This window comes from Neofelis nebulosa, chromosome 17, assembly GCF_028018385.1.
Source record: "Neofelis nebulosa isolate mNeoNeb1 chromosome 17, mNeoNeb1.pri, whole genome shotgun sequence".
Classification (NCBI taxonomy): Eukaryota; Metazoa; Chordata; class Mammalia; order Carnivora; family Felidae; genus Neofelis; species Neofelis nebulosa.
The window spans coordinates 35,345,679-35,487,662 of record NC_080798.1 but is presented as its reverse complement, the minus strand read 5'-3'; the positions used below and the strand labels follow the sequence as shown (position 1 = coordinate 35,487,662).

The 141,984-nt window shown below is 42.1% G+C and overlaps 2 protein-coding genes, 2 long non-coding RNA genes and 1 pseudogene across 9 annotated transcripts; 3 read left to right on the top strand and 2 right to left on the bottom strand.

Moving 5' to 3' along the window:
• The first annotated feature begins 2,357 nt into the window (after positions 1–2,357).
• Positions 2,358–2,458, top strand: LOC131500496 (U6 spliceosomal RNA; annotated as a pseudogene).
• Positions 2,459–41,762: 39,304 nt separating this feature from the next.
• Positions 41,763–80,696, bottom strand: LOC131499741 (uncharacterized). Its single transcript, XR_009256032.1, has 4 exons — positions 79,667–80,696; positions 45,448–45,539; positions 43,275–43,480; positions 41,763–42,713 (listed from the first exon to the last, which is right to left on the bottom strand). It is a non-coding gene; the product is annotated as an uncharacterized LOC131499741 (long non-coding RNA).
• Positions 80,697–81,062: 366 nt separating this feature from the next.
• PRSS54 (serine protease 54) lies at positions 81,063–94,785 on the top strand. Of its 3 annotated transcripts, none has more exons than XM_058707968.1 (5): positions 81,064–81,148; positions 84,339–84,510; positions 90,060–90,318; positions 90,909–91,040; positions 94,004–94,785. In XM_058707968.1, exons 1-5 carry the CDS (start codon positions 81,091–81,093, stop codon positions 94,541–94,543), a joined length of 1,161 nt encoding a protein of 386 aa, XP_058563951.1. In that variant the 5' UTR covers positions 81,064–81,090; the 3' UTR covers positions 94,544–94,785. The 3 variants fall into 3 exon arrangements, with proteins under 3 accessions (XP_058563953.1, XP_058563951.1, XP_058563952.1); XM_058707969.1 differs by having other exon boundaries at positions 84,339–84,514; positions 90,064–90,318; XM_058707970.1 differs by lacking the exon at positions 84,339–84,510 and having other exon boundaries at positions 81,063–81,148.
• Positions 93,927–121,755, bottom strand: CCDC113 (coiled-coil domain containing 113). Of its 3 annotated transcripts, none has more exons than XM_058707973.1 (9): positions 121,547–121,755; positions 119,868–119,994; positions 118,732–118,893; positions 115,171–115,326; positions 114,307–114,387; positions 111,687–111,842; positions 106,835–106,942; positions 96,039–96,194; positions 93,927–95,088 (listed from the first exon to the last, which is right to left on the bottom strand). In XM_058707973.1, the coding sequence occupies exons 1-9, from the start codon at positions 121,645–121,647 to the stop codon at positions 95,002–95,004; spliced, it is 1,134 nt and encodes a 377-aa protein (XP_058563956.1). In that variant the 5' UTR covers positions 121,648–121,755; the 3' UTR covers positions 93,927–95,001. The 3 variants fall into 3 exon arrangements, with proteins under 3 accessions (XP_058563956.1, XP_058563954.1, XP_058563957.1); XM_058707971.1 differs by having other exon boundaries at positions 95,039–95,306; XM_058707974.1 differs by lacking the exon at positions 111,687–111,842 and having other exon boundaries at positions 95,039–95,306.
• Positions 121,756–121,796: 41 nt separating this feature from the next.
• LOC131499739 (uncharacterized) lies at positions 121,797–141,143 on the top strand. Of its 2 annotated transcripts, none has more exons than XR_009256030.1 (5): positions 121,797–121,884; positions 133,976–134,071; positions 137,534–137,644; positions 138,696–139,292; positions 140,169–141,143. It is a non-coding gene; the product is annotated as an uncharacterized LOC131499739 (long non-coding RNA). The 2 variants fall into 2 exon arrangements; XR_009256029.1 differs by having other exon boundaries at positions 121,802–121,884; positions 139,202–139,292.
• Positions 141,144–141,984: the final 841 nt, after the last annotated feature.

Below are 141,984 nucleotides of genomic sequence, written 5' to 3'. Positions count from 1 at the left end.
ATGTTTGAAATTTTATTATGTAAGGTTAATGGATTTAAATCACTGGAGTTCATTTTTACATAATTTAAATGTTCTTTTGGTTGAGCTATTTCTTGAGGACTGCTCCAAAACGCCTTCAATGAGATCAAAATAAATTGATAGGCATAATGCAACCTTATGTGTGGGTAGTGCCGATTTTAGATTCTTCCCACAGTCTTCAGCAGTACGAGGAGATTGTAAACCCATCTCATATATCCAGAGAGATTCAGTGTATGCATCGCCCTCATAAACTTGGCAAAGGAGCAGCGATCACATCATTATAATCGAGGTACTTGTTTGATCCAACTTTTCTTTTTCTGTGTTCCCAGCTCCATAAAAATACCCCTTCTTCACACTCCTATATTTTCATCTTCTTTTTTGGGTAGTCTTTATTTATTTTAATCCATGATCTGATAGCCAGAGCTTCCCTCAGTCCGAGGTGGGCGGAGTGGCAAGTAAATTCATTAGTTTGAGAAGAGTATGGGGGAAGAAGAGGGATCATTTATTCATCAAGATGCTCAGATGCCTATTAGGTGCCCCGGGGCTCCCTGTGTGGACATGAAGAAGAATACGATGGGTTGCTGCCCAGTGGAGGAAATAGTAACATGAGGTGATAAAAGCTCGGATAGAGCCGTGTCTGATGTGTTCCGGAAGCTCAGAACGAGTGGTGACTTCCCACCTGGACAGAATAGGGTTTTACAAAGGCTTTACAGAGAAAGGTGCAGAAGAATGGGGCCATTGGGTGTGAAGAGGACTTTTTCAGCAGGTCCACAAATGTGGGGGCGGGAGGGGAGGAGTCATTCCAGACCCAAGCATCCACTGTGAGCAGAGAGGTGGGACTGTCAAAGTTCGAGATGAAATTTCTCTCCTTCAAACCGGCCCCTCCTTCTGCCTCCTGTATGCCAGTTAATGGCTGCACTATTCACCTGATTACCTGTATCTATCTGGCAGGTAACAGGAAAATTCAGTTCAAAATGGCTTCAACAACAGGGGATTTCTAGACGTGATAACTGGAGAGTCCAGGACTTCTTGGTCAGTTGATTCAGCAGCCCAAAGGTGTCTCTGGGGATCTAACTTTGTTTTGCTGCCCACATGGTCGGCTCTAGTCTATGGCTCATCCACGGGGGTCACTAGATGTTTGCCAGCTAATCTGGGTCTACGGGATTCCTTGGTCTTTTCCGGGGGTAGGGAAGGGAGAGCATTCAGTCTCAGCCTTCCAGTAGAGAGTTCTGACATTCACCCTTACTGGCAAGTTTAGACCACATGCTCACTCCTGAACCAAAACGATAGCCAGAGCAATGGAATGTGTTAATTAATGTAAGTCAGTCAAAGCCCACCACCAATGTTATGATAGGGTGAGCTTCACCAAAGCATGTGGGCTGCACAATGGGAAGGATTGGGGGTCAATTCTGGAGTGACGGTCTGGGTATTTTTAGGACGGGGAAAGCTGGGTAGAAAACAAATAAATGTCCACTACAATCACTACTCAGTTAGGAACGTGGGAGAATTCAGTATTGCTTCCCTCTCACTTCCCTATGTCCAACTGGTCAATACACACTGCTGATTCTACCTTCTTCTTCTTCAATGTTTTATTTATTTTTGAGACAATGCAAGCAGGGGAGGGGCAGAGAGAGGGGAAGAGAGGATCCAAAGCAGGCTCTGCACTGACAGCGGTGAACCCGATGTGGGACTCGAACTCACCAACTGTGAGATCATGACCTGAACTAAAGTCGGACACACAACCTACCAAGCCATCCAGGGGCCCCTGCTAATTCTACCTTCTTATCATTCTTTTGTCTTTTTATCATTCTTTTGTCTGTCCATTCTTTTGCCTCTGTTTGAGCACTCATCATCTTTCACCCATACTCTTAAAATCCCTCCTGACTGGGTTTTCTCTGTCTCTGCTGTCTCCTTGCTCCAAAGTTCCTTTGTACTTGTCTTGCAGTGATCTTCCTGTTATTCCCCAGCTTACAACCCAAATCACCCCCGTGGGTTAAATAATAAACTCTGAACTCCTTGGTAAGTCTTAAATGGCTTCCAAGAACTGTGTTATTAGCTTGCCAGGGCCACCATAACAAAATACTGCAGACTGGTAGCTAAACAACAGAAAATTTTCTCATAGTTCTTCAGGCTGAAAGTCTAAGATCAAGGTGTTAGCAGGGATGGTTTCTCCTGAGGCCCCTCTCTCCTTGGCTTGCAGATGGCCACCCTCTTGCCATGGCCTCACATGGCCTTTCCTCTGTGCACGCACATCCTTGGGTCGCTTCCTCTTACAAGGACACCGGTACTATTGGATCAGGACCCCACCCTTAGGACCTCATTTAACCTTAAAGGCCAGGGCTTGCTTGCATAGCACAGAGTAAAACTGGAAGGAAGTCAGAAAGATTAGCACGGACCCTGCATATGGATGACGTGAATTTGTGAAGCATTCCATAGTTCTCATAGGACCGCCCCACAGGTTACATGCTAATCACAAAGAGGAAAATGAACTCTTACAATGGAGAGATCTACTTGTCACCACTATATGGAAGTGATCAAGCCTAGCACACTAACGTGGGGCAGCCTCTGTGCCTGTAAGACGTCATGCCGTCTGTGTGCTGACTCAGTTATGATTCCAACCTGAATCCAATCAAGCCTCCAGAATTCACAGGAAATATGGGAATTGGGGGGGAGGGGAGTGGTGAGAAAGAGTTAAATGACAACAAGAGAAAACACGTAGATAAAATCAGAATATGGGCCATTCTACAAGGGCACCACTAATAAAACACTGTTTGGGGGAATCTGGTACCTGACTGTAAGACATATTTTTTTATATCCTCAGACAGACAAGATGGTGCTTCATAATCCACTCAGGTGTACAAAACGCTCTCTAAGACTCTCAAGGGCATGCTTTATAGCTCCTTTCAGCTAGACAGCATGCTTCTGATACAGGTATACCTCGTTTCATTGTGTTTTACAGAGATTGCGTTTTTTTAAATTATTTTTTAAATTTTTTCTTTTTGCAAATTGAAGGTTTGTGGCAACTCTGCATAGAACAAGGCTATTGGTGCCATTTTCCCAACAGCATTTGCGCAGTTCACATCTCTGTGTCACATAATGGTCATTATCACAACATTTCAAAAGTTTTCATTATTATTATATTTATATATAATATTTATATTATATATTATATATTTAATATATAATATAATATATAATAATATAATTATATTTATATATAATTATATTTGTTACGGTGACCTGTGATCAGTGAGTATGACTTGCTGAGAACTCAGATGACAGCATTTTTTGGCAATATTTTTAAATTAAGGTGGTACAGTTTTTTTTTTGACAGTGCTATTGCACATTTAATGGACTACAGTATAGTGTAAATGTGAATTTTATATGCACTGCGAAACCAAAAAATCCATTTGACTCGCTCTCTTGGCGTGGTCTGGAACGGAACCTGTAGTACCTCTGAGGTATGCTGGTACTCCTTAGGATGTAGTCCAACAGAAGCTTCACAAGGAGCCCAGGGTGAGCAAAGGCCTAACTCAAAGGGCCTGATCCTCATGTCCTAATGGGATGAGATTTTGCAGAAGTCTTGGAAAAGGGTGTGTGTATTTTGCAAGTGAGAGAAAAGCAAATAATTTGTGGCTGGAGGGCACAAAGGTCTCATGACAATTTTTAAGACATAGCTTCAAATTCTTTAAATCTGGATGGGCTCTGTGACTAGTTCGGACAATCCAGCATGGAGGACATGACGCTGTGTGATTTCTGAAGCTAGGTCATAAAAAGTAATGCAGCCTCTGTCTTGTTTACCTAAATACGTGCTCCCATATTGATGGGCCATTAGATCAGAACCTGAGCACCCTGAGGCCACCACGCTAGACAGGCTACATGGGCATGCTCTGGTGGGTGATCCCAGCTGAGCTCAGCCTTCCAGCCATCCCAACCAAGGTGCTCTGCAGACATGACAGTGAAGCCAACTTGGCCCCTGTGCCCAGTCCATCTGCCACCTGAATACCAGCAAGCGGTTTCTGTCAGAGTTCTGTGAAACAACAATTGTCTGACTGGCCCCTGCCTGAATTCATGATTCACAAAAACGGGAGATACAAATAGTTGTTTTTAGGGCTCCTGGCTGGTTCAGTCTGTAGAGCATGCAACTCTTAATCTCAGGGTTGTGAGTTCAAGCCCAAGTTGGGTATAGAGATTACTTAAAAATAAGATCTTTTAAAAATTTAAAAGAGAAATAGTTGTTTCAAGCTACTGAAGTTATAGAATATTTAAAAAAGTTGTATGTGGACAGCTTTGGCTCTTCAAAAAGTCATTGTCACGTAGGGGGGAAAGATGGGTATGTTTGAAGGGCTCTAGCAGCCAAATGCAATAAGTCATCCCTGATGGCACACACTTTGGGGACAACTGGGGAGACATGAACATGGACTACTAGATAATAGTTTTAGGAAATTATTGTTAATTTTGTTAGATACAATAGTGGTATTGTGGTTGTGTAGAAAAATGTCTTTATTTCTAGGAGATAATTCCTGAAGTAATTATAGATCAAGTATCATTATGATTGCAATCTACTATACAATGCATCAGCAAAACAATCACACACACACACACACGCATACACACACACACACACACACACAGTGAATATAGCAAAAGGTTAACAATTGCTTGAATCTAGGTACTAGATATATGGTTGGTTGTTCATTATACAACCCTTTTAACTTTTCTGTAAGTGAAAATTCTGTAATAAAAAGCTGAGAAAAAATATCAGGGAAAACTAACTTATGAATCCGAGTACGTGGCAGAATAATTAGCACAGGTAGGTATTCAATAAATGTTGGATGAAGTACTTAGGATTGTCAAATTCATCGAGACAGCAAGTCAAATGGTGGTAGCCAGGGGCTGAGGGGAGGGGAGAATGGGGAGTTAATGTTTAATGGGGACAGAGTTTCAATTTGGAAAGATAAAAAAGTTCTAGAGATGGATGGTGGTGGTGGTACAACAGTGTGAATGTACTTAATGCCACTGACTGTACTATTTATTTGAGAGCATGCATGGGGGGGGAAGGAAAGGGGGAGAGAGAGAGAGAAAGAGGGAGAGGGAGAAGGAGAGGGAGAGAGGGAGAGGAAGAAAGAATCTCAAGCAGGCTCCATGCTCAGCACAACACGGGGCTCAATCCCACAACCCTGGGATCGTGATCTGAGTGGAAATCAAGAGTCAGATGCTCAACCAACTGAGCCACTCAGGGCCCCCCAGTGACTGTACTCTTAAAAATGGTTAAAATGGAAAAAAAATGGTTAAAATGGTAAAATTTATGTTATATATTATTTACCACAATTTGAATAAAAAATTTCAATGTTGGATGAACAATGGCTACCGAAGCCCTAATTTCTGGAAACTGGAAATATTTTCCATGGCAAGTGGGAATTCAGAAGGCCAATGGAATTCAGGTTGTCAATCAACTGACCTCGAGATAGGGAGCTTAAGCTGGATGATTCGGGTCAACCCAGTGTAGTGACCAGGATCTTTATAAGTGATACAGGCAGGCCACAGAGGGAGTCAGAGACTGGACGATGTTGCTCTGCAGGCTCTGAAGATGGAAGAGGGGGTGATGAGCAAAGGACCGCAGAAGGTGGACACACAAGTCAACATATTCTCAGCCTTCAGAAGTAACAAGGCCCTGCTGACATCTTGGCTTTAACCTTGTAGGATGCATTTAAGACCTATGACCTCCAGAACTGAAACACAACAGACTTGAGTGGTTGTGAGCCGCTAAGTTTGCAGTAGTTTGTTACAGCAGCAATAGGAAACCCATACAAATGGCAAGGACAGGTTAGAAGGAATTTTGATGTACAACCACATTTGGTCTTTATTACTATGAAATATTTTAGACACACCAAAAAGTCATACCTATCTGATTGCCTGTATATCCAGGCTTGCACAACAGGGAAAGAGTAAGCAATTAAAATGCAAATCTGATCATTTTCTCTTTAAAACCATCAGGAGTGCCTGGGGGGCTCAGCTGGTTAAGTGTCCAACTTCGGCTCAGGTCATGATCTCACGGCTTTTGAGTTCAAGCCCCGCATCAGGCTCTGTGCTGACAGCTCAGAGTCTGGAGCCTGCTTTGAATTCTGTGTCTCCCTGTCTCTCTGTCCCTCCCCAGCTCACTCTTTCTCTCTCTCTCAAAAATAAATAAACATTAAAAAAAAAAACCCAAAAACAACCATCAATAGTTCCTATAGCCTGTAATAGAAAGCTTAAATCTTTGTTTCTAACTGGGCCCTTGCTTGCAGTTTTGGCGTAATCCTCTGCCTGGCCCTCTAGAAATGCTGAATTTCTGGCATTCTCCTCACTCCCTGAGCTTGTTTGCTCACACCTCAATGCCTTTGCCCATGCTGTTCCCTCTGCTTAGACTGCCATTCCTCCCCTCGGCATCTGGCTAGAATTCACTCCTCCTTTACTTCTTAACTCAGCTCAAAGCCTTCTCTAACCTCCAGATGCAGCCTAGCTGCTTTTTTTATCTGCACTATAGAGCATCCATGGGAGACAGTGATACCTACTGTATTACAAAATTTATTTGGACCCTGCTGCTAGACCGCACGTTCCTTGAAGACAGGGGCTTTATTCATTGGCATCTACTATTTGCTGGAGGGTCTCAGCTAATGCTCCCTCCATATACATGGAAGAAATGTGTAATGACCCCTTAGTTGTTTTAAAAATACAGGCTGGAGGGGTGCCTGGGTGGCTCAGTTGGTTAAGCACCTGACTTCGGCTCAGGTCATGATCTCACGGTTTGTGAGTTCAAGTGCTGCATCGGGCTCTGTACTGACAGTTCAGAGCCTGGAGTTTGTTTCAAATTCTATGTCTCCCTCTCTCTCTACACCTCCCCTATCCCCCTCAAAAAAAAGGAACAAACATTAAAAAAAATTTTTTTAAATACAGGCTGGAGAATTGGCTTGAAAAAATATATAGTGATATTATCTGACCTTGATATATGAAGAGATTGTGTAGTACTCTTCTGTTTTTGGAAAGTCACCTTTCAGTTGTATAAATTTGATTTCATTTTAAGCAAAGTCTAGAGAGAGAGAGAGAGAGCATATGCAGGCTGGGAAGGGACACAAAGAGAGGGAGAGAGAGAATCCCAAGCAGGCTCCACGCTGCCAGCACAGAGCCCGAGTGGGGCTCAAACTCAGGACCCATGAGATCATGACTTGAGCCGAAGTCAAGAGTCAGACACTTAACCGACTGAGCCACCGAGGTGCCCCTAAGCAAAGTTTAAACTCATCTTAAAAATCAGCAGCTATGACAACAAAATCCTTTTTTTATCTATCAGATTGGCAAAGATTTTATTTTTTTTTCTTTCTTTTTTTTTTTTTTTACAGATTGGCAAAGATTTTAAAAATTTGAGAAGACAGGTGTGCCTGGGCATCTCACTTGGTTAAGCATCTGACGCTTGGTTTTGTCTCAGGTCATGATCTCACGGTTCATGAGTTCAAGCCCCAAGTCAAGTCCTGCATTGGGCTCCTCGCTGACAGTGTGGAGCCTACTTGGGATTCTCTCTCTCCCTCTCTCTCTGCTTCTCCCCCATTTGCACTCTTGCTCTCTCTCAAAATATAAAAACTTAAAAAAAAATATTTTTGAGAAGACCTTGTGTTGAATATGACTGTAAATTGGTTCAACCTCTTGGGAGAGCAATTCAGCCACTCTCAAGATACAAAGTGAACATATTTTTGATGCAATAATTCTATTTCTATGATTTTTTTTCCTGCAATTTCCTGTGCATGTATGAAAAGATATGTACAAGGACACTTATTGAAGCATTGTTCTTAATAGCAATATATTAGAATCAAGTAAAAGCCTACTGATAGGACACTGGCAAAATAAATTAGGGCAATTTTACTATAGAACACTCTGAAACCATGAACAAGAACAAGGAAGTTCCATGTTACTAATGGATAGAATATCCAACTTATATTCTTTTTTATTTAAAAAAGTTTTTTAAGTTTATTTATCTATTGAGAGAGAGAGGGAGAGAGAGAGAGAGAGAGAGAGAGAGAGAGAGAGAGAGAGAGAGAAGGCAGGGAAGGGCAGAGAGAAAAATCCCAAGCAGGCAAGAGAGAGAGAGAGAGAGAGAGGGAGAAGGCAGGGAAGGGCAGAGAGAAAAATCCCAAGCAGGCTCTGAACCATCAGCGCAGAGCTCAGTGCAGGGCCCAAACCCACGGACTGCAAGACCATGACCTCAGCAGAAATCAAGAGTCAGACGCCCAACCAACTGAGCCACCCAGGCACCCCGAGTTATATTCTTTTTTAAAAACCATTGATGATTTTTTTGATAAAGATAATGCCAATTGATAAAGAATGGAAGCCAAAGGTATACCTCTGAAACCATGAACTTTATTTAAAAAAATTTTTTTTTAACGTTTATTTATTTTTGAGACAGAGAGAGACAGAGCATGAATGGGGGAGGGTCAGAGAGAAGGAGACACAGAATCTGAAACAGGCTCCAGGCTCTGAACCGTCAGCACAGAGCCCGACGCGGGGCTCAAACCCATGGACAGTGAGATCGTGACCTGAGCCGAAGTTGGACGCTTAGCCGACTGAGCCACCCAGGCGCCCCTGAAACCATGAACTTTATTTTTTTTTTATTTATTTTTTTTTTTAAATTTTTTTTTTTCAACGTTTTTTATTTATTTTTGGGACAGAGAGAGACAGAGCATGAACGGGGGAGGGGCAGAGAGAGAGGAAGACACAGAATCGGAAACAGGCTCCAGGCTCCGAGCCATCAGCCCAGAGCCTGACGCGGGGCTCGAACTCACGGACCGCGAGATCGTGACCTGGCTGAAGTCGGACGCTTAACCGACTGCGCCACCCAGGTGCCCCTGAAACCATGAACTTTAAACTGTATTTACTCAGCACTGATTTTAGGTGAGAGATTAAGTAAAATTACTGATGTAAGCCAAATGATGCAGGAATCAAATCCAGCGTGCATAATGCTCTTGATAGCATCAAAAGAATTAAGAAATTCTTTGAAGAAAACCAATGATTATGTTAATCAAACACTGGTCACTGATGCTACACAAATTGCAGAACCTCTTGATTTTGACACCAACTTTTCCCCATTAGAAAAAAATAAAAAGGGGGTGCCCGGGTGGCTCAGTCGGTTGAGCGTCTGACTTCGGCCCAGGTCATGATCTCACGGTTCGTGAGTTCGAGCCCCGCGTTGGGCTCTGTGCTGACAGCTCGGAGCCTGGAGCCTGCTTCGGATTCTGTGTCTTCCTCTCTCTCTGCCCCATCCCCACTCATGCTCTGTCTCTCTCTGTCTTAAAAATAAATAAAATATTTTTAAAAATTAAAAAAAAAAAGAAAAAAAAAAGGAGGAAAATCCTCAACTGAAAAATCTCATTACCTGGAAGTTACATTATTAAGAAACAACAACAACTCTGTAAGAAGGCAAGAAAAAGAAATAGAAAACATACAGTTTAGCGAGGAGGAAATAAGACTCCCTATTTGCAGAAAAAATAATGACAACACCAAATGCTGGTGAGGATGCACAGAAATTGGGTTGCTGGTGGGAGTGTAAAATGGTTAAAAGTTTGGCAATTTCTTTAAACTTAAACATACAATTACCATATGGCCCAGCAATTATACTCTTGGCCATCCATCCAAGAGAAATTAAAACTTACACTGACACAATATCTTCTGCGTGAAGGTTCATAGCGGTTCGATTCCTAAGAGCCCTAAACTGAAAACAAGCCAGATGTCCTCCAACAGGTTAATGGTTAAATAAACGGTGGTACATTCATACCAGAGGATATTGCTCAGCAAGAAAAAGGAATGAACTACTGATACATGCAACCATTTAGATGGATCTCCAGGAAATTATGCTTGGAGGGAAAGAACCAGTACCAAAAGGTTACTTACCGTATGTTTCCACTTATGTAACATTTTTGAAAAGACAAAATTTCAGCAATGAAGAATAGATTTGTGTGTGTTTGCCAGAACTTCAGGACAAGGGTGAAGAGGGAGGGAGTCGAGCATGGTTATAAGAGGGCCACACGGGAGATGCTTGTGGTGATGGAGTTGTCCTGTGTCTTGACTGTGGCCATGAATATATGAATCTGCACATGTGATAAAATCGTGTAGAGCTGAATACACATAAAGCAGTACAAGGAAAAGTAGGCTAATCTAAAGTGTGTGGATGGAATGTATCAATGTCAATATCGTGGTTGTTGATAGTGTAGAACAGTTTTGCAAGATGGTACCACTGGGGACAACTTGGTAAAGGATACATGGATCTCTCTGCATTACTTCTTATAATTGCATGTGCATCTACAACTATCTTTAAAAAGCTCAATTAAAAAAAAAAAGCAAGATAGAGGGGCACCTGGGTGGCTCAGTTGGTTAAATATCCCACTCTTGATTTCAGCTCAGGTCATGATCTTACGGTTCTTGAGTTGGAGCCCAGTATTGGGTTCCAAGCTCGCAGCGTGGAGCCTGCTTGCGATTCTCGCTTTCTTTCTCTCTCTCTCTCAAAATAAATACCTAAAATAAACTTTAAAAAGAGCAAGATGCAAAACAATGTGCATAGCATGCTACTGTTTTTGTAAAAATGGGGGCTCTCGATTTATAGATACGCTTGTCTTTGCATAGACTATTTCTGGAAAGATAGTCATAAAAATGGTAACTGGTTTCTTCTAGGAAGGACAAACGGGAACTGAAGGTCAGGGGAGAAGAGAGACTTACTGTTCACTGTAGAGTCTTTTACACAGTTTGACATTTTAAACCTGTGCATGTATTACTTTTACATTAAAAACTACAAGGAATTTAAAAATAAAGCAAGTTTGAATATTAAATATATACTTTTGTAGTGAAAGCAAAGATAAACATGTATCAACCACCATTTTACATATTATAAAGATAGGCCCCTTTTAATGGGGGAAATAAGGACTTTTTAAAACAATTAATTAATTAAAAAATTTACATCTAAGTTAGTATTGCAACATGATTTCAGGGGTAGATTCCTTAATGCCCCTTACCCATTTAGCCCATCCGCCCTCCCACAACCCCTCCAGGAACCCTCTGTTCTGTATATTGAAGAGTCTCTTATGTTTTGTCCCCCTCCCTGTTTTCATATTATTTTTGCTTCCCTTCCCTTACGTTCACCTGTTTTGTATCTTAAAGTCCTCATATGAGTGAAGTCATATGATTTTTGTCTTTCTCTAATTTCACTTAGCATAATACCCTCTGGTTCTTTCCACGTAGTTGCAAATGGCAAGATTTCATTCTTTTTGACTGCTGAGTAACACTCCATTGTCTATATATACCACATCTTCTTTATCCATTCATCTGTTGATGGACATTTGGGCTCTTTCCATACTTTGGCTATTGTTGATAGTGCGGCTATAAACATTGGGGTGCATGTGCCCCTTCAAAACAGCACACCTGTATCCCTTGGATAAATACCTAGTAGTGCAATTGCTGGGTTGTTAAGGTACTTCTCTTTTTAATTTTTTGAGAAATCCTCGCCAACATCTGTTGTTGCCTGAGTTGTTAATGTTAGCCATTCTGACAGGTGTGAGGTGGTATCTCATTGTGGTTTTGATTTGTATTTCCCTGATGATGAGTGATGTTGAGTATTTTTTCATGTGTCGGTTGGCCATCTGGATGTCTTCTTTGGAGAAGTGTCTATTCATGCCTTTTGCCCATTTCTTCAATGGATTATTTGTTTTTTGGGTGTTGAGTTTGATACGTTCTTTATAGATTTTGGATACTAACCCTTTCTCTGATATGTCATTTGCAAATATCTTCTCCCATTCTGTCGGTTGCCTTTTAGTTTTGATGATTGTTTCCTTCACTGTGCAGAAGCTTTTTATTTTGATGAGGTCCCAGTAGTTCATTTTTGCTTTTGTTTCCCTTGCCTCCAGAGACATGTTGAGTAAGAAGTTGCTGCAGCCGAGGTCAAAGAGGTTTTTGATGGCTTCCTGTCTTACATTTAGGTCTCTCATCCATTTTGAGTTTATTTTTGTGTATGGTGTAAGAAAGTGGCCCAGGTTCATTTTTCTGCATGTCGCTGTCCAGTTTTCCCAGCACCACTTGCTGAAGAGACTGTCTTTATTGCATTGGATATTCTCTCCTGCTTTGTCAAATATTAGTTGGCCATATGTTTGTGGGTCCATTTCTGTGTTCTCTATTCTGTTCCATTGATCTGAGTGTCTGTTTTTGTGCCAGTACCATACTGTCTTGATGATTACAGCTTTGTAATACAGCTTGAAGTTTGGGATTGTGATGCCTCCTGCTTTGGTTTTCTTCTTCAAGATTGCTTTGGCTACTCGGGGTCTTTTCTGGTTCCATACAAATTTTAGGATTGTTTGTTCTAGCTCTGTGAAGAATGCTGGTGTTATTTTGCTAGAGATTGTAGGAAATAAGGACGTTTATTGGGAGGAGGGGGCATGCTCCAGCAGCACGTACCTTTGCGAGAAGGCCACTGGTGTCTCCTAATTTGTAAGTTCAGAGTGGGAGTGGGGTCACTGCACCCCCCCATACTGACAAACCACCGTTTGCCAACATTCTGCTGCTGGCTGTAAAGACTTCACTTTAAGCCACCATGGTTCAGCCCCAGGGGAAGCTTTTATCCTCTGAAATATCATTATACATAACTTAACATTTAAAATCAATCATCACTCCCAGCTATGTAGGTGTTCTTATGTATTAACATGTTGAGTTGGAACGTGTGCTGAAGGTGAAGAAGGCCCACGCTTCCCGAAGGAACCAGGAACGCCCCTCTGATGATTCTGATCCCTTGTAGTGAAGCTACTTATGGCTGTTTGAGCCTTAGAAATAAGACCAGGTGTCTGTTTACTCAGTTTATGATGATCAATACCACATCATCACTACTGAGTTCTTTTAATTTTTTTTTTTATCACTGATTATGTTCACCTAATATTTTGGTGAAACCTGTTTTCAGGAGATAAAGGTTTCTATTTATCGACAACAGAAAAATCAGCTGGACAGTCTGTAAAAATATGCTAACAAAATCCTGCATCCCACACTACCTGTAGACAAAAAGCCAATATTGCACAGATGAAATTTAAAATGTGAGATTTATGGGCACCTGGGTGGCTCAGTCAGTTGAGCGTCCATCTCTTGATTTTGGCTCAGGTCATGATCCGAGGGTTGTGGGAACAAGCCCCATGTCTGGCTCATGCTGAGTATAGAGCCTGCTTGGCATTCTCTCTCTCTCCCCCCACCACTGTCCCTCTTCCTCTCCCCCCCCTTTCTAAAATAAATTGAAAAAATAAAAAATAAAATGTTAGATGTAAAGTATAAATGTATGATTTCATTGCATGACGAGCAGATCAAATACTTATTTCTTGGAAACTTCTCTTTCCCTTCCCCCATCTCCAATGCCATCAAAGATCTAAAATATTTCAGACCTGAAAGATGCTCAAATCTGTCAGTGTTTAACAGGTGGGGAACCAATGCAAATAGAACATTACACCTCCCCAAAACCTACTGTTCCTGTTCTTACCACACAACAAGCTGCATTACAGACCGTGAAAAACAGAAGCTCTTGTTGGTTATACTGACAGTAATACCAAAGAACATGTTTAATGTCAGAAAATGAGCATTCAGTTTTCACACTGCACAACCAATGCCCTGGGAAAAAATATATATAGAAAAGTGATGGCTTTGACAGCTCCTTAAGAAAGAATGCACAAAAACACAAGGGAAGAAACCAACCTCAGATTTACTGAAAATGCATGGTTTTAGTAGTTTCTTGTTAATGGAAAACCCTCTTAGCTTCATGAGAATTAGATATTTGATGCGCTTTATTTGTAAATAAGGCCATGTTTAAGTAAAACCAAATCCTCTGGTAAGAATGTGTAAGAGGAAGTTATCTCCATTGTCCCCTTTGGACACGGATTCTGTCATGGAGGCCTGGACACTCTACTGGAGGCCTCTGAGAGCCACCCCTGTCTAGCCTGCTCAGTCCTCCGAGGCTGTGTGGGAGGGGCCACCTTTCCTAGAAGACCAAAATCATGTTCTGAGCCAACAGAGCACCACTAGTGGTGATATTCCCACTTGCTTGTGCTGAGGTCCTGGCTTCCAGTGTGCTACCTGGGTTCCTGTCTAGGGTGGGTTCATGTCCCAGTTTGTCTGGGAGTGAGAGGTTTCTTGGGACACAGGACATTTTTTTAAATTTATTTAATTAATTTTTTAAGTTTACATCCAAGTTAGCATATAGTGCAACAATGATTTCAGGAGTAGATTCCTTAATGCCCCTTACCCATTTAACCCATCCCCCCCTCCAGTAACCCTCTGTTTGTCCTCCATATTTAAGAGTCTCTTATGTTTTGTCCCCCTCCCTGTTTTCATATTATTTTTGATTCCCTTCCCTTATGTTCATCCGTTCTTTCTTAAAGTCCTCATATGAGTGAACTCATATGATATTTGTCTTTCTCTGACTTATTTCGCTTAGCATAATACCCTCTAGTTTCATCCACATAGTTGCGAATGGCAAGATTTCATTCTTTTTGATTGCTGAGTAATACTCCATTGTATGTATATACCACATCTTTATCCATTCATCCATCGATGGACATTTGGGCTCTTTCCATACTTTGGCTATTGTTAATAGTGCTGCTATAAACATTGGGGTATATGTGCCCCTTCAAAAGAGCACACATGTATCCCTTGGATAAATACCTAGTAGTGCAAATGCTGGGTCATTAGGGTAGTTCTCTTTTTAATTTTTTGAGGAACCTCCATACTGTCTTCCAGAGTGGCTGTACCAGTTTGCATTCCCACTAGCAGTGCAAAAGAGATTTTCTTTCTCTGCATCCTTGCCGGGACACAGGACTTTTAGTCGTAAAACTAAATACTAAAGACTAACAACTTAAACATAAGACTGGAAACTGTAAATCTCCTAGAAGAAAACATGAGGGAAAGCTTCATGACTTTGGTCTTGGCAACGATTTCATGATATGACATCAAAAACTCGGGCAACGAAAGCAAAAATAGACAAGTAGGGCAACATCAAACTGAAAAGCTTCTGCACAGCAAAGGAAACAATCCACAGAAGGGAATGGCAAGCCAAGGGATGGGACAAAATATTTGCAAACCACAGGAGAACCACAATGGGACACCACCTCACACCTGTTAGAATGGCCCTTATCAAAAAAACCAAAAGGTAACAAGTGTTGGCAAGGATGAGGAAAAATTGGAACCCTCGCACACTGTTGGCTAGAGTACAAAATGGTGCAGCTGCTATGGAAAACTGTATGGAGGTTCCTCAAAAAATTAAAAATAGAACTACCATATGATCCAGCAATTCTACTGCTGGGTATATATCCAAAAGAATTTAAATCAGGATCTTGAAGATACAATCTGCAATCCCATGTTCACTGCAGCATTATTCATGACAGCCAAGATATGGAAACAACCCAAATGTTCATCAACAGATAAATGTACAGAGAAAGCGAGGTATGTACATGCAGTGGAATATTATTCAGCCTTTAAAAAGGAAGAAAAGCCTACATTTTTCAACAACATGGATGGACCTGGGAGACTTTATGCTAAGTGAAATAAGTCATCACAGGACAAATACTACATGATTCCACTTAGGTGAGTATATAAAATAGTCTAACGTATAACATTTATTTATTTATTTATTTTTTAATTTTTTTTTTCCAACATTTTTTATTTTTGGGACAGAGAGAGACAGAGCATGAACGGGGGAGGGGCAGAGAGAGAGGGAGACACAGAATCAGAAACAGGCTCCAGGCTCCGAGCCGTCGGCCCAGAGCCCAACGCGGGGCTCGAACTCACGGACCGCGAGATCGTGACCTGGCTGAAGTCGGACGCTTAACCGACTGCGCCACCCAGGCGCCCCAACATTTATTTATTTTTGAGACAGAGAGAGACAGAGCATGAACGGGGGAGGGTCAGAGAGAGGGAGACACAGAATCTGAAACAGGCTCCAGGCTCTGAGCTGTCAGCACAGAGCCCAACGCGGGGCTCAAACCCACGGACCGTGAGATCATGACCTGAGCCGAAGTCAGCCGCTTAACCGACTGAGCCACCCAGGCACCCCATAGTCAAACTTATAGAAGCAATAAATAGCATGGTGGTTGTCAGGGAATAGGGGGATGGGATTATAGGAAGTTTTTGTTCAATGGGTATAAAGTTACAGTTATACAAGATGAGAAAGTTCTAGAGATTATACAACAGTGTGCCTGTAGTCAACAATATGGTGTTATACACTTAAAAAGTAAAGAGGGTAGATCTCGTGTTGAATATTCTTTTTTAAATTTTTTAATGTTTTTTAAAATTTATTTTTGAGAGAGAGCACAAGTTGGGGAGGGCAGAGAGAGAGAGAGAGGGAGACACAGAATCCGAAGCAGACTCCAGGCTCTGAGCTGTCAGCACAGCCCAACATGGGGCTCAAACTCACGAACTGTGATATCATGACCTGAGCTGAAGTTGGATGCTGAACTGACTGAGCTACCCAGGCACCCCCTTTATGTTTTTTATTTTTGTTGTGTTGAATATTCTTTTTTTTTTTTTTAATTTTTTTTAACGTTTATTTATTTTTGAGACAGAGAGAGACAGAGCATGAACGGGGGAGGGGCAGAGAGAGAGGGAGACACAGAATCGGAAGCAGGCTCCAGGCTCTGAGCCATCAGCCCAGAGCCCGACGCGGGGCTCGAACTCACAGACCGCGAGATCATGACCTGAGCTGAAGTCGGACGCTTAACCGACTGAGCCACCCAGGCGCCCCATGTCGTGTTGAATATTCTTAACACACACATGTACACACACAGAAAAGCAATGGGACACAAGGAAGGGGTTGGAGGTGATAGATATGTTTATTTCCCTGCCTGTGGTGGAGATGATATCATAGATGTACTCATATATCCTAACTCATTAAAATGTATGCATTAAATACCAGTGATTCTTTGTGTATCAGTTATACCTCAATAAAGCTGTAAAAAAGGAGGTAAGATATATAATTTTTAGGAAGGCCCTTTGGCCAGTGCCCTGCAGCAGATCTGTATAATCTTGATGCTTTTGATATGGAAATCTGCTTAACGCTAAAATATAAGATGAAATGAAATCTTCAGTCCTTATTTTTTTTATGTTTATTTATTTTTGAGAGAGAGACAGACAGAGCACGAGAAGGGAAGGGGCAGAGAGAGAGGGAGACACAGAATCCAAGGCAGGCTCTAGGCTCCGAGCTGTCAGCACAAAGCCCAGTGAGGGGCTGGAACCCATGAACCGCGAGACGGTGACCTGAGCTGAAGTCAGACGCTTAACCGAATGAGCCACCGGGTGCTCCTTCAGTCCCTATTTTAAGATGAAAATACTAGAGTTTCTTTTAAAAAGTCAGTCCCATTCACAATGGCCAAAAGGTGGAAGCAACCCACGTATTCATCGAGAAAATAAATGCATAAACAAAATGTAGTAGGTCATAAAATGGAACACTTTCAGCCTTCAAAAGGAATAAAATTCTGACACCTGTTACAACATGGATGAACTGTAAGGACGTTATACCGAATGAAATAAGCCACACACAAAAGAGCATATAGTGTATGACCCACTTTCATGCAGTACCTAGAGTAGTCAGATTTAGAGAGATGGAAAGCAGGATGGTGAATGCCAGGGGTTTGAGGACTGAGGAGTTGTTGAATGGGTGCGGAGTTTCTGTTAGGGAAGATGAAAACGTTCTGAAGATGGATGGCAGTGACGGATGCACAACAACGTGAATGTACTTGACACTGCCGTATCACCTACTGTATGCATCGTATACAGAATGTATCTAATGCCACCGTACACATAAACTGGTTAACATGGTAAATTCTCTCATGTATATTTTACCACCATAAATTTTTTTTTTTAAGTTAGAAAAGAAAACTGAGCCAGGGCTAGGCAGACTGGGACGGTGGGCCATCCCTGTCTTGCACCCTTGTGCTTTTCCCCTCCACACCTCTGCCATATAGTAAGTGCATTTTGATTCACCTGCTCACTCAAACCACGGTCCCATAGGCAGAGGATTCCTGGTCTCAGCCCTTATTGTCTGAAAGGGCAGGTTTGGAAATACCAGATCCCACTTTTCTCTAGTCCAGGATATAGCCGATTGGATGGGTTGACCCTTGGTCCAAACACAGCAAGACTCATGGTGTGTTTTGAAAAGATGAGCTGGACCAGTCAGATTTCTCCCTTGATTATTTTCATTAATGGACACAACATGCGGATGCAGTTGGTACTGGACTCTGCAGAAGAGAAATAGAGAAACAGAGTACGGCAAGAAAGGTCTAAGAGAGACCCTTCCTTGAGGTTTGCTGAGTCAGCCTTCTTTAGATTGCCAGCGGACTCTATTCTCATGATGCCTTCTTCTACTTGAGCTACTTGGACAGGATTTCTTCTCCCAATTTCCCAAAAGTGAGTGGAACTCACTGAGAAGCCTTCTGTAGTCAGAATCACTTGATAAAATTGGATTTTATCTGCATAATTATAACAAAAGTAAGCCTGGGAAACTCACATAGCCTAGGGCAGTGGTTTTCAACAGGGGGTGATTTTGCTTCGCAGGGGATATTTGCTCATCTTGAGACACATTTCTGGTTGTCAGAACAGGAGGGAGAAAGTGGATAGGTGCACGGGCTTCTAGTGGGTGCAGGCCAGGGATCTGCTAAAGATCCTGCAATGTACAGGACGGTGGACCACAACAAGGAATTACCTGTCTCAAAATGTCAACAGTGATGAGTTTGAAAACTCTGCTGGAGAGGAATGAAGCTTTTAAAAAATAAGCACAAGAATTTATTCAGACCCTAATTTCCTAACTTGAAATCATTTAAAAGTATTTCCAGGCTCCAAGACAGAGGCAATGGAGGACATGAGTCATTCTTGCTGGTTCAGAATCTATTCACTATTGATTTGTCCTTAGGGAACCACCCTTCCCCGCTCTCAGTCCAGGTAGTTTCTGTGAGGTTGACCCGAATGGCCACAGATCTCAGGCTGGCCAATCAGAATATCATTACCCTCCCTGCCCGCCCCCCCATCTTCAGTAGTGATGGAGGTGAAGAGAGGGGTATGTGACCAAAACAGACCAATCCTGGGACCAGGAGCATGCTCTTCCAGTGGAGGATGCTGGGAAGGTAACTGAATTGCTGGCCACCTGGAGGGGAGCACCTGGCTAGCTGGGAGCCCTCAGAGACAAGTGAGCTGTGAGATGGGGTGAGGCACTAGGTCTGGCTATGCCCAAGCCACCACCTGCAGTTTTCAGTGATGTGAGCTGGTATATTACAATTTTACTTAAGCTACTTGAAGTTGGGCTTCTCTCACTTGATATTCAGAGATAGAGTGGCTCAGACAATATCTCTACCATAGGTTTGGCAGAGCATAGGAAAGACTCCTATGGTAACATGTAGAGTGTGTGTATGTGTGTGTGTGTCTATGCAAAATTATATAATATAGATACTATTGGGGCAGCTGGGTGGCTCAGTTGGTTAAGCTTCCAACTCTTGACTTCACAGTCATAAGATTGAACCCCGTATCGAGCTGTGTGCTAATGCTGTGCAGCCTGCTTGGGATTCTGTCTCTCCCTCTGCCTCTCTCCTGTGCTCTCTAAACAAACAAACAAACAAACAAACATTCAAAAATAGATAGATACTATTTGGAGTCTTGCTTTATTGTTTTCCCTAGCTCCCTTTTTCTCTGCCTGTTCTTGCTCTCTCTCTCTCTCTAATAAACATTTAAAATATATATATATATTAAAATATATATATATAATATTATATATATAATATAATATAATATAATATAATATTATATATATACATATATATATATATATATATAAAGCAAGACTCCAAATAGTGTCCATATATATATATGGACACTATATATATATATATATATATATATAGACACTGTATATATATATATATATATATATATATATATATATATATATATATAACTGTATATATATATATATATATATATATATATATATATATGGACACTATTTGGAGTCTTGCTTTATTTTTTCTCCCCAACAGGAGATCTATATACTTACTTCCACCCTACCTATTTTAGTCCCTGTTGGTTTCCTCCCAATAACCTCTCCTCTCCCAGCTGAATTCAGTCATTATTGGCCTCAGCCCTTTCTGTCTGTGGTTCCCTTCATACCAGTGCCTACCTGCTGGGCCCAGTGAACTGAAAGTCAGCTCATGCTTACTGACTACCTACTAGGTGCCACACACAGTGCCAAGCACTGCATACACATGACCTCATCGGATGTGCATAAAAACCCTCCGTGTAGGGACTATTACTCTCCTCATTTTACATATAGGAATTTGCTTAACACCTCACAGTTCATAAGAAGTTGACTTAGGATTCAAACTCACGTTGGTCGGTTCCTACTGGTTATGCTCTTAACCGCTACTCCACATTGCCATCTAGTTATTTACAAAGATTAATTACTGGGGTGCCTGGGTGGCTCAGTCAGTTAAGCGACTGACTCTCAATTTTGGCTCGGGTTATGATCTCACGGTTTGTGAGTTCGGGCCCTGCATCAGGCTCTGCGCTGACTGCTTGGAGCCTGCTTGGGATTATCTGTCTTCTCTCTCTCTGTTCCTCCCCCACTTGCTCTTTATCTCTCCGTCTCAAAAAATAAATAAACATTAAAATTAAAAAAAAAGATTACTTGAGCCAGGAAAAAACAGTCTATGGAATCGAATCAATACATTTTTGAGACATTTTGTCCTACAGAGACTTAGATGTGAAGAAAGTTACAACTTTTTTGTGTCTATGAACTGGTGTTCATAATCTCAAGGCATTTTCCAATCAAATACAGGTTCCCAATATTTCCACAAAAGGAAATGTAACTTTCATAGTTCTGGTCTGATCTGCCAGCTGTATGCCACTGTGCAAGCTTTTAAATCACTGTTTAACAATACATAGGCAATGCTTAGTAATACATGGTGGCAAGTGGCTCCGTGTCTGCATTTCTGAGTCACGGCCAGATACCCATAAAGCCAAGTGACATATGCTCTAATGGGGTCTGACTCACTTATATAAGCTCATTAACTTGACAGGGCTTGATTTCATAAAATTGAAGAGGACTCTCCAAACTTTTATTTTTTTTGTCAAATTTATATATAACAATAATAGGAGTTCAAAATTATCCCTATAGCCTCATGTGACTTTGGTTTAGTCATTGCTTAACTGCTCTCTTTTTGTCTCGGGTGAAATTTCTCAAAAGTGCAGCATACCATACCAGGTGCCAACCATTGGCTCCCCAGTCACTTCTCTATGCCTTGCGGCCCAGTTCTCTGGCTTCTGTTCCCTCCATGTCACTGAACTTACCCACCATCTCCTAGATCCAACTGACCCTTTACAGATCTTACCTGACTTCGCTTCTCGGCAGCATACTATTTGCCACTCCAGTCTTCTTGACATTCTCTCTCTTCTTTTTTTCTTTTTTTAATTTTTTTTTAACATGTATTTATTGTTGAGAGACAGAGAGAGACAGAGCATGAGTGGGAGAGGGGCAGAGAGAGAGAAGGAGACACAGAATCTGAAGCAGCCTGCAGGCTTTGAGCAAGCTGTCAGCACAGAGCCTGATGCGGGGCTCGAACCCACAAACTATGAGATCACGACCTGAGCCAAAGTCGGATGCTCAACCGACTGAGCCACCCAGGTGCCCCTACATTCTGTCTCTTCTTGATTTCAAGACAGCATGCTCCCTTGGTACTTCCCTTGCCTTTCAGCACTAATCTTTAGTCTCTCTTCCTGGCTGCATTTTTCCTCCTCTCTTTCATAGAGATATTCTGTCCTTACTCCCCTGTCTCTAGTCTAAGCACCATCTTCCACAAATGTATCCTCTGCGCCACTGCCCTGGAAACCTCTCTAATGGAAACTGAGTAAATCTTGGGGTCTCCCAATGCCCATCTCAGCTTGGTGAGGCATTCAAAGAAACACACCCCAGTAAATTAAAAACACTTCTGATGTTCTCTTCTACATCTTAAAGAACATCCAGAGAGGTCTTATTTTTAATCCTAGACACTGCCTCCCCAAATCTTCTTTCCCTATTATGCAGCTATTTAAAGAGTAAGGTAAATTTATATGCAGTAGCCTGGTAAGCTAAAATTATTAGTATACTCTTAAATTAAAAAAAAAAACTCACAAGTTACAAAGATGTAGGCTAAAGTTCCATCTATGTTTCCAAAAGGTATATGTGAGTATATATAGGGAAAAGTTCAGCATGAAATGCACAAAACAGTAGGTCGTGACTTCAGGGCAAAGTGATGGTAGAGGGAGTGAGGAAGATTAGAAGAATGGAGGTTTTTAGACACACACACACACACACACACACACACACACATTATGGATCATTTACACTATTTTGTGTTAGTATTTTTAAAAAATTCTCTGAGATACTAGAAGCTTTCCTACTAAGATCCAGAACAATGCAAGAATATCCCCCCTCATTACTCCTTTTTAGCATTATACTGGATATGCTAGCTAATGCAACAAGGCAAGAAAACTAGATAAAAGGGAAGAAAGAAATAAAATGGTCTCCATTTGCAGCTGACACGATTGTCTATGTAGAAAATCTGAGGGGTGCCTGGGTGGTTCAGTTGGTCAAGTGTCTAACTCTTGATTTTGGCTCAGGTCACAATCTCATAGTTGTGAGATCAAGCCCCATGTCAGGCTCTGTGTTGGGCATGGAGCCTGCTTAAGATTCTCTCCCATTTTTATAAGTAATTCATTCACTACTTGTTGAATACATATTATGTAAACAAACAAACAAACAAAAATAAGATTCTCTGTCTCCCTCTTCCTCTACCTCTCCCTTGCTCTGTCTGGCACAAATGCACCCACTCTCTCAGATAGATAGATAGATAGATAGATAATAAAATGTTTAGAAAATCTGAAATATTACCCCCCCAAAACTCCTGGAGCTAATAAGCAATTATCATAAGATTACAGGATACAAGACTAATATACAACAGTCAATTGCTTTCCTATATATCAGCAATGAACGAGTGGAATTCAAAATTGAAAACACAACACCATTTGCATTACCGACTCCAAAAATTAAATACTTAGGTGTAAATCAGGCAAAATATGTATAAGATCAATATTAGAAAAACTACAAAACTCTGATGAAAGGAATCAAAAAAGAACTAAATCAGTGGAGAGCTATTCCATGTTCATGGATAGGAAGACTCAATATTGTCAAGATGTCAGTTATTCCCAACTTGACCTGTACTTTCAATGTAATACCAATTAAAAATCCTGGCAAGTTATTTTCTGGATATTGATAAAACTGATTCTAAAGTTTTTATGGGCAGGCAAAAGACTTATAATAGCAAACACAGTATTGAAGGAGAGGAACAAAGTCAGAGGACTGACACTGCTTGATTTCCAGACCTACTATGAAGCTAAAGTAATAAAAACAGTTTGATATTGGCCAAAAAAAAAAAAAAAAAAAAAAAAAAAAAGATCGATGGAATAGAATAGGGAGTCCAGAAATAGACCCACATAAAGATATTCAGTTAATCTTTGACAAAGGAGCAAAGACAAGACAATGAAGCAAAGATAGCCTTTTCAATGGATGGTTCTGGGACAAGTAGACATCCACATGCAAAAAATATGAATCAAGACACAGGCCTTACACCCTTTACAAAAATTAACTTAAGATGGATCACAAACCTAAATGTAAAATGCACAACTATAAAACTCCTAGCAGATAGGAGAAAAATCTAGATGACCTTGGGCATGGTGATGATGTTTTGGGATACAACAACAAAGGCATGATCCATGAAAGAAAGAATTGATAAACTGAATCTTATTAAAGTAAAAAACAACTGCCCTGCAAAAGACATGAGAATTAGAAGACAAGCCACAGACTGGGAGGAAATATTTTCAAAAGACAAAGACTGGTATCCAAAATATTTAAGAACTCTTAAAACTAGGCAATAAGGCAAAACAACCCAATTTAAAAATAGGCGAAACACCTGACATTTCACCAAAGAAGATACATAAATGGCAAATAAGCATATGAAAAGATGCTCCACATCATACATCGTCAAAAAATGCAAATTAAAATCACAATAACACACCACACACAGCTAATGTAAAAAACTACAAACACCACCAAATGCTGGCAAGGATGTGGAACAATAGGAACTGTCATTCATTGCTGGTGGGAATACAAAATGGTGCAGCGACTTTGGAAGACAGTTTAGCAGTTTCTTATAAAACTTAACATACTCTTACCATATGATCCAGCAATCACACTCTTTGGTATTTACCCAAAAGAGCTAAAAACTTATGTCCACACAAAAACCTGCATGCAAGTCTTTATCTCAGCTTTATTCATAACTGCTAAAAATCTGGAAGCAACCAAGATGTATTTTAGGAGGGGAATGGATTAACTGTGGTACAGCAGACAAAGGAATATTGTTCAGAGCTAAAAAAAAAAAAATATGGCTATCAAGTCATAAAAAGACATGGATGAATCTTAAATGCACAGTACCAAGTGAAAGAAGCCAATTGGAAAGCTGTATACTGTATGATTCCAACTATATGACATTTTAGAAAAGGCAGAACTATGGAGACAATAAAAGGATCAGTGGTTGCCAGGGGCTCGAGGAAGGGAAGGATGAATCGGTGGAGCACAGAAGATTTTTAGGGCAATTAAACTACTCTGTATGATAATACTTAATACGTGTCATTATATGTTTGTCCTAACCCACAGGATGTACAACACCGAGAATGAAACCTAATGCAAACTATAGACTCTGGGTGATAATGATGTGTCAGTGTAGGTTCATCAGTTATAACAAATGTATCACTCTGGTTCAGGATTTTAATAAGTGGGGAGGTTGTGCATGTGTCGGAGCAAGTGGTATGATAAATACCTGTACCTTCCATTTGATTTTGCTGTGAATCTAAAACTGTTCTAAAATATAAAGTTATTTAAAAAAAAAATCCCTGTGTATCGTTTGTATCGTTCTCTACACCTCCTCCCCGCCCCCCCGCCTTTTTCCTTCTTTTGCCTCTCTTCTTCTGGTCTCTGTAAGTAAATTGCACATCTGTAGACCTTACCGCTCCATTCCTCTGATCTGGAGCATCAGCCCCAGAATGGGATGAGGGAATGGGAAAGGAAGTGGGGACGTTTCTTCCTTAACATTGTTGCCCTGGTAAAACCAAAGTATTGCTCCCTGCTTTAAAGTCCTCCGGTGGTCACAGGAGAATGCTCATGACATTCAAGACTCCCCTTGACCTTGCCCTTCTCTGCTGAACTTTTCTTTGGACCATGCTGCCATTATGCCTGGCTCTCAGAGCATCTCCTCCCAACTTCTATGTAAACTTTTACATGCTTTCCTCACTCAGTGGGGGAGCTTGAGGAGTCGGGGATTCAATCTATCCTGTCTACATCTCTTTGGTGCCCAACGCAGTCACTGGAACACAGTACAGGGACGTTCTAAGGACAAGAGTAAACATGTGTTGAGTGCCTACTGTATATGTGGGCTTTAAACTAGGTTAACATGGTACCATTTCCCCCCCAGTCCTCCTCTCTTAAAAAACAACTTTGCCCTGGTCATGCAGAGGGAATAGCCAGGGGTGATCGCTTTCTACATCAAGAAACCCTACTCCTGAACCACAGACGCCCAAACCAGGAACGAGGAGCTGGCTCCACGTAGAGAGGATAGCAGCCTGTGTTGGGCCCAACTGAAGAAGCCCCGCCCAATCAAGGGTGGGTGCAATTAGCTGTGCAATCAGATTCTCCCCTGGGAACTTCAGCTGGAACCTACAAGGGGAGGAGATTTGTAGCAAAAGCAGGAGCTGAAAAGATGCACAGGAAGAGATCATCAGGCACTGATTGCCAGGAATAAAGAGAAACTATAGAGGAAAGGAGGCGACACAGGGTAGGGCGGGGACTGGGAGTAGCAGTGACCTGAGCAAGAGAGCAGGGAGGGGACTCTGGGGATGAAGAAACACCCACAGCAGAGGGCTGGCAAAAGAATCTGGTCCTTTGAGATGGGCTGTAGTCTTTCTACTACAAAGGACATCAGTGTCCATCAGGCCAGTTGGTGGCTGCTTCTGTGAGCTACTGCAGGGGTAGTGCCTGGCTGAGTGTCCAGTCTTCCCCTTCGCTGAAGCCTTCAGGATTTGCCCCCAATTACCTGCCTGCATCTGTGTTCTTCTAGAGCCTAGCTGATAGGGATGCTCTATACTACCACCTGGGTTAATTACAAGAACATGGAGGCCCCGAGGGGTGAAGTGACCGCCCCCACAACCCCAAAGTGGTGGAGCTAAGCTGTGGACTCAGGTTCATTGACTCCAGAATTAGTGGTGGTGCAGCTCTATCCAGGCATTCTAATGTCTAATGCTTTCATTGATAAGGCAATGAATAAAGATGACTCAATTCTAATTCTCTTCCCAGGCTATGCAATGCAGACTCTTATTCAACACAAGCTTCGTTTTTTGTAAGTCATATGTTTCCCTTTACGAAAGCTGGTAACTCTTCATTAATCTTCCTAATGACTGTTCCAGATGGTGTCCCGAGCTCTGTGGGTATGTAACCTGCTCAGTTTCAATTTGGTAACGGTGATAACAAGAGGGAACTAGGAAAGAGAACACTACATCATAATTATGGTGGTTGAATATTGGAATATTCAGTTATTGCTTTGTCTGCCCTGAACCTTCCTTTCCCACTCTTTTCTGGAACTGGCTTCTCTGCCCACTCCAGCCATATGGTTTGGATGAAAGCTGGCCATGACAGATTCCCCATCCCCGGCTAGAGTTAATTGGGTCAGGGATGGGTATGCAATCTTTCCTTCTCTCCTGCATCCTGGGAAAATCATGCTGCCCCCATTCTGTCCACCTCTAGTTGGTTCACACACGGGCATTTCCAAAGCCAGGTCAGTCAGAGCCTTGTCTGAGTTTACCAATCTGGGATAAACTAAGAAGGATGTTTACATGTGTGGGAAAGGTTGACTCTCTCTCCCCCACAGATGAGGTGAACTCTATAATTTTTTTATTGTGGTAAAATACACATGATATGAAGTTTACCACCTTAATCACTTTAAGTATACAGTTCAGTAGTGTTAAGTGCACACATTGCTGTGTAACTAATCTCCAGAACTCTTCCCATTTTGCGAAATGGAAACTCTTGTGCCCATTAAACCATAACTTCCCACCTCCCCTCTCCCTCAACTCCTGGCAACCACCCTTGTCCTTTCTGTCTCTGTGTATTTGACGATGCTAGCCACCTGGCAAGAGTAGAATCACATACACGCTACCGTATTGTAGTTGTTGATTATGCTAAAAGAATGATTTAAAGAAAAGGACCTTTACTGAGTTGAAATTGCTTACAGTTTATAAACACCCTAAATATATTATAGTCTGATTATTTAACCACTGTTGGATTATCAGCCCAGATTTTACTGTTTGGAATTTCCCAAGTGAGCCACGGTAGACAGCTTCTTCATTAATCTTCATCATGACTGCACCAGATGGCGTCCAAGCCTTGTGGGTATGTAACCGGCTCGGTTTCAACTTGGTGACAGTTCTGTTGCAGCAGCTGAAGTGGTCCTCCACCGGAAGGGGGGATTTCCCCCCCAAAGGGACATCTGGCAATGTCTGGATTTTTGGTTGTCACAACTGGGGATGGGTGCTCCTGGTATCTGGTGGGTAGAGGCTGGGAACGCTGCAAAGCATCCTGCGATGCACAGGACACCCCTCCACAACAAGGAATTATCTGGCCCCCAATGTCCATAGTATTGGAGTTAAGAAATCCTCATCTACACAGCGGTAGCATTTCCCTGCTCCACGCTGACTGTAATTTTCCAATCAAGGAATCAGAGTGAACATAACGGAATGGAAAAGTGCCTCCTTTCCCTAAAGGAGATCTAGGAAGGTTCTAACAGCTTCACTCTACTACCAGAAAATATTTCTGAACAGTATGTTAAAAAAAAAAAAGTTTCCCGTTTAATGGTTCCAAAACTTGACCTTACATGATGCTTTAATAAACTCTTCCTACATCTTACATGTTTGGCATTTCATAGCAGAAACCATAAATTGTACCAGTATTCTAGCTTTTTGGAGAAGGGATGGTCAGGACCCCTTTTAGTTATTGAGAAAAAGCACCATCAGAGAGATGCCTGGGTGGCTCAGTTGTTTAAGCATCTGACTCTGGATTTCGGCTCAGGTCATGATCTCGCGGTTTGTGAGTTGGAGCCTTGCCTTCGGGCCTCATGCTGACAGTGCGTTGCCTGCTTGGGATTCTCCCTCCCTCTCGCTTTCTCCCATCCAAGTACTAACCAGGCCCGACCCTGCTTAGCTTCCGAGATCAGATGAGATCGGGCGTGTTCAGGGTGGTATGGCCGTAGACATACAACAACGCTTTCAAAATAAATAAACTTACCAAAAAAGAAAAAAAAAAAAGCACTTTCACATTCTTGACTCTCAGGTGGTCTGGAAGATGGATATAATCCACAAATTTATTTGCTTGCAGCAAATATCTCCATGTTAGCACTACCACATAGCAATGAATCTGAAATATATAGGACCCAGGAAATCCTGTCTAGTTGGCAGCCGACATCCTATGATAGAAATCCTCAAAATTCCAAGCAAGGGTATTACTCTGATTTCTTGAGGGCAAAAGAGGAAATAAAACCAGGAATTTCAGACATTATCTAAGAGTTCTAATTCAGAAGTAATCAAGACTAGCCTCCAGAATCTAGGGGATCATGACTCAGTGAATCCCTGAGTTTGAGTTAGATGCCTTGTGATGTAGTGAATTTCCCCATATGATGATGTTAGGGATCTTGTACCAAGTTACTCAGGGACCATCTTGTCAGTTAGGATTCTTGTTATTTTCAGTTTCAGAAGACCCAAGTCCAACTGGGAATATATTGACATAACTGAGCAGTCCTGGGGAGCTGGGTTCGGGACCTTAAAGGGATGTGCTCAGACCTCCACCTCTCTGTCTACTGGCTCTGTTCTCTTTGGGTGTTGGCTTCATTCCCAGGCTTCCTACTGAGGCAAGTTGTCTTTGGTTCCACCCTCCCACCCTCAAGTTCAGCAGGAAAAGAGAAGGAACTCCCATAACTCCCCTAAAACTCCACCCAAAGCCACAAGGCCCCTACTGGGCATGTGCCATCCTCCAGTCTGGCTCCTGCTTTGGTGGGGAGGGTGAGGTCAAGTGTACCCAAGCACAGGATAGAGGGTAGGGAGGGACGGCCCTAGGGGCAAATTTGCTATTATCAGCAGGGGAGAAGTTGATGCTGGGCCATCAAGAGAGCAAATGACCACCACTAGTGTGAAAACATATATAACCAGTCATGAAACAGAGCAAAACAGGGGCACCTGGGTGGCTCAGTCTGTTGAGCGTCCAACTCTCGGTTTCGGCCCAGGTTATGATCTCATGGTTTCATGAGGTCGAGCCCCACATCTGGCTCTGTGCTCTGTACATAGGATTCTCTCTCTCCCTTTCTCTGACCCTCCCCTACTTGTGCTGTCTCTGTCTCTCTCAAAATAAATAAACTAATAATTTTTTGTTTTTTAATTTCAAAGTGTGTGTATGGTAGTTTTCCTGGTCGTCCTTAGCAATATTTCTGTGACTCAGTGAAGGCAAGTACAGCTATTCGCCCATCCTGGGGGAGGAAACTCAAGCCCTACCTGGCGTGTGTGATGTCCTTGGTCACCCCAGGGCAGTGACCTGACTAGAACCCATATCTGGTGCCTCTGACATTGCTTTCTACTCATTCTGAGGTGCTCTGTTTCTAGACCATTACATGGAATTTTTTTTTTTTTTAATTTTTTTTTTCAACGTTTTTTATTTATTTTTGGGACAGAGAGAGACAGAGCATGAACGGGGGAGGGGCAGAGAGAGAGGGAGACACAGAATCGGAAACAGGCTTCAGGCTCCGAGCCATCAGCCCAGAGCCTGACGCGGGGCTCGAACTCACGGACCGCGAGATCGTGACCTGGCTGAAGTCGGACGCTTAACCGACTGCGCCACCCAGGCGCCCCTGAATTTTTTTTTTTAATTAAAAAAATTTTAGGGCACCTGGGTGGCTCAGTGAATTAAGCCTCCAACTTCGGCTCAGATCATGATCTTGCAGTTTGTGAGTTTGAGCCCCAAGTTGGGCTCTGTGCTGACAGCTCAGAGCCTGGAGCCTGCTTCAGATTCTGTGTCTCCCTCTATCTCTGCTCCTTCTTCGCTTGCACTCTGTCTCTCTCTCTCTCTCTTTCAAAAATAAAGATTAAAAAAAGATTAAAAAAAATTTTTTTAGTAGCAATGGCTAAGTTTCTGCTTCAGGTAGGTGAAAGAATATATCAGAGACACTTAGAGCGCTTTTGGAAATCATTTTATGTCCAGAGTTGGGGCTAGAAGAGCTCGGAGAATGTGATGAACATGTAAACAGTATGTATTGCACTTTCAGATCATCTGTGAAATCAGAAACGTCTCTGTAAATCACAGAAACCCTAGAATCTTTCAAGAGATGCTCGCCCCCTGCCCTTGGTTTTCATTTGAGCTGTCCTTCAAGGGCAGGACTCTCAGGAGAGGTTGCCCTGGACCCAGAGGGCACTGAGGTTTGTGGAAGGGAACAGCCACTAAGTCACCACCCTGGAGGTAACTGTTTGCCTTGCATTGTTTTAGGGGTTAAAATCTGAAAGGGGCCGGTGGATCGTGCCTTTGTGATTTATTTGGTGGTGCTCAGAAAATTTCTTGCGTCTGTTTCTAAATTTAGAGCTAGCAGCTGTCACTGCTTTGTTCTAACAAGTCGGTAAATTTCCATTCCCCTGGCTTATTCGTATCCCCTTTATATATCGCCACTCATTTTGCTAAAACTTCTAACTTGGTCTTATCACTTTTTTTAGCCCCAAGGAAGGATATGGATGTCATATATTCTATCACTATTTCTGTAACTTAGTCACTGCTTAAAAAAGAAAGGTTCTCTCTTTCAGACCTAAAGTATCACCTCTATTTCACCTGCATACACTCAATGTGTATAATAAAAACATTGTTACATTATTTGATAGATGGAGTTTTATCACCTCATGTTTTACACGCTGTGACCTTCAATGCTTCTTTTTCTTCATAGTAGGAAGGTTGCTTTTTGCTTTTTATTTGTTCATTTATTTTTTAGGATTCCCTGGGTGCTACTAGAATTCCTTGGAGGTGTTTTAAAGGTGGTGCCATAACTTTATTTTTCTATTTTAATTTTGCAGTGTCTGAGATTTGCTTCAAAGTAATCCACATGGTGTGGGACTCAGTCGGAAGAGCATGTGACTTTAAATCTTGGGGTCCTGAGTTTGAGCCCACATTGGGTATAGAGATTACATACATACATACATACATACATAAACTCTAAAAAAATAATAATAATAACCCAGATGGTAGAGAAGGGGATACGGGCCAATAAAACAAGACTGGCTGTGGAAACTGTTGAAGAGGCTGGTGAGAACATGGTGGTTCATTATACTACTCTCTACACTTAAAAAAATTTTTTTTTAGTGTTTTATTTATTTTTGAGACAGAGAGAGACAGAGCACCAGTGGGGGAGGGGCAGAGAGAGAGGGAGACACAGAATCCGAAGCAGGATCCAGGCTCTGAGTTGTCAGCACAGAGCCCCATGTGGGGCTCAAACTGATGAATGGTGAATCATGGCCTGAGCTGAAGTCGATGCTTAACCGACTAAGCCACCCAGGCGCCCCTCTACTCTCTATACTTTTATGTATGTTTGAAATTTTCATAATAAAGTTCTTTAAAATTTTGCAAAAATATGATTTCTAATTATTTCTAATAATCTGCCTTTTAATAAAGACAATGCTGATGATACAAAGATTGCCACCTATAGGTGGCAAATATATTACACTTCCTTTTCTTTGACTTGGATAGGTCACAACATCAAAGAGATAGGAAAAATTTATTATAATCGTCATCTCCAACCTAGTAAGTGATAACTCTAAAATGTTACTGCCATTCTAACATTAAACAACTCAGGCAACAACAGATGTTGGTGAGGATTTGGAGAAAGAGGATCTCTTTTGCATTGCTGGTGGGAATGGAAGCAATTCCTCCCAGTATGGAGGTTCCTCAAAAAACTAAAAAGAGAACTACCCTATGACCCAGCAATTGCACTACTAGGTATTTATCCATGGGGTACAGGTGTGCTGTTTCAGAGGGACACGTGCACCCCCATGTTTATAGCAGCACTATCAACAACAGCCAAAGTATGGAAAGAGCCCAAATGTCCCTCGATGGATGAATGGATAAAGAAGATGTGGTATATACATACAATGGAGTATTACTCAGCAATCAAAAAGAATGAAATCTTGCCATTTGCAACTACGTGGATGGAACTGGAGGGTATTATGCTCAGTGAAATTAGTCAGTTAGAGAAAGACAAAAATCATGGGACTTCACTCATATGAGGGCTTTAAGAGACACAACAGATGAACATAAGGGAAGGGAAACAAAAATAATATAAAAACAGGGAGGGGGGAAAAACAAAAGAGACTCACAAATATGGAGAACAAACTGAGGGTTCCTGGAGGGGTTGTGGGAGGGGGGATGGGCTGAATGGGGAAGGGGCACTAAGGAATCTACTCCTGAAATCATGGTTGCACTATATGCTAATTTGGATGTAAATTAAAAAAATAAAACAAGCTAAAATAAAAAAATTTATAATCACCCTAAGAAAATGGAAAATGCAAATAAAAAATAAAAATATCCAAAAAATAAAAAATAAATAAAATGTTACTGCCATTATTATTATTTTACCAAAACTCCTCACTCCATTTGTGTGAGGTACAACTCACACAAATTTTATTTTATGACAATCTCTCAATTTTATGTATCAGGAAGACTATTGTTTGAAAAAGGTCAACCTACATTTTAATATAAAGACTCAGGATTTTTAAAAGTTTGAAAATCCCAAACCAGAATATAATTAAGAATGTATATTTGACACTTCAAATGTGTTTGGTGATTTGAGAATGAGTCTATATTTTAAGTTCTCATGTCTATATGAGCTTGCTCTTTTCATGTGAGCTCATAGAAAAGTTTTCAAATTGGGGGAAAATGTAGAAGAAACTTTTAAAAATCCGATAGAGTAGACATAGGTAACTTTATGGACACCATAAATGAGTTGCAAAGATAAATACTTTTGGGGTCAGGCAGAATGTTCTGGAAATCATACTTGAAGCTTTTGATAGTCCTGATACTAGGGTAAGCACCAAGTTGCCATCAAAGCATAATTCAAGCCTCTCTTCCTCTCCTGTGATTAGTCACATGTTCACGTAATCACCCTTTGTTTTCTGAGGTATAAATTTTATTCTACGTCTTTGTTGTATGTATGTTTTTCAGATAAAATTTATAATATTTGGCCAGTTAAAACTCCAAGAGTGACAATTTTTTTCTGAGACTCCTGACATTTCCCCCTCATTAATTATGTCTGTGGGACCGTGTCTGTACCCTTCTGCTTCTTACAGGTATTCTGAGAAGGACAGAGACTCACCCAGCAATGAAAACCTCTACCATGTTTTTATTGTAACCAAACCTACTGTAAGCCAAACCTATTGATTAACAGAGGACACGTATGTTCACATCTTGCAGGAAAACCTTGTAAGCAGCTGACTCTGGCTCTCATATTACCTATCCGGGCACAACACAGACACAACATTCAAACATTCCTAGTAATGGCCACACAACCCCTAATCAAAACGATACTTACTCATTCAATTCACCTGTTATTTTAAGAGAATGAAAAAAATGACACTCCCCACTTTAGGATGATGTCCAGTTCTAATATTTTAGGCTTAGAAACCATTTTGGGGGACTGCACTGCACTCTAAAATTGTTAGTTTGTTCTTGGATAAGACACTAAAAGTATAGACAGAAATAAAAATAAACTATACTATATCAAAATTAAAAACTTTTGTGTATCAGAGGATATCGTCAAGAGTGAAAAGGCAACCCATGAAATGGGAGAAAATATTTGCAAATCATACATATCCAGATTATTGAAACAACTTCTACAACTCAACAACAAAAAACCCAAATAACTTGATTTCAAAATGGGCAGAGGGGCGCCTGTGTGGCTCAGTTAGCTGAGCATCTGACTTCTGCCCATGTCATGATCTCACGGTTCGTGGGTGTGAGCCCTGCTAATGCAGGGCCCTGCTCTGTGCTGACAGCTCAGAGCCTGGAGCTTTGCTTCACACTCTGTGCGTCTCTCTCTCTCTCTCTCTGTCCCTCCCCCACTTGTGCGCATGCTCTCTCTCTCAAAAATAAATAAATAAACATTTTAAAAAATAAATAAAATGGGCAGGGGGGGCACCTGGGTGGCTCAGTCGGTTAAGCATCCAACTCTTGATCTTAGCTCAGGTCTTGATCTCGGGATTTCAGGTTCTACTGAAAATAAAAAAATAATAAAATGGGCAGAGAAGGAATAGACATTTCTCCAAAGAAGATATAAAAATGGCCATTTAGGGGCACGTGGGTGGCTCAGTCAGTTAAACATCCAACTTTGGCACAGGTCATGATTTCGCAGTTCATGAGTTCGAGCTCCGCGTCGGACTCTGTGCTGACCGCTCAGAGCCTGGAGCCTGCTTCGGATTCTGTGTCTCCCTCTCTCTCTGCCCTTCCTCTGCTCACACTGTGTCTCTCTTTCTCTCTCTCTCAAAAATAAACACTAAAAATTAAAAAAAAATAAATTAAAATGGCCGTTTAGTACAACAAAAGATGCTCAACATCACTAATCACTAGGGAAATGCAAATCAAAACCACCATAAGACACCACTTCACTCTCATTAGGATGACCATTATAAACAAAGACATAAACAACAGAAAACAACAAGCGTTGGCAAGGATGTGGAGAAATTGGAACCCTAGTGTCCTGCCAGTAGGAGTGTAAAATGACATAGCCACTATGGAAAAGAGTATGGAGGTTCTTCAAAAAATTAAAAATGGAATTACCATATGATCCAGCAATTACATCTCTGGGTATATACCTGAATAAATTAAAAACAAGGACTGGGATAGATATTTGTACATCCATATTCACACCAGCACTAATCACAACAGCCAAGAGGTGGAAGCAACCCAATCCATCCTAATCTGTCCACTGATGGAGGGATGAATAAACAAAATGTGACATAAACATACAAATGGGATAGTACTCAGCCTTAAAAAGAAAGGAAATCCTGACATTACTACCGTGTGGATGAAAGACATCATACTAAGTCAAACAAGCCAGTCACAAAAATATAAAAACTGTACCATTCCACTAACATAAACCACTAAATTAGTCAAATTTATAGAGACACAAGAAGTAGAATGGTGCTTACCAGGATCTGGGGAGGGAGGAATATAGGGAGTTATTTTTTGATGCATACAGAGTATCAGGTTTGTAAGACGAGAAAAGTTCTGGACAGAAGTGTATAGCGACACGAATGTACTCAATACCACTGGACCATACACTTAAACATGGTTAAGATGATATCTTTTATGTTCTGTAAAGTTCACAATGAAAAATAAAGTCCATCAACTAAAAAACTATTTTGAATAAAATTTGAAAATTAAAAACGTGTTATGTTGTCAAAAAAGGAATTTCTTTTTTTGAAATTTTAAAAATTATATTTATTTATTTTTGAGAGACAGAGCACAAGTAGGGGAGGGGCAGAGAGAGGAGACAGAATCCGAGGCAGGCTCCAGGCGCTGAGCTGTCAGCACAGAGCCCGACATGGGGCTTGAACTCACCAACCGTGAGATCGCGGCCTGAGCTGAAGTTGGACGCTAACGGACTGAGCCACCCAGGTGCCCCACCAAAGGAATAATTTCTGAGAGAGAACTTAAAAAATAAAATGCTACCTAAAAGCATCATGTAGATTCTTACCAGTGCTGCAGCTGTTCTTTTCAACAGTCTTTGGAATTTGTCCATGGGCCTAGCTCGGTACCATGTACTGACTTGGATATCATCGCACAGGAAACATTAGCCTGACCTTTGAGGACAACCTTGCTGGGAAAATTAAATGTTGTATATGAAGTAAGAAACAGGAAAAGGCTGTATGTGACGAGATATCCAATGAGTGTCACAGAGAAAAAGTTTAAGAGAGAAGAGGAAAACTTCCAGGAGGCCTGGTCACAGGGAGAAAAAGGGCTAAAGGTCAGAGGTAAGAAAAATCCTGCCATTGCTTTGAATTTTTCAATCCAGGCTTCAATTCAGAACCATCCCTATTCAATCAAACAAGGAATACTTATTGGACATCAAGTGTGAGTAGAGAGGGAATTATAGACTTTATAGAAATGAATATAACACGTTCTCTACCCTCAAAAAGGTTAGACTCTAATAAAAAAGCCAGGGTATTTATGCAAATAATTATTATTTTTTAAATTCTCTTTTATTCATCAGATTATAGCCATAAAAAAAACCCCCACAGAATATTCTGCAAATTCACCATTCCTGTGGTTTTCACATCACGGGAACTAAGTTCTGTCAGTGGCCCAGAGAGAACTTTCTGGGGACTTGGTCATGAGATGTTCCAAGGCGATTTCCTACATGCACAGTCGCACCAGGTTGGTCTTAGGCACTTGGGACGCAAAGGAAAAAACTCCTAACCAGACATCAGATCTGCTGCCTCTATCCCAGCTGTGTAAGTCAAGGTGACCCAGGTAAGTCACTAGCCCCGCTTCTGTAAACGAGGGAGCTGGTCTGAGTTCTGTCCTTTCCAAGGACAGGCTTCCTTGTCAGGACAGAAAGACAGCCACTGTGGTTTTCCTTGAGACAACAAAATGGAGCTCAAAGTTAGGGGAAAGGCAAAAGCAGGAGAGAAGGCTCCCCCAAGCAGTGGGGAGTAGCCCCATCCTGCCAGCGAGGTGGGAACAGAATTCTCTTGCAGGAGAAAGGTTTGAGTGAGACAAGCACACACTCCATCCCAGTGTTTCTACTTGCTCAATACTTACTCCTAACTTCATGGACATCATACAATTGCATTTCCAGGTGAGCTTCCGGAAAAACTCATCTGTGCTCTGAGTAGCAATGCCTGTTTTCATCTTCCCAAACAAATGAGTTTGGAATACCTCTAATGTGTGTAAATCCAAAAGGGTTGTGTGTTGATCACCTTTTATTCATTTATTTTTAATTTTTTTAAATGTTTATTTATTTTTGAGAGACAGAGTGTCAGCAGGGGAGGGACAGAGAGACAGATACAGAATCCAAAGCAGGCTCCAGGCTCCAAGCTGCAAGCACAGAGCCCCATGTGGGGCTCGAACCCATGAACCGCAAGATCATGACCTGAGCTAAAGTCGGTGGTAAACTGACTGAGCCACCCAGGCTCCCCTGATCATCTTTTAAAAACGAATTTTGATGGGAATGCAAGCTGGTACAGCCACTCTGGAAAATAGTATGGAGGTTCCTCAAAAAATTAAAAATAGAACTACCCTACAACCCAGCAATTGCACTACTAGGCATTTATCCATGGGGTACAGGTGTGCTGTTTCGAAGGGACACATGCACCCCAATGTTTATAGCGGCACTGTCAACAATAGCCAAAGTATGGAAAGAGCCCAAATGTCCGTCGATGGCTGAATAGATAAAGAAAATGTGGTATATATATACAATGGAGTATTACTCAGCAATCAAAAAGAATGAAATCTTGCCATTTGCAACCACGTGGATGGAACTGGAGGGTATTATGCTCAGCGAAATTAGTCAGAGAAAGACAAAAATCATAGGACTTCACTCATATGAGGGCTTTAAGAGACACAACAGATGAACATAAGGGAAGGGAAACAAAAATAATATAAAAACAGGGAGGGGGACAAAATAGAAGAGGCTCCTAATATGGAGAACAAACAGGGTTCCTGGAGGGGTTGTGGGAGGGGGGATGGGCTGAATGGGGAAGGGGCACTAAGGAATCTACTCCTGAAATCACTGTTGCACTATATGCTAACTCATTGGGATATAAATTTTAAAAAATAAAAAATTAAATTAAAAAAATAAAGATTACATGAAAAGAAAAAAAAACGAATTTTGATTACAGTTTTCTCCTTTGAGGCTTGGATTTTTTGAGCTTTCATTTACAATTCCAGTTTACAAGCAGTGACTTTTATCTATTCAAACTGACCAAAACGGGGTTTAAACACCACTTCTGTAAAGAGCTTTGTCTTTGCCGATCTCGAAGTGTCATCCCCCTCTGCCTCTCTGTGCCACTTGACATCCTGGGTCTTCATGAAATTACTGGTTTTTAAGTGGGTTTTGTTTGTTTTGAGAGCAGCAGAGAATTTCTATCAAATAGCACCTTACCTTTGATCTCCAACACAAAAACAAGCACCCTTCTCCGTCTCCTGGGTTCACACCCCGTCCATGAGATTCTGCAAGGGAAACCGAAAAGCAGCTGAAACCCCAAGTTTTGGTGAAGCAGAAATAATGTTCTAAATGCTGCCACCCAGTGAGGGTGACAGCGGCAGACAGACATTTTCCTGCAAGGCCAGTCAGCCTGTTCAGACTCTATTTTGAGAATTCATTTAAAAGAAAGTCCGGGAGCCCCTGGGTGGTTGTCCGTTAAGCGTCGGGCTTTGGCTCAGGTCATGATCTCACAGGTTGTGGGTTCAAGCCTTGCGTTGGGCTATGGGCTCTGTGTGGATAGCTCAGAGCCTGGAGTCTGCTTTGGATTCTGTGTGTGTGTGTGTGTGTGTGTCTCTCTCTTCTCCTCCCCCACTCATGCTCACACTGTCTCTCTCAAAAATAAACGTTAACATTTAAAAAAAATAAATAAGTGGAAGGAAGGAAGGAATGAGGGAAGGAGGGAAGGAAGGAAGAAGGTAGGAAGGAAGTTGAGATACTAAACTACCTTGGAAAATGAGGCAGATGAAAAGTCCATCTGACATTAATGGAAAAAAAAAAAAAACCCAACCCACCAAGATTGTAATTCAAGTTTTAATTAGTTGAATAATACATTTTCAGAAAGTTGACAAAAGCAAGCAATTCTGTTTCTTTTTTTAAAGCAGTTCCTCCTAAAAGCAGTCATGAGAAAGCAGAGAAAGCACGTTTGCTTCTGACACTTTCTTTTGCTATTGCAAATACCAGCTGTGCCAAGGAGTCCTCAGCCGAGAAACCTTTTCAGTTAACTTGGCCTGAGTGCCGCATCTAGCTGCCCGGTTGAGAAACCGCGAAGGTAGAATGTCGCGGGCAAGATCGCCGCCTGCCGGCCTAAATGATCACCGCACGAAAGTGCCAGAGTGGCATTTGGTTGGCCAGGCGGCCTGCGGATGGAAATGTTTAACTGTGCGAGTTCCCTGGCTCGACTTTCTTGGACGATGGATGGGTGATAATATGTGTGTGGTCACCTCAGGAAAGAATGAGAGCCCAGAACTTACCCACGTGAGGAAAGAGTGTTCCCATTTCTGCTGCCACTCTCTTGGAATCCTCTTAGCCTCTGGAACAACTTGTGTTGTCCAAAATGAATGATGTTTTACAAGCTTACCTTGTGGAATAGAAGCTCTAGAAAGATGCAACTTTATGGATTTATTAGTTATTACATTTGAAAGAGCAATCTAAGATCAAGTGGGACGTCATTGGCGACCAATTTCAGCCAGCACAACTCGTACCCAGCACGGTGCTGAGTGTTGTGAACTAGCGATGTTCCCCGGGTCCTTTGCCTCCTACAGACCATACAGTCTAGCACTTAGCTTACATCACGTTCTATTTTTTAAGCACGCCCAGTAGATATCCTTTTTAGATCCTTCTTACCGCTCTGAGTGGGTGCAGCATCTGTGCAGATCAGTAGGTCATTCCTTTCCCAAAATACACTTTTTGAGAGAATATCCATCATTTAGAACCACATACTTTGAAGTCAAACAGATCTAGGTTTGCATCCCAGATCCATTACTTAATAGCTGTGTGACCTTGGGCAAGTTGATTAACCTCTCTGGGCCTCAAGCTCCTCCTCTTTATGATTTTTTTAAGATTTTATTTTTGGGGCGCCTGGGTGGCTCAGTTGGTTAAGTATCCAGCTTCACTCAGGTCATGATCTCATGGTTCTTGAGTTTGAGCCCCGGGTCAGGCTCTATGCTGACATCTTGGAACCTGCTTCGGATTCTGTGTCCCCCCCCCCCTCTCTGCCCCTCCCCCATTCATGCTGTCTCTCCCTCAGAAATAAAATAACCATTAAAAAAATTTTTTAAATACAGATTTTATTTCTAAGTAATCTCTACACCCAACATGGGGCTCGAACCCACAACCTGAGCTCAAGAGCTGCACACTCTATCGACAGAGCCAGCCAGGCTGACCCATCCTCATCTTTAAAATGTGGATAATAAATTCTACCTCACACGGTCACTGTGAGGATTAAATGAGATGACATGTGCTGATGCATCGAGCAGGGTTTGACCCATACTAAAAGTAAAATGCCAGAAGTATTTCTACATTTAGATTAAATGTATTAAAGTGGTTTTGCTTTCTGACTTATGGAATGGGACTTAGGTGACACAAGAGCATTGTCAAATTCTTGTATTTCTCAAGCTCTTTGGAGCCACCTTGACCCCTCATACTGAGGCAAACAAGTCTGCTTCCCTAGCTGTCAGGGGAGGAAGGTGGCCGTCTTACCCCTGCTGGAGCTCACACCAGGTATGTTTGTGAATAGTCCCACAGACCCCACGATGTCCCTGAATTTGACACTGGTGCCAGGATCCATACTATTTGGGTTTATCTAAGAAACTGGAACCCACGCACTTCAATTTTTTTGAAGCTGGAGAAGTGCCTTTTGAAAGTGGTCAGTTTTCTGTATCTGGAGTTTGATCAGTTTTAGGGCGGCTTCCTTTGCTTGGGGAAAATCTCCAGGATGGGCCTTTTAGTGACACAAATATGAACAACTCTTGGTGACAACTGTGTGGTCACCTGATAGCGAAATACCGATGCTTCACACTGGGATGTCCTGTGAATGTGACTGGTGGAGGTGTCTCTGACCTAATATGTCCTTACGGAGTCAGAGGGCTTTGGGCCGTAAAGATCAATCAAGACTGCACCATCGGTAAACGTGATGATTTGTTCTTGGGGGATAGGAGTGCCCAAGAATCTCCCACAGGAGATCAGGAGCAGGGGCTGGCCCAGGCAGGAAGGATGAGCAGCTTCTGGGCCTCACCTGGAGGGAGACCCAGAGGAACCAGCCCGGACTGCTGGGCTGGGGCAGGGAGGGACCTCCCTCGGAGGGGAAGGGGTTGTTCCTGCACTTAATAAGGCGCACGTTGGCCATTGGCCGAGGCACTCCTGAGGCTGACAGGTAGGCTGGCCTGTCGACGCAGAGGAAGGAGATGCCAAGGCAGAGAGAGGGCCAGGAAGAGAGATTCCTTAAGTGGCGAAATTAGACTGTCCAGAGCAAGGCCTGGGAATCTATTCAACTGGTGTTCCAAATTAGTGACTTACAACCTTGGCTGCATGTTAGTATCTTCAGGGAGCTTTCAAAAACTACAGACATCCAGGGGTACCTGGGTGGCTCAGTTGGTTGAGTGTCTGACTCATGATTTTGGCTCAGGTTGTGATCTCACGGTTTGTGAGATTGAGCCCTGTGTTGGGCTGCGTGCGGGCAGCACGGAGCCTTCTTGGGATTCTCTCTTACTCCCTCCCTCTCTGCCCCTCCTCTGCTTGAGTGCTTTCTCACACTCTCTCTCTTTCAAAATAATAAACTTAAAAAAACAAAAAAACAACTACATATGTCCAGTATATACCCAAAAGGATTGAAAATAGATGTTAAACATTTGTGTACGAATGTTCATAGCACTATTCACAATAGCCAAAAGGGGGAAACAAGCCACATGTCCAGCGATAGATGAGTGGATAAACAAATTGTGCAATATCCGCATGATGGACTATTATCTTGCCTTAAAAAGGAATAAGGTATTGACACATGCCCCAACACGGCTGAACTTTGAAAGCATTATGCTAAGTGATAGAAGGCAGATACAAAGGTCCCATTTTGTAGGATTCCTTTTACGTAAAATATCCAGAGTAGTTAAATCCGTAGAGATAGAAAGCAGATTTATGGTTGCCAGGGGCTGGGGTAAGAGTGAAATGGGGAGTGACTGGTTAACGCATACAGGTTTTATTTTAGGGCGACGAATGTGTTTTGGAACCAAATAGAGGCGGTGAATGTGAATGTACTAAATGCCACTGAACTGTTCGCTTTAAAATGGTTAATTCTATGTTATGTGAATTTCACCTTAATAAAAAAATTACGACATTTATAAAACATACAAGTGCCCAGGCCCCACTGCGGACTAGTTAGACCAGGGCCTCTGGACTTGGGGCCAGAGGTGGACACACTTAGAAGCTCCGAGGTGGTTCCAGGTGCATCCCAGGCTGAGAACCCCACTCACAGGGGATTTGCTGCTATCTCTCAGAAGTGTAGCACTCGGTTCATACCTGGTCCATCTCCATGGTCTCCAGTCAGGTGTCCCCTCCTTCGGAAAGCTGTCTTCAAGGATGCTCCCTCCTCCTGCTCTGCCAGGCTAGGTGACTTAGGTGACAGTCTCCTTCCCCTGAAAGCCCATGGCTTCTTCCAGAGCATCTCTCGCACCTGGATGCCAGACTCCGAGCTTTCTGAGGGAGGCACCAGGCCTTCTTTCTGACTTGGTTTCCCCAGGGCCCAGTCCAGGGTTTGGCACAGAGGGGAGCCTAGAAACATGGAGCGAATAAGTGAACAGATGAGTAGTGGGTGAGTGAACGGGAGCCTGGCTCACCTGCATCTTGTCCCCCCCCCCCCCCGCCACTGAGCTTGCCCAGAGCTTTCCCAGCACAACAGCTGAAGGGTCCTTTGGGAGGGCTTTGGTTCCTCCTACAGGTGTATTCCTGCAAAGTTGGTGCTGGCGGCTGAAGGTGTTTCCACCTGAATTGTCAGGAAGCGAGCTTCTCAAGCTTCTCGCGCTCTGCGTGTTGGAACCACCTGGGGAGCCAAGGCCCCTCAGCATCTGACTCAGCCGGTCTGGGATGGGACCAGGGAGGACACAGAGGTTTCTCAAAGCCCCCAGATGATTCTCATGTGCAGCCAATATCACAAACCACCGCATGAATGCTTGATTGCTGCATTCTTGAATCATTTTCTTCCTAAAATCCCAGACCGTTCAGAAAATGACCGTCATGTTCCCTTACTTGGAAACAAGAGGATGTTTAGCACAAGCATGGCAGATGCCTTGAATTTGCTCTCGAATTCAATGCCATTTCTTTGAGTGTTATTACCTTCAGGGTCAGACAGCCTGTGGGGGCGATGATTTGTCCCTCGTCCACTGGCTGCGCCGGGCGGTCCTGAGGGGCGAGCGAAGAGGCTGGGTGGCAGCCAGCGAGGCAATCGCTCACTCTGTCCGTATCCGCGTGGTTTTAATGCTGCTGAAGTGAGAAGGCTCCCAGGACTTGAAGAGGCTGCAGGATTATCTTCCCTCCCTCATCTGTAAACAAAGAGAGAGAGAGCAGGGGGAAGACAGCCTCGTGACCTGATATTCCAGACCTCTTCCCTTCCTTCGGCATAGTCTACGGAAATGCAACAGCACGTTCCGTAATTACAATGAAAAACGGTTTTTTCACTCCGTGTGTTCGTTTTGTTAGAATTATCGTACTTTTCTGTTGAAGAAACAAAATGCCTACACTCCTTGTTTTTGTTAAATAAGCTTAAATATTTGTTGTTCGGGGTGCTATTTCGCTGCTGGTGTTTGTTGTTTCTCTTAATATAATGTGACAAAAAATAACTCACTTAAATATGCATGACTGGGGCACCTGGGTGGCTCAGTCGGTTAAGCGTCCGACTTCAGCTCAGGTCACGATCTCGCGGTCCGCGAGTTCAAGCCCCGCGTCAGGCTCTGGGCTGATGGCTCAGAGCCTGGAGCCTGCTTCCGATTCTGTGTCTCCCTCTCTCTCTGCCCCTCCCCCGTTCATGCTGTGTCTCTCTCTGTCTCAAAAATAAATAAACGTTAAAAAAAAAAAAATTAAAATAAATAAATAAATAAATAAATATGCATGACTAAGTCTTAGGTATGATCCTGATCAGTGACTTCACAAATACTGGTTTGGATTTTTAAAATTAGTATTGTGCTAGAGTACACAAAATATAAACTTGACCATTCTAAAGCACGAATCTGCGGCGTTCAATAGATTCACAGTGTCATGCAACCAGCTGGCTCCATCTAGTTAGAAGCACTGCATTTCAGAGATTTCTTATCACCCCTTCACCCGTCAAGAGGTCACCCCCCCCCCCATTCCCTCTATCCAGAATAGACAAATCCAGAGACAGAAAGCAGAATTGTGGCTGTCAGGTGCTGGAGTGGGAGTTACTGGGGACAAATGGAGAGTGACTGCCAAAGGGCATACTTTTTTTTAATGATAATGAAAATATTCTAAAATTGATTGTGGTGGTGGGTGCATGAGTCTGTGAATATGCTAAAAGCCACTGAATTTAAAATTTTAGGTGGATGCATTGGATGGTATGTGAATTATATTATATTTAAGAAAAAAACCAACAAAACACTAATGTCTAATTTACTGAGCTTTGACTAAGCCTTGGACTTGTGGTATTTATTGGTTTGCCTCTTTGAGTATTTTCCTAGACTAGAGCTTTGACTCTGGGGAGTTTAATAAAATGGCCAGCTCTCTCAGGGAACCTCCAAAGCAAAAACCACATTCCTTCTCCCTGTTTCTTGGGAAAACTAGGCTGCCTGCTGTAGTTTAGATTTCTTTATTATTCAGTAAGGAGCGTGGCAAGACTACCCATTTTCCTCTGAGCGCAGCTCTATCCATGGGTTTTGAAGGTGGTGTTTTCATCAGCATTATTTCCCCAAAAGTCTATACATTTATTTTTTGTCCAAGGGTAGTTTGATAGAAAATGCTGACATCCTCAAATGGTTGATGTTCTGCTTCTACTTTTTATTTCTAGGTTTATTGTGTTATGATCAGAGAATGTGATTTGTACTATTCCTAATTTGTTATGTATAACGGATTTTCCTTCGTGTTCATTTTTCTTTCTTTTTTTAGAGAGAGTGTGTGTATGAGCGGGGGCAGAGGGAGAAAGAGAGAGAGAAAGAATCCCAAGCAGGCCCCATGCTAAGTGCAGAGCCCAATGTGGGACACAATCGCACGGTCCTGGGATCATGACCTGAGCCGAAATCAGGAGTCAGATGCTCAACCGATTGATCCACCCAGGTACCCCTGGGTTCATTTTTATATAACTTTTTCCATTCATACTTGAAAAGAAGTCTATTCTTTTCAAGGGATACAGTTGAGAATATTAGTGACTGGTTATATTGTTCTTTTAGTTTATTGATAAGCACATATATTAATAATCATGTTAATAAAATGTTTATAGTATAAAATACCATAATTATTTAAGTAATTAACTATATTATTGTTACTATAATTGTCTTACCTTTTTGCACTATCTAGTCCAGCAAGGATTGAAATAAGCGGGTGAAAGTCCACCAGCACTGTTGTATTTCTGCTGGTTTTGCTTGGTTATTCCTGCAATCTGTTGATACGTAAGAAACAGGAGACTAAAATGAGGTACCTCTTCTCAGCTTTCACTGAGGACCCAAAGTGAGGTGAGACAACACAGCAGATGCCAGCAACCCCACCTCCTCCACGAGGGGCAGGATGGCCTGAGCAGGACGTGCTAAGAGGCTATAAAAATGTAAAGTGTAAGAACTACACTTCAATTAATCTTACAATTAGGAAGAAATGAGGCAAAGCATAAAAATAATTTAGGTGATAGAATGTTATGCCACTGTTAAAATATTAACATATTCAAAATATTTCAATGAATAATGATGTGGCAAAAAGATCATAACATACTATTAATTCTGATTTTATAAAATACATGCATATATAGAAAAAAAGGAAGGGCGCCTGGGTGACTCAGCGGTTACACGTCTGACTCTTGATCAGGTCGTGATCTCACCGTTTGTGAGTTTGAGACCCATGTCGGGCTCTGAGCTGACAGTGTGGAGCCTGCTTGGGATTCTCTCCCTCTCTCTGCCCCTCCCCTGGTCTTGCTCTCTCTCTCTCAAAAATAAATAAACTGAAAAAAAAAATAGGAAAGAAATACCCCAACTGAGATTTCAGATACTTTTTCTTCTTGACATTTGTCTGGATTTTAGAAATTTCTTACAATAAATATTGGTTTCTTTTGAAATCATTTTTGTGATGAGGAAAAAGAAACAGTTAAAAAATAGTTTAAAATGCCTAAGTAATCACCTTCCTGTGCTAGCTACCTTTACTCTTCAACTGAAGACCAATACATGAGTGAAAAGCAATGGATTTGGGGGTGATCTTCCTCTTACACAAGGTCCCAGAGGAGGCCGGGGGCCACTGACCTGGCTTCATTAGCCGGCAGTTTGAATAGCAGATTCTGTTGCTCATTTTCCCAGTAAATGGGCAGAATATCTCCAGAGGATGCGTCAAGTTCTCCCCTTTCTCATACACTTATTTGGGGCTGGTGCTGGGACTCATGCAGTAGTTCCAGTTTTATGTTTAATCACGGCTCTGAAATTCAGTTGCCATAGATACAGAGGACCAGGATGATGTCTGATGTCACTGTTGCCATTTGCCTCATGAGCTGGTTAAAACTGACCTTTAAAATTTAAGCTTAATTACCTTTGCTGCCAAAAGCGGCCCCCAGGGAATACGCCGTAATGAATTCATATTTTGACAATCACTTCCTTCTTTCCTCATCATTAAAACTTATTTTCTGGTCTGCCACTGAATCCACACTAGGCCTCTCTGAATTCCACATTTTCCAAATCCATATGAGGCAAAATTCCTTATCTGCACCCTAACTTCTCCCTGGAGAGGAGGGCCTAGATCCAGGAAGAAGGTGGCCTTGTTCCTTCTTTCAACCTTCTACTCTTCCTTTCACTGGGGTCACTTGGCAGGAGCAAAGGAGGGGGAGGGATTATCCAAAGCACACTCCACTCCAACCCTTCCCGTCTCTCTCACTCAACACAGCAATGTCTTGTTCTATAGATGCTCTGGAAAACACCTCTATAATGAAGCTTGCTGTGGTTTGAGTTTTTTAAAGTGTTCTTACCAATTATGGAAAGTATCAGCCATGCTCTCACGCTACATGCCCATATGCACAGTTGCAAAGGCCACAACCCATAGCTTCCGCGGGTCCACACACAGAAGAACACACATTTTCAGTTATTCATTCTTTGAACAAATGTCCTAGAAATTCAGGATCCAGCAATGAACAAAACAGACCAGGAAACCAGTCTCCTGGAGCTACTTTGAATGGAGGAGGCTGAAATGAAACTGATACCCTCAGAAGCAACTCTACAGTCCCTCTGATGTCAAGTACTGCGAGGGAAGCATACAGGGTACCATGAGAGCCTATTTCTCCTCTGTGGGGTGGGGTAGGGGAGGGGGCAAAGTCTCCCTGTGGCATTTAAACTAAGACCTGAACATCGGCAATCCAGATTTTCTGTATAAGAGATGATTCAGGACAGTACTCAGGTTAAAGAAAATGATAATTGCTCATGTCAGAAAAGGGGAGGTGATGAATAAGGCTCCTCCAAATGCTCCTTTATCACCAATAGTGGACACGGTAATTGACATAGTCAAAGGGAGCAAGTGCAAAGGTCCTGAGGTCAGTCTCCTAGTGGGGCATTCCAATAAAAGGTCTAAACACAAATTATTGTTATAAACAAGTGGTTCTCAAACTTTTTGGTCTCAGAACCCTTTACTCTATGAGAATTATTAGGGACTCCAAAGAGCTTTTGGTCATATAGAGTATATCTACCAAAAATAAACTACCTATTAGAAATTAAAACAAAATTTAAAAACCATTATTTAAATTTTAATTCTTTAAAAAATAATAGACTGGGGCGCCTGGGTGGCTCAGTCACTTAAGCTTCTGACTTTGGCTCAGATCATGATCTTGTAGTTCATGAGTTTGAGCCCGGCATCAGGCTCTGCATTGACAGTGCAGAGCCTACTTGGGATATTCTCTCTCTCTCTCTCTCTCTCTCTCTCTCTCTCTCTCTGTCTCTCCTTGCACTTTTGTGCGACCTTTCTGTCTCAAAATAAATAAATAAACTTAAAAAAATAATAAACCAATTATGAAAAAGTAGGATATCTTAATGGTATTTTTAGATAATTGTAAGGATCCTTCTTTGTTACTATACCCAAACTCGATCACTGAGAGTTTATCTGTAAAGGTTACAGTGTTTGGGTGCCTAGGTGGCTCAATCCGTTAAGTGTCTGACATTTGATCTCAGCTCAGGTCTTGATCTCAGGGTCATAGTTTCAAGCTCCACATCATCCCCAGTGTGGAGCCTACTTAAAAAAATAAAAGGTTAACTGCAGTGTGGAATCTGAAACCCTATCAACGAATTATTTTACTTTGTTATGTTAAAATCCATTGGTCCAACTTACTCTTTGAATGCATCTTTACCCATGCATGATTTTGTAAAATCATGTTTAGGTCATTTAGAAAATTTTGGTTCAGGGGCGCCTGGGTGGCTCAGTCAGTTAAGCATCTGACTTCAGCTCAGGTCATGATCTCACGGTTCGTGGGTTCGAGCCCTGCGTCGGGCTCTGTGCTCACAGCTGGGAGCCTGGGGCCTGTTTCGGATTCTGTGTCTCCCTCTCTCTCTGCCCCTCCCCCACTCACGCTCTGTCTTTCTCTCTGTCTCAAAAATAAATAAACATTAAAAAAAGAAATAAAAATTAAAAAAAAAAGAAAATTTTTGTTCATTGACCAAATTGTACAGATTTTCCAAATTTTTTCATTATATAAAATTTAAAAACCATGTATGTTAATATCACTGCCAAATCTCTTTTAAGTATTAGAAGGCTGTCTATCTCACTGCAGCCAATACAGGTTTTCCAAATGTTAATTTCACCTAAAAGCTCAAATTTTATCATTGCCCATAGATATTTCCATTGTTTTCCTTGACAGCCTCCCTTCATTCATTTTCAAGATGTCTGCCAAACACTCAAGTCTGCATAATCATAGTTTGCAAATCATTCTTTCAAGTAAAAGTGATGTCACCTAATGAATAAACGGCCTAGTTAGGCTGGCAATTCTATCACAACATGCTTTTCCTCTACATAACCAATGTCTTTTTAGATCTGCAGAAGAAATGTTTTCTGCTTATTTCCTAGTTCATCATGAAGAATCTTAAAAAAAAAAAACAAAAACCATGTACTCAAAGGTCCAGATTTAATAAAATTAATAATGTAAATGGCTTCATCAAAGACATTACCAAGTGAAAATGGTGCCCCCCCCCCCCCCCCGCCATGAGTGTGTGATGGCGAAGAAACAGGCCAAGTTTGTGTTTAGATCTCTTTTACTGTGTTAGCTTCGAAATCTATCTCAAATCCAACCACTTCTCTCTTTAACCTACTTTTCCCTGCCTGGTCTGAGCTGCTCCAGCAGCTCCCTAACTGGAGTCACGCTGCCACACTGGTGGCATGCTGGGCCACTACCGCAGCCCCCCCTCCCCAACCCCCCCAGCAGCCTCTTTCCCTGGCTGCCCTCCAGAACAGCACACACGCCCTGTCGCGCCTGCTTCATGTTTTCTTCCTGGCACTCCCCATGGACATTGTATTTTTCTGTATGTGGTTTTACTTATTTTTCCTTTTACTATCTAAAGGTGAGCTCAGCAGGCGGGGACTTTATTCGGTTCATGCAACTAGGGCTGTGTCCAGCACATAGCAGCTGCTGAATGAACATTTGTTGAGCCAAGAAGTGAAATCTCAGAGATGCCCATGCCCAATTCTGCCTAACTAAACACCCCAAAGACTTGTCTTTCCTTCTCTTCCTCTCTCCCTCCCTGCCTTGTGTTTTTGGGCCAGGCCCTCTGCTCCACCTTGGGAATATAAAGGCAGACAAAACACAGTCTCCGCCTTCAGGAATCTCACATTTCCATGCAGAGCACACACACATCCACAAATGATTCTCAAGTGGCTCTGCAGATGGGGGCCCAGGACTTGTAGTGGCAGAGACCTGGGTTCAGACCCTCAGTCTTAACCCTTCTGAGCCCCAGTTTCCTCATCTGTAAAATGGCAATAATAGTACCTGCTGTTCACATGGGTGGTGAGAATCAAATGAGCTAAAAATATAATGACATGTCTCACATATTACTAATAGATGTTTTAAGTAGTGAAGGTGGAATTTGAGTCTTAAGGACTATATATTAAAAATATATACAGAGTTCACCAGAGTTGGGGACAGGGAGTGGCGGCAGTGTGTGTGTGTGTGTGTGTGTGTGTGTGTGTGTGTGTGTGTGTGTGTCTTCCTGGAGGCATTGCTGACATGGGGAGATTTGGTGAGGTGGGTATCCGGAGCTGGGAGTGATGGGATGAGGCTAGAGAGGTTGGCAGAAGCCTAATGGCAGAGGAGTTTGTGGCCTTGCTGGGGGCTTCTTGCCTGTGGGCAGGGAGGGGAGACCTAACCAAAGCACCGCTTATGATGATTGGTAGCATGGTGCTGGATGGATGGTGGAGGCAGGGAGACCACTGAGGCCGCAGGATCCATAGGAGATAGTGGGGGGGGGGGGTGGTTGGGGGCAGGCTAGGAGACTGGGAGTGAGCCTGCATTGGGGGCGACTTTGAATGCCATGGGGCAGACTTGGGCCATAATTACGACCCTCTTCTTGCTTTTTGTCCCAACTGTCAGGTGAGGTATTTGTTGCCCCCAAGTTGCCTGTCCCTCCCGTCTGTCTCAGTAAGGTGATGTGGATGAATCCAGGATGTTAATTTCTGCAATGAGGCAGAATATCTTAACAGCCAGGCTGACACTCTCCTAAATTGTTTTGTTTTATAGAAAGGGACATTTGGAGTCCTTCCTTAATTAGTTAATTGGCTGGTTTAGATACATCACATTTTGTTCCAAAAAAAGATCTTCTTGTTCTAACTCTTACTCAGTAAGCGTTTACTGGCCGATAAATGTTAAAGATATGATGTATTTTTTGGAGTACAATAATCTTTGTTAATTATTTATAATAGAATGTTTTAAAAATTAACTCTGCTCCTTTGATCTCCACGGAAGGGCTGGAAATACAGTGCATCCTGTAGTGGACAAATGTCCCTTACTATATAAAGGTAACCGTGCTTATTCAAGAGAAAGTACACAATTAAATGAAGCTCAAAGCAAAATCTTCCTACTCACCAGCATCCTCACCTTCCTAAGCTACTCCTCAGGGGTGTGGATGTGGTCTGTTAGACATTTTCTAACCAAAACCAGGGGCACCTGGGTGGCTCATTCGGTTAAGCCTCTGACTGCAGCTCAGGTCATGCATGATCTAATGGTTTGTGAGTTCGAGCCCCACATCAGGCTCGCTGCTGTCAGCACACAGCCCGCTCTGGATCCTCTGCCCCTCCCCCACCCGCACTGTCTCTCAGTCTCTCTCAAAATAAATAAATAAACTTTAAAAAAAGAATTAAAAAACCAAAACCAGAAATGAGCCCATGCTCTACACCCTGTTTTGTAACTTGCTTTTCTCCTTCAACAATAGATGGCCACGGCCTTTTGAGGGGTCCAGGCATTGACTTGCACCCCCTTCTATGTACTGGCTGAAGAGTCCTGTCCACGCAGAATTTGTTCTTAAAGGCATCGGTGGCCTTGAGCACCACCATCTCTATCAGAAAAACCAGACTTCGAAGAGGTCAATACAATTTTCAAGGGATCCTTGAAAAAAAGTTTTTGTAAATCGCCAGCCTGTGGCTGGATGCCATGGGCCTCAGACTCCTGGAAACTGCAAATGTCCCCCAGCAGCAAGAGGGTCGTGGGCAGATCCGGACCAGCAGCAGAGAGCAGTAGATGGTGGGGGCAAGATATACTGCTGTGTTGCTGGATAAGATTCCTGCTGTAGGGGATCCCAGAGCCCCGGCAAAGCGTGTTGTGGTCCCATTTTCCACTTCCTCTGGGGTTTTGGTCATTGAGAATAAGAAATATGACAAGTTGATTTATTTTATGAGGAAAAGTTCCTCCCAGGAAAACAAATTGTTGACATGCACTCAGCATAGTCAAGCAATGATGTTTCTTTAGTGTAATGGGTTAGCTCTATAAAACACAAAGAAAATCCTTTATGCTTGCATATAAAGACCTGTACAAAAATAGTTTCTGCTGGATTATTTGTTAATATTTTAAAAATTGGGCATAATTCCAATGTCCATCAGCAGGAGTATGAATAAATAAATCGAGGCAGGGTTGCTAGAGAGGAGGTGGGTGGGAGGATGGGCCAAATGGGTGATGGGTATTAAGAGGAGCATGGGATGCACACTGGGTGTTATATGTAAGTGATGAATTGGGGTGCCTGGGTGGCTCAGTAGGTTAAGCGTATGACTCTTGATTTCAGCTTAGGTCACGATCTCACAGTCCATGACTTCGAGCCCTGCATCCAGCTCTGTGCTAACAGTGTGGAGCCTGCTTGGGATTCTCTTTCTCTCTCTCTCTGCCCCTCCCTCGCTTGCTCTCTCTCTCTCTCTCTCTCTCTCTCAAAATAAACAAAAAGTAAACTTAAAAAAATTTTAATAAAAAAATAAGTGATGGGGCGCCTGGGTGGCTCAGTCGGTTGGGCAGCCGACTTCGGCTCAGGTCATGATCTCGCGGTCCGTGAGTTCAAGCCCCGCGTCGGGCTCTGTGCTGACAGCTCAGAGCCTGGAGCCTGTTTCGGATTCTGTATCTCCCTCTCTCTGACCCTCCCCTGTTCATGCTTTGTCTCTCTCTGTCTCAAAAATAAAATAAACGTTAAAAAAAAAAATTTTTTTTTAAAAAATTAAAAAATAAGTGATGAATCACTGGGTTCTACTCCTGAAACCAATACTGCACTGTATATTAATTAACTTCAATTTAGATAAATAAATTTTTAAAAATGCGAAGTTACAAAAGTTAAATGAATTATAATTTTAACTGCATTTTATTTTTTTAAATTTTTTTTTTTCAACGTTTTTTATTTATTTTTGGGACAGAGAGAGACAGAGCATGAACGGGGGAGGGGCAGAGAGAGAGGGAGACACAGAATCGGAAACAGGCTCCAGGCTCCGAGCCATCAGCCCAGAGCCTGACGCGGGGCTCGAACTCACGGACCGCGAGATCGTGACCTGGCTGAAGTCGGACGCTTAACCGACTGCGCCACCCAGGCGCCCCTTAACTGCATTTTAAAGATAGTACATGTGAAATTATTAAGTCCGGATAATCAATAAACTCAAATGCATACATAGGAAAAAAATAAATAAATTGAGGCACATTCATAGGCTAGACCACTTGACAGCAATTCAAATGAATGGACTAAAACTTATTATTTTTATTTATTTATTTACTTACTTATTTATAATATAATTTATTGTCAAATTGGTTTCCATACAACACCCAGTGCTCATCCCAACAACTGCTCTCCTCAATGCCCATCACCCACTTTCCCTTCTCCCCCAACCCCCATCAAACCTCAATCTGTTCTCTGTATTTGAGAGTCTCTTATGGTTTGCCTCCCTCCCTCTCTGTAACTTTTTTTCCCCTTCCCCTCCCCCATGGTCTTCTGTTAAGTTTCTCAAGATTTACATATGAGTGAAAACATATGGTATCTGTCTTTCTCTGCCTGACTTATTTCACTCACCATAATACCCTCCAGTTCCATCCACATTGATGCAAATGGCCAGATTTCATTCTTGCTCATTGCCAAGTAGTATTCCATTGTATACATAAACCACATCTTTATCCATCCTTCAGTTGATGGACATTTAGGCTCTTTCCATAATTTGACTATTGTTGAAAGTGCTGCTATAAACATTGGGGTACATATGCCCCTATGCATAGCACTCCTGTATCCCTTGGGTAAATTCCTAGCAGTGCTACTGCTGGATCATAGGGTAGTCCTATTTTTAATTTTTTGAGGAACCTCCACACTGTTGTCCAGAGCAGCTGCACCAGTTTGCACTCCCAGCAACAGTGCAAGAGGGTTCCCGTTTCTCCACATCCTCACCAGCATCTATAGTCTCTTTACTTGTCCATTTTGGCCACTTTGACTGGCATGAGGTGGTACCTCAGTGTGGCTTTGATTTGTATTTCCCTCATGATGAGTGACATTGAACATCGTTTCATGTGCCTGTTGTCCATCTGGATGTTTTCTTTGGAGAAGTGTCTGTTCATGTCTTCTGCCCATTTCTTCACTGGATTATTTTTTTCTCAGGTGTGGAGTTTGGTGAGTTCTTTAATAGATTTTAGATACTAGCCCTTTATCTGATATATCATTTGCAAATGTCATTTCCCATCCCATTGGTTGCCTTTTAGTTTTGTTGACTGCTTCCTTTGCAGTGCAGAAGCTTTTTATCTTTTTTTTTTTAAAACGTTTATTTATTTTTGAGACAGAGAGAGACAGAGCATGAATGGGGGAGGATCAGAGAGAGAGAGGGAGACACATAATTGGAAACAGGCTCCAGGCTCTAAGCTGTCAGCACAGAGCCTGATGCGGGGCTTGAACTCACGAACCATGAGATCATGACCTGAGCCGAAGTCGGATGCTTAACCAACTGAGCCACCCAGGCACCCCCAGAAGCTTTTTATCTTGATGAGGTCCCAATAGTTCATTTTTGCTTTTAATTCCCTTGCCTTTGGAGATGTGTTGAATAAGAAATTGCTGTAGCTGAGATCAAAGAGGTTGTTTCCTGCTTTCTCCTCTAAGGTTTTGATGGTTTCCTGTCTCACATTCAGGTCTTTCATCCATTTTGAGTTTATTTTTATGTATGGTGTAAGAAAGTGGTCTAGTTTCATTCTTCTGCATGTTGCTGTCCAGTTCTCCCAGCACCATTTGTTAAAGAGACTGTCTTTTTTCCATTGGATACTCTTTCCTGCTTTGTCAAATATTAGTTGGCCATACATTTGTGGGTCCAATTTTGGGTTCTCTGTTCTAGTCCATTGTTTTTGTGCCAATACCATACTGTGTTGAAGTGGGCAAATTCCTAAACACCCACACACTACCAAAACTCAAATGTGAAGAAATAGAAAATTTGAACAGACCCATTACTAGTGAAGAAATTGAATCCTTTATCAAAAATCTCCCAACAAATAAGACCAGATGGCTTCCCTGAGGAATTTTACCAGACATTTAAATTTTTTTTTAATGTTTATTTACTTTTGAGAGGGAGAGAGAGAGACAGAGCACGTGCAGGGGAGGAGCAGAGAGAGAGGGAGACAAAGAATCTGAAGTAGGCGCCAGGCTCTGAGCTGTCAGCACAGAGCCCGATGCGGGGCTCGAACTCACGGGCTGCAAGATCATGACCTGACCCAAAATTGGACGCTTAACCGTCTGAGTCACCCAGGCGCCCCTCTACAAGACATTTAAAACAGAGTTAATACCTATCCTTCTCAAGCTGTTCCAAAAAAAGAAATGGAAGGAAAACTTCTGGACTCATTCTATGAAGCCAGCATTACTTTGATTCCCAAACCAGACAGAGATCCAGCAAAAAAAAAAACAAAAAAAAACTATAGGCCAATATCCCTGATGAATATGGATGCAAAAATTCTCAACAAGATACTAGCAAATCTAATTCAACAGCAAGCATATAAAAAAGAATGATTCACCATCATCAAGTGGGATTCATTCCTGGGTTGCAGGGCCATTTCAACATTCTCAAATCAATCAATGTGATACATCACATTAATAAAAGAAAGGATAAGAACTATATGATCCTGTCAATAGATGCAGAGAAAGCATTTGACAAAATACAGCATCATTTCTTAATAAAAACCCTCAAGAAAGTCAGGATAGAAAGAACATACTTAAACATCATAAAAGCCATTTATGAAAAGCCCACAGCTAATATCATCCTCAATGGGGAAAAACTGAGAGCTTTCCGCTTGAGATCAGGAACACGACAGGGATGTCCACTCTCACCACTGTTGTTTAACATAGTGTTGGAAGTCCCAGCATCAGCAATCAGACAACAAAATAAAATAAAAGGCATCCAAACTGGCAAAGAAGGAAGTCAAACTTTCAATTTTCGCAGACGACATGACACTCTACATGGAAAACCCAAAAGACTCCACCAAAAGTCTGCTAGAACTGATACATGAATTCAGCAAAGTCGCAGGGTACAAAATCAACATACAGAAATCAGTTGCATTTTTATACACCAATAATGAAACAACAGAAAGAGAAATAAAGAAATTGATCCCATTTACAATCACACCAAGAACCATAAAATACCTAGGAATAAACCTAACCAAAGATGTAAAAGATCTGTATGCTGAGAACTATAGAAAGCTTATGAAGGAAATTGGAGATGATATAAAGAAATGGAAAAACATTCTGTGCTGATGGATTGGAAGAATAAATATTGTTAAAATGTCAATACTACCCAAAGCAGTCTATACATTCAATGCAATCCCAATCAAAATTGCACCAGCATTCTTCTCAGAGCTAGAACAAACAATCCTAAAATTTGTATGGAACCACAAAAGACCCCCAATAGCCAAAGTAATATTGAAGAAGAAAACCAAAGCGGGAGGCATCACAATCCCAGACTTTAGCCTCTACTACAAAGCTGGACTAGATCTTAAAATCATGTTGAGTGAAAGAGCAAGCAGCAGAATGTTAGGTATGGTGTGAGACTTTCAAAAACACACAGAATGTTGCACATTGTTTATGGATGTGTGTGATCTGTAAGAAAGTGTAAAAAAAAAAACCCACCAGAGGTCATGGTGCTGACCTTGGGGAGGCAGATGTGGAAGACACTGCCTGCTGGGACCACATCAGGTCCTTGACCTGCACCTGTGATGTTAATTCCTTTTTTGACTAAAAAAAACACGTAACACAATTTACCATCTTAACCATCTCTAAGTGACCAGTTCAATCATGGTAAGTATATTCACACTGTCGTGAAATAACAAATCTCCAGAATGTTTTCATTTTACAAAATTGAAACCAAACCCATAAACAGTAACTCCCCACCCCCCACCCCTGGCAACCACTATTCTATTTACTTCTGCAAATTTGACTACTCTAGTCACCTCATATAAATGGAATCATACCACCATTATCTTATTATGACTGGTTTGTTTCATTTAATGCCATGTCCTCAAGATTCATCCATGTGGTAGCACGCATGATAGTTTTTTGCCTTTTTAAGGCTGAATAATATTCCATTTACAACATATTCTTGACTATTTATCTGTTGATGGATTTGGGGCTGTGTCTACCTCTTGGCTCTTGTGCATAGTGCAGCCATACACATGGGTATGCAAATATCTCTTCAGACCTTGCTTTCAATTCTTTTGATGTATTCTCAGACATGCGATTGCTGGGTCGTATGGTAGTTCTATTTTTAATTTTTTTGAGAAGCATCTGTACTGTTTTCTACAGCAGCTGTACCATTTTACATTCTCAACAACAGTGCACAAGGGTTCCAATTGTTCCACAACCTGGCTAACACTTGCTGTTTTGTTTGTTGTTGTTGTTATCATTTATAGCAGCCATCCGAATGGGTGCAAGGTGATAACTCACTGTGGCTTTGATTTGCTTTTGCCTAATGATTTAATAGTTATCATTTTTATGTGGCTGTTATCCATTTGTATATTGTCTTTGGAGAAATGTCTGTGCAGCCCTTTGCTCATTTTTAAGTCAGGTTACTTGATTTTTTGTTGTTGAGTTATAGGAGCTCTTTATACATTCTGGATATTAACCCTTTATCAGATATATGATTTGCTAACATCTTTACCCATTCCACAGGTTACCTTTCACTCTGTTGATTGTATTAATTTCTTTTTAAGAAGGCACAAATATGAAAAAGATGAACTTTTGCTCATGAGTCCTTGTTATATTACTCTTTATGCTTTCATTAAAATTTTTTTTTTAATTTTTGAGAGAGAGAAAGAGAGAGAGGGAGCATGCAAGCAGGGGAAGGGCAGAGGGAGAAAGAGAGAGAATGTTAGGCAGGCTCCATGCTCAGCACAGAGCCCAACACGGGGCTCAATCTCACAACTCTGGGATCATGACCTGAGCAGAAATCAAGAGCTGAACATTCAACTGAATGCACTATCAAGGCACCCCGTATTTAAAATATTTTTAAAATTAAAAAAGAAAAGGTTGGGGCGCCTGGGTGGCTCAGTCAGTTAAGCATCCGACCTCAGCTCAGGTCATGATATCACGGTTTGTGGGTTCGAGCCCCACGTCGGGCTCTGTGCTGACGTCAAGCTTGGAGACTGCTTCGGATTCTGTGTCTCCCCTTCTCTGCCTCTCCCCCTCTCTCACTCTGTCTGTCTCCCAAGGGTAAATAAATGTTAAAAGATTAAAAAAAAAAAAAAGGTGGTGGGAAGGCTTGAAGGTCAGACAGGTCTGGGCTAAAGTCTTGGCTTAAATTACTTATTTCCTGAGTCTATTTCCTCATTTATAAAATGGAGACAATAAAACTCACCAACCAGGAGTATTGTAAGAATTAAAATAATATACTTAAACCCTAGCGGATTGCCCTGCTGTCCAATAAATGGTGATTATGACTTCACTGATGCTTGAGGCAGAAGCTGTCTTTTTTTTTTTTTTTTAAACAGAAGCAAAAGTTTTATTAAATGAAACCAGTTCAGCTTCTCAAGTGAAACTCCATATAAAGAAACATCAGAAAAAATCTGACCAATCAATACTGAGAAAAGGGAACATGATATAATCTTGTGGATGTATGTCTTCGCTAACGTATTTAATCTAAATATGGTAACAGGCAGAAGCTGTCTTAAGTCACTTCCCTCCCTCCTGTAAGATTGAACCACCCTACCACCTTATACTTTTCCCTTTCTGCTTTTTTTTCCCTCCTCTTCTCTTCTATTCCTCTCCTGCTTCCACCGTATATCCCTAACTTCTTCCCTCCTTGTTTTCCTTTATCCCAAAGTTCCACACTCAGGCTTCCCATAATGAGGCAGGCTGGTGTAGGATAATAGGGAGTGGTGGGTCCTGTGACAGTCTGGGGCATGGCTGGTATGCAGAAGCAGTCACCCCCGAGCTCCAGGCTGCCATGCTGGAATGTGGGCCCAATGTTACCAGATATTTGGGTAGGGAGGATTTTGGGAAGAAGTCAGAAATCCATATTCTTATGGGAAATCTTTGAATTTTTTATTGTTGGAAATATTCTAAATTTTATTTATCACTATGGAGTTCAAACTGAATTCTTAAGTGGGCCAGATCTAATCTGCAGAGTGTCAGCCTCTGAGAAGTGAAGGAACCACATACATGGTGCTGGTCAGGGCAGGAAAGGAATGGGAATGGGTCTCTGTGTATGTGAGTATGTGTGTCTCTGTCTATGCACCTGTGTATTTATGTGCACATGTGTGTCTGCACCTACATGTGTATGTAGATGTGTGCACTTGAATCTGTACATGCACAGGTACAGGTGCCCATGTGGATGTGTATATGTGTCCCCATATCTATGTGCCTGCATGTGTATGTGCACATGTGCATACATGTGCATGCGTGTGTATGTGTATTTTACTGCCATTTCCAGTCCTAAGTAATGAGAAAGGAGTTGGTCACCCTGGATTATCTGGTAACTGCTGGGGCATTGGTTGTATGAGACCTGGGCCATTAAACTTCTCTGTCACGTGGGGTCATTACCTTTTCTCTTGGAGACCCAAAGGTGCATCAGAGACCCTAAAGTGGTCTGGAAGGTCTCTAGGCCCAACATTCAAATTAAGCCCAAACATCCTAGTTTCTTCCTGCCCTACAAATCTTTAAAGACTGTGTGCACTCAAACTCATGCCTGCCTTGGACTCTTCTGTCCTTCTGAGTGATAGACAAGATTTTCTGTCATATAGATTTCAAGCTGGCAGTCACTGACGGGACCTGGCCATGGCTACCTCCTTTAAACAGGCTCCTTGCTCCCCAGTCACCCCAGTTCCTACTGCTCTGGATCCATCTCTACTCCAATGCTGACAAGTATCAGCGACATTTTATCATCACACCTGTCATGCTCTTGTCTCACAATAGTGTGAAGTAGTTTTTGTACCCAAGTCTCTATCAAAAATTAGGGAAGGGAAGATCAGTGGACAAGGTTATGTGTTTCATAAAAAATATGAGGGCACATTTCTTTGTGGAAGTGAAGAATATTCCTTTGTGCTTAACAAGTAAATAAAGTGCATCTGTATTAGAAAGATGAAACTTAAGATTTCATTATCAAATAGATCATAGTAAGAACTATAATCAGCATCTATAAAAGATGAGTGCTGCTCTCAACAATAGCCAAATTATGAAAAGAGCCTAAATGTCCATCAACTGATGAATGGATAAAAAAAATTGTGGTTTATATACACAATAGAGTACTACGTGGCAATGAGAAAGAATGAAATATGGCCCTTTGTAGCAACGTGGATGGAACTGGAGAGTGTGATGCTAAGTGAAATAAGTCATACAGAGAAAGACAGATACCATATGTTTTCACTCTTATGTGGATCCTGAGAAACTTAACAGAAACCCATGGGGGAGGGGAAGGAAAAAAAAAAAAAAAGAAGAGGTTAGAGTGGGAGAGAGCCAAAGTATAAGAGACTCTTAAAAACTGAGAACAAACTGAGAGTTGATGGGGGTGGGAGGGAGGGGAGGGTGGGTGATGGGTATTGAGGAGGGCACCTTTTGGGATGAGCACTGGGTGTTGTATGGAAACCAATTTGACAATAAACTTCACATATTGAAAAAAAAAAAGATGAGTGCTGGAGAATTAATAAAAATAAAAAGCTGGGGTGCCTGAGTGGCTCAGTCAGTTAAGTGTCCGACTTCCGCTCAGGTCATGATCTCATGGTTCGTGGGTTCGGGCCCCATGTTGGGCTCTGTGCTGACAGCTCGGAGCCTGGAGCCTACTTCAGATTCTGTGTCTCCCTCTCTCTCTGCCCCTCCCCTGCTCGCACTCTGTCTCTCTCTCTCTCTCTCTTTCTCTCTCTCTCAAAAAAATAAATAAAATAAACATTAAAAAAATTTTTTTAAATAAAAAGGATTAAGGGCACCTGGGTGGGTCACTCAGTTAAGTGTCCGACTCTTGATCTCAGCTCAGGTCTTTTAATTTTTTTTTTTTTTAACGTTTTTTTTTTTATTTTTGGGACAGAGAGAGACATAGCATGAACGGGGGAGGGGCAGAGAGAGAGGGAGACACAGAATCGGAAACAGGCTCCAGGCTCTGAGCCATCAGCCCAGAGCCTGACGCGGGGCTCGAACTCACAGACCGCAAGATCGTGACCTGGCTGAAGTCGGACGCTTAACCGACTGCGCCACCCAGGCGCCCCAGGTCTTTTAATTTTTTAATGTTTGTTTATTTATTTTGAGAGAGATTGGGGGAGAGAGAGAGCGAGCACATGCGCGCGTGTGCAAGTAGGGTGGGGCGGAGAGAGAGGGAGAAAGAGAATCCCAAGCAAACTCTGAGCTATCAACGTGGAGCCCGACGCAGGGCTCAATCTCATGAACTGTGAGATAATGGTCTGAGCCAAAATCAAGACCCAGACGCTTGACGGACTGACCCACCCAGGCATCCCTCGGCTCAGGTCTTGATCTCAGGATTTTAAGTTCAAGCCCTCCATGCTTGGCACGAAGTCTACTTAAAAAAAAAAAATAAAAATAATGAATAAAAAAAGGATTAAAATTTCAAAAAGGTTTGATTTTGAATGTAAGTGATAACTGTTGTATAACTGCTGTATAACATGTGTTATCCAGTTACAGATTTCAGGGGGGGAATAACATTGCTCTTCAGTGAGTACAGTTATTATTGTCGAAGAGATCTTCGTTAGGCAATAGTCATTCAATCAGACATGTGATAATAACTCTTAGACATAAAAGATACTCCAAGCCGTAGGCCAATGGAGTGGTCAAGTTTTCCTGGGTCAGAAGCAGCAGAAACTGCCTCTGACTCTTACGCAGTGAAGAGGTTTGCTGGTGGGCTGTGAGCTACCACAGAAGAGCCGGGTCTCAGGGAGGACAGGACAGGGAGGAGCCCTCAATATAGCAGCAGGACCAGCAGGGCCTGCTGTTGGCCTGGCTTGGCGGCTCCAGCTGTTTTGGTTTTTCTGTCCTTTGGCTCCAGACTCAAATTCCAGGGACGGGAGGGTCTACTGGGCCTGGCTAAGGTCACAGGTCCACTCCTGGGCCCGCGGGAATAGCAGGCCTATGTGGTGTTACAGCTCCAATTTGCAAAAATGAGGGTTTAGTTAAAAGAGGTTCCATGAAATATAAATACAGCGGTGAAAAATAGAAGCATAAATACTGTAACTCAAGAAAAAGAGCGGCTAGGATTCAAGTGTGATTCACTTATTCTGGGATAAGTGATTCAGAGCGTATGGTGAGTTCAAGTAAGCAGCCAAAAATCTAAGTGAATAAAACCAAACAATGGCAACAAAACAATTCAAAAGTGAAACAGGAAGTACAACAATGACTACCTGGAAATTATACTTTCCTCTACTGTGAATCTATTTGTCCAGTTTCTAATGTGTGGTTTGTCGTAAAGCTCAGTCCCCTTTGGCTTTGAGCATCACTGCAGACTAGGTGGTCTGAAGAGGCTTCTCATTGCAAAACAGTGCAGGGGACACACCCTCTGAGTTATCTTTGCTCTTACAAACTAGAGGAGAATATTCCAAGAAAAGTGAGCTGAGGCCAGAGCTCTCAACAGCTGGGAGAGGATGGGTTGCCTTCAGGTAGGGGCTTCGGTAGTACAGCTGTTTAAATACTGAATCAGTGGAGAGGGTGGGAAGCCACCCCACAGTCCCTGATAGCGATGCCCTCTGATGACTAGAGACAGAAGTAAACTCTGGAAGAATGTCTAATCTAGACCCACAGGATAGCCATTGATAAAGAAAAAGAAACTGACAATCATTACGCAGGCACATGAGAAGGCAAGCCGCTTTGTGTGGACATTAGCAGACAAGGGGCACCTGGGTGGTTCAGTCAGTTAAGTGTCCAACTTGGTTTTGGCTCAGGTCATGATCTCACGGTTTGCGGGTTCAAGCCCTGCATCAGGCTCCATGCTGACAACACAGGGACTTGTTTGGGACTCTCTCTCCCTCTCTCTCTGCCCCTCCCGGGCTCTCTCTCTGTCTCTCTCTCTTGAAATAAATAAATAAACTTAAAGGAAAAAAAGAAGTTAGCAGACAAAGGGGTACCTGGGTAACTCAGTAGGTTAAGCAACAACTCTTGATTTTGGCTCAGGTCATGATCTCATAGTTTGTGAATTTGAGCCCCACTGATAGTATAAAGTCTACTTGGGATTCTCTCTCTCCCTCCTTGCTGCCTCTTCCCTGCTTATGCTCGCTCTCTTTCTGTCTCTCTCTCAAAAAAAAAAAAAACAAAAAAAACAAACAAAAAAACCAAACATTAAAAAAAAAGAAGTTAGTAGACAAAGCAAAGAGCATATTTAGAGTTCCCTCACCTCTGAAATAGAAGATCTTGAAACCGTCAGATATTAAATGTACAACACATATATATGAAATATTTAGGATGAAGAAATAAAGGATATAGTGACTAAGATACCACCAGAAACAGAGAAACTTTGAAAAATGGATCTTCTAGAAATAAAACTATTTCTTTGTTGAATTTTAAAAAAAGAACCTCCAGAAGATAGTTGAACAGTAAATTAGATGATGAAGAGGGAATTAGTAAACTGGAGGGTATAGCCACAATAATCACCAAGAATGTAACACAGAGTGACTAAGAGATAGCGAGATGAAACCAAGGAGCTTGGGAAGATGGCAGAGAAGGACCCTGAGCTCACCTCTTCCCATGGACACATCAAGGCCACAACTACATTTGGACCAACACACTCAGAAAACAACCTCAAGACTAGCGAAACAGCTTTAGCAGGGCACAGCTAAAGATATATAGAGAAAACCACATTGAGAAAGGCAGGAAGGGCAGAGACATGGTTGGAACCAAACCACTGTGTGGTGGCCCACAAGTGGGAGGGACATCAAGGATGCCCCTGGAGGAGTGGGGATCAGGCCCCACATTGGGCATCCACCACCTTGGGGATCTGTACCAGGAAGATGAACCTCCATAATATCTGGCTTTGAAACTCAGTGGGGCTTAGCTTTGGGAGAGCTGGAAGTCTATAGGAAATTGGGATTCTGCTCTTAAAATGCCAAAGCACTATATCACTTGGTCTGAGACCCAGCACAGAGGCAGCATTTTGAAAAGTGGCTGGGTTATACATGAAGGAGATTCACTGACTACTGTTAGGGCACGTGCCAGAGGGGCAGGGATCTGCAGGAACTTTCTCCAGGAACAGAATTGCTGCCAAGCACCATTTTATTTGTCCTCTTTTGGCCTAGCTTGCCTGACACTGGCAGGGGTTAGTTCTAACACTCTCAATCTACTTGGCTAACACCACTTGCCCCACCCTAGCATTCCCCTATGGACTCACCCCACCCAACCCACTCACCTTGGTGGGCACGTCTCCAAAGTGCCTCTGTTCGGCCACACCTGGCAGGATGCCTCAGTTGGGACCAGCACCCTTTCAAAGCAAGTCTTGCCCTAGGGAGGGGGATGGCAGCTCTTCCTACCAGCACATCCACAACAGCTGTGGCCAGGCCTCTCCACCAGCTGCACCAGGGGCCAGCCTTGTCCACCAGTGTAGCTGCAGTAATTACAGCCCAGGCACAACAGGACGGCACACACAGCCCACACAAGGGATACCCCTGGAGCAACTGAATCTGGTAACCAGGGGTGATTGTGCTACTGGGTCCCACAGGATGCTGTCTATATAACGCCACTCCTTTTTTTTTTTTTTTTTAATGTTTATTTATTTTTGAGACAATGCGAGAGACAGAGTGCAAGCAGTGGAGGGGCAGACAGAGGGAGACACAGAATCTGAAGCGGGCTCCAGGCCCTGAGCTGTCAGCCCAGAGCCCGGCATGGGTCTTGAACTCATGAACTGCGAGATCATGACCTGGGCTGAAGTCAGATGCTTAACCAACTGAGCCACTCAGGCGCCCCTACAACGCCACTACTTTTAAGATCAAAAGATGTAGCTGAGCTACCTAACACATAGAAACAAACAGAGATCCAGACAAAATGAGGAGACAGAGGAATATGTTCTAAATAAAAGAACAAGACAAAACCTCAGAAAAAGAATTAAATGAAGATAAGAAATTCACCTGATAAAGAGTTCAAAATTATGGTCATAAAAATGCTCACTGGATTTGAGAGAGAAATGGATGAACTCAATATGAACTTCAACAAAGAGAAAATATTAGAAGGAACCAATTCAGAACTGGAGAATACAATAACTTGAATGAAAAAAACACTAGGGGGAATCAACAACAGATAAGAGGATGCAGAATAGATCAGTGATCTGGAAGGCAGGGTAGTAGAACTCATCCAAGCTGAATATCAAAAAGAAAAAAAAAAGAATTTTTTAAAGAATGAGGATAGGTTAAGAGACCTCTAAGACATCCATAAGTGTACTAACATTCACATTGTAGGAGTCCCAGAAGGAGAAAAGAGAGAGCAAGGGGCAGAAGACTTACTTGAAGAAAAAATAGCTGAACATTTCCCTAACCTGGGGAAGGAAACAGACATCTAAGTCCAGAAAGCACAGAGAGCTCCAAACAAGATGCACCCAAGGAGGTCCATACCAATACACAAAATAACTACAATGTCAAAAATTAAAGATAAAGAAAGAATCTTAAAAGCAGCAAGAAAAAAAAAGCAACTAGTTACAAACAAGAGAAACTCCATAACTATATCAACTGATTTTTCAGCAGAAATTTTGAGGGCCAGAAAGGAATGACATGATGTATTCAAAGTACTTAAAGGAAAAGACCTACAACCAAGAATACTGTACCCAATACTCTATATTTTTTGAGACAGAGAGAGCGTGAGTAGGGGAGAGGGGCAGAAGGAGACAGAGAGAATCTTAAGTAGGTCCATGCTCAGGGCAGAGCCCATTGCAGGCTTCGATCCCACAACCCTGGGATCATGACCTGAGCTGAAATCAAGAGTCTCAACCCACTGAGCCACCAAGGCACCCTGGATACCATTTTTAACATAAGAAGAAACAGAGTTTCCCAGACAAACATAAATTAAAGGATTTTATCACCACTCAACTGACCTTACAAGAAATGTTAAAGGGACTTCTTTAATCAGAAAGAGAAGGCCATAACTAGAAGTAAGAAAATTATGAAAGGAAAAAGTGTCACTGGTAAAAGCAAATATAAAGAAAGTAAAGGTAGTAGATAAATCACTTACTAAGCTGTTATGAAGCCTAAAAGACAGACGTAGTAAAATCAATTATATCTACAATAATTAGTTAAAGGATTGAAAAAAAGATATAAAATATGATGTCATGTACATAAAACATGGAGGGGGAGTAAAAATGTAGTGCTTTTAGAATGTGTTCAAACTTAAGTGACCATCAACCTAAAATAGACTGCTATATACAAAGGATGTTCACATGAATCTCATGGAACTACAAACCAAAAATCTATAATAGCTACACAAAAAATAAAGAGAAAGGAATGTAAGCATAAAGGTAAAGAAAGTCATTAAATCACCAGGGAAAAGAGCAACAGAAGAAGAAAGGAACATAGAACTACAAAAACAACCAGAAAGCAATTAAAAAATGGCAATAAGTATATCCCTATCAATAATTACTTTAAATGTGAATGGACTAAATGCTTCAATCAAAAGACATAGGGTGACTGAATGGACTAAAAAAAAGATACATCCATATGTTGCCTAGAAGAGACTCACTTCAGACCTAAAACACATACAGACTGAAAGTGAAGGGATGAAAAAAGATATTCCATGCAAATGAAGCAAAAGGAAAACTGGGGTAACAATACTTATATCAGATGAAATAGACTTTAAAGCAAAGACTGTAACAAGGGACAAAGAAGGACATTTCATAATGATAAAAGAATCAATCTAACAAGAAGATAAAACAATTATTAGTATATATGCAATCCACCATAGGAGCACCTAAATATATAAAGCAAATATCAACAGACATAAAGGGAGAAATTGACAGTAATATAATAACAGGAGAATTTAACATACCACTTAAATCAATAGATAGATCATCCAGACAGAAACTCAATGAGGAAATTGAACGATACACTAATGAGATGGACTCAACAGATATACACAGAACATTTCATCCAAAAACAGCAGGATACACATGCTTTTCAAGGGCCCATGGAACATTATCCAGGATAGGTCACATGTTAGGCCACAAAACAAGTCCCAGTAAATTTAATAAGACTGAATTCATATCAAGCATCTTTTCTGACCCCAACAGTATGAAACTAGAAATTAGTTACAAGAAAAAAAATGGAAAAACCCACAAACATGTAGAAGCTAAACAATATGCTCCTCAACAATGAATGGGTCAATGAAGAAATCAAAGAGGAAATAATAAACAACTGGGGACAAATGAAATTGGAAACATACTGGTTCAAAACCTTTGGGGTGCAGCAAAAGCAGTTCTAAGAAGGAAATTTATACAATACAGGCCTTCCTCAAGAAATAAGAAAAATCTCAAATAAGCTATCTAAACTTAAACATAAAGAAACTAGAAAAAGAGGAACAAAAAAAGTCCAAAGCTAATAAAAGGAAGGAAATAATAAAGATCAGAATGGAAATAAATGAAATAAAGACTAAAAAGGCAAAGAAAAGGTCAATGAAACTAAGAGTTTGTTCTTTGAAAAAGTAAACAGAATTGATAAATCTTTAGCCAAACTCATCAAGAAAAAAAGAGAGAACACTCAAACAAAATCAGAAATGAAACAGAAGTTACAACCGACATCACATAAATAGAAAAGACTACTATGAAAAATTATACACCAACAAAGTGGACAACCTAGAATAAATGGATACATTCCTAGAAACATACAATCTTCTAAGACTGAATCAGAAAGAAATAGGAAATCTGAACACATCAATTACTAGTAATGAAATTGACTCTGTAATTAAAAAACAAAAAAACAAAAAAACCTCCCAACAAACAAAAGTCAAGGACCAGATGGCTTCACAGGTGAATTCTACCAAACATTTAAAGAAGAGTTAATACCTATCCTTCTCAAACTATTCCAAAACATGAAAGAGGAAGGAATGATTCCAATTTCATTCTACAAGGCCAGAATTACCTTGATACAAAAACAAGACAAAGATACTGCAAAAAGAAAAATTACAGGCAAATATCCCTGATGAAAACAGATGCAAAAATCCTCAACAAAATATTATCAAACTAAATCCAACAATACGTTGAAAAGATCACTAACTATGATCAAGCAGGATTTATTCCAGGGATGTAAGGGCTCAATATCCACAAATCAACCAATGTGATACACCACATTAACAAAATGAAGGAGAAAAATCATAATAATCTCAGTAGATGCAGAAAAAGCATTAGGCAAAATTCAAACTCCATTCATGATAAAAAAAAATCTCAACAAAGTGAATATACAAGGAACACACCTCAACATAATAAAGGCCATATATGACAAACCAACAACTAACACCATACTCAATGGTGAAAACCTGAGAGTTTTCACTGTAAATTCAGGAATAAGACAAGGATATCCAGTTTTGCCACTTTTATTCAACATAGTACTGGAAGTCCTAGCCACAGAAATCAGACAAGTAAAAGAAAATAAAGACATCCAAATTAGTAAGGAAGAAATAAAACCATCACTATTTGCTTATGACATGACACTATATATAGAAAACTCTAAAGATTCTACCAAAAACCTATTAGATTAATTAAATTAATTCAGTCAAGTTGAAGGATATGAAGATTAATATACAGAAATCTGTTGCATTTCTATACACTAATAACTTGCAGAAAAAGAAATCAACAAAATAGTCCCACTTAAAATTACATCTAAAAGAATAAAATACCTAGGAATAAGTTTAGCCAAGGAGGTAAAAGATTTATATTCTGAAAATTATTGGACACTGATGAAAGGAAATTGAGGTTTCTACAAATAAATGGAAAGATATACCATAATCATGGATTGGAAGAATTAATATTATTAAAATGTCCATACTTCCCAAAGCAATCTACAGATTCAATGCAATCTCTATCAAAATACCATAGTATTTTTCACAGAACTAGAACAAATAATCCTAAAATTTGTATGGAACCACAAAAGACCCCCAAAAGCCAAAGCAATCTTGAGAAATAAGAACAAAGCTGGAGGTTTCACAATCCCAGATTTCAAACTATACTACAAAGCTATTGTAATCAAAACTGATACTGGCACAAAAACAGACACATAGATCAATGGAATAGAATAGAAAGTCCAGAAATAAACCCATGCTTACATGGTCAATTAATCTATGAAAAGGTATACAAAAATATACAACAGGAAAAAGACAGTATCTTCAATAAATGGTGTTAGAAAAACTGGAAAGTTACATGTAAAAGCATAAAATTGGACTACATTCTTACATCATTTACAAAAATAAACTCAAAATGGACTAAAGACCTAAATATGAGACCTGAAACCACAAAACTCCTAAAAGAAAAGATAGGACATTGGTCTTAGTATTTTTTTGGCTCTGTCTCCTCTGGCAAGTGCAACAGAAGCAAAAATGAACAATTGCGATTACATTAAACTAAAAAGCTTTTGCACAGCAAAGGAGACCATCAATAAAATTAAAAGGCAAATGAATGGGAGATGTTTGCAAATGATATGGGTAAGAGATTATTACCCAAAATACATGAAAAACTGATACAACTCAACACCAAAAAAATCCCAAATACTCTAATTTAAAAATGGGTAGTGAACCTGAATGGACATTTTCCCAAAGAAAACATACAGATTGCCAAAAGACACATGAACAAATCTCAACATCACTTAATAATCAGGCAAATGCAAATCAAAACCACAATTACATCACCCCATGCCTGTCAGAATGGCTAGAATCAAAAAGGCAAGAAATGACAATGTTGGTGATGATGTGGAGAATAGGGAACACTCATTCACTGTTGGTGGGAATGTAAATTGGTGCAGCCACTGTGGGAAACAGATTGGAGGTTTTTTTTTAAGTTTATGTATTTATTTGAGAGAGACAGAGACAGTACAAGTGGGGGAGGGGCAGAGACAGAGGGAGAGAAAGAGAATCCCAAGAAGCTCTGCACTGCCCGTGCAGAGCCCGACATGGGGCTTGAACCCACGAAACCATGAGATCATGACCTGAGCCAAAACCAAGAGTCAGATGCTTAACCGACTGAGCCACCAGGGGCCCTAGTATGGAGGTTCTTTAAAAACCTAAAAATAAAGGGGTGCCTGGGTGGCTCAGTTGGTTAAGCATCTGACTCTTGGTTTTGGCTCAGGTCATGATCTCACGGTGGTAAGAGTAAGCCCCATGTCAGGCTCCACGCTGCTTGGGATTCTCTGTCTTCCTCCCTCTCTGTCTCTCCCTACCCCTCTCAAAAAATAAAAATAAAAATGTTTAAAAAAACAACTAAAAATAGAAATACCATACAATCCATTAATTCCACTGCTGAGTATTTACCTGGTGAAACTGAAAACATTAATTTAAACAGATATATACATCCCTATGTTCATTGTGGCATTATTTACAATAGCCAAAACATGGAAGCAACCTAAGTGTCCACTGGTGTAAAAAGAATGAAATCTTGCCATTTGTGACAACATGAATGGACTTAAAGGGGAATTATGTTAAGTGAAATAAGTCAGACAAGACAAATACCATATTATTTCACATATCTGTAGAATCTAAGAAACAAAACATATGAACAAAAAAGCCAGAAACAGACTCAAGTGAAATAGGTGAAGGGAATTAAGAGTACACTTAGAGTGATGAGCACTAAGTAATGCATAGACTTGTTGAGTCACCATGCTATACACTGAAACTAATATAATATTGTATGTCAACATACACATGAACATTTATTCATAAATAAATAAATAAGTAAAGTCTATGTTCAAGTGAAGAAAAAAATGAAAGCAATAATAAGAGATATGAAAGATAGAATGAGAAAGTCTAATACATCTATTTGGAATCCCAAAGATAAAGCATAGAGAGCCTAAAGAAAAAGCAGTATTTGGAAAGATAATGTCTAAGTTCCAGAATCTATAAGAAAATATAAATATACAAAATCAGGGAGCATAACACCCTAACAAGAATAAATAAACATAAATTTACTTCAATTCACTTTAATGAAACCATAGTACACCAGAAACAAAAGTCTTAAAACGGGCAAGAGAGAAAGAATATCTTTTATAAAGAAACACGATTAGATAAAGGGTAGACTTTTTCAAGACAATGAAATCCAGGAAACAGGAAAAGAACATCTTCAGATAAACGAGAGGAAGTAATTCTCCACATAGAACTGTGTATCATTAAAACAATTTTCCAAGAAAAATGATGCAAAAAAAAAAAAAAAGAGAGAGAGAGAGAGACATTTACAGGGTAACATAAACTGAGAACATGTGCCATCAAGATATCTGTACTAAAGAAACTTCTAAAGTGTTTAAAGGAAGATGATAAAACAATTCCAAATAGATCAATAATCCCTATAAATATAATAGGAGTATATTTGCCAATCAAAAAGACAGTGTCAGTTTAGATTCTTTTAAAACTAATCCAGCTGTGTATTGTTTATAAGAAATATATATAAAGCATAAGGATACAGAAAGTTCAAAAGTAAAAAAGCATGGAAAAGGAAATATCTACAAATAATAAGCAGACATAGTTATTTTCATATCAGGTAAGTTTTAAGACAAAAGGTATTTTTAAGGATAGAAATCATATAGTTGATCCACATTATTCATGGATCCCATATTGCAAATTTGCCTACTCATTAAAATTTATTTTAACTCTAAAATCAATACTTGCAGATCTTTGTAGTCATTTGCAGACAGGCAGAATGGCAAAAAAAATTGAGTCATTCAATGCACACGTTCCCAGCTGAGGTTGAACAAGGTGACACTCTGCATTCTTGCTTCAGCACATCCTATAACCAAATGTCCTTTTTGCCATCTACATAATGCCACATCTTTAGCATTTTTGTGCTTTTCATTGGTGATTTTGCTGTTTAAAATGTCCCCCAGCCATACTGCTCAAGTGCAGTCTAGTGTTCCTACACACAAGAATGCAGTGATGTGCCTTATGGAGAAAATATACATATCATATAAGCTTCATTCAGGTATGAGTTACAGTGTTGTTGGCCATGAGTTCAATGTTCATGAATCAACAACATATATTAAATGAGACGCCTTTAGACAGAAGCACATGTAAAACGAGATTATGTATTGATAAAAATGTTATGACCAGAAACTCATAGGAACCTAACCCTGTATGTTCTCTAGGAGCAATGGTTCAGTATTTGTTAAGTCAGTGTTTGCCACACTTTAAAGAACATAATTACATAGAATAATGATAATCAACTATAGATCAACTTACCAGGAAGATATGGCAATTCTAAATTTATATATCTAATAAAATAGCCTCAAAACATATAAGGCAAAAATTGCTATAACTTTAGGGAGAAATTGTTAAATTCACCATTATAACAGGAGGCACCTTTCTTCTTTTTTTAAAAAAAGTTTTCCTTTATTTATTTTGAGAGATAGCATAATCAGGAAGGGACAGAGAGAGAGGGAGAGAATGTCAAGCAGGCTCCACATTGTCAGTGCAGAGCCGGATGCAGGGCTCAATCTTAAGAACTGTGAGATCATGACCTGAGCAGAAATGAAAAGTCAGATGCTTAACTGACTGAGCCACCCAGGTGCCCCAGGAGTCACCTTTCTTAATCACTGATAGGTCAAGCAGACAAAAAATCAAGAAGATACAGAAGATAAGAATAGAACAATCAACAAGCTTAAGGTTAATTGATAGGTATAGACACTATACATTTTCCTGAAGCAAACATGGAACAGTTAGAAAATTTCTTATTACATACTAGGCCACAAAGAAATTTGCGGAGGGTTTGAAGAATCAGTATTACACAGATATCCTCTAACCAATTGGGTTAGAAGTGGGTATTAAAAGTTAAATAAAACTAGTTACACACTTGGAAATTTAAAAACACACTTCTAAATAGTTCAAGAGTAAAACACATCATAATGGAAATATAAAAATAATTAGAACTGAATGATAAGGAAGGACCAATATATCAAAACTTAAGTCTTGCCAAGAAAGTGAAACTTAACAGGAATTAATGGCTTTAAAGGTTTATTTTAGAAAAAAGAGGGAAAAATTAATGAGCTAAATGTCCAGTTTAAATTTTAGAAAAAGAACACAAAATAGATCCAGATAAAGTAGAAGAAACAGATAATATAAAGGCAGAGAATAATAACTAGAAAATAATGACACAAAGTAATAAAGCAGTACTAGTACTGGTAATAAAAAAAAAAGCTACTAGTAATAAACTGTAAGATAAAGTTACAAAGATACAAAAGCCAACCAACCAAACAAAAAACAAAACAAAGGATGATCAACAAAGACAAAAGTTTATCCTGAAAATACAAATTGGAACTCTGGAGAAACTGAAAAGAATAGAGGCATAAGTAAACAATACTGGGAATGAAAAAAAGAATGTTAAATTTTAAAATGGAGATTTTCAGAGATAGTACTATAATCCCTATGCCAATAATTTGAAAATGAAATGGAAAAGTTCCTAGAAAAACAATGACCAAATCTGCCTCAAGATAAATAGTGGATAGTCTTAGAAACACTAAAAATAAAAATAAATTAAGCAGCTGTTAGAAATTTCCCCACAAAATAACCACCAGGCCCAGATAGTTTTCAGATGAGTTTTGCAAACATTCAGATAACAGACCATTTCCATCTCCCCAACTAATGCCACAAGGCCAGTAAAACTAATAAGGAACATACAAGAGAAGAAAATTATAAGCCAATCTAATTCACAAACATTGATACCAAAACCCCTATACCAAACAGTAATGAATAGTGGTATATAAGATGATAAAACATTAATCCCTGAAATTCAAGAGTAGCTTAATTTGAGAAACTCTGTTAGTTTCATTAATCATGTTCACAAATTAAAGAAGAACCATGATTATCTTAATGCCAAAAAAATCATTTGACAAAATTCAACCCCAAGTTTTGATTATAACAAACAAAAAAACCCGTAGAAATAGAAGGGGATTCCTTAACCTAATTAAGGAAATCTAGTTAGCAATCTAGATCATATATTATTCTATATGAGAAAGTGTTAGAAACCTTCCCTTAGACCAAGACAAGGATGCCTGCTTTTACGGATCCTATTCAACATTATACTGGAGGTCTTAGCCAGGGCTGTAAGACAGGAAAAAGAAATAAAAGTCATAAAAAAATCTGTCATTATTTTTTTTTTTTAATTTTAATGTTTATTTTTGAGAGAGAGAGAGAGAGAGAGAGACAGAGTGTGAGCAGGGGAGAGGCAGACAGAGAGGGAAACACAGAATCCGTAGCAGGCTCCAGGCTCTGAGCTGTCAGCACAGAGCCCGAGGTGGGGCTTGAACTCATTAGCCGTGAGATCATGACCTGAGCTGAAGTCAGACACTTAACTGACTGAGCCACCCAGGCGCCCCAACACTGTCATTATTAACAGGTGATAAGATTCTTCACATAGAAAACCCAAAAGATTCTAACATTAATTTTTTACAAATTCTAAGTGGTTTAGTAAGAAATTGTTAAAAAGCATAACAAAAGAAGACATCATTTAATTGCAACCAAAAAGTATAAGATGCTTAGGAATAAATTCTATCAAAAGATGTACAAGACCTTTATGGGGCAGATCATAAAATTATATTGAAAAATCTTAAAGGCGACCTAATTAAATTGAGAGACACATTATGCTCATGGATAAGAAGAGTCAATAATATATAGATGTTAATGTAGCCACGAATTGAACTATTGATATAATGCAATTCTAATCCAAATCTTTGAAGGCTTCGTTTGTTTGTTTTTGGTGGCAGTGCCAAGTTGATTCTAAACTACATAAAAGTACAAAGGCCAAGGATAGTTAAGACATTCCTAAAGAAAAAGAATTATGTGGGACCACTTCCCTTAGTAAACAGTAAGACTTTGCAAAGCTGTGACACCTGAGATTGCATGGAATTGGCACAAGGAAATAGATAAGTTAACCAGTGTGACAGGAGAGAGATCTCAGAACAGTCCCAGGCACATGTATGTCCCAGCTCATGCTGGAGACCTGTGGAGAAATGAAGCTATCCATGTGGGAAAGAGTGGACCCATACCATGCACACAAAAAAAATTCCAGATTGAGGTGAGGACTTATGTGTCAAAACAAAACTTTTTTTTTTTAATTTTTAAAAAATGTTTCTATTTATTTTTGAGACAGAGGGAGACAGAGCAGGAGCAAGGGAGGGGCAGGGAGAGAGGCAGACACAGAATCTGAAGCAGGCTCCAGGCTCTGAGCCATCAACACAGAGCCCGACGCAGGGCTCTAACTTACAGAGTGTGAGACGGTGACCTGAGCTGAAGTCAGACGCTCAACACCCTGAGCCACCCAGGCACCCCCCATAACAAAACGTTAAAGATTTAAGAAGATAATATAGTAGAATAGATCACTGATGTGGATCTAGAGAAAGGTTTCTTTTTTCTTTTAAAAAAATTTTTTTTAACGTTTATTCATTTTTTAGAGACAGAGAGAGACAGAGCATGAGCGGGGGTGGAGCAGGGAGAGAGGGAGACACAGAATCTGAAGCAGGCTCCAGGCTCCGAGCTGTCAGCACAGAGCCCAATGTGGGGCTTGAACTCACGAACTGTGAGATCACGACCTGAGCTGAAGTCAGATGCTTTAACCGACTGAGCCAACCAGGCACCCCTAGAGAAAGGTTTCTTAAACAAGACACAAAACAGCCCTAACAATATAATATTAATACATTTGACATCATTAAAACTAAAATTAAGACCTCTGTTTATATGAAAACATCATAAAGAAATTAAAATAGAAAACACAGGCCAGAAATTGGTAGAAGATATTCACAATACACATAGTGAACAACATTCAGAATGTATTAAGAATTCCTTCATCTCAGTAAGAAAAAGTCAAGCAACCCAACAGGAAAAAAAGGACAAACGACATAAACATTAACTCGAGCAGGTGACAAATACGTGAGAAAACTTATCTTTAACCTTACTAGTAATTAGGGAAACACAGTTTAGCAATGAGGTATCATTTTATATCCATTAGACTAACCAAAAATTAAGGCTGACAGTAATAAGTGTCGGAGAGGACATTCATGAGTCAGCAGGATCACCTTACATTGCTGGTAGGAATGTAAATTGGTTCAACCATCTTGGAAAACAATTTAGCATGACCTTTAGAGTGAAGTATATCTTAACACATTCTCTGACCTAGCAATCCTATTCCTAAGTACACACACTCTAGAGAACCTTTAGCGGTAGTTTAGGCATACATATCTATGGATAAACTTGTTAAACAAAGAGCAAGAATGAAAGAGAGGGTTGAACATGGAGGTAGGCACAAGATAATGGTAATGTTTTAGCTCTTGTGTTGTAAGTAAGCTCTTGTGTTGTAAGATGATATAAAGAAATAAATTTCCTAGATGTTTCTTTTAAACTGAATAACTTAAAATGGAATTTTTTTCATTGGGGAAATTTATATTAATAAATATAGCTATATGTGGTACAAATGTTCATTATCAGTCAATTCAAAGATTATTGATTGGGTAATTTGACTTTCAGGGGGCAATGGCTAATGAAATGCATTTCATTTAGATAAAGATTGAAAAACTCTTGCACACAAGCTCTTTCTTTAGGAGTCAAGAATATGATAAGCATGACATTTTGTTTTAAACACTTTTAGGAAAATAAAAACATTCTATGGATGATCTATCTAAGGAAAAACCTGTAAGTCCAACGTAGATATCTGATGATAATGAAACCATTAAAACATTTTTGTCATTTTCAATCAAGCATGATTACCTCTTTGGTAAGTAAGTTATAAATATATATTTTTTCCAGAATGAGGGCATTATAATGCTTTCCAAGAAATTCCTGAATGTTTTTTGCTAAGTGGAGAAGATATCTAAATGGCAAAAACCTGATTCAGACTTGTACTCTTCAGAGTAGATGTGATACCACAGCTGAGAAGCTTTCAGTGAGTGTTGATAGTAACGAAAAGCAATTCAAAGAAAATGTAGTATGAACTATTGACAAAATTCCTGTTCAGAGGACTCTGTAAGATGTTGCATCAGTATCAAAGTCATAGTATGCAGTGCACAATAACTATGATATATTTGGGCTAGCAGACATTTTACTCAACAGTTCAACAAACCATTGATCAGTAGCAGGCAACTTGGAAAATGTATGACACGTAAATGAAGCAGTACTTGATTTTTTTTTTTTTTGTTCTGTTAATTGCATCCAAGAAGAGATTTTGAAATGCAGTAAAGCTTATTGGCATGTTTAAACATCCTCTTCCAAAACTGAAACAGAACACGAAGAAATATTTTCCAGAGGGAAAAGCAATTAAGTGATTTAGAAATTCAACCATCACTATCCCCCAGGATGAAATTTTCAAACTCCTCAGGAGAAATTTTCAACACTCCAGGTTTCAAGCACGATGGCCCATGAGTAACTGAGAGTAGTCATCAGCAGAGTGAAAAAAATCTCTCCATGATTTTGGAGTCCACAGTCAATCTGAATATCCAGAACTATCTGCCAGTTTCGAGAACTTGCTGCAATTTCAGATGTCTATTTATTTATTTATTTATTTATCTATTTATTTTGGTGGGAATGCAAATTGGTGCAGCCACTCTGGAAAGCAGTGTGGAGGTTCCTCAGAAAATTAAAAATAGACCTACCCTATGACCCAGCAATACCATTACTAGGAATTTACCCAAGGGATACAGGAGTACTGATGCATAGGGGCACTTGTACCCCAATGTTTATAGCAGCACTCTCAACAATAGCCAAATGATGGAAAGAGCCTAAATGTCCATCAACTGATGAATGGATAAAGAAATTGTGGTTTATATACACAATGGAATACTACGTGGCAATGAGAAAGAATGAAATATGGCCTTTTGTAGCAACGTGGATGGAACTGGAGAGTGTGATGCTAAGTGAAATAAGCCATACAGAGAAAGACAGATACCATATGGTTTCACTCTTATGTGGATCCTGAGAAACGTAACAGAAACCCATGGGGGAGGGGAAGGAAAAAGAAAAAAAGAGGTTAGAGTGGGAGAGAGCCAAAGCATAAGAGACTGTTAAAAACTGAGAACAAACTGAGGGTTGATGGGGGGTGGGAGGGAGGGGAGGGTGGGTGATGGGTATTGAGGAGGGCACCTTTTGGGATGAGCACTGGGTGTTGTATGGAAACCAATTTGACAATAAATTTCATATATTAAAAAAAAATAGGCTATACAACTTAAAAAAAAAATCAGATGTCCTTTAACTGAGAGTTAGGATTTTCTAACTTAATAAAAATAAAGAGTAAAAATAGAAAGTGACCCGCTGAGAAACTACATATGTTTCATGCTGTCACAATCCTGGATATGTAGCCCTTGGTGTAAAGTTGCAAATGAATTTCCTCTCCAAGATATAAAACTATTATTACCATTGTTATTATTAACCTGAAAGAATTAAATAATTATTTACAAAATCGTGATGGTTCCTTTAAAAGTTACCAAAAGCTGATGGTCTGCATTAAGTAACCCAGAGAGGCTGAAGATTTGAGGCCTTCTGTTCACAATGTCTCCTGGGCCCCTGGCAGGATTCTGAGCCTTTCTTAGTATTATAAAGTTATGCTAGATCATTCCTGTTAAGAGTGGGTGTTTCTGGTGGTCTCCCCGTGGCTTCTTTTCATGTAGGAATTAAAGAGGAATTGGAGAGAGTTAGGGTCTTGTGCATTACCCTCAGAATCCCCACTTTTTCTTTCTTTCTTTCTTTTTTTTTTTTTAGGTAGGCTCCATGCCCAGCATGGAACCCAGTGTGGGGCTTGAACTCATGACCCTGAGATCAAGACCTGAACTGAGATCAAGAGTCAGATGGTTAACCAAGTGAGCCACCCAGGCACACCCCCCCCCCCAGCATCCCCACTTTTAAAGAGCAACTCCTGGCTTTGCGCTAATCAGCACTTCTGCTTTGGTACTTTATCAGGCAGCACAGGGTCCAGCCTGAGAAATGCCAACTTGGGCATGGCTCACCACCCTAGAGTTGGAAGGATCTGGGCTCGAGTCCTGCCCCTGCTACTTTCCAGATGTGCTTTCCAGTGACTTTCCTCACTCTGAGCCACCACGTTCCCATCGGGAAAGCTCAAGTAATTCCTTCATCTTGGCTGGGTGATTGTGAATTGTGAACGAGAAAATACACGTGAAAGTGTTTTGACGCTGACGATGTCAAATTGACATCGCGAACAGACTGAAGGATCAACTCCCATTTCTCCCACTGCCAAAAATCTTTCCCATTCTGTTCTCCTAGCAGAAGCCAATGCCTGCTCAGTGTTAAAGGTGATGGATGATTGTGAGGCACATAGGACATCAGGGGAATCTCAAGGGGAAGGAAATGGCGACTCCTTTCTGAGTCACGCTTTACTTTCTATCCAGTGATCTTTCCTTCCATCAGCCACTCATCTACCCATCCAATAAATATCTTTCATGCGACTGAGCCAGCAGCCTGTGAGCACTCTGATTCTATCTAATGAAACATTGTCAACACTTCTCTTACCACAATGTTGTCAACAGCTCTCTTGAGTCCTGCCATTTGTGCTGAAACCAAAGCTGCTAACAGTGGCTGGAGTGCAGCTCCCATCTGACCCTATGGTTTGGCAGAGCCGACAGTCTGGTGGCTTCGCTGGGACCATCAAGCCAAAGGGCTAGGGAAAACTGGGCTCCAGGAAACCACACTGAAAATGTAAGAATGCTTATGGGGGTTGGAAAAACCAGACTCAGTTTAGTCGTGGGCTTCCTTCATCCAGTCTGACAAAGTTGTGTAGACACAGGGCGGGTGCTGAGGAAGTAGACAGACCACGGCTGCAATGGGACAGGGCTTTGTGATCTAGCAAAAGGGATGTCTTCTCGGCCAGACTTGGGGAAAGCCAGGCTTCCAGAATAGCCTTGCCAAGTTTAGGAAACAGGCAGGCTTTTCATCCTGGCTCCTCCTAGGTCTCCATGTCTAGACATTTGCTTGGTGATACCATGGTAACTGTGATGCCACAATGGAACATTCTTCCCAAGGTGGTAGAAGGAATCCCTCTGTTGAGCTCTGCTGTGTAAGGTCAGAGTGAGTTCATTTCTCCTTTGGCAGTAGCAGTTCACAGAAGACTCTGAGAGCCATCCTGACAACAAGAAACATCCAGTGTCATGAGCGGAACATGGTGACTGAGAACAGCTATTGTGCACAGTTTGAGGCAAGAGTGGGGCTGATGGTATGGTGGGTGGGGAGACACGTGTGGGCTTTGAACTCAGACCCCAGTTCAAACTCCAGCTCCACCACTTGGCAGCTGTGTGACCTGGGGCAGGTTTCTGTGTGTGAATGTCAGTTTCTGAATCTGTAAAATGGGGACAGTGATACTGTCTGCCTTGTCCGGTTATTGCACAAATTAACAGAGCTACAAACTGGGCGGTTATGATGTAAAAGTATAAGTGGTCAGCAGTGAAAAGAAATCCCAGCATCATTTAAGCCAGCTGAGTGTGGCAGGATGGGCAAAGCCAGGGGTGGGCTTGCAGTAAACCCTGCTCTTACTTTCAGCAGCATTTTATGGCTACAGAGTTAAGAAAGGGGTCAGATTCCATGAGTCAAAAACCAACCCTCTTCTGAGACCCAACTCTCTGGGAAGCCTGGGGACCCTGGCTGGATCGAGGAGAAAACTGACACACAGGGGCTGCCTCCTCTCTGTGGGCCATCTTCCCAATCCTAAAATATCGGTGCTGGGCAGCTGGTCCCTGAGCCCTTCACTGGACGGAACCAAGCAATTGGGACGTGACAGGTCTGTTTCCCACGTTTTGGAGGCTTTGTCAGGGGAAAGGAAAGAGGCAGGGCCTCTGACGCGGTGGGGGGATTGCCACTTTAGGGAGGAGAGGAAAAGCCTGTGCCTTTGGATATTGTGTTTTCACAGCTGCCCATGGTGCCTGCTGCAGTTCACTTTGGGGATGGCAGAGATGAGACGGATGCTCTTAGTACTGCTCTATGTCTCCCACTCTTCTGCCAGTGAGTGTGCTTCTCTTTTCCATGACAATGTCAGCAGCTTGTGTGACATGGCAGGGGGACCTGTCCAGGAATCCTGTACATGGCCCTTAATGTCCACAGAGGGACTCAGGGGGAAGAGGACTGGCAGTGCTCTGCTCGGACAGCAGGTGTTGGCGGTGGGAATCAGGCAAAGAAAGGGAACATGGGCCGTGGATGCAGGAAACTGGCTTCAGCAGTCTGATGGCAGAGCTGATCCTCGGGTGAGAGTGCCATTAGGAAAGTAAGCCTCAGACTATGGAAAAGCCCACTCAGAAACCCCACCAGGCACCACCAGGTGGGAGATGTCCTCCCCATGCCCAGGTGGAGGCCTATGGTGTATCTGGTGTACTCAGAAACCAGGCCCTCCCCTTGTTTCTACCTAAGCATTGTGGTTTCAAATAAATCTTTTATCATTAACCCCTCAAGTATCATTAAACTGATGGTTCCTGGTCCCAGGAGCAAGAAGGTACCTTGGAGCCTGCTTGGGACTCAGTCCTTCCCTGACCTCCAGGTCATCCAGAACTAAGATTCCATCCTAGGAAGGGGCAGGTTGAGAGGGGACAGCAAGCTCTGTTCCATCTAGCTGCCACCCTAGCTGGCTCTGTCCAATCTTCCTGGAGTTAGACGGGAGACACGACAGAGCTTCTAACACCACCACAGCACACACCAAAGGGAGAACCCCCTACTTTCCTAGCCTACTCCACCTCCTTGCAGCCCCAGAGAGACCAAGGGATACCCACAAAACAGAAAGGGTCTCTCCTCCCTCTTAAATAGCTTCAGGCAAACATTTCATCTTTAGCTCAGATTTCCTCCTTATATCCTGGACCTTCCAAGGGTTTTATAAACTAGCCAACTAGAGCTTTGAGAAAGCAAAAGTCATCACCTGCCTGTAGGTTCTTGTTGATTTGGGTAACAATGGTTAATGCCTTGTTCACTATAGATGGCCAACGTTCCATGAATTGAATAAATGGCTGATAACAGAGCCACCAATTATCTGACCAATAGTTGGCTGGTGGTGCCCACCATGTGACACCTATCATCCAGGACCACCAATTTATTTTTTTTAAGTTTATTTTGAGAGAGAGAGAAAGCATGAGTTGGGGAGGAGCAGAGAGAGAGGAAGAGAGAATTGCAAGCAGGCTCTGCACTGTAAGCGCAGAGCCTGATGCGGGGCTTGAACTCACAAACCGTGAGATCGTGACTTGAGCCCAAATAAAGAGTTGGACGCTTAACCGACTGAGTGACCCAGACGCCCCAAGGACCACTGATTTAGAAACATGTACTAGGTACTTGTGGTTTGGGATTTATAAACAGCAACCAGAGTAGTGGCTTACGTTAAAAAAAAAAAAAAAAGGAATCATCCATTAGCATTATCAGTCATGAAGATACAGTTTGCAAAGCACCTTCCCATAATCTCACCTTACATGATCTTTATGACTCCAAGAGGTGTGTTACCCCACATTTCAAAAGAGGAAACTAAGGTCCAGAGAGGTAAAGTGGCTTTTCCCAGGTCTCACGGCACAGGGGCCAACAGTATCTGGGACACTGCATCCAGAACCTTCCCAAAACACTAGTAGGTCTCAAAGCTGAATACACATTAGAAACTACCTGGGGAGGCTTTTTAAAATGCCAGTGCCCAGGTCCTGTCCCTAGGGGGACAGCAGTTGGATGGCCAGCAGGTGGATGAAATGTGCAGCTAGGTTGAGAATCCCTGCCCTCCACTCTGAGTACTGAGGATGAGATAGGCACCCCTGGCCATGAGGACTGTCAGGACAGGGAGGGAGTCAGCAGCCACAGAGAGCAAAACACCCCATGTGTACGCCATCCCATAATGTTGCCTGCAAAGTAGGAGGTTCAGCTCACTCAGTCTGGGGCTTTGAGTTTCAAGGGTCCTTCCTGCTCTATCATTCTTACACTTTCCATGATTCTATGAATAAGGACTTATTTTTCAGTACAGAGCAATGCAGCATCTTGGGTGAAACCAGGACAGGCAGGGGGAGAATGTTTATTTAAAACATTAGTCAACATTTTACTCTCATTTGAAACAAATGTCCAGACCCAAGAGACTGCCTAATTGGAGGCAACTCACTTGAGGGCCTGGAAAGGCAAAGGCCAAGCAGGCCTGAATGGGCCAGAATCAGCCTCAACCTGGTGGGACCTTTTAACCCCTTGATGACTGGACTTCAGGGAGTGATTGGTAAAGCAAAATGCTTTTGTTCATTCACCAAATGATTTACTGAGCACTTACTATGCACTATACTAGCCCATAGGGATACACTGGCAAGCAAAACAAACATGGGGGAGCCACACATGCCAAACTTCCCAGGCAGGGAAAAGCAAGGGCAAATTTGAGAATGTGAAATGTGGCTGGAACAGAGACTGTGAGGGGTTGAAGGTGTATGGAGTTTGAAATCCAGCCCTGTACCTACCAGCTGTGTAACCTGGACAAGTTCTTACCAGCTCTAAAACTCCATTCTCTCAGCCACACGTGGAGTATGACAACGTCCACCTCCGCATCTGTTGGAGGAGTTACATGAAGTAGTACATATCAGCAGTGCTCCAACTTTTTGACACTCTTAAAAATTATGGAGGGCCCCCAAGTAACTTTTGCTGTGAAGCTATATCTTTCCATATTTACTATATTAGAAATTAAAAACTGGGAAAATTTTAAAACACAAGAATATACAGGTTCACACACGCTGGTAGCCGTCACAGTGATGACATCATGTAGCCTCTGGAAAATTCCACTGCACAAGAATGAGAGAATGAGGGTGAGAAAGCAAACACTGTCTTAGTATTCTTATGAAAACAGTTTTAACCTGTTTTAACCAGTTTTAATCTGAGGACTTCCAGAGGTCCCAGACCACGCTTTGAGAACCGCTTTCCGATACTGCCTTGAGTGCACTGCCAAGTGCCCAATAGAGGAGAGGGATTATCGGTAGCCTAAGGGGTTATTTTTAGATTCATAGATGCCATCAAGCATCTTTTATGGAGAAAATGACTCACCAGGAAAAGAAATGTGGGTAGTGGAGTTCATGGTGACCAAGATGGAGAGCCAGGAGGAGTGGGGAACCAGCAGGAGAGGTGGTCTTGAGGTGTGACACAGTGGTGGTGGCCACAGGCCGCCAACTCCTTGCCCCAACAGTGAGGCCCCCCCACACCCTCTCTGCAGGTTGTGGCATCCAGAAAACCAGTGTTGTGGAAACTTCCGAGGAGGGTTTGGTCAAAGACCAGGAATTCCCGTGGGTGGTGTCGCTGCAGGATTCCCAGTACACTCACCTGGCTTTTGGCAGCATCCTCAGTGAGTTCTGGATCATCAGCATCGCATCTGCCTTGCAGAACAGGCCAGTACCCGTGCCTTTGGGGCCTACACAGCCCCCTGGGGTGGAGGTGGAGGGACCCTTTCCGGCTCAGCCTGGGGAGACCTGGAAGGTAGATTCCTGGTGACAGGGCAACAGGGCTTTTTACTGGCTTGGCACTTGCCCTGCCATGACTCTTGGGGTCCTGGAATCACCAGTTGCCAAAGTCATGCTGTCCAGTGTGTTCTCTGCTGTGGGGACTGCACACCCACAAGGTGAAATGATTGTTCCTCCATCCTCCACGGGAAGGACATCTGTTCCCATTTTACTGCAACACAGGCACTGACCCCTGGTACTAGAGGTACTAGAGGTCTTTACTCTAAGCTTGTTAAGTGAATGGTTAGGAGCCCGTACCTTAAAACACTTAACCTTGAACCTTACAACGTGACTGCCACAAATATATGTGCATAGAGAAAAGACTTGAAGGAAATATGCAAACGCTTTACAAGCACTTATCTCTGAATGCTCAGAATGCACCCGATTTGTTTTCTTCTTTGAACTTCTTTGTATTCTCCAAATTCTATGTGGTAAATTTATACATTCTTGTAAACCAGGAAAAAAAAAACACCTCAAATGTTATTAAAGGAATAATTTTTTTGTAAAACATTTTACTTTTTGACCCAAAGATTTCACTTTTGAGAGTGGACATTAATGAAATAATTTCAACCACTGGAAAAGTTTTATGCACAAAAGTTTTATGCACAAAAGTTTTATGTTATTCATAGGGTGGTTAAACACACACAAAACACTCGAAATGTAATGTCCAATTATCATGGATAAATACATTATGGTTACTCATTCATATATGTATAGCATATAATATATAGTATATAAATAATATATATAATTATTATATATCTCTATATATACTATTTATATGCCATATATATATACATGCACACACACACACACACACACACACACACACACACACATACAGAGTATGGGGGAAGAGATTATAATTACTATAATTGCCCAAATAAGTAATAGTATAAACACTTGATAGAATATGGTGGAGATGCTGAATTTTTAAACCTATAACTTATATTTGTATTTGAAAATAGTTTTTATTTATTTATTTATTTATTTATTTATTTATTTATTTACTTACTTATTTATTTATATTTTAGAGAGAGAGAGAGCACAAGTGGGGGAGAGGGGCAGAGGGAGAGAGTAAGAGACAGAATCTTAATTAAGGAGCTTCCATGCTCAGCATGAAGCCTGATATGGGGCTCCATCCCACGACCCTGGGATCATGACCTGAGCTAAAATCAAGAGGCGGACACTCAATGGACTGAGCCACCCAGAAACCCCTGAAAATGCATGCATTTAAATTAAAATACATGTACACAGTATAATGTTCAGAAGGAACCAAAAGATTCCCTGGCCTTCAGACACTAACTTTCTCCCTTAAACCATATTCTACCATCAGTTTCTTAAATATTCTTCCTTAATTACTCAATGCACTTATGGATATCTATATATCTATAGGTCTAGCTATATTGATTCTTGTATCTATTGACAGAGAGAGATTTTTCCTTCCCCCTTGTATTAATCTGCTAGGACTGCCCTGACAAAATACTACACACAGGGTGACTTAGACAACAGAAATTTATTTCTCACCTTTTGGAAGCCAGAAGTCCAAGATCAAGGTGTCGGCAGGACTGGTTTCTTCTGAGGACTCTCTCTTTGGCTTGGAGATGGCTGCCTTCTTGCAGTGTCCTCACATGGCCTTTCCTCAGGGTGTGCACTTCTGATGTCTCTTCCTCCTCTCGCAAGGACGCTAGTCCTGTTGGGTTAGGGCCCTACCCTTAAGACCTCATTTAATCTTAATAACATCCTTAAAGGCCCTGTGTCCAAATACAGCCACACCTGGGGCTAGGACTTCATCAACAAATTTGGCACAACACAATTCAGTCTATAACAGCCCCTGATACAACTGATAGTGTACCAGACACAGCATTACACTCAGCTTTTTCACTCTTTTTCACTCCCATATTTATCAGCTGAACAGTATCCCAAGATGGATCTACCATAAATACACAGTCCTCTGATAGTGGAAATTTGGGTTGCTTCTGATCTTTTCCTAGTGCCAAAAATTGCTGCAAGTAGATATATTTGTCCATATATTATTGCACACATGTGCAAAACACTGTAGCATGAATAACCCAGGAGTGGACAGATTGGACTGAATCTTGGCACTAGCCTTCCAGAAAGATTTGGCTTTCCAGGTAGCATTTTCATTATTGTTATTTCCTATCTGGTCTATCTATTTTGGTTTTGATTTTCCCTTTGTCTCAGGGTTTTATTAAAGACAGAGTTTTCAAATACTCAGGGTGTTTTGTTTGTTTTCTGCCCTTATTTCGTTTTGAGTTATACTACATGATGATTAGATCTGTTTAGGAATTTGTTGGGGTTGCCCTTGCAGTCTACCATGTGAGTCATGTGAATGTTTCCCACGGTTAAAATTCAAAGTTCGTTCTCTGTCTCTGGTGGACAATTTAATATATAAAATTGGGGGAGGGAATCTCTTTGCTTTGTCCTAGGTTGACAGAGGTGAGTTAAAATCTATCATGAACAAGCTTTGGCTCTTTCTCCTATTTCCTGGAGTATTTCCTTTATGAACATTATGTCACATGCTGCAGATGCTTATGACTACAAGGTCTTCGCCATAGACTTAATTCTTTTTCGTCATTAAGAGCCTCTCTGTCTTACTTCATGTTCTTCTGCTCTAAATTGATGTTCTAAATGAAACTCCTGCTTCTTGTTTTCATTTTAGTTTATGTTTCCTGCTTTTGTGGCTTCTTGTTTTTCTTTTCATTATGTGGCCTTTGTTTTGAATGTCTCTTCTGACAAATTTGGAAAGTTTGAGTTTTTGTTCTGGTGTTCACCTTAGAGTTATAATTTCAAGGAAGACAGCAACATCCTTTGTTTCTTTCTGCACTGTCCTCTTTATTATTATTTTCTTTTAATGTTTACTTTTGAGAGAGAGACAGACCGTGACTGGGGAGGGTCAGAGAGAGAGCAAGATGCAGGATCCAAAGCAGGCTCCAGGCTCTGCACTGTCAGCACAGAGCCCAACACGGGGCTCGAAGTCACAAACCCTTAGTTTGTGACCTAAACCAAAGTCGGAGGCTTAAGCAACTGAGCCACCCAGGTGCCCCTGGACTGTTCTCTTTAGACTCTACTGTGGTCATTGCCAAAATCCTATCTTTTTACTTCTTCCCTCCTTCTCCTCCACCACACAATTTTAATAGATAATATAAGTGCTTTAATGTTTACCTTGATTCACATACATATTTGCATATCCTTATTATTTTACATATTAGCTGTAAATAATATGTTTAGATTCCTTTAAAAGATGAGGAAACTGACATATATACCTACCTTCCGACCTTCTTTATAGCTTTAGTTTCACCATCTGATTACTGACAGAGTTTACATTTTGACTCTAACCCAAACTCTAAAAAGGCTTTTAGTCCAATGTTATAATGAACTCCACACTTACTGACAGTCCTTTTGCTGGATTTTCTCCATTCAACACTGCTGGATTTTCTCCATTCAACACTAGAATTGGCTAAAATTTGTCTCCAAGTATGTCGTTTCTTAAAGGGCTCCCAAGAACCATATTTCCTTGGGTTTTGGATATTAACAAATGTGCTGTCCTTAAGCCTGAATGACAACTTAAGTGTAGAATTCATGGATCATGCCTTCTTTCTTTTGGAGACTTAATAGGCATTACCACTGCACACCCACACCCACCCCCACAACTGCCATGGTTTCTGGTGTTAAATCTTGCTGCAGAGAAGTATGAAGCCATTCTGATTTTTTCCTCTCTAGGTACATGATCATCCCAGTGCACCTGAGAGAGGTCTGGTTACACCTATTATCCTAGTGTCCTGCTGCAAGCATCCCCTTTCACTCTCTCAAGTTCTTTGGGTTAGGCAATAAATTACATGGCCAAACTTAAGATGACTTAATCTGGTTTTGTTTGGATGCCTAAGGATTCCTCCTTTGTCATTGAAGTCCATCAACTTTACTAGCTATGCGGCATCTCTTCCATTTCTACTCTCTACTCTCTTCTACCCTTCTGGGTCCCAGGAGGCTGACTTGTGTGGGTTACACCAATGGTACTCTTACCTTCTGGGTTCCAGTTGGGTTTGGCCAAGGGGAGTACTGGCAAGAGTTCAGAGGAAGTGGGGAGGGCAAGGGTAGGGTCCTTATTCCCCAGAGGGGTACTGTAGACTGGCTGCCTCCTCCAGCCAAGTGACCCACTGCCCACAGCTCTGACCACTCCCTCCCCCCTCTAGTACCCAAAGGCACACTGGCACCCTGTTGTTATCTGAGCAGGAAGCTGCATTTGCCACGTGACACCCAGGTACTGAAATACTCTGTGATTTCCCTACATCCTTCCAAGACCATTGTAAAGAATCCCCAACTTAAACTTTCCCCAACTTACCTTGAGAGTGCCATCTGTTTCTTGTTGGGAGCTGACAAGGCTATGTCTCCATGTTGATCATTCTATATCGCTTTTTCCCTAGGGTGTGGAGTACACTTCCAAACTGTAGAGCGAAGGCTTATTTCCAGAAAACGTTCTTAAATTGGATCCTGAAATCTTTTTTCTGTCTTATTTGGGTTACTTTCTTTGTGATCTGCTGGCTCTCCATTGACTGCCACATTTGTCATTCTCCTCTCTCACCTTTAAAAATCTTTGTTAATGTCCATTTCATTCTGGTCACTTTTCTCAGTCCTCCACCCTGTGCCCTTTAACGTATTTTCTGTTCTCTCTATTCTCCTTTATGCAGCTTCCAATTTCGCCTTTATTTTGGTGCTTGTTTTGTTTTCTTTCTACCTCTTTGCTGGGAAGCATGTTTGACCAGCTTTTCCTGACTTTGTGGGAGTAGGTACCATCTAGAATGCCCTGCGCTTCTGCCATCCTTTACTGCTGTTGTCAGCCGTTCCTCTAATTCTGAGGTTTGGATTCTCTAGTGTCTTTTCATTTTATGGTGTTTTTCAGCATTTCTCATTTCTGTAGTCCCTTAGGTGGTCCCCAAGGGGAGAAAGGGAAAACAACCAAATGAACTCCATCACTATTATAATTGGAATTTCTCTCAAGAGTATTTACAGAGTATGTAATATGAAAAGATGTTTCTTTTAAAATGTTAAGTGCTAAAATCAAGAGTCAAGGTTACATCTTTGGTGTAACTATGACTATCAAAAAAAAAACCCCAAAAAACTATGGAAAAAGCATGAAAAAAAGATAGTCATAACAGATTATCTTTGGGTGGTGGGACAAATGGCATTAAGGTAGAGGAATTCCCAGGATGCTATGGGCTCACAAAGGAGGACACGAGTCTAGGAGTTCAGAAAAGATTTCCCGGGGACTGGGTCCAAAGGGGTAAGTAAAAACTAGCCCAGGAAAAATCAATTGGATGAGTGTTCCAACCCACCCCCCAAAAGAATAAATATGAAAAGGAAAGTGTGAAGCTTCCATGGTGCCTTGGCTTCTAAAGATTCCCTTGCTTTTTCTCTAGGAAGGACATCATTGTCATAGTTGGTATAGCTAAGATGGATGCCAAAGTGATTGCTCATGAAGAGTATCCGGTCAACACCATCATCGTCCATGAGGATTTTGATAATGAGACCATGAACAATAACATAGCCCTCCTGAAGACAGACACAGCGATGCGGTTCAGCAACCTGGTCCGACCCATCTGCTTCCTTGGCAGAAAGCTGCATATGCCACCAGCCTTGCAGAACTGCTGGGTGGCAGGATGGAATCCCACATCTGCAGTTAATGCCTTCCTTCTCCTAGAGGAGGCTGTGTGTGTGCGAGCAGTGGGGGTGACTTGGATGAACTGTTCTAGGGTTTAGCTTCATATTTCCCATTGCTCAAGATTCTAGAGTTGGGCTGGAACCCTCATGTAATCAGTCAAGATTCCCAATGCTTGCCCTTTCTGTGGCCATTCTTACATTTGGTCCCTTTTCTTTTAGCTCTACACCCAAATTAGAAGTACATAGTCAGCAAACAGCTTGAAGGGAGTGCAAAGCCTGAAGGGAGAGGTCAGGGGACATTATTCCCTGAACAGGAGCTGATTGCCCTCTTGACCAAGCCATCCTTCTTTTCTTTTATTCTTGGAAAGTGAACAAGGAAATGTATTCTCTGTAGATGTGGAAGAAGGATGAATATGTTCTCTATTTTTACATTCAAGTTCAAAACAAAGGTAGTGTTCAGAAAAACTCAGACACCGTTTCTGATTTCTATGAGAACAGGGGGTTTATCAGAATATTCTCCACTCATTCCCATCTGGATACATGAGTTGTAGTTAACATAGACAATGTCTTCTCATTAATAATTCTTGGCTTTCTGTTGCATGGTCCAGACAGGAAATCACATGACAATGAGTATCCTGAGGAAAATCTCCGTGAAAGACATCAACATGTGTCCCTTACACAAACTCAAGAAAACAGGATGTGGCAACCACATAGAGCAGGAAACCGATGCTGTCTGTTTGGTAAGAACATGATGGAGTAAAAGCTAAAGGCTGAGAGTAAGCAGTGGTCACTTCAAGGGAATCTCGGGACTCTCCCTCATTGCACAGTGAACTCCTTGAGGGACTGGCAGGGACTGTCATTTGGGATCCATGGCTGTCTCCGGGGTGAACGGTACTTGGCAGATAGCAGATATTCAATAAAAATCTACTGAGTGGAGTAAACAGTCACCATTTTCAATGTGACATGATTAAGCACGTCTAAGTCATAGATGGTTTTTCACTGGCTAAAAGTTTGCAAGTGTGAGTCCAAACCATGTGTACTTTGAGCATGTTTACAGGGTGGGGTCACTGTATTCAGCTTCTATGGAATCTAGACTCTGATGCTATTGCTCATCAGTTATTGATTTGTTTTTTGTTTTTCTGTAAGAAGCCCTGCCCTCCAATCGGATGAGGGCTGTACAGATGTGGCTATCCTACTACCTCAGCAAAATGTGTGGAATTGACAAGTCCCTGGTCCAGGCTCCCTCATGTCCACACCAGAGAAGGTGGGGCTTACAGGGATCACACAGTTAATAAATGTTATAATAAGGATGAGAACCCAGGTCTACCAGGTGTCCAGGCGGTTTCTCTCCTCTACTCCAAAATTTCTACACTCTACTATTTCTAATCTCTACTCTCCTTCAAAGTAACTTTCAGGATTCCCAGATGGGGAAATTTTTTTTCCCCAGATGATCTAGGGGAAGTATTTTAGAGAAAGGGGGAAGAGTACATATATGTGGACAATTCTTCCTAAAAGTAATTTTATTGCAAATGCATGAAGGACTGCCTTTCATTATACAATGTTTGCCCTTCCAAAGTTGGTCCAACATTTATTGAGTGTCTACTTCGTACTGGACTCTAGCAGGTGGAAGACTAACAACTTTTTAAGTTAGATAACTGAGGTATTCCCTCAATCCAGCACCATATTTCATCAAATCTAAGATGCTATCAGTTGTGGAATGTGCCATTATTGTATGGAATACCAAGGGAGAGAAAATGCTGCCAGTTAAACTCTGATATCAACCAATTAAAAGACACATATCATTCCAAAGATGTTAATTTTTTTAAGTTTATTTATTTTGAGAGAGTGAGAATGTGAGCGAGGGAGGGACAGAGAGACAGGGAGACAGAGAATCCTGAGCAGGCTCCGTGCTGACAGCACAGAAGTGGGGGCTAGATCCCACGAACTGTGAGATCATAACCTGAGCCAAAATCAAGAGTTGGAGGCTTAACCAACTGAGCCACCCAGGTCCCCAAAAGATAATAATTTTTCAAGAGCATCTTAGATTCAATGGGATATGGTAAGCTGCTTCTACTCTAAATGATCACCTCTTCAAATCTACCTGCAAAGTTTAGACTGGTTTTTACCTGTAGCACACCTGCAGTCAGTTCTTTGCTTTTGAACTGTGCTAGCAACTGGCTCAGACAAATAAATGGTGACTTGTCTACCTAGGATGCTTTCTTCTCTCGGACATGTGTTCTAGTGTTCAGAAGTCCTCAAAGCCATATTTCAGATATATAGAATAAACCACCCAAGTCCAATATCTGCCTAGTGGGTCCCCAGAAACCCAACAAAAGCAGAATCACTCTGAACCCACCCCCTTCCTTTCCCCACAACTGTCAGGGTTTTTGTTCAATGTTAAGGTTAAGGATCACACAATAAAAGAGCCCCTTTAAGCTGGGGCTGCTCCCCTAGGAGATGAGGTGGGGCTGCTCCAGAGGAGCACCTGGTACTTCTCTCAGCTGCTTGGGCTTCAGAAGTTGGGCCCCACACGTTATGAGGAAGAGGAAAAGCCATGTATTCTACACCTGGGCAGAGTGGCAACTTGCAAAACCACGCAATAGCCAGGGAGGTCTCCATACAATCATTCATTCATCAAACTACTTGTCCTAAATTGCACTATTTTTCTTCCTCCAGCTATGGAACCACAGTTAAAGCAAATTGGGGTTGGAACTGGTGACAGAAGGGAAGACCATGCCATGCTTGGCTGGACAGCCTCTCTGCCCCAGGCAGACATGATAGGGTGCAGATGTGAGCCCATTCAACAGTCGTAGCAGAGCCAGCCAGCCAGCCCTTGGGATGAAATCTCTGCCGTCTGCTCCATGGCAGCACAGGGCAGCAAGAGTACCATGTGCTGGCCCAGTCCTTCTGCATAGGCGGGCCACGTGGGCCGAAGGGGCTGGTCAGCCTTTGAATGACAACCCTTCTTGGGGCAAGATGGACCACGGGTTTGGAGTGGGGTCAGGTATTACCTTAAGAGGAGGCTTGGGGCTGGGGCAGTTAAAGTAAATTATACCTAGTAGTTGCCTTATTGCTCTTCTCATATTTCTCAACTTTTCACATAAAATGATGGCCTTTTATATTACCAGGATAATAGTAGCTAATTCTTTGAGTGTGTACTGTGTGCCAGGCACTGTTAGGGTTCTGCACTTTACTCAGAGAGAAGTAGGTGACTCTTCGGGGTCACACATCTAGGTAAGCGTGCCAAGCTTCTCATCACTCCCTTAAAAGGAGGTAAGGTCTGTGTGGTAGAATCCCTGAGTCCCAGAGGAAGGCTGAGAGCACAGGCAGGGCTGGTGAGCAGGTGTGCTGCCAGGCAGCTGCCAGGTGGAAAAGCCGGGAACCCAGCCTGGTCAACATTGAGGAATGAGGAACCAAGAGAGAGTGAGGATTTAGTCAAAGGGGCATGAAAATGAAATGCGAACCAGGAAGCTAAAGGCAAATGGCAGAAGCCTGCAAATACTCTGCACGATAAAAGGAAAATCCATCTTGTTGGAATTCGTGGCGGTGGCTGCCTAGATCGGAAATAGTATCCTATAATTTACCCCCTCTCAAGTGAGAACCAATATAAAACATTTCTAGAACACACGGTAAATTGCACAAGGATATATTTAAAAAGAAAATGAGTTTTCTTAAACCTGAAGCCTTCTGTCCTTTGTCACAGGGGGACCCTGGAAACCCCATGATGTGCCAGCTACAGCAACAGAATCTGTGGGTGCTGAGAGGAGTCTTGTCCCACGGGGGTGAGAAATGCCCTGGCTTTTTACTGTACCTCAAGGTGGAAGACTATGGCGACTGGATTATGTCCAAGACTAAGAAAACCAGCCATCCGCTGTCTGCCTTCCACCACTGGGAGAATTTGCTGCCTTCACTCAGCTACAAAGAACATTTCACCATTACACAGAGAAAACATTCTGGGCTGGGCCAAGGTGGATGGTCCCCAGCACATGTACAAGGACAAAAAAAGGCCGACGTATATTCATTGCCAGCAAACAGCTCTAGAAAGAGCCCAGACATTGGGAGGAAAGGGTTAAGGGAATTAGGCAGGACTTCTGTTGTGGACACACAACCCATGTACTATGATTATTATGGCAGGGACTCTGGGGAGGGTAGAGGGCCTAGTTCAGGTCAGAACAGGTTACATCAGCCCCAAGAAATTACCTTGTTTTTCTTTGTGCTTGTTTTCTTTTGCAGTGGTATCTAGTCTAAGAGCTAACCCTCCCAACTGAGGAGTAAGCTCAGAATGCTGAGTGCTGGGCAGTCACATTCTGTTTTGCTGTCTGTTTAATGGTGATTGTTTTTGCTAGCTGCACACCTGGGCTGCCATGGACAGGCCCAGGGTGCACACTGGGCTGGCTCTCCCTCCTCTGTCCCACTCCCACATGCGGGAAGGTCACTTTCATTTGTGCTTGTGAACTAAATGTGGGCTAACAAGTGTCAAACCATTAGAGTGCCCTGTGGTTCTTTCAGTGTTAACCGTTCCAGGGGCCAGGCTGTGAAAACACTCCCCACGGGCAAATGTGGCCTGGGGAGTGCCTGCCAGCGTGGCTGGAAAGTCGGGGACACCAAGCAGCACAGGGAACAGTGAGAGGACCCCTTGACTGGAAAGGAGCTGATTACTTTAATGGATCACTCTGGTCTGCAGCTGTGGCCTCCCTCTGGCTACTTCCCAGGGGGACAAATTGCCTGCAAATGCTCATTGGTGGTTTTCATTTTATTCCAAGCCTTGCGGTAGCCTTTTAAGGTCATCTGCAAAGAGGAAAAAGAGGGTGAGGGGAGGTCACCTGGGAAAAAGCAATTGTGATTTTTCAGAACACAACCCGCATCCAGCCCTGTGGTGAGGCAGGTGACTCTGTGTGGAAGAGTCAGCCAGTCTGGAAGAATCTTCTAAAGAGCTGGTTTCTGTTTAGTGAAGTGAGAAGCTGCAGGTTCCTGCCGTGCTTCTCTGCTACTTCTCGGCTCCAAATCTGAAAGGCCCAAGTTTGGATCCTAATTCACCCTCTGCCACCAAGTGACCACGGGAAAGGCAGGACAAAGTACTGTGGGAACCGGAGCCTGGGTCTGGATGTGAAAACGCCAGGCTTCCCAAGTGACCTGACCGGGTTTTTAAGCTACTCTACTGATGTCTCAAGTTTTCTCAGTCTGCAAGTGGGCCTGTGGCAGACCTGGGGCTTTCTTTTTCCACACTTTGTTTTGCATTTTGTTTCCCATTTCTCCCTGGTGCTTACCAGGAGCAAGGGTGCTCTGAGCACACATATCTCAGGAAAAGGCTGCGGGGTTCTCAAAACAAAGACTCAGGGCAACTATGTAAATGCGTGGAATCGGGTTCTGAGTGATATTAAAAATCCATTATCTCATTTTTAAAAGAAAACTGGCTTCTCCATGTATAAAGTAGCAATCACTACATCACCAATGGTGGGGGAAGGGATTCAGAAGCTTCCAGAATTCATTAAGAAAACAAGCAACTAAAAACAATATTACTACAGAGTCTCTTTCTGTCCCTAACACTGAAAAGGGAACTTACCAAAAGGAAAGGGCATCCTCATCCTTCATTTCCCTTAGAGACTTAAGTGACTGCTGAGATCTCTCACAGACATTACCTGTCCAAACACCTGTACTCTTAGCTTGAAAAATGAAACCTTCGACAAAAACGTGAAGGACATGAAAGGCTGCTTGTCTTGGGGTTCTCGGAGACTTACCTCTGCAATCTCCACTTTCCTTTCCCACATCTTGATGGTCTTCTCCAGGTCCCCAGTTAGGATTTTCTCCCGCACGTACACCATCACCTGCGGCACTTGGAACTCAGCCAGCTGTCTGCGGAGTCTCTTGTTCACGGCCTCAGCCTTGGCCCGGTCCTGGGTTGGGAAGGACCAATTAAACCAGGGATCCCTGGCAGTTCTGGCTTACTAACCCTGGCATCTCTCCCCAGTTTCAATGTAGTTCTCAAAATAATGTTGAAATTTTCAAAGGAGTGGGGAAAATTGCGAGATTCTGATTCTGGTTATTCTTATTATTTTTTACAACTGGTGATGTTTTTCATCTAGTTCAGAAACACTAAGTGCAGTCTAAAACAGTGTTTTTTCCCTGCCTTTCTTCCTTCATTAAGGAATATGTTTTTATTTTTAGGTTTGGTGGGGTTTTGGGGGGAAAACTATGTATTTAAGTACACTTTGATCAGTCTCAACTCTCCTTTCTGTAAAATATACATAACATAAAGTTGCCCATTTTAACCATTTTTAAGTGTGCAGTTCTGTGGCATTCAGTATATTCACACTGTTGTATGAGCTTCACCACCATCTGTCTCCAGAACTTTTTTCATCTTGCAAAATTAAACCTCTGTACTCATGAAATGATGACTCCCCATGACTACTTCCCCCAAGCCCCGGCAACTGCCAGTCTACTTTCTGTCTCTATGAATTTGATTACTCAGGTACCTATATAAGGGCAATCACACAACATTTGTCCTTTTGTGACTGGCTTCTTTCACTTAGTACAATATCTTCAGTGTTAATCCATGTTGTAGTAGATGCAGAATTTCCCTCCCATTTAAGGCTGAATTATGTTCCATTGTATGTATACACTACATTTTGCTTTTCCATTCATCTGTCCATGAACTTTTGGGTGGCTTTCACCCGTGGGCTATCATGGACAATGCTGCTATGAACATGGGTGGCCAAGCATCTGTTCAAGTTCATGCTTCCAATTATACTGGTTATATACCCAGAAGAAGAACTGCTGGATCAATAGTTACTCAACTTTTTGAGGAATCTCTGTCTTTTTAAATTTTATTTTATTTTTTTTTAATATTTATTTTTGAGAGAGAGACAGAGTGTAAACGGGAGAGGGGCAGAGAGAGAGGGAGACACAGAATCCGAAGCAGGCTCCAGGTTCTGAGCTGTCAGCACAGAGCCTGACGCGGGGCTCGAATTCACGAACTGTGAGACCATGACCATGAGAAGTCGGACACCTAACCAACCAAGTCACTCAGGTACCCCTTAAATTTTATTTTTGAAATTATCATACAGTAAAATTAACTAGTGTTTTTCTTTTTTTTTTTTTTAAATGTTTATTTTTGAGACAGAGAGGGACAGAGCATGAATGGGGCAGGGTCAGGGAGAGAGGGAGACACAGAATCTGAAGCAGGCTCCAGGCTCTGAGCTGTCAGCACAGAGCCCGACGTGGGGCTGGAACTCACAGACCGTGAGATCATGACCTGAGCCGAAGTCGGAAGCTCAACCGACTGAGCCACCCAGGCGCCCCTAGTGTTTTTCTTTTAATTGAGTGGATTCTTTGAATCAGCAATGTTCTTTTATTGTTTTAACAATTGTTTTGAATAGGTAATACACTTAATTCAAATGGTATAAAAATACAGAGTGACCATCTCCCGTCCTACCCTCTCCCTGGCCACATAGTTCCCTTCCCAGAAGTATGCACTATTTTTAGGTTTTGTGCATTCTTCTAGAGACCTACATTCATATAAACATATATATCTCCCTTTTTTGCACAAAGAATAGCCAATGCTATTCACTTTTACTCCTCCAACTTTATTTCACTTAGTAAATATTGAAGACCTTTCTGTATCGGCGCAGAAAAAACTGACTCATTCTTTTTAACAGCTGCGTCATTTTCCATTGTATAGAAGCCCTCACAAACAAGTCACTTAGTTCCTCGATCTCTTGCTGTTACCATAAACAATCCTGTGATTACTAATCTTCCCGGTATGGTCATACTCTAAATACACAAGTAGATCAGTAGGATGAACTACTGAAAGTGAAATTGTCTGTTCCAAGGTGGCAATTTTACCCCCAGGAGACATTTGGCAATGTCTGGATGTATTTATTCCTGGTTGTCACAACTCAGGAAGTGCTACTGGCACCTAGTAGGTAGAGGCCAGATATGCTACTAAACACCTTCCAGGGCATAGGACAGCCTCCAGAAGGAATTATCTGATCTAAAATATCAGTGGTGTCCAGTTGGAGAAGCCCTGCCATGAACATATGTGTATGTTTGGTAAAGAGTGCTAAATCGCCTTCTAGAACAATCAAGCCAATTTTGCCTCTGCAGCAGTGTTTGAGACTGCCTGTGTTTTCTCCGTTCTCTCAACACAGTCTTACTGAATTTTTTATCTTTGTTAATCTAGGAGAGGGGAAATGGTATCTCATTATGGCTTTATTTTGCATTCCTTATGAGTGAGGTAGAACATCTTTCATATAAGATTTTTTGCTTTTCTGTAAATTGTTTAAATCTTTTATCCATTTTTAAAATTTTTTTGTTAGAGTTTTCTTAATTTGTAAAAGATATTTAAGTTTTAAGAAAATTAACTCCCTGTGATATAAGTCAACACATTTTTCTAGTTATTTATTTTTTGGCTTTGCATATGATGGTTTTTGTTACACTGGAAAAACTTCATTTTTATGTAACTGACTTTATTGATTTTATGTTTCTGGGTCTTATACCTCAAAAATCCTCCCAATTCCAAGAGTATAATAAAAAACGTTCCCACTGTTAAGTTTAGGACTTTTAATGTTTTTATCATTTATACTTAAATCTCTGATACATCTGGATTAATTTCACCATAACTTTTGTTTTTTCCTAAATGGCTACCTCACCATCCCAAATCATTCATTGAGTAATCTGGTTGTGCCTCACTGTGAAGATATCTTTATCATAAACTAGATGCATCATATAAAAACTTTATCAGATACTTGATAATATATATGACATATATGTGATCTGTAATGGGGCTCATCATAGACTTATATTTTTTCTTTGAACTTCTAGTTTATTCATGAGCTTGTTTTTAATACTGTAATTTCATATCATGTTTCAGTATATGGTAGGGCTAGTCCACTCATTTACTTAAGAATTTGGGGGATACTCTTATTTAATCTTCCAAAATTTTGGAGCCAATTTATTTAAGTCCTTTAAAAAAAAAATCTCCTTGGGGCACCTGAGTGGCTGAGTCAGTTAAGCATCCAACTTCGGCTCAGGTCATGATCTCATGGTTTGTGACTTCGAGCCCCACATCAGGCTCTGTGCTGACACAGGCTCTGTGTCTCCTCCTCTCTCCGCCCCTCCCATGCTCATGCTCATGCTCTGTCTCTCAATAATAAATAAATGTTAAAAAATTTTAAAAATAATAAAAATTAAAATTAAAAAATCTCCTTGTTATTTTAATTGGAATACCATGATTTCACAGATCAATTCAAACAGCTAACATTTTTATAATGTTGAATCTTCCTAGCCTAGCATTGTCTTTTAATTCCTTGCTTCACAAAGTACATCACCTGGGAAGTGGGTAAAAATGAAGACCCTTAGGCCTACCCAATCAGAATCTGCATTTTAACAAGATCCCCAGGTGGTTGGTTTGCACCTTCTAGTTTGAGAAGCACTGTTTTAATTCACTCTGAAGCAAATCAATAAAAGCATTTTTTAATTAACTTGTCAGAATGCCATAAAACTTGTCAAGAAGCATTCAGTGAATATGTGCTATGTCTAGCATATATCTGTGGGGACATCTAAACATGTACCTAGAACCATCAGTAGACATTCTTGTGAGGACAATGATTAAAGAATACCTAAGATAACATGTAATGAAGGAGCAAGAACCAAGGCATTAAAAATAAGTTCTACTGCTACGAGAAAGGTGCTGAGAAGACCGGGAACTGCAGTCCCTACCCAGCACTTCACTTGTAGAGCAGGGGTGTCACCACAAGACAGGCAGGCCACTGTTCCCACCCCTAGGTCTTAGCAGCAATACAGAAGTTTTGCTCATGGGGAGAGACTGTAAAATAGAGAGCTCCAGAGTGCTGCCTGGAGGGACTGACTGAATTTGGAACAAAGTGGGGGGAGTTCATGCCTAAGTACTTTCTGGAAAACAATGGAGATCTTTGGGGTGAGCAATTAGGAGGCAGCTGGAAGTTCTATGATAATAGTACCAACAAACAATAGACCAGCTGGATGTTTAACAGAACCAGGTAAGGAGACCATTAAGAAACTTCATGGGATTGGAGCAAACCTCAAAGACTGCCAAAGAGGTCCCTGCAAAGGGGACTGACTTTGACTTGATCAGAATGTGCAGCAATTAATGTCCCAGAGGGTTGGTGAAAGCAACAGAGCAATCAGCTAGTAATTAATGGAGGCCAATAGCTGGGTATGATACCAATAGAAGCAGACCAGCCAGATGCTTAGCTGGAAGATGAAGGAAAGAGTCAAAGAGAACTCGGCTGAAACACCAGTCATTCCTGGTTGTCAGGGACACTTATCCACAATCAAGGCTTCCTCCTTTAAGGAGCAACACCAGAAGCTATCAATAGCAAGAGAAATAGACTATAACATCTATTTCTAATAGTCAAGCCAAATCACTAAATGAGCAAAAGGTGGGTGGAATTAGTATCCAGCATTGCTATAATATTATCTAAAATGTCCAGTTTTCATCAAAAACTACAAGATGGGGATGCCTGGGTGGCTCAGTCGGTTAAGTGTCAGACTCTTGATTTCAGCTCAGGTCATGCATGATCTCACAGTCTGTGGGATGGAGCCCTGCATATGGCTCTGTGCTCAAAGAGCGGAGCTTAATTAGGATTCTCTCTCACCCTCACTCTGCCCCTCCCCACCATTTCTCTAAAAATAAATACCTAAGCTTTTTTTAAAAAAAATTACAAGATAGGCAAAGAAACAGGAAAGTGCGACTCACAAAGGGAAAAAAGCAGGCAACATAAACCACCTTTGAGGGAGTCCAGATGGTGGACTTAGCAGACAAAGTCTTCAAAACAGTTATTATAAATATGTTCAAAGAACCAAGGCAACCATTTTTCTTAATTTAGAGAGAGAGTGTGCAAGTGGGGAAGAGGAGTGGAGGGAGAGAGAGAATCTTAAGCAGAGCTCTATCCCATGACCCTGGGATCTTGAGCTGAAATCAAGAGTCAGACCTCAACTGACAGAGCCATCCAGGCACCCCAAGGCAATCGTTTTTAAAGAATTAAGGGAATATATGATGCTAATGTTTCATCAAATAGAGAATATTTATAGAGAGGTAGAAATTATTTTTTCAAAAAACAAATGAAAAATTTGGAATATTTTCAACATAGTAACTGAAATGAAAAATTCACTGGAGGAGATCACAGATTTAAGCCAGCAGAACAAACAATTAGAGATTAGAGATCATGAAATAGGAAAAGCACAGAGGAGGGGCACATGGGTGGCTCAGTCGGTTAAGTAAAATCTGACTCTTGATTTTGGCTCGGGTTATGATCTCACAGTTAATGGGTTCGAGACCCCATCAGGCTCCATGCTGACAGTGTGGAGCCTGCTTGGGATTCTGTCTCCCTCTCTCTCTTCCCCTTCCCTGATCTCTATCTCTCTCTCTTAAAATAAATAAATAAATATTTAAAATATTGAAACAAAAGAAAAAGGAAAAAGAAGAAAAATTAAATCACAGAGAAATGTGAGACACCATTAAATGTACCAGCATACATGTAATGGAAATTTTAGAAGGAGGGGAGGAAGAGAAAGGAAAAAATATTCAAGGAAACAATGGTTTTCCATCATTTCTATTTTCCAATAATGGAAAACTTCCAAAATTTGATGAAAAATATTTTTATGAAAAATATTAAGCTACATATCGAAGAAGCTCAACAAACTCTGAGTAACAAATTGGAAAGAAATCCATACCCAGACACATCATACCCAAAATGTTGAATGACAAGGCAAAGAGAAAATAGTGAAAGCAGCAAGGAAACACAAGTAATCACATACAAAGGAAACCAAATAACAGCAATAGCTGACTTCTCATCAGAAATACTGGAAGCCAGAAGGCAGCAGGATAACATATTCTAAGGGCTGAATGAAAAAAAACTGTCAAACAAGAATCTCCTATCCTGCAAAACTATCTCTAAAAATGAAAGCAAGCAATGAGCACACTCAGATCTTGGTTTCTAATGCTATTCTCAAGTAAGAGGAACCTGGATTCCTTGGAGAAATGGCTAATTATAGCCATTCTGCTGAAGCAGAAAATATATGAGATGAGTCTCAAGCATTTTCTAGTGCCAGAAAAGAAAAAGTGCTAAGACACCCACCCACCCACACACACACACACACACACAGGGATATGTCAAAGGTACATAGGCCAACTGAAAGAGCTCCCAATGGCCAAGGTGAGACAATGTGAGTAATAAATAATATTAGATTATAACCCAACATATAAAATTAATATCCATGGTCCCTTTGACAGCACATATGCCAAAATTAACATCCATGAATTGATGCTGATATACATAAATGATTAAAAAAATAAATGGAGGAGAATAGACTAATCTCCCAGACAGATGATCCAAATAGTTTATAACTCCCCACTTCTTCAGTGTGGGCTACACATTGTAACATCCTTCCAAAGAATATGGTCTGAATATTAGAGGAAAGAGTAACTGTATAGTGGACAATCCCACAGAATATTACAGCAGCCAGATGATCAAAGTTGACATCAGTAGTGATAAGTCATGTTGACAGTATGCTCCTTTGATAGGATGTGATGAAAATGGCACTTCACCTCTCTGATCTTCCTCCCAAAAACCATTTAACCTCAGTCTAATCATAGGAAAGACAGCAGACAAATCCTAACAGAGGAAGAGTCAACAAAATACTTGACCACTTCACAAACTTTCAAGGTCATCAACAATAAGCAAAGCCTGAGAAACTGTCAAAGCCAAGAAAAACCTAAGGAGACGTGACACTGAATGTAATGTGTTATCCTGGATGGGATCCTGGAACAGAAAAGGACATCAGATAAAAAGGATATATGAATAATATTAATTATAAGTATTAATCATAAGGCATCGATAATAGTTTATCAATTTTAATAAATATTCTACTGTAAGATGTTAATAATAGGGGAAAATGGGTATGAGATACTTGGGAACTCTGCACTCTTCACAGTTTTCTAAAACAGTCCTAAAGTAAATTTTATTTTCTTAAGATGAAAAATAGACATTCCCAGATAAACACACACCAAAGAGAATTTGTTACTAGCAGACCCCCCCCCTTACAAGATATACTAGAGGAAGTTCTTCGGGCTGAAAACAAATGACACCAGAAAGTAACTTAAATCCATGTGAAGAAAACACATAGCACAAATAATGGTAATTGTGTAAGTAATTATAAACGACAATATAATGACATATTCTCCTCTCTTAATGGATTTAAAAAGCAATTCATAAAGCAGTATGTATATAGTTCTATTGTGGGCTGGTAACATAAAAATGTACCATATTTGATAAAGACAGCACAAAGGCAGGGTGAACAAAGCTATATTTGAGTAAGGAAATAGCACAAGATGGTAACTTGAATTCACAGGAAGAGATGGAGAGAAGCACACTATGGTAAACAGGAAGGCTAATACAACAAACTCCAGGAACATACTTCATCTCCTTTCTTCTGGCAGCTTTTAGACCCCTTCCTCACATTTACAAGATTAACTCAAAATGTATTATAAACCTAAATGTAAGACCTATAAAACTCACAACAGAAGACATAGGCCTGAAGCTTCATGATAGTAAGTAATGGTTTTATTTTATTTTATTTTATTTTAGTTTAGTTTAGTTTAGTTTATTTTAGTTTAGTTTATTTTAGTTTATTTTTCAGAGAGAAAAAGCGTGCATGCACATGGGGAGAGGCAGAAGGAGAGGGAATCTTAAGAGGTCCAGCAGGGTTCGATCTCACGATCCTGAGATCATGACCTGAGCCAAAATCAAGAGTCAGACACTTAATCGACTAAGCCACCCAGGCAACCCAAGTAATGGTTTCTTAGATATGACACTGAGCTCAAGTACAAAAGAAAAAAATAGATAAATTAGAGCTCACCAAAATTAAAAACTGTAAACAGTACCATCAAGAGAGTAAAAAGGAAACCTACAGAACAGGAGAAAATATTTGCAAGTCATATATCTGACAAGTTATTTGAATCCAGAATACATAAAGAATTCCTATAATTCAATTATAAAAAGACAGATAACTCAATTAAAAACTTATTCAGGGGCTAAGGGCTTGAATAGATATTTCTCAAAAAAGACACATGGCCAATAAGCAAAAGAAGGGAAACTCCATGTTAATAGTCATTAGGGAAATTCAAATCAAAACCACAATGAGGTATCACTTCACATCCACTAGGACAGCTATTAGAAAACAAACAAAAAACCGTGGAAAGTAACAAGTATTGGTGAAGATGTACAGAAATTAGAACCCTCATGTGTTGGTGAAATGTTGGTAAAATGGTACAACCCCTTTCTTTTTTTTTTTTTTTTAAATGTTTATTTTTGAGACAGAGCAAGACAGAGCATGAACAGGGGGAGGGTCAGAGAGAGAGGGAGACACAGAATCCGAAGCAGGCTCCAGGCTCTGAGCTGCCAGCACAGAGCCCGACGCGGGGCTCAAACCCACGGATGGTGAGATCATGACCTGAGCCAAAGTCAGATGCTTAACTGACTGAGCCACCCAGGAGCCCCAAGTGCAGCGCCTTTCAAAACAGTTTTGCAGTTTCTCTAAATGTAAAAATGTCACCATATTTAACTCACAATTCTACTTTTACCTCTATGTCCGAGAGAAGAGGAAACATACATTTACACAATACTTGTACGCAAAAGTTCATAGCAGCATTATTCGTAATAGCCAAAAACAACCCATGGGAAATAACCCTTTAACCGCTGAATGGATAAAACGTGGTCTACATCCATACAAGGAAATATTATTTAGCCATGAAAAGAAACAAAGTACTGACACATACTACAACATGAATCTTGAAAATATTGTTGAATAAGCCAGTCATGAAAGACCACATACTATATGATCTCTTTTCAGTGGAGTGTCCTGGGTGGCTCGGTCGGTTGAGCATCCGACTTTGGCTCAGGTCGTGATCTCGTGGTTCATGGGTTCAAGCCCAGAGTCAAGCCCTATGCTGACAGCTCAGAGCCTGGAGCCTGCTTCGGATTCTGTGTCTCCCTCTCTCTCTGCCCCTCCCCTGCTCACACTCTCTCTCTTTCTCTCAAAAATATAAACAAATACATACATACATACATACATACATACATACACACACACACACACACACACACAAATAGAGTGCCCAGAACAGGCAAATTCACAGAGACAGAAAGTAGACTAGTGTTCATCTGGAGCTGGAGGGCAGGAGTGAGGTGAAGTGGGGAATGGACAAGGATTTCTAATGGGTACAGAGTTTCTTTCTAGGGTGACAAAAATGTTCTCAAATATTATGCTGATGGTTACACCATTCTGCGAATATACTACAAACCATTAAAATGTGTGCTTTAAATGAGTGAATTATATAGTACATGAATTAAAACCCAATACAGCTGTTAAAAAAAAAAGATAACAAGAAAACTAAAATATACTAAGCAGTGAATGCCAGGCTTGTAAAAACCGATGCTATGTTTTACTTATAATCTAATAAATGTCCACCCAAACAAATAAATACCACAGAAATTCTGCATGGAGAGAGCACACAGACTACTCCTTGAACTTTGTTACCGGCCACTCTGTACCGAGATGGGTTTTTTTGCAGGTGTTGGTTCTCCATCAAGGAAACAACGTGGATGCCATGACAAAACTGAGTCAGCTGTAGTCATCCTGTGGCTTTTTAGCTATCATAGACAGGTTTGGGGCCACACATACTGCTGGGGACACTTATCCCATTCAAGACAAGGTCACTAATAACCGTATAAGTTATGAGGCTGACAAAGCATTGCTATCCTGGTTCTAATGGATCACCACAAGGGTTGTCACATCTATTTCACAGATGTGGAAACTGAGGCCTGTCTAATTAAAAGGCATGTTCAAAGCTAGAAACTGGCAACACCAAAGCTGATGCTCTTTCCCCCATCTTTCCAAAAAAGTCCTCTGAGTCACATCCTGCGTGTATTTAACTTGCCAAAATTCAACTGTATGAGCTCAGCAAAATAGTGAGAGTGTTAACTCACAATGTAGATGTAAGGGGCTCACATCTTTTCACACTGTGACCATCATCCCAGCATCCTCTATACCGAGTAAAAACTACATATTTAAAGAACTTTCTCTCCTTTACACAGAACACTATATTTTGGCATGTGTACTTTTTCTCATACCGATTTTTAGACGCATTCTACACTTTTTGTGAGGTTGTATACAAAACACTTTGAATATGATACTTTATGGGTCACTTAAGGAATTCTCGAGTGTTATCTGGACTCTACATGATTTCTAGACTGATTCATGCTTTCTACATGATTTTTGACTCTAGACCCTAACCTAGCAATAAAATGCCAACACTACTGGGCTGTGAGTTCCTGGTGCCACTTCTTCTTTTCGATGGCCCTGAGCTCTTTTGACTTACAGTCTAGGCTTTTCTAGACAAAAACCAAGGTGGCTTGGGTCTTGGTGTGCACTGGCTCAAGCCCTTGTAGACAGAAGGAGACAAACACCAGAAACAGCACATTTTGCCCTCTCCTACCTCCTCTGCTTGCAGGGTTTCGCTTTCAATTTTCTCAAGTAACTCATTTCTCAGCAAGATCTCCTTGTCCAGATGGATGGACATTTCCGTTGATCGCTGTAGCTTGCTCTGAAATATAACAACACAGCAAGTCTTTAGCAAAGATCGCTCAGGACTACAGGACATGTATTAAGCAGGACAATACGAGACTGTCCAGGAACTTGGGCCTGCCCTTCTCACGGCCGCCCATATCTTTAGAATGCTGGCACCCAGATGGGAGGGGGAGGTGAAGACCTGCAGAGTGGCCAGACACACCAGGATCCAAACCCTGCCCCACCATTTACTAAAAGAAACCTTGGGTAAGTCCTGGAACCTCTCTAAACATGGTTGCCACACAGGGCTGTGGGGAGAGGCTTAAGGGAGATAAACATGGCAGAGGGCTGAGCATGGTGCCTGACACATGGAGACACTCACACAAACAGCTGCCATTACTAGATGAAGAGAGAGAGATACTCCCCCCGAGGTAGGTGCCATTATCCCACTTTATAGGTAAAAGAACTGACTCCTAAGAGGGTGAAACAAATTTGCCCAAGGTCGTAGAGACAAGAGGTTAACCAGGGTCTGAACCCATGGGCTCCATGGGCTCCACCCGTCTCCAATGCCTGTCCGAGCTGGGCCTGCTGGCATCATCAACTCCTGCACGGGCTGCCCTGCAGCTTCCCATCATCACCTGCGGCTGCCTTTCACCAGCTCCCCCCAGGCCCCTGCTTCTCAGATTTGCCTCCGTTGCACCTTTGTCTCCCAGCAGGAGTCAGCCTGGAGTAGTTGGGACACACTCTGCTGGGCTGAAGAGTGGGCCAAGGGACAGAATCCAGCGACTCTGAGGGGATCGCTCAACAAGTTCTGAGACTCCGCTTACCCAGCACCAGGCACTGGCCAGCAGAATAACCTAGGCCATGCCGCCCAGAGGCCAGCTTGGGGGCTACATGGAGGTGTAAGAAACAAAGTAAAACTGCAACTGTGCTGAGCCCTAAGAAGGGGAGGACAGCGGTCGAGTTTCCCTGGGGGATAGGATGCTGGAAAGTGAGCTGAAGGGTTATATCAAGCGTGTCTAGGTAAGAGGGGAGGGAAGAACATGCCGAGCTAAGGAAAAGCCTGGGAGAGGAGGGTGCTGGGGCATTATGCCCAAAGTATCAAATCTTAGACCTGGCAGAAAAGCCTAGAGCCATGTGCCTGGGGGACTCAGGGCACTGGGGGCCACCACCCTCCTTGTTCCTCTTCTCGCCAGACTTCCCTTCTCTAAGGCTCATTTCCTGCTCCACCTCCTGCATGTAGTTGCTCTGCCTAGGAAAGTGCCATGGGTCAGAGACCAGACTGAGGGGGTGGGCTGTGGGGCAGTGGGGGGGCAGCGTAGGACTTCACTGCGAACCAGCAGTTCACAGGGGAGAGAAGGAGAGCAGAGGGAAGGCACGAACCCCGCAGTGCAGAGAGACAGGGCAGGAAAGGAAGGACCGCAAGGGCACCTGTAAGGCAGTCCCTGGCTCCGGTGGGGCAGGGCCCTCAAGGTGTGAGGACAGCAATTTGTGATGCTGAGCGGGACACCGGTCACTTAAGGTGGCTACTTCTAAAAAGGTACATCTGCTCTCTCTTGCTGTGTAACAAATCATCACAAATTTTGTGGCATAAAACAACACCCTTTTATCATCTCAGTTTCTATAGAACAGAGTCCAAGCACAGTGTGGCTCGATTCTCTGCCCAGGAAGGGTCCCGTGGGGCTGAAATCAAGATGTTGGCCAGGGCTGGCTCTCATCTGGGGTCCTCTTCCAAGCTCACAGACCGTTTGCAGAATGCATCTCCTTGAAGTTGTAAGACTAAGGTCTCTGTTTTTATCCTGGCGGCCACAAGGTCCCTCTATATTTAAGCCAGCCACGGAGAACTTCTTGCTTAGAGAATTCCCTCCAGTGCTTCAAATCTCTGACTTCCTCTCACAGACAAAACTCTCTGCTTTCAAAGGGCTCATATGATTAGGTCAGGTCCACCCAATAATCTCCCTATCTTAAGGTCAACTACGCCATATTATATTATGTAATCATAGAACAGAACCTAATAATAGAATCTATCACACCCACAGCCTTGGGGATTGTACAGGGTGCAGACACCAGGGGGTGGGGAGTCTTGGGGGACATCTTGGAATTCTACTGACCACAAGGCACTAGTTTACATGGAGATCACTAGTTTATAGTCAATTAGGAATGACACATCACAGCTGTCATCATACACTTATATTCTACTAGATTCTACCAGGGAGAGCTTGACGGCATAAAGTCAGAGAAAAAGGTGCCCCTTTGGCTGAGGCTCATGGACCAAACTCACAGAAGAGGCCGTGTCTGTTTCCTTCACATCTATACCCTCAGCACTTAGCCTGGTGCCCGGCAGGCCACAGGTCCTTGGTATGTTTGGTAACAGTTATTCTGCATATGAGCTGCTGAAGTGAACACCTGGTAATAGCTATTTTCGTGTTTTCACAAGGTCTTACACTTGGGTGTTTGATATTTATATGAAAGTGGTCTCTCCTGCCACCACCATCCCCCCAACCCACCATCCTCTAAACACACACCTGGATTGCTAGCAGCTCCTTTGACAATGCTGGCTAAGCACTCGCTTTGGCCAGGCACTGTCCTCGGTGCTAGGAACACGGCACAGACCAGCCAGAGCTCTATCCTGGCGGTGAGTCGCAAAAATCTGTCTCTGAGAGGTGAGGCACCATACCCATGGTCCCTAGTGGAATACCCCTTCAAACTCAGGTGAGGTAGGACTCCAAAACTCAACAGTTGTTCTGCCTCCATTTCCCCTGGGAGACCTAACAACCGAGACATGGAGAAAATGAGCCGGCTCCTCCCTCAACCTGTCACTGAGTCCACTGTAGGATTCCTGGAGCACCTCCTCCCAAGCTCCACCATCTGCTTACTATTATTCGAAACAGGCCTGCAGGAATGATGGCCTCTAGGGTTCTGACCAGAATAGTTCCCATCCCACTCACTGTGGCCTGTGTTGCTGCTGCATGGGTACGGCCAACAATCTGTCCTCTGCATTGACACTTGTCCTAAAGAGCTCAGGCCCTGGACCTGGAAGTTTCATTTTATAGACCAGTAGCTCCACTCCAAACCCCCAGCTTTTCTACACAAGACCAGACAGGCTCTGTGCTACTTAAGTTGATTCCACGGGATAAGATCAAGATCCAATGTGATGCAACCACGTACTACCCGGCTTTCTAGCCAGCGAGGGCCTGGGAGTCATGGGGATTGGCTTCATCTTGAAATCACAGTGATCAGATAAGCTAACTACTGATGAGATAAGATCAAAATGGATGATCTATTGCAGACGGATGACACATGAGTTTCAAAATGCCAGCACAATGCTGTCTACATGCTTTATGCCAGGGAGAAGCAGTTGGGTTAGGTGGGACACGTACCGGACTAGGAGTCCCAGCCCTGTCACAAACTTGTTGCTTGAACCTGGCAATCATTTTCTCTTTGGGCCTCAAGGTTTTCACTGGTAAAAGGAAAATGTTGGACAAACAGTCTAATCTAAACATCTCCAAATTTACATTTTAAAATGACACTGTGTGGGCCAAATGAAGACCACCTGTGAGTTACCTGAAGCCTGTAGCCACCAGTGTCACCAGGGCACTAGGCTAGGGGTCAGCAGCCTTGCTCTGTAAAAGCTGGATAGCAAATATTTATTTATTTATTTTAATTTTTTTAATTTAGATTTTATTTTATTTTAGAGAGAGAGAGCGTGAGTGGGGGAGAGGGGCAGAAGGGGAGAGAGAGAATCTTAAGCAGGCTCCATGCTCAGTGAGAAACTTGACATGGGGCTTGATCCCACAACCCTGGGATCATGACCTGAGCCAAAATCAGGTCAAACACTCAACTGATTGAGGCACCCAGGTGCCCCAGATAGCAAATATTTAAGCTTTGCAGGCCAAGAGGCAAAATTGAGGATATTATGTAATTACTTACGTTAACAAAAGAAAAAACACATTTCTACAAATGTTCTATTGATGAAATTTAAAATATAATAAGTACATTTTGGAATAGAGGTCTACTAATGAGTAGAATGGAATTTCTGGAGGAGAAACTAATTTTACTTAATTGGGTTTCAAAGATGGTGTTGTCTATAACATCAGTTATAGATGTTCTTCTGTAAAAACCATTCTTTGCTCACAGGCCAGTGGGCAGAATACACTGTCCCAGTTAGCTGACTGCTGCATGAGACAATTGTTAGCAGGGTGACTGGACAGTCACCTGGACAGGGATGGCTGGACAGTGACTGGACAGGGATGGCTACATCCCTGCTTAATTATTAATAGTACCTCTTTCTCTCCCAAAAGGGTTCTGTGGGGATGAGGAATTATTTATTAGTTTTGTGATTTTTAGCTAAGAGAGTTTTCTTCTGGAGGGTTTTAAGTAGGGAAGCGCTTATTACAGGCTTAAGTTAAACAGGGCCCTAAAAGCGGTTAGTTCTCAAAACTCACTGTACATATAAATCATCTGGGGCATTAAAAACAAAAACCAAAACGCATGGCCCTCACCCTCACCCCTTAACTCAATTGGCCAGGATTGGACTAGGGTGTTTGTACATTTTTAAAAAAAAAACAAAAGCTCTCTGAGTGGTTCCAATGCACAGCTAGGGTTGTGGGAATATTCGAGTTTTTTAGGAGAAACGGCTTGTCAAGAGAAATCAGGGAGCAACAGTAAATGGAGGACATCCAAGCCTTTTGTAAAACTGCAGTGGTGTCTGGGAACCTCACTGTGGCTGGCAAGGTGGGTGTGGGAGGCCTCAGGGACCTGTGCATCAGGGAGGACCTTACTTTGTATGCATTGAGTCTCTGCAGGGTGTTTCCAGATGCCAGCTTTAGCTGGATCAGTTCTTGATTCTTTGCTTCAATGGTCTCTAAAAACTGAGCATTCTCGATCTTCAGCTGCTGAAAATCAACGTCATGGAGGGCCTCGCCCACCTCTTCCTTCTACAGCTCAGAAAGAAGAAAAAAACGACATGAGGTTGTGAGTTCTAAATATGACTCACATCTTGTAATTATGGATGAAATTCTGAAAATTGGTCATCATTTAGTCATTCAACAAACACAGGCTGGGGATCTGCTTGGTGCCAGGACTGGAACAAGGCACTAGGGTAGAGATTTGAATAAATACAATACTCCCTGTCCTCAAGGAACACACATTCAACCAGGGTTCACAAACAGGTCACTGTGTGGTATAGTGGGAGGGGCAGTGGGCACACAGAAGCCCCTCAGCCAGGCCAGAGAAGAATGGAAGCCTGGGTCAGTAAGGGCTTCCCACAAGAGGTAGTACCTAAACAGTGCTATGAAGGAAAAGTAGGAAGGAGACCATATAAAAGTTGTTTTTAACCTGGAAAACCCAGGACCAGCAGCCCATAAATTCCCTTCCTTGTGTTCATGTGACATTTTTGTACTGTGGTTGTATCAGGGAGGGTTCCCTCCCTGACCTGGCCCACCTTACCTGCCTCACCAGGTCTAGGCCATCTTATATGTTTGTGGCAGGTGAGAGCCAAATTCGGGAACTGTTCCTCACCCCCACACTCTACTCACGCTCTACTACCTCCTAGAAGGCTTCTTCCCTTTGCCTCAAAACAACAAGAACAATTTCCTGAAGCCCCAGTAATGACCCATCCTTCAGCTCAAATACTCTCAAACCATCTTCCACACCAGGAAAATTCCCCCTGTGGCTCCTCGGTCCCTACTGCTGTTACCTCTGGATACCAGTTACACATGAAGCCTTTTCCTACCATCCCCACTCCCTGCTAATCTGTGAACTCCCGAGGGCAGGACCACCTCAGGGTCAGTCCTGTGTGGCAGTGGCTTTTAGGCTAAAAGCCATCCATGCCCTCCCTCTCTCACACGTCAATCCGTCTTCCAGGATGCCTGGGCCTGCACAAAGCCTGGAGTACCAGAATCGTTTCTGGAGGCAGCTCCTCTCTATTTTCGGCACTGCAGCCAGGGCCACATTTTTTCTTACACTCATCTCAAATATCCTTCAATGATACCGCCACTCCAGCCCTCACTCCCCACTGGGGACCTCCAGAGCAGTGTGTTCTCTCCTTCCCACAGTTGCCTGCACACTTAGAGACAGCAGCTGGCCCTCCTGGTTCTTCTTGGGTCCTCCTCTGTTCCCCTTGCTCTCCGGCTCCCTCTCCTGGATGGGCTCTAGATGACCAGTTCTTCCAAGCGTGCAGCTCTCCCCGAGACGCACTGCTCCAGGTCCGGGCTGCTCAGAACGAGAGGAGCAAGCCCACCGCTTTCTCCGTGGAGCCCTGTGGTTCTCTGGGTGCTCCCCAGGCCACAGCGTCACCTCCAGCTGGGCTGCCTTTATCAGGGACTCGAGGGCTAAGCCATGTGGTGCCGGTGCAGTTATCTTAGGGGATCAAAATGGAGGATCTTAAATTTGTCTTCAGTCACTTTGTGCTGTTAAAGATGTCCCAGCTTGTTGTCTTTTGAGATCCCAAGTCAATCAGGCAAGAGTTCCAGACATGTTAATTCTCCTGTACAACTTCGTGTCATTGTCAGTGGTCACCTCTAATGCACATGCCATCAGTGCCCATATTCAAGTTATTTAAAAATATATTGAGCTAGGAGAGGATGGAGCCATGGAATCACACTCTAGAGGCCCCATGCGGGTCTGCCTTACTGCCTTTAATCAGGAGCCTGTAGAGTCTGTCGCAAAGACACCCAAAGCACACTGTACCTGTGCCGCCCAGCCACGTTCCCCAAAAGGGTCAACAAGTATGTCATGAGGGTCTTTCAAGCTCAAGGCAACTATGTCTATGGATCTGCCAGCACAGTAACTGTATGAGTCCACTATTACCGCTGTAACAAATCACCACAAACATAGTGGCTTAAAACAAAAATTCATTATATTCTAGCTCAAGAGGACAGAAATCCAAAATGGTTGTTTGGGCTGAAATCAAGGTGCTGGCAGAGCCGCACTCCTTCTTGAGGCCCTTGAGGAAAATCTGTTTCTTTGCCTGCTCCAGCTTTTAGAGGTTGCCTGTACTCTTTTGTTCATGACCACTTCCTCTACCTTAAAAGTTCATCACTCTGATCTCTGCTTCCGTTAACACATCTCTCTCTCCTGTCTTCCTCTTACAAGGACCTTTGTGATTATACTGGACCTACTCAGATAACCCAAGATAATCTCCGAGTCAAGGGGAGATTATTTTAAGAAAATCTCAAGATCCTTGTCTTAATCACATCTGCAAAATCTTTTTGCCACGTGAGGTAACAGATTCACAGATTCCAGGGACTAGGACATGATCATCTTTGGGAACACATTACAGTGATACATCACAGCAACAAGGAAGGAAGGTGGGAAGGAAGGAAAGAAGGAAGGAAGAGAGAAGGAAGCAGGGGAGAGAGAGAGAGAGAGGAAGGGAGGAAGGAAGGAAGAGCCACATACCTGCCTCAATTGTGAAAGCATCTTTTTCCTCTGCACTTTGAGAGAAACATTTTTCAAACATAATTTATCCTTCATATTATCCTAAAAAATACAAATAAACTTTAATCCATGTCTCTTCTTCTGCCCTGTTGGTTTGAAAAGTTGGTAGGTTTGGGGCTGCAAACCAAACACCGAACCTAACATTCAGTCACTTATTTTAGGTCTTCTTACCCCCACTGGCATGGCTGTAGCACTTCACTCATGACCAAGAAGCAGAGGTAACTGGGTCTGTGCCATGCAAATTTTCTATTGCTTTTAAATTCAAGATAATTTGGGTATATCGTTTGGGTACAGGGGCCATTCCTGACCCAAATGATTTTATGATTCTTTAGTCTCTTATTCTCTTGGTAGTTTATATAATTTTTATCACTTATAACACATCAAGGATAATAACCCTACATATGTCCAGGATCCTAAGCTTGACATGCTACAAGAGCTTTGAAAGTGAAGGAACATAATTTTATGTCTCCTTATAAATAATGGAACTTGAAGAGCTTGAGATTTATGCAGTCACCTGACTAGATAGGTTCTCACCACCTATCTCTACAAAACATATCAGATCTTGAAACAAATAGTAACAATAAAAAAGAAAAAAACAGTCTGAGATATTATTAATATTCATCCTGCCTGATTGATTTTAGCCTTGATAAACTTGCATTTTAAGACACACAGTGGTAGTGATGCAATAAATCTACATATGTGGACAGCATTTTATGGTCTTATGGTGGAACAAATGGAGTGGGGCTGCTTCCCATGGATCATTCTAATGTCATCATCTGATGAATCTATTCTCCCTTGCTAAGCCCCAGCCTCCTGTCAACTCACCCTCCGGCGGTTCATGTCCTCAATGTACTTCATCACTTTCTGAGTGGCCAAAATACTCCCTTTCTTCTTGGATATAGTTTTTAGAACATCTTTTTTAAACTCATGCACTGCTCTGCAGACTTCAACCCATCTCATTTCAGCTTCCTCAATGATTGCCTGGAGGAGTCAGAACAAAGAAAGAACAGTTCCCAAAAATCCTCAATGATATCTCCCTCTAAGGAAACCTAGGTTCCCAGACCTCTTTGCATCCTAACACGTTTCTTCTTAAACTTAGGAAGATATCTGTAAGATACAAATTTGACAATATCAATGTTATTATTAAAAAGCAGGCCTTTGGGGCACCTGGGTGCCTCAGTTGGTTAAGCACAGACGCCCCAGTGTCTCTCTCTCTTAAAAATAAACAAACATTAAAAAAAAAGCCATAAAAAAGGGGGTGTCCATAAAAAGGGAGTGGACAAACAAAAACAGTGCCTCTGGTATCTCTGTACATATATATTTCCATATCTGAAATATTATTTATTCATTAAAAATTATAACATTAATATAATGTGATAGGATAGGATATAAAAAACATCTGGAAGGATATAAACCAAAACATTAGCCATAGTCACATCTGGAGAGATGGATTACTAGGGAGACAAATGCTCTTTTTTTTTTTTTTAATGTTTTTATTTATTTTTGAGACAGAGAGAGACAGAGCATGAGCAAGGGAGGGACAGAGAGAGAGGGAGACACAGAATCCGAAGCAGGCTCCAGGATCTGAGCTGTCAGCACAGAGCTTGACGCGGGGCTCGAACTCATGCAGTGTGAGATCATGACCTGACCTGAGGTCGGCTGCTCAACAAAATGAGCCACCCAGGTGCCCCGGGAGACAAACACCCTTACCATACACTTCTGTAATGGTAATTTGAGAATTTGAAAAAAGACATTATAAATGAATATATGTATTGACATGGAAAGACAGTAAGTGCAAAATACAGTTTATAAAATAATATGATACTTTTTATAAAGAAATTCATATATGCCTAGAAAATAATCTAAACTCTAGGAGATAAACACAAGAGTCAACACTAATTACCTCCAGGTGGTAACACTGTGGATGGTTACAAATGTTCTTTTAGCTTACCTATACATTCAAATTTTGCTATAATACAGACATTATCTTTAAATAAGAAAACACAAACACATAAAAACACATTATTTGAAAGAATAAAAGGGTATCTGTAGCTGCAGAGCAAATCATCTTAGTTCAGGTTTTGACCTTGGGCACCAAGAAGCAAAAGCATCTTCCTTCACTGGCCATGCCCTTCCCTCCCCGTCATCTTCACATGCCAGAACTCAATCCACCTTCAATGCCACTTTCAACATGTCACTCTCTTGCTCAGCCATCCTTACTGGGGTCATGCTTTCTAAGACATCAAAGATAAAGCCCCCTGCCTGGATTCCAAGGTCTCACCGCCCTACTCAGGCCCGATTTCCTCATACATCCCCCAAAGCAGCCTCTTCTGTAATCACACTAGTCCCCTCGATGTTTTGAACTTGCCATGTTAATTCCCACCTCCAAGTCCTAGCTCATGTCATTCACCTTACCTAGGGTACCCTTCTTTTCCTATTCCTGTTCTCTATTCCTCATCATTCTTCAAGGCCATGCCAAGCCCTGGGTATAGTCCCATCTGCTCGAAAAAGTCTTCTTTGGCCACTCAAGCCCACATTAGCATGTTAAAATTCAACAATGCATGTTTGGAAAGAGAGAGGAGAGTGGGGGGAGGGCAAGAGGAAGGGAGAGAGCAAGGAAAGGATAGGTCTATGCGGTACAGATGATTCCATCAATAAAGGCATGAGTCTACTGATCTGTCCCTCTGGAGGCAATGAATGTGAGTCTTTGTGTGCCCACATTTAGAAACAGAAAAATGTGGGGCACCTGGTTGGCTCAGTCAGTTAAGCATCTGACTTCCACTCAGGTCATGATCTCACAATTTGTGAGTTCGAGCCCTGCCTTGGGTGACCTCGAGCACTGCTTCGGGTGAGCATGAGCCCTGCTTCAGGTGAGCCCTGCTTCTCTCTCTCTCCTTGTGGGATTCTGTCTCCCTCTCTCTCTGCCCTTCACTTACTTGTACCCTCTCTCTCTAAAAAAAAGAAAAAAAAGAAAAGAAAAAAGAAAAAGGAAAAGAAAAGAAAAATTTGGGGCACCTGGGTGGCTCATCAGTTAAGTGTCTGACTCTTGATTTAGGTTCAACTCATGATCTCATGGTTGTAAGATCAAGCCCCGCATCAGGCTCTCCGTGCTGGGCATGGAGCCTGCTTGGGATTCTCTCTCTTCCTCTTCCTCTGCCCACATGCACACATGTATGCTTTCTCTCAAAAAAATAAAAATAGGGGCAGCTGGGTGGCTCAGTCAGTTAAGCATCTGACTCTTGATTTCGTCTGACTCTTGAGTTCATGAGTTCAAGCCCTGCATAGGGCTCTGCACTGATGGTGTGGAGGCTGTTTGGGATTCTCTCTCTCCCTCTCTCTCTCTGACCCTTTCCCACTTGTGCCCTCTCTCTCCCTCTCTCTCTCAAAATAAATAAATAAGCTTTTTAAACTGTTTTAAAATAAATAAGTAAAAATAAATTTTTAAAAATTTCCAAGAATAGAAAAATTTAGAAATAGAGCAGAAATATCTCTTTTTCATACAATATTGCTCTCTAATGCAAGCCAACAACTACATCCCATGGGCAACTGAACTAACAGTGATGTTTCTTCTCTGGAGGCAAACTGCCATTTTGGTCTCCAAGAAGACATGGACCATGGTCATGTATGCTACACACAGAAAGTGACTGAAAGGATTTTTCATCCAATCCATTGACTTAAACCTCAAAATCCTTATATTATTAAGGAACTACTATATATTTTTAATGGTATTTATGGTTATTATGGTTATTTTTTAAAAGGACCATATCTTAGAGATACATACTTAAATATCCATAAGTAAATGAAGCAATAAGTATTGTCACTTCAAAAATAGCCCAGTCGCCTGTCATGAGAGGGGAGTTGGTAGGGATATGGAGGAAACAAGGGTGGTCATAGGTTGATGACTGTTGCATGTGGCTGATGAGTACATTATGCTAGTCTCTCTACATGTGTGCATTTTTAAAATTTTCCATTTTGGGGCGCATGGGTGGCTCGGTCAGTTGACTGTCCGACTTCGGCTCAGGTCATGATCTCATAGTTCATGAGTTCAAGCCCCACATCGGGCTCTGTGCACACAGCACAGAGCCTAGAGCCTGCTTCAGAATCTGTGTCCACCTCTCTTTCTTCCCCTCCCCCATTGGCACTCTGTCTCTCTCTCTCTCTCTCTCTCTCAAAAATAAATAAACATTAAAAAAATATTTTTTAAGTTTAAAATTTGTTGTCTCCTCAGGCAAGCGATAAATTCCTTGAAAGTAGGCCTTAAAATTGTGTTCTCCTACTTGTGTTTCTTTGAAAATAACAAAAGTTATATGAACATACTATGGGTACCACTCGATGAAGTGGAACTGGGGAGCCCAGGTAGGATGGGCTACAGAGGAAAAGGTATACCTCATGGTGCTGCAGATCTCGTTCAGCATTTGCTCTCATGTGCCTTATTTCATCCTTCATGTCATCCAGCTCCTTTAGTACAAGCTCACATTTTTGGTCATAACTGAGGCCTATCGCACGGTCCACACCTATGCGGGATTTGGATCTGTACCTGCCTCGTAACTGTAATACAGGAAAAACAGAGCCATTGTCAAGTAGGAACTGATGCTCAAGCTGGGCATCAAAATGACCACTCAAATGGGCTAGAAATTACTCCAAATGACAGCCAGGGAGAACAATCTCAATGTGAAAGGATTCGGGATATTAGGCCTGAGGTGATGTTTGTTTCCCAAGCCAACCCAAGGCCCTCTGCTAAATAATTCAAAGGCCTCTGTGTGATAATGAACTGAAATATGAATAAGGGAAAGTGTCTTGAGGGTGGAAAGACTGTGAACCTGCTATAGACTAGCATTCAAGTCAGTGTCAGGGGAAGCCCCAGAGTTCAGTGCTTCCTAAACTGAACACGGAGGAGAAATTACATCTGGGGGCGCAGTATTCAGCAAAAGAACCAAACAGACAAAAATATTTTGATTTCCTACACACTGAAGCCAAAGGTGACCAGCAGACGGCCCAGGGAACGTGTGGCCCCAAAGGTGAGATTGTTTGGCCCTTTCGAAAGATCTACATACAGTTTTAAATTTTCAAAGTTAATTACCCACGTTTGAAAAGCAGGAGATTCCACCAAAATAATCTAGATTCCCAGCCTCTCTCGTAAAATCAGCTGCTCTGGCCAAACCAGGCCACCTAACTGCACCTTTTAGACAAGGGAGGAACTCTCTCGTGCCCACGCAGACCCACTTCCCTCCTATAGGTGGCCAGATGGGGCTCGTAAACATTTGAGCCCCCCAAGTTAAGAGAATTATTTCAAACAAAGTAACTCTGGGAGAGTCAGTCCACTATTAATTGAACCTGATTCCCTTCACACTCACTTGAAAGAGAAACCCTGGGAAGGAAGGACCAAAAGTAGAACAGGGAGAAAATCATATGCAACTTGGCCAAAGAGGGCACGCCAAAGGCAGATACATAGATACCACTTGCATCAAAAGGGACAAACAGAAGAAAATAATTCTCAGGTCTCCTGTGCAAATTCTGCATACCTGTGCAAATTCTGCTCCTGTGATTTTAATTTCTGATAACCGTGGATGTCGCTGATCCCTGGGCTCCAGTTTATTATAATATTTCTCAAACATCTCTGTCTCAGTTTTGAGAGCAGAGTTTCCATAACTGCAAGACAGAGAGTATGTGAGTAAGTTCTACTGATGAGAGTTTAAACCCTAAATCACTAGCATTTAACTTACTAGCTACACAGGACCTTTTGAGAGATACTTAACTTCTTGGTGCCTCAATTTCCCCATCTGTAAAATGGGAATAATAACAGCACTCATTATTTAAGGTTGCAATAAGGAATGCAAAACCTTTAGAACAGTGCCTGGTACGTGATAAGTGCTATTTAAGTATTTGGGTTTTTTTTTTTTTTTAATCTGCTTAATGCGGGGTGCCTGGGTGGTTCAGTCGGTTAAGCATCTGACTCTTGATTTTGCCTCAGGTCAGATCACACAGTTCATGCAATCGAGGCCCACATCGGGCTCTGTGCTGACAGTGCACAGGCTGCTTGAGATTCTCTCTCTTCCTCTCTCTCTCTCACTCTCAAAAAATAAATAAATAAATAAATATGAAAAAATTTTAATCTGCCTAATGAGCCACAAAATTGAGAACAGGGATTATGGTGAAACTGTTGCTGAGATGAAGCTACAAATTCACCTTCAAGTATCTTCTAACCCATTTGTAAAGTTCCTTCTGAATTACTACAGGTGTGAAGTTACTATACATCCACAGTCTTCAGATGTTCTCTTTGGCTTATACTTCTCAGTTTTCTATTTTAATATTTATTTATTTTTGAGAGAGAGAGAGAGAGAGCACAAGCAGGGGGCAGAGACAGAGAGGGAGACACAGAATTGGAAGCAGGCTCCAGGCTCTGAGCTGTCAGCACGGAGCCCAATGTGGGGTTCAGACCCACAAACCATGAGATCATGACCTGAGCTGAAGCCAGATGCTTAACCAACTGAGCCACCCAGGCGCCCCTGTTTCTCAGCTTTTATTTCCAGCACTCAAGAGATGGAAGTACCCACAAGAGGTTTATTATTATAAATGGTGGAAAACCTGTGAACAGGTGGTTCTTGAGCAATTAAGGATGACAAACCTAGTTTATCCTGTATACATCAAGCTTATGACCTTTTTAACTTCTTCATATATGCAACATACAGGTTTTATGTGTGTGTGTGCATCTATCTATCTATCTATACATATGTATGAACAGCTTTAGGTATTTTCATGTATTACTGAGCGAATTCCTATGGGCTGAATTTTAAGATTAAAAGAAAAGGCTCACTGGAAAGCCCCAGAAATCAAAGTGCCTTTTTTCTTTCAGCATGTCACGTTCCCAGGTAGGCTGTGGAGTGGCACCTGAGTCTGAATCGCAGCATCACCACCGACTTGCTGCCTGATGTCAGGAAAGTGGCTAAACCCGTTTCCTTGCCCACTTCCTAGGGTTACTGTGCCATTACAGAAGGCCATACGTGCAAAATAGTCTGCACGTAACAAGCATTCAAAAACAAGCATCCAAAAAGTGGTAGCTATTAGTAATATTCCCTCAGTTCTGACCTACACATTTGTTCAGAAGTAACATCTGTTCAGCTGCTAGAACAGGATATGCTGTGAGACCAAGAAGTTGTACAATTGACCTCTGAACTCCCAGAAGCCAGCCGGCCGGCCGTACCTGAGCTCTTCCACCAGCCCACACAGCTGGATAATAGGCAGCTCGTTCTCCTCTCCCCCCTGTAACTCGGTGGCAGGGGTCTCAGAGTCCTCATCACTCATCACTCTGCCCAAGTGGCCCTTGTCAATGCTCAGTGAGGCCAAAAGCGCCGTGTGCGAGCGGCAGAGTGACGCGCAGGCTGCGACCTCCAGAGTGCGTTGCCGGAGCGACCGGACGCGTGCGTGCGGGGCGGGACTTCCACAGGCCCCGCCCAGCGCCCCCTCCGCCCATCTTCCCGCGGACCAGAGCGCAGTCACCTCCTTCCTCAACAATCGTTCATAACGCGCTGATGATAGCAGGTACTGTTTGCGTGGCACTTACTATGCCCTTGGCACCATGTGAAGCATAGTTTGTGAAAATCCTTGCAACAACCTTGTAATCTTACCTATTATTCTGTTTATTCTCCAAATAGAGGAAACACCCAGAAAGTTCACTCGGTTTGTCAGCTTCTTCCTTCCCCCTACCTCACTGTGAGTCCTCTACTCCGTTCACCATCTGATGCTTCATACATACTAACTGCAGTTTCTCTCAGATACCTATATCCTGCATTCCTAGAAGAAAAAAACCTGACTATTAACTGGTATAAACTCAAGAGACATCTCTAAATAGGCACTGAACACCTATTATGTATCCTGGGGGAATGTATGGAGCAGGCAATTCCAGCTCTCGCTTCTGGTTAAATGAGAGGGAAAGAACCCTCAAACCAGCTCTTGCAAATGGAGTGAGGATAGCAATAATGTCGCGCTTCAAACATTTTCATACTCATCATCTCATTTAATCTTCAAAACAGTCTTATGAGATTGGTATTACTGTCTTCATTCTACAGATCGGGAACTGAGCAATAGAGTAGCTTTGATGAGTTGTCCGTGGTCACAGAGGAATGGAATCAAGCTCTGGCAGAACACAAAGTTCATGCTGTCAACTTCTACATTGTGTGTGTGTCATGGCAAGGATAGGCAAGGCAGCAGGGTAGCTACCTGTCTGTTCCCATTGGGATGGAAGAGGGCACAGGGCAGAATGGGCAAACTCCTCCTCTGAGGTGGGGGTGGATGTGGTTAGAAAACAAGTTGTGATAAATGCTTGGAGTGGAAGTCAGCTGCCTTCCCCTACTGAGGGACATGCCTTAGCATCAACACGTAGTCACTAAACTCCAAAGAAAGGCTTTTGTGTTTGGGGGTAAGGTGCACAAATTTTGGGCCAGAGTGGAATTACTGGAGATGACAGTAGAGAGGCTGAGCCCTGCCATCACCTTCTTCTCTCTACTGGTAGACCTCTCTGCACTCTAGAAGCAATGCAGACCACATTTAGAAATACTTAATATTGGGGAGCCTGGGTGGCTAAGTCGGTTAAATGACCAACTTTGGCTTAGGTCATGATCTTGAAGTCCATGAGTTTGAGCCCCATATCGGGCTATGCCCTGACAGCGTGAAGCCTATTTTGGATTCTCTCTCCCCACCTCTCTCTGCCCTTCCCACACTTGCACTCTCTCTCTCAAAAATAAATAAATAAACATTTCTTTAAAAAAAGAAATACTTAACATGCTCATATGTCAGGTGATACAAATGGAGGCCAGTCCCAGGAGGGCCTGGAGCAAGAAAGGACTCTGCAGCAGGTTCACACTATGATACAAATGGCCCCATCAGTTGTGTTACATGATAGAGCAGATCCTATGGTGTTGGAGGTATCAGTGGTGGGAAAAGATGCAGTGTGAAGCTTAAAGCAATATCCAGTGGAAGAACCACAATGCAGAACCTGAGATTTTGGAAAAAGACCACATCAGGGAATTTCATGCCCTCTAAGAAACAGCTCCTGGCCTGTTACTAGACCCTGGTAGGGATGGGATGCTTAACCATGCATGCATTCAACCCTGCTTATCATGACCTGGGTTCTGTTGGATCCACTGAATCATAAAGTTGGACAGGCCCAGCTTCAGCTCATTGTAAAATGGAAATGTTCCATCCAGAATGGAGTCCCAGCAGGACCAGAGAGCATGAGTAAGCTTCATGAGCAGGAAGCCCAGAGCCACTTGTCATCAACCACACTTGCACCAGTACCCCCACTCCAGTTCACACTCATGACCATATTAGGGGAGGGGACACGGTCATAATCAGCTAAAAGAGGAGGCAAAGCCTGAGCTTGGTTTAGAGATGGGCTGATTTGGAATGTGGGTACAAGCCAAAAAAAAAAAAAAAAAAAATGGACGGTGGTTGCATTACAACCACATTCGTGGGAAGCCCTGAAAGACAGTAGAACAGGAAAATCTTTTCAAGGGGCAGACCTGTGAGTGGTGGACCTGGCCATCTATTTTGTATGGAAGGAGAAGTGATCTCAGATGAGAAGTGGTTACAGGGACTCATTAATGGGCAACTTTGGTGTAGGGACTCGCCACCAGCCTGGCTGAAATGTTGTTAGATGCTATAGTCTGAGAAGCTTCCTCTCCAGACTTCTCTCTCTTCTTTCTCAAATGTGAGACCTGTGTTGTGGTCTGAACACTCTCCCTGTCTACTCCTGCTTCGTCTCCTTTGTCTAGCACAGGTGTTTCCCCCATTAAATAAATCCCTTCATGTCTAATTCCATCTTGGCTTAGAGGACCTGAACTCACACAAATAATAAATTTCAATCTTAAATATATGATTCAAATTTAGTAGCACAGTACATGTATGAACTAAAATCTGTGCTTACCAAACAAAAATACCTTGCTGTTCTCACTCTGTTTCACTGCATTGCAGTTTTTAAATTGTGGTCACAAAAAAACCAAACACCCAACATAAAATTTAACATCTCAACCATTTCTAAGTATAAAGTTCAGTGGTGTCTGGTAGATTCACATTGCTGTGCAACCAGTCTCCAGAGCTTTTTTATGTTGCAAAACTGAAACTCTGTACCCATTAAACAATAGCTCTCCATTGCCCCCGCCCCCACCCCTGCCCCCACCCCTGCCAACCACCTTTCTATTTTCTGTCTCCATGAATTTGATTGCTTTAAATTCCTCACATAAACTCAGTCATACAGTATTTGTCTTTTTGTGACTGGCTTTTTCACTTAACATAATGTTCTCAAGGCTCATTCATACACAGCACGTGTCAGAGCTTCCTTCCTATTTAAGGCTGAATAATATTCCATTGTATGTACACACCAATTTTTGCTTATCCACTCATCTGTCTGTCAATGGACACTTGGGTTGTTTTCGTCAGTGCTTTAAATTTTAAACGCAAATAAAAATTCCAAAACTTATTAGGTAGTATTCTGTTCGATATTTATGTATGTGCAGTGTATTGTAGGTCAATTATAACTTAATAAAGCTGTAAAACAAGGAAGCGAACAAACACACTCTCTTCTCTATCCCAGCCTTGTACATCAGAGCACCTACTCAGTAGCTACACTTGGATGTGTAGTGGGCATGTCAAAATTAACACATCGCTTTTTCTCCTCCCTCCAGATCTGCTTTTTACCCATTCTTTTCCATCTCAGTAACTGGCATCTCCATCCTCCTAGGGACTCAGGCCAAAAAACTGGGAGTAATCCCTTACTAACCCTTGACTCCCCTCTTTTTCTCACGCCTGCATTGGATCTGTGAGCAGATCCCACTGGCTCCGCATTCAGATTAAATCTGGAACTCTTCTTATTACTATGACCACCCCTGTCCAAGCTACCATCATCTTTTGCCTGAATTATTGTGGTTGACCCCTCACTTTGCAATTTATTTCATGTCACTTACACCCCCCAATAAAACCTGGGGGTGGGGGAAAAACACTACCTATTCACCAAATTTTCACCCCTTTTGTACTTTACCTCCTTCAGGTCTTTGCTTAAATTAGTATCTTTGCAATGAGCCTTCCTTAATCATCTAGGTAAAATTGAACCTCATTCCTACCCCCTCCCCCTGACCCTTGGTATTCTCTGTTTTATTTTTCCCATAATGCTTATCTTAAGTAAATTATTATATATTTTACTTATTCATTTGTTTATCTGCCTTTCCTCCCCAGCCCCACCCCACCCCCACCAACTAAAATATAAGCTCCACGAGGACAGGGAATTTGTTTTGCACACGGATTTATCCCTAGTACCCAAAACAGATGCCCCACAGATATTTGTTAAATAAATGCAAGAATGTGGGGCATCTGGGTGGCTCAGTCAATTGAGCATCCAACTCTTGATTTCAGCTCAGGCCATGATCCTAGGATCGTGGGACTGAGCCCTGCGTAGGGCTGCATGATGAGTCTGGAGCCTGCTTAAGACTCTCTCTCTCTCTCTCTCTCTCTCTCTCTGCCCCTCTCCCCAGCTCACACACTCTCTCTTTCTCGAATTAAAAAAAAACATATATATTAAAAAATAATAATAATAAATGCAAGAATGTGAAGGCAGGGCTATGAGGAATTTAAGAGCTCAGGTTCTGGGATCGAACAGACTCAAGTTGGAATCTGAGCACAGTCACTCTTTTGTTGTATGAGTGACTCTGGAGAAGTCCCTCATCACCTCTGTCCCAAAGTCTCTTTCTCCAGAGAAAGGTGAACAAATGGGATAAGGGGACAGCTGGGAAGATTCACTAAGGCAGGAGGAGGTATAGAAGAGAGGTGGCAGGAGATGTCATTTTTGGTCTAGTTCTGACACTGCATTGCCACTGTCTTCACTCCTACCTGGAGAGGGACAGTAAACCTTGGGGACCAGCATGGAGGCCATTGAGCTAGCACCAAGCTGAGAATTTCCAGACACTAGGGAGGAAAGCTAAGTCAACTGGTCATGCCTCCCTCTTCTGGGCTTAAGTCAGAGGTTGAATCCTCCTCTGAGGTGGCTGGTAAGGAAGGAAAGATGGAGACTGTTTGCAAAGATAATCTTCCATGCACTGCCCCCTTTGACCTCCTTCCATTTATAATCCAGAATCCAGCCTTGCCTGTAAGATGACAATACGTTCCTCTCCCCAGGGTGGGTGGGTGTAGCTGGTATCAGAAAGTATTTGCTTCTTCACAAGAGCACAGCCAGCCTCAGTCGTCTGACTGCCAACTTCACTGGCTCTCCTTGCACACCCACATCCCCACCCCACCCCCAACATCTATGCCCTTCGAAAATTAAGACACATAATCTCCACTTTATCACATCCCTTGTGAGCACCAGTTATCTGGACAGCTTGTTTTCAGAGAACATAAATTACTAGATTCAATGATCTTTCAAGAAGACCTCCTTCTTCTTGGCCCCTATTGAGTCCTGGCAATTTAGCAAGCAAAATTCTTTGGTTTTGAAATAAGAACTGAGGATACAAAGGGTGGAGTGAGTACATTCAGGCTTCCTGCTCATGGCCAAAGAGTTCACACGAATACAGCCCACCATCACATCAACTTCTCACCTGTGCTGCTTGCTGATTCTCCTCTTGCCCCCTTCACATCACCACCCCTCCATCTTTGGGCTAGTGTGTCTCACACTCCAGCAACCTGATCCCTCGCTCCTCTATGCCCTAGGAGTCTAGTGACCAGGGGCTCCATTTCCCAGGATCCCTTGCGGGCTGACTTCTGGCTGGCTTCAGCCAATGAGAGACACACCCACAGGAGACCGGAGGGCGGGAAGAGAGAGCGTCCAGGGGATTTGTTCGCTGCTGCCTTCCTGCTTTGGCACCACAGTCCTGGTGGGGCATAACCCCTCCGTGACCACACTCCTGTCTGGCATCCTTTCACTCATAGCACCAGCCCCCAACAGACACTGGTTTCGCCATCCCTCCCCTTCCCTTCATGCCTAGAATGCTGCTGGTCCCTGGATACCTCATCATCCTTGTTGATTCCTTTAGCTCTGCCCATGTAAGGATAAATAGTCCCTTGACTAAGGTCTATTCGGTTGAACTGAGTGGAATTCTGTTTCCTGCAGGACCCTGACTAATAAATACATCTGGACTCCACCTACCTGAAGAGTTCATCTCAGCTCCAAAAACAATCCGCCCAGTAGCCAGAGAAATTTGCTGTGCATATATCCTTGGGAGAGACTACTGTTGCATATGAAGTCACTCAAAACTGTAGTCCATCAGTTCCTTTTCTAAGAGTCAGGCTTTGTTAGGGAGATGTTACTAGGTACCTAAAAGAAGTGGGAAAGGGACCGAATTAGAGGTGGGAGTGTCAGGAGCAGAGTGTTTTAGTTGTCTAGGGTTCCAGGCTGGTTTGGCTACTGGCCACTTAACTTGAATAAGTCACTCAGTGTTTTTGTCCCTCAATTTCCACCTTTGTAAAATGAAGATGACATATTTTAAGTGACTGCCCTATGCATCTTACAAGTTTACTATCAGGCTGAAATGAGATGGCGTAAGAGAAAGTAATAGTTTGGAAAGCATGACACCATGATGGGTGCCCAGGACCTCCTCCATCTGGAAGGAGTCACTACCCCAGTTTGACAACAATCTGCAGTAGATTATTAAGTGAAAAACTGACTCAGCTTGCAGGCCTTAATAATAGTGATGATAATAGGCATTATTATTTCTTAATATATTTATTACCAATTAGGTAATATCATTATTGCTTAATGAAAACACTTATAACAACTATTGTTTCAGTTACTATTTATTGATTGCTAGCTATGTGCCAGACGTTGTGCTAAGCACGTTCTACACATTCTCTCATTGCATCGTTTGATGGTTCTGTGAGATACAGGTACCTTCTTAACCCCCATTTTACTTGTGAGGAAACTGATGTTCAGAGAAATTAAGCAACTTTCCCCAAATTACTTAGGTATTCTGGGGCTGAAATTCAAATCCAGGTTCATCCAACTTTGCTCTGTCCTCTCATTATATCCGCCTGTTAGAGCAGTAGTTCTCAGTGGGGGATGGGGGGACAAAATAGCACCCCCAGGGGGAAGTTGGGCAGTGTCTGGAGATATTTTTGTTTATTTTAACTCTGTTAAAATGTTATTGGCATCTAGAGAACAGAAACCAGTGGTAGCGCTTGTTCCCCAGGGCTGTCATAACAAATTACCACACACAGGTGGCTGGAAACAAAAAGACTTTATTGTCTCATGATTCTGGAGGCTAGGAGTCCAAAATCAAGGTATTAGCAAGGCCATAGTCCTTCTGAAGGCTCTAGAGAACAATCCTTCCTAGGCTGTGGTGTCTTGTAGTTCTATCACAATCCTTCCTTGGCTTGTAACTCTTTCACTCCAGTCTGCCTCCGTCTTCACATGGCCTTCTTCCTTGTATCTTCCTTGTATCTTCTACCTTGTATCTTCCTTGTATCTCCTTTTCTTATGAGAACACTAGTCATCAGATTCATGGCCCACCCTAAATCCAAGATGATTTCATCTCAACATCCTTAACTAATTACATCTGCAAAGATCCTTAATTCAAACAAGGTCACATTCTGAGGTTCTAGGTGGACACGAATTTGAGGAGACAGTATTCAGCCCACTAACCCTTCGATGCACAGGACAGCCCCTCACAACAAAGAATTATCTGGCCTCAAATTACAATAGTGCTGAGGTTGAGAAACCCTGCTTAAGAGGGAGACATTTCTTGTCTGAGAAGTGAGAAGAACGTGCCTCTGTTAATCCACACAGCTACAAACAGAAAGGGTCTCAGAGCACCTTAAAGTCTGGAGGTCACCCTCTCCTTCCACTTTTCTGAACCACTTCTTCTTCTGATAGCCTCCAGTATCTCCATGTGGATGCTGCCCCCTGCCTGGCATTCATACAGCACTTTGCATTTTGATTTAAGAATGATACGGTCAGATCCACCCAAAATGTTAAGCTTCAAATAGTATTAAGCTTCAAAAGAAATGCCTGCCTTCTTCTTTCACAAATGGGAAGATGCTCAAAAATCAGAGAAAGGAACTCGAGCTTGTGGGCAAGTGACTATTTGCAAGTTATGGGAGAGGGACCAGCCCTGCGAAGTGGATCATCTGATGGCTGCCAGGGCACTTTCCTCCATTCTTTCAAGAAATATTTGTTGAGCACCTACTGTGTGCTTAGCCCTGAGGATGCAGTAGTGAACAGCAAGGCTGGTGTGCCTGCTCACATGAACCATCCAGTCTTATATGAACACTTATAATCCAGTGTGATAAGTGCTATCAGAGGGAAATGCAAGGTGCTTAGATTTCAAGTGGTCATAAAGGGTTTTCTGGAGCAAGTGAAGTCTAAGCTGAGATTTAGAGACTGAGTAAGATTCAGATGCAGGTGGGTCAGGCTAATTAGTCCAAAGTCAACCACAATTTTAGCCCCTAAGCAAAGACCAAGGGAAGAGTAGCATTGGGAGAGGAGAGAGCTTGTGCAAAGGCCCAGAGGGGAGAATGAGCATGTTTAGGGAACTGAAGGAAGGCCAGTCTATGCTTCACCCCCACAGAACAAAGCAGAGAAGGTTATTGCTAAGGTCCACCTTCTGGTTTTCCCCCTTGCCTTCTGAGGGCTCCCTTTGACTTCCCTTTCCAATTTGAGCTGTTATTAGATGCTTTCTCTTGGTGTCCATGTTGAGCACAATTCCCTTCTCAGTTTCAGGGACCCCCATCTAGGTCTGATCCCCTGGTCAGGACAAAAGGCCTTTGATCTTATCCAGAAGCAAAAGGGGACATCAGGCATGATCAGACATCTTTGGTATCTTACAAAATGTGTAGAAATTGCTTTTGTCCCAGCCAGGGTGAGGCAGAGGCAGAAAGTCCTGGGAAAGCATCAGAGCTGGGGCAAGTTCACTCCCAAGGTAGCCCCCACTTTGGAAATCAGAATCAGAGGCACATAGCTGAGGCCCAGGACAGTCAACATCACTGTGCTTCCTGCTCTCTCTGGATCATGGAGGAGCAAAAGTGTTAAGAGCCTGGACTCTGGAGCTAATGACCTGAGTTCAAACCCAGCCCCAGACCATTCCTAGTTGTGTGACTTGAAGTAAGTCAACTCATTTCTCTTTATATTAGTGCTGCCCCCTAGAGCAGTGTGTGTGTGTGTGTGTGTGTGTGTGTGTGTGTGTGCGCGCGCGCGCACGTGTGCATGCACATGTGTGTGCACGTGTGTGTGTGTGTGTGTGCATGCAACTGAGGGGGTCATGAGAGAACTCCTGTAAGAGTTCACGGGACTTGACACCCAAAAAGTACCCAGGCCTTTGGCCTTATTTTTTTTCTCATCTTTCACCATGAACCCAGGCCCACCCTCCTCTTTCATCCAGTTTCCGGGGAAGCTCCCTAGGCTAAGATGAATGAAGCAGGAAATGGAAAAAGAGAATAGTCCTTCCATTAGGGTATTCACTTTTTTTTTTTTTAACGTTTTATTTATTTCTGAGACAGAGAGAGACACAGCATGAACGGGGGAGGGGCAGAGAGAGAGGGAGACACAGAATGGGAAGCAGGCTCCAGGCTCTGAGCCATCAGCCCAGAGCCCGACGCGGGGCTCGAACCCACGGACCGTGAGATCGTGACCTGAGCCGAAGTCGGACGCCCAACCGACTGAGCCATCCAGGCGCCCCAAGGGTATTCACTTTTTTTAAAAAATTCCGGTATAATTGACACACAGCATTATATTAGTTTCAGATGTACAATATCATGATTCAACAATTCTATGCATTACTAAGTGCTCATCATGATAATAAGTGTGATCTTAATCCCCTTCCCCTATTTCACCCCTTCCCCGACTCACCTCCCCTCTGGAAACTACTAGTTTGTTCTCTATAGGTAAGGGTCTGTTCTTTTGTTTTTCTCTTTTTTGTGTGTGCTTGTTTATTTTCTTTCTTAAATTCCATTTATGAGTGAAATCACATGGTATTTTTCTTTCTCCGATGGACTTATTTCATTTAGCATTATACCCTCTAAATCCATCCATGTTGTTGCAAATGGCAAGATTTCATTCTTTTTTATGGCTGAGTAATATTCCACTATATATATACATATGTGTGTGTGTGTGTGTGTATATGTATATATATATATATATATGTATATATATATATATATGTATCACATCTTTTTTATTTATCTTCATCTATCAGTGGACACTTGGGTTGCTTCTATAATTTGGCTATTGTAAGTAATGTTGCAATAAACATCAGGGTACATATATCTTTTCAAATTAGTGTTTGTCTACTGGATCACTTTTTTTTTAAGTAAAGTTTTTATTAAAGAGTATCATACAGGAAGCTGTGCAAAAACCATAAATGCACAGCTTGACAAAATTTCAAAAACTGAACACACTTGTGTCACCAACACATGGCTGAAGAAACAGAGCATTACCAGCACCCCCGCAGGCCCTCCAAATACTCCTTAACTGTCACCACCACCTTGTAGAGTAACCATGACCCTGACTTCTGAAGCAGACATAAGTGTTGCCTCTTTCCCTATTTATACAAATGAAATCATGCAGCCCATGTGCTCTTTTGTGTCTGACTTCCTTCACCCACCATCATGTTGATGGGAGTCATCTACATTGATGTGGGTAATCAGAGATCGTTCATTCTCATGGCTATACAGTGTTTCACTCTGTTTGTCCATTCCACTGTTGATGAGCTTTTGGGGAGTTTCCAGTATGAGACTATTGTAATAAGTGCTACTCTGAACGTTCCAGTAAATGTCTTCTGGTGAACATACGTATACATTTCTGTCACATATACACTTAGAAGTGCAATTGCTAGCTAGTAGATACTGTCAAACAGCTTTCCAGAGTGATGATAGCAGGTGTTCACTTTTTAAATTTTTTTTCAACGTTTATTTATTTTTGAGACAGAGAGAGGCAGAGCATGAACAGGGGAGGGGCAGAGAGAGAGGGAGACACAGAATCTGAAACAGGCTCCAGGCTCCAAGCTGTCAGCACAGAGCCTGACGCGGGGCTCGAACTCACGGACCGTGAGATCATGACCTGAGCCGAAGTCGGACGCTTAACCGACCGAGCCACCCAGGCGCCCCATGGTGTTCACTTTTTAAAACAATCTGTGACATGGGGCACTATGACCTCCTTCCAGACACACACACATTTAGGAAGCATGGGTCTGTGCCAGGCACTGAATGAGCTATCAGAAGACCACCGTGGAAGTGCCATGGGCTAGTCCTGGCCCTGTGCGCCCTGAAATCTGTCTCCTCTTCATCCCTCTCCCTTTCTCCTTCCCCTTGAATGCGTTGTGAGGGGAGGGCAGGGGTAACCTAGGGAGACTTTCAAGCTACATTCCCCAGGCTCCCGTGTCAGCTGGTGGGCCCTGGATGGAGCTCAGCAGACAGGAGAAAGGAAAAAAACTGGGGATGGGGGCTTTCTCGCTCTCTCTGTCTGGTTGTGGCTGTGTCTCTTCCATGGCTCCAGCTCCCACAAGACAGGCCTGTTGTTGTTCCGGCTTCCTCAGGTGACCCTGGCCTTTGGGCTCCAGTGACGTCACCTGCTCCCTTGCCCCTCCAGCTGACAGGTAGCCGTGACTTTTTACACTTGGTGTGTCATAGTCCTCCCCCCTCTTCCACCACCTATGCATCCAATCAATTCCCTGTAATCATACCATTTTTAGATGCTTTAGAATGATTTCCTTTTCCAGGTTGGACCCTGACTGACCCTGGCAGAGACCTCCAGGGTAAAATGACAAGTCTTATTCACCAAGCCCATTGCGCTGATGGTAGCAGATGAGACATGTAGGTGGGGGTGGCCATTGCACCTAGGTTGCCTGGGTAGTCATCAGGACTTTCATCAGATAGGGGCAGCTGCTCCTCCCGGAGCAAGGAGCAGTGTTGGCATGCCCACCTCAGTGTCCTGCTAGCCAAGGCCACTCCTTCCAGGGCATCCCTCTGTCTGATTCCATGGAACGGAGGTCTGTGGCTGGTCTCAGCATGAGCTGCCCGTGGTGGCTGTTTGCCTTTGTGGGGAGTAGCCTCAGAGTGAAGAATGGCATCTTAGATTTCATGGTGATCCTCGCGCCTTATGCACAGTAAATACTAATAATTCACACATGAGCATTTACTATGTGCAGGCATGATTCCGAGCACTTGACAGGTCTTAGTAAGACATGTTATTACGATCCCATTTTACAGATAGAAATTGAAGCATAGGAGCTAAAGTAACTGATACTCCACTGATGTTTGTTGATGACAATAGCATCAATAATTAGTGTGGCAGAGTGCTTAAAAACACTGGCCTTGGTGGATGCCTGGGTGGCTCAGTCGGTTAATTGTCTGACTCTTGATTTCAGCTCAGGTAATGATTTCATGGTTCATGAGATCAAACCCCCACAGCATCGGGCTCTGTGCTGACAGCACTGAACCTGCTTGAGATTCTCTCTCTCCTTCTCTCTCTGCTCCTCCCCAACTTTTGCATGCACACATGTGCACGTGCTCTCTCTCTCTCTCTCTCTCTCTCTCTCAAAAATAAATAAACTTTAAAAAGAAACAAAAAAACCTCACTGGCCTTGAAATTCAAAGACGATGGTTTGAATCTAGATTCTGTCCCTTGCTTATTTATGATTTTCCTCTGTTTCCTTTTCAGTAAAACAAGGCTAATTATGCCCACCTCCCCTGATTCCTGAGCAGATCAAATAATGAGTGAGCATCAGTGGTAGTAGAGCTTGCAAAATTCAAACATGTATGTTTATGTATACATATGATATATAATGCAAAATTATACTTTATTGTGTATATGCTACAATTCAGGGTTTTGCAATCATATGCTTATTTATGATTAGTAACTGCCTGTAAACAAGTTATGATCTTCAGATTTAACAAGCCAATGATTAACTTATTTTATCTGATAAAATAATATATATAATGAATTTGCCTATGTCCCAGACACTAGCCTCAGATCATAAATTACCCCTTTTGGGATCACATTAATAATCCCAGTCCAAGAGGTGTATTTTTAATACTGTGCTATCTAAAATTTTTTATTTTGAAATAATTTCAGTTGCAAAATATAATAAAGAATTGTCAGACATGTTTTACACAGATTTTCTACATTCCCCATAGGTTAATATTTTACATTTGCTTTATCATTCTCTCTTTATACACACATATATATACACACACATATATATACATATATATGTACACACATATATATACACACATATATATATATATGTATGTATGTACATATATATGTGTGTATATGTAGATGTTCATCTATATCCCTTACCCAAATGTTTCCTTTTTTCTTAAACATTTGAGAGTAGTTGCAGATCTGATGTGCCCCTTTATCCCTAAACACTTCAGTGTGAAATTTCCTAAAAGCAAGAACATTTTCTCATAAGATTATGAAAATGAAGACATAAACATTGATTTAATATTGATATCTAACATAGAGATCTAACCTAAATTTTCTCAGTTGTCCCACTAATGCCTTTTATACCAAAATAACAACATGAATTTTTCTGGTCCAGAATTGCATTAAGTGGCCACATGTATTTAGTTTCCTTCGATCTGAAACAGTATCTTAGTCTTTGTCTTTCCCGACCTTGACATTTGTGAGGAATAAAGGCCGGTTAGTTTGAACAGTGCTCCACAATTTGGGTTTGTCTTACGTTACGTTGTGATTGCATTGCAGTTCTGCATCTTGGGCAAGAGTATCACAGAAGCGATGTGTCATTCTCAGGGCAACTTGTCAGGAGGCATTTGATAATATCATCTGGTTTTAACTTTGATCACTTGGTTAAGGTGGTGCCTGCCAAGTTTCTCTGCTATAAAATTAGTGTTTTTCCCTTTGTTGTTTATAAGTATCTTGTAGGGAGATACTTTAAGTCTATATAAATATCCTGTTTCCCATCAGACCTCACCCACCAGTTTTAGTATTCTTGGTAACTCTTGCCTAGATAGATTGTTACTATGACAGCTGCCAAATGGTGATTTTTCTAAAGCCACCATTCCTTTTATGTCTATTAGTCTGGATTCTACTTTATTTACTTACATCAATATGGACTCATGGATTCTTATTTTATTCTAGGAGTTGTAATCCCTTACTGTCATTCTTTGATTTGATGCTTAAATTACACCAACTTTGGCCAGCCAATGGGAACTCCTTAAAGCTGGCTACTTTGTCCTTTTGACATGTTTCCACCATTTTGTGTGTGTTTTCTTACTTTCTGGAAAACTAGATGTTCATATATATTTCCTTACTCAAATCTGGAATCAGCCATTTCTTCAAACAACCCTAGTTTATTTTAGTGGAGAATTTAAAGCTTAACTTTAAAAAATGATGAAGGAAAGGAAGAAGGAAGAGGTGGAAGAGAAGGTGAAATGCCCAAAAGGGGGGCAGGGAGGTTTACAAATATTATAGCATATGTTTTGAGTGTTTACATTTAACAAACCAATTGTTTTATTTATTTTTTAAATGATTTTAAATTCTTTTTAAAAAATGTTTATTTATTTATTTTTGAGGTGGGGGGCGGGGGCAGAGAGAGAGAGGGAGAGATTGAATCCCAAGCAATCTCTACGCTGCCAGCTGTGGGGCTTGAACTCACCGACGGTGAGTGAGATCATGACCTGAGTCAAGGTCAAGAGTTGGATGCTTAACCAACTGAGCCACCCAGGTGTCCCCAAATCAATAGTTTTAAAACCAAAAGTATGATGTAAATATAATTGTGCTCCTCATAAGATAATTATACCAAAAGTCTGCTTTTGAGGTTCTCCTGAATGTGGGTCCAAATCATCTCCCTGCCTCCCCAGCACACTCCATAATGCCCTATGCCAATAGTGCTTAAATGGGGAGGGGGAGGGAAATCCACAACGTGATGGTGAATCTCAGGGAGCTCAGGTCTTTCTTCTCAGAATTGACCTCAGCCCCCAACCCCTAGAGCGACTGTGCTAATATCTGTTTTATATATGAATAGATTGGGATTTTACTCAGTTTTATTTGAGGAAGCTTTAGGGCAGTGGGGTGGGAAAGGTGGTTAAGGCGAGCCAGGCTATTTGATTTCAAATCCTAGCTCTGGTGAGTGACTTAACTGCTCTAGGCCTCAGTTTTGTCATCTGTCAAATGGGGATGTTTTGCCCCCAGAGCCTTTTGGAGAGGGTGACACTGATATATGTCAAGCACAGGGAGCAGCAGCTGGCATGTGAGAGTTTTGTGCTGGTGTCCTGACTTCTGAATGAGGCCGCTGCCTTTAGAGACGTCTTTCCAGTCTACATGCATCGCTAAAATTGGGCCCTCAGGATTCCACCTGCCCTCAAGGATTGGCGCCCACAAACTACAAATCATGGGCCACTCCAGCCCATCTTCATTCCTGGTCACCTGCAGGCACCTGTGCCCCAGACACCTTTCATTCACCTTTCACCTTTCACCTGTGTCACTCAGGACCCTTTCCAGTGCAAGTGACAGAATCCTGACTCCTACCAGGTTACACAAAGTAAGGACCCATTGTCTCCAAGGGTCCTTTCTCGACCTTTAGGCACGGCTGGATCCAGGGATACAATTACTCCACCAACCCCCTCAATCTCTTCTGGACTCAGTTTTCCTCTGTATTGGCTTCACTTTTATGGGGCAGCAAGATGACCAATGGCCCCAGCCTCACATCCTACCAGCTGAGCGACCCCAGAAAAGAGAATGTCTTTCCTAGTAGCTTTAGCAAAGGTCCTAAGGGCTGATGCCTATTGGCTTGTTTGGGTTACGTGCTGTGCTAGGTCTCTCCTATTTGCCCCTCCATGGCCTCTCTCCACCTCTGTGCCTTGGGAGCCCAACCCATGCAGATCACAAAAACAGACACTCTTGCCTTCTGGGTTTAGGTTGTGCTCAGCAAATGGGACGCACATGTAAGAGACTGGAGGATAGGAAGAGGTTACCGTCAGGGTGTGGATTTTGCCCCTCTTTCCCTCCCAAGTTGCTATGAACTGTTTGTGTCCACTGAAGGTCCCATCTCCTGCCAAGGGACATTTTCCATATAACACCATTCCTCGTGGACCCAGTAATCAATTATTCCCTCTCCTTACCTCTCTAGTCTGGGAGGGATGATGGCTCCTAGCCATTGGAGGTCCCCGAGTACCACACCAGTTGTTGTTGGCTTCCCTGCATCCTGCCTTCACCTTTGTAAAAGACCCGTCGTTATACTTTCCTCAGGGACCCTGCTGAATGTGTCACCTGCGTCCTGCTGATGCATATGCTCACCTCTGGAGCACAGGTGAGGTCTTAAGTGACCACAAAAGAAGGACCAGACAGAGTAACAAAGAGGTGAGTGTCAGAGTGCTTTGTCAACCCCAACGCATGGGACCATGGTGGGGGTGTCAGGCTGGAAAGCCAGGGTCCCTCTTGGTCCTAGTTTCATCCTCCTTCCTCTGAGTTTCACTGAGTGACAGGGTGAGAAAGAGAACTAGATGTGGAGTCCAGGGCCAACCACCCCCTCCCTCTTATATGTCCCACTATGTGTGACCTGAACAAGGGACTCCACTTCTCTGAGCCTCTCTTAAGCAAAGAAATCTTACCTGCCTCCCCCACAGGGCTGCTAGCAGAATTGGATAAAATTGGCTAGGGGGAGGGATGGCTGATTTCTGGAGTTCTCTATCTACTGTGTGTTGTGGGGCCTCAGGACTTTGGGGGCCCTCAGAGGCATCACTTTCCTTCCCATTGTGATTCCATTTGTTTCCATCTTGACCACAGAATATCTCAGCTCTCTGTCAGCCACTTTCTACATGATCTTAGAGATAATCTCCTGCACGCCCATACCCCTGTCACCAGCAATGCTACGAAAGTCAAGAGTGATAACATCTGTTTGTGGTCTCTCTCTGCCACCCTACCAGCAGGAGACTGTAATCTCCTTGAAGGCAGGGACACCGTGTTTTGTCCACTGTCATATGCCCACATCTAGGAGAAACCAGCACAGATCAAGTGCTCAGGAAGTACATGTTGAAGGAACAGAGGCAAACAGTCATAGAGAAAGACCAACTGTTGTTGTGTTACTCCTGTATGTTAAAAAGCAAAATAAAGAAGCATAAAAAGAGGGTTATAAGAATTGCCCACATGGCCAGCCTGACTATGGTAACACCTATATAACAGGCTTGTTGTAAGACTGACATGAGATTGTGCATGTAGGGCACTTGGCGCCCTGCCCAGCCAAGGGCAAGAGTGCCATCAATGCTGGGTAGATGCAGAAGCAGTGACCCATTCAGGGACCAAGCTTGTCTGAGGGGCCCTCTGCTCCTGCTAGCCTAGCTGCAGCTGCTTAGCTAACATTGGATCCCAAGCAGAGAAACGATTGTCTCAGGACAGTGTCTTGTGTCTTAAGGAGGGACGCTGTGGCAGACCAAAAAAGCAAAGAGGACCTGTGGCGTTGGCTGAAAGATACTGCACTCAGTTACTAACTTGTCCTTCAGATAAGTGGTCTCATATTTTAAGATTTCAGTCTCCTCATCTGGAAAATGGGGATATTTACACTCAGTTCTTTACCTTATGGGTGGTCCTGAGGGCCAAATAAGAAAATGGCTATACTTAAAAGCTTTTTTTAATAAAAGGTCCCTAACGAAGCTCAACGGATGATTAAAAGCATTTGCTGTCTCCAAACCGTCCCCCACACACCCATAGGCCCAAGGGTGCTTAGATCCCCATTTTCAAAACTCATCCCTAGTCCCCTTCCATCCCTCCTCTTCTTCCTTTGCTCTAATCAATGGATCTTGATTGATCAATGAACAGCCCCACCCCTCCAATCCAGGCTGGCTCCCAGATAGCTTTGTGTAAAGGCCTGGATTAAAATGGTCCCTGTTTCTACTGATTTGGAAAGAACTCCTCCTTTAGGATTGTTGAGACAGGACGCTCTGTGGGCTCCAGCCCCAACGGCAGCTCACGTGGAAGAAGAGGAGAGATCCATCTCCACCCCTCCTGAAAAGTGAGCCACCCTGTCAACATGCCCTTCTGATGTCACAGCTGGTTCTACCAGATCCCTCTGGAGCTGGGCCTCACCCCTGCCAAGATGGAACCTTCACTCTCCTCCTTTGTCAAAAGCAGGAAACACTTGCCTGACAGAACTACCAGGACCCCAGAGCCCCATTCTATTGAAAAGTCTGTCATACTATCATGGTTTTTGTCAAACAATTATTACTGAATGACAGGAAAGAGAAAACTTTCCCTTCCTCTCTGCCCTCCATCTCAATCCATGCCCTAGAATAATCCATTATTAATAGCTTAGTGTGGAACATTCCAGATTCTGTATAATGCATATTCAATTTTCTTTATTAGGACTATATTATTTTTAGAGTAGTTTTAGGTTCACAGCAAAATTGAAGGGAAGGTATAGAGATTCACCATATACTTCTTGCCCCCCCCCGCCCCCCGCCAACATGCACAGCCTCCTCCATTACCAACATCCCCCTCCAGGGTGGCACATTTGTTATAGCTGATTAGCCAACATTTACATATCATAATCACCCAAAGTCCATAGTTTATATTACAGTTCACTCTTGGTGGTGGACATTCTATGGGTTTGGACAAATGTACAGTGACATGTATCCATTATTCTGGTACCATGTATTCTCACTGCTCTAAGAATCCTCTGCACTCCGCCTATTCACCCCCTCTCTTCACACCCAACCCCTGGCAGCCACTGATCCTTTTACTGTCTCTATCATTTTGCCTTTTCCAGAATGTCATATAGCTGGTATTATATACAGTGTGTAGCCTTTTCATACTGGCTTCTTTCACTTACTAATCTGCATACAAAGTTCTTCCATGTTTTTGCATGGCTTGATGGCCTGTTTCTTTTCAGCCCTGAAAGATACTCCATTGTCTGGAAGGACCACCATTTATCCACCTGCCTACTGAAGGATGCCTTGGTTGCTCCCAAGCTTTGGCAATTATGAATAAAGCTGCTACAAATATCCATGTACAGGTTTGGGTGTGGATATAAACTTTCAGCTCCCTTGGGTAAATACCAAGGAGTGTGATTGCTGGATCACACGGTAAGAACAGGCTTAGTTTTGTAAGAAATAGTCAAACTGTCTTCCAAAGTGGCTTTCCCATTCCATATTCCTGCTAGCAATGAATGAGTTTCCTGTCGCCCCACATCATCTGCAGCATTTGGTGCTGTCAGTGTTCCAGAATTTGGCCTCTCTAAAATGTGGGTAATGGTATCTCATTGTTGTTTTAATTTTCCTTTCCCTGATGGTATATTACGTGGAACAGCTTTTATGTTTGTTTACCGTCTAAATATCTTCTTTGGTGAGGTATCTGTGAAGATCTTTGACCCATTTTCTAATTGGGATGTTTGTTTTCTTATTGTTGAGTTTTAAGTGTTCTTTCTATATTTAGTGCCTTGTATAATAGTGCCTTATCAAATATGCCTTTTGCAAATATTTTCTCCCAATCTGTGGCTTGTCTTCTCAGTTTCTTGATGAATGTTCAGTTTTAAAAATTTAATCTAATTTTACAAGTAATACAAAAATTTATTTTCTGTGGGGGAAAAACAATGAAACGGTACAAAATCTGCCTTGATTTTTATCCTCTGAGTCCACTCTCACCACAGCCCACGGGTTATGCCTGTTATCTCTTCTGAGTGTATTCTTCCCCATCCTGCTCTATGTGTTTTTAATTGCACATGTTTCTATTTCCGTGGGGAATAAATAGCTCTATTTTGCGTGCATGTGGTTTACATAAATGTTGGCATATCACACCTATTGTTTGCCAACTCTGGTCATACTATCTTGAAAATTCATCTGTGTTAGGATGTATACAGCTACCTCATTCTAAGCATAGCATTGTGTTCCATTAAATGAATGTATTACAATGTATTTAGCTTTTCCCTACTGGTGGATGCTTAGGTTGCTCCTGATGTTTTCTTCTGTTCCTTTATAAAAACAATCTTTTAAAATTTTGGTCAAATTCATGCATATTCATGGTATTAAAAAATCAAATAATATTGTAAGGTTTCTAGCAAATGTTAGTAATGCAACACACACACACACACACACACACACACACACGCACATACACACACACCCCTGAGTCCTGCTCCTCAGAAAGTTACTATTCTTTCAGCTGTTTCTCCTGGCATTTACCTCTGTATTTCTGAATAAGATGTTTATATGCTCTTTCTTTCTTTCTTTCTTTCTTTCTTTCTTTCTTTCTTTCTTTCTTTCTTTCTTTCTTTCTTTTTTTTTTAGAGAGGCGGGGAGGGCAATAGAGAGGGGAAGAGAATCTTAGACAAGCTCCATGCCCAGTGCAGGACCCTATGAAGGGCTCGATCTCACAACCATGAAATCATGACCTGAGCCAAAATCAAGAGTCAGGTGCTTAACTGACTAAGCCACCCAGGCACCCTGTGCTATTTCTTGGTTTATCAATCCAAGACATGATCTACTGCCTTCCTATTGAGGTAGCTTTATACACACCATTCCCATGCACTTGCCTCCCCTGTCCCCATTCTTCCTATATAATTGCATGACAATTTTCTGGTTAAGTCAGTATTCTTGGGGCACCTGGATGGCTCAGTTGGTTGAGCATCCAACTTCGGCTCAGGTCATGATCTCACGGTTCACGAGTTTAAGCCTCACGTCGGGTTCTGTGCTGACAGCTCAGAGCCTGAA

Coding starts and splice junctions, on each gene's coding strand:
- CCDC113 (XM_058707971.1), bottom strand. CDS start 121,647: ATGAGTGATGAGGACTCTGAGACCCCTGCCACCGAGTTACAGGGGGGA. Junction 118,894..119,867: donor CAGGAGCAGAATTTGCACAG/GTATGCAGAATT, acceptor CCTGTATTACAG/TTACGAGGCAGGTACAGATC. Junction 114,388..115,170: donor AGGACATGAACCGCCGGAGG/GTGAGTTGACAG, acceptor TGTATTTTTTAG/GATAATATGAAGGATAAATT.
- PRSS54 (XM_058707968.1), top strand. CDS start 81,091: ATGGCAGAGATGAGACGGATGCTCTTAGTACTGCTCTATGTCTCCCAC. Junction 90,319..90,908: donor GATGGAATCCCACATCTGCA/GTTAATGCCTTC, acceptor TGCATGGTCCAG/ACAGGAAATCACATGACAAT. Junction 91,041..94,003: donor AAACCGATGCTGTCTGTTTG/GTAAGAACATGA, acceptor CCTTTGTCACAG/GGGGACCCTGGAAACCCCAT.